This window comes from Perna viridis, chromosome 2 (genome assembly GCF_037379345.1).
Source record: "Perna viridis isolate PV_CMFRI_1.1 ecotype Kerala chromosome 2, ASM3737934v1, whole genome shotgun sequence".
In the NCBI taxonomy this organism is placed as follows: domain Eukaryota; kingdom Metazoa; phylum Mollusca; class Bivalvia; order Mytilida; family Mytilidae; genus Perna; species Perna viridis.
The window spans coordinates 14,635,639-14,748,912 of NC_142446.1; the positions used below are offsets into that span (position 1 = coordinate 14,635,639).

At 32.3% G+C, this 113,274-nt stretch overlaps 3 protein-coding genes across 11 annotated transcripts; 1 reads left to right on the forward strand and 2 right to left on the reverse strand.

Annotated features, from left to right (window-relative positions):
• Positions 1–8,148: 8,148 nt before the first annotated feature.
• On the reverse strand, positions 8,149–38,310 carry LOC148623759 (serine palmitoyltransferase 2-like). 2 transcript variants are annotated; one of them, XM_088565843.1, is made up of 13 exons: positions 34,816–38,310; positions 33,018–33,191; positions 31,785–31,939; positions 31,172–31,317; positions 28,712–28,836; positions 24,302–24,395; positions 23,141–23,246; positions 22,499–22,718; positions 19,034–19,160; positions 16,807–16,942; positions 15,856–15,985; positions 14,289–14,369; positions 8,149–13,526 (listed from the first exon to the last, which is right to left on the reverse strand). In XM_088565843.1, the coding sequence occupies exons 1-12, from the start codon at positions 34,879–34,881 to the stop codon at positions 14,292–14,294; spliced, it is 1,557 nt and encodes a 518-aa protein (XP_088421969.1). In that variant the 5' UTR covers positions 34,882–38,310; the 3' UTR covers positions 8,149–13,526; positions 14,289–14,291. The 2 variants fall into 2 exon arrangements, with proteins under 2 accessions (XP_088421969.1, XP_088421970.1); XM_088565844.1 differs by lacking the exon at positions 34,816–38,310 and adding an exon at positions 34,381–34,763.
• Positions 38,311–40,381: 2,071 nt separating this feature from the next.
• Positions 40,382–73,328, reverse strand: LOC148623760 (serine palmitoyltransferase 2-like). Of its 3 annotated transcripts, none has more exons than XM_088565837.1 (13): positions 73,220–73,328; positions 70,897–71,067; positions 68,940–69,094; positions 66,886–67,031; positions 65,157–65,281; positions 58,577–58,670; positions 57,820–57,925; positions 56,027–56,246; positions 52,540–52,654; positions 51,057–51,192; positions 49,761–49,890; positions 46,794–46,892; positions 40,382–46,078 (listed from the first exon to the last, which is right to left on the reverse strand). In XM_088565837.1, exons 1-13 carry the CDS (start codon positions 73,304–73,306, stop codon positions 46,076–46,078), a joined length of 1,587 nt encoding a protein of 528 aa, XP_088421963.1. In that variant the 5' UTR covers positions 73,307–73,328; the 3' UTR covers positions 40,382–46,075. The 3 variants fall into 3 exon arrangements, with proteins under 3 accessions (XP_088421963.1, XP_088421962.1, XP_088421964.1); XM_088565836.1 differs by having other exon boundaries at positions 52,528–52,654; XM_088565838.1 differs by lacking the exon at positions 73,220–73,328 and adding an exon at positions 72,794–72,915 and having other exon boundaries at positions 52,528–52,654.
• Positions 73,329–73,468: 140 nt separating this feature from the next.
• LOC148623761 (reticulon-1-A-like) lies at positions 73,469–110,388 on the forward strand. Of its 6 annotated transcripts, none has more exons than XM_088565845.1 (10): positions 73,469–73,890; positions 84,008–84,043; positions 87,519–87,554; positions 91,667–91,729; positions 94,885–95,092; positions 99,098–99,236; positions 103,118–103,187; positions 103,453–103,499; positions 106,081–106,139; positions 108,438–110,388. In XM_088565845.1, exons 1-10 carry the CDS (start codon positions 73,551–73,553, stop codon positions 108,484–108,486), a joined length of 1,047 nt encoding a protein of 348 aa, XP_088421971.1. In that variant the 5' UTR covers positions 73,469–73,550; the 3' UTR covers positions 108,487–110,388. The 6 variants fall into 6 exon arrangements, with proteins under 6 accessions (XP_088421971.1, XP_088421975.1, XP_088421973.1 ...); XM_088565849.1 differs by having other exon boundaries at positions 73,469–73,665; XM_088565847.1 differs by lacking the exon at positions 91,667–91,729.
• Positions 110,389–113,274: the final 2,886 nt, after the last annotated feature.

Consider the following 113,274-nt stretch of genomic DNA (forward strand, 5'->3'; position numbering starts at 1 on the left):
CGGTTTTGGAGATATATGCGAAAAACTACTGCCTGACCCCTATTTTTTGTAACAGTGGTCATGTTTTTCGACGGATCAAATCTCAAATCAGTTCTATGCAGGATAACCAAAGGAACATTCACACCAAATTTGGCTCCAATTGGTCAAGCAGTGTTAGATAAGATTTTTGAGAAAAATAACATTAAAAATAGCAAAAAAAAAAAACCTCAAAAGGGCAATTATTCCAAAATGGCTCAATGGATTAAAACGAAAATTAGACCACAGGTAGAACTCATCATTCTGAACACTTTTGCCCATATCGGAACTTAAGCTAAACCTAACGGTTTTATATGCGGGAAACGACTGTCAAACCGCTATGTTCTATTTTTAGTAACGACGGTCGTCTTTATCGACGGATCAAAATTCCCAAACCAGTTTCATGCAGGATACCCAAAGGAACATTCATACCAAGTTTGGTTCTAATTGGTCAATTAGTGTCAGTGGACTGAAGATTTATTTAAAGAAATAACATTAAGAATAGCAAAAAATGTCGAAAAAAGGCAATAACTTTAACATGGCTAAACAGATTAAAATAAAACATTGACCACAAATTGATCTCAACTCGCTTAACACTGTATCCATGCCAGAATTAAGCTAAACCAATCTGTTTTGGAGACATATACCAAAAAATACTGTCTGATTCCTTTGTTTTATTTTTAGTAAAGGCGGTCATGTTTTCCGACGGATCAAAAATCACCACATCCGTTCTACGCAGGATACCTAAAGGAACATTTACACCAAGTTGGGTTCCATTTGGTCAAGTAGTGTCAGTGGAGAAATTTTTTTTAAAGAAATAACATTAAAAATAGCAAAAATGTCAAAAAAAGGCAAAAACTCCAACATGGCTGAACAGATTAAAATAAAAAAAATGACCACAGATAGATTTCAACATGCTCAACACTTTTACCATGTCAGAATTAAGCTAAATCTAACTGTTATGGAGATATATACCAAAAACTACTGTCTGACACCTTTGTTCTATTTTTAGTAACGGCGGTCATGTTTTTCGACGGATCAAAAATCACCACATCAGTTCAACGCAGGATATCCCAAGAACATTCATACTAAGTTTGGTTCAAATTGGTCAAGTAGTGTCAGTGGAGAAACTGTTAACGACGACAACAACGGACGACGACGACGACGGCTGCCAAGTGATGGCAATAGCTCACCTGGTCCGGCCAGGTGAGCTAAAAACGCATCAATTCTTATCCTATTATCTTATTTTACCTCTTAATAGATTCAAAAATAAGTTTAACTAAACAATATACTACCACTCCGCGATCCTAACGATAACTCAAAACTTGTTTTTGACAATTCAGATAAACGTAATATATTGAACCAATATTTTTGTTCTGTTACAAATATTGAAAACAGAGATAAAAATCTTCCTAATTTTGATGACAGGGGAAGGGAGGTCATCTCTGATATTGTAATTTTCGAACAAGATGTTATTAATGTGTTATCAAATTTAAATCCTAACAAAGCAGTTGGCCCAGATTCTATAAGCAACAGAATGCTTATTGCTGTTAAAAATGAAATAGCAAGACCCCTATGCATGCTCTTCAACAAATCATGAAGATTTCACACGTTTCCATCATATTGGAAATTGGCACATGTTATTGCCCTGTATAAAAAAGGAGATAAATCAAAGGTATCAAATTATAGACCAGTTGCTTTGTTGAGTTGCACAAGTAAAATCTTAGAAAAAATAGTTCATAAACCTATTTTTAACCAATTATTTTTCAATAATCTTATCTATAAATTTCAGTCGAGATTCTTACCTGGTTTTTCTACAGTACATCAATTGATTGAACTTTATCATGAAATTTTGGTGTCTATATTCTGGTAAAAAAACTTGCATTACGTTTTGCGATGTTAGCAAGGCTTTTGACCGTGTTTGGATGAAGGGATTGATTTTTAAATTAGAACGATATGGTATCAAGGGTAATTTATTAAAGTGGCTTTATAGTTATTTAGAATCTAGAAGACAAAGGGTTGTTCTCATGGAGGGAAAATCAACCATAGGCTCATTGTATGCTGGTGTACCACAAGGATCTGTATTAGGACCTCTTCTTTTTCTTGTATATGTCAATGACATATCTGATAGTATGATTGGGCTTTGTAGATTATTTGCAGATGACATTTCTATTGGTCATGTAGCCAATGATGAGGAGACACTTGTCAATACGACTAATATGGACTAAGAAAATATTTATATATGGTCTAGTGAATGGCTGGTAAAGCTAAATCCTGATAAAACTGACATTATGGTATTGAGTACTTGCAACAGAGCTACTAATATTGTTTTTACATTTGATAATTCTATCATACAACCAGTCGAATCACATAAACATCTCGGCTTGGTATTCAGCTCTGATTGCAAATGGACAAATTATATAGATATTCTAATTGAGAGAGCTTCTAAGCAATTCAATGTATTACGTAAATTAAAATTTAAGCTGGATCGAGAATTCCTCGAGAGGATTTACTTTACATTCATAAGACGGATTCTAGAATACTCTAGCGAAGTTTGAGATAATTATGGATTAGTCAATTCAGATAGAATTGAGAAAATCCAACTTGAAGCAGACAGAATAGCTACGGGTTTAACATCATAAGCTAGTAGAGATTCACTTTATCGAGAGACTGGTTGGGAAACATTAAAGGATAGAAGAGAACAAAAGAAGCTTCTTTTGTTGTATAACATGTTTAATTGACATTGTCCTGAATATTTATCAGATTTACTTCCCCCACTAATATCCGAGATATCAGTGTATAACTTACGCAATAACCGAAATTATAGCGCCTCTCCAACTAGACTTTCATTGTATCAACAGTCATTGTTGCCAGCTATATTGAGCCTATGGAACAATTTGGATACGAGAATCACCTTCTTCTGATATATATTTAAATTACGTTTAAAATTAAAATATCGTAATAATAACAATGCTATTAGTAGGCCACCACCGTTTTACCTTATAGGTAAACGATTCATGAAATTGACTCATGCACGAATTAGAAATAAGTGTAGTGCTTTGAAAAACGACTTATTCAGAGCACATGTTATTTTTGATAAAAGGTGTTCTTGTGGAGCTTTGACAGAAGACGCAGAACATTTTTTCTCGTCTATCCAAATTTTACTGTGCAACGAAACATGCTTTTTCAAAATTTGACTGGTCAAGGAATAAATATTTGTCTCAACACTCTGCTTTTTGGAGATGATAATTTGAGTTATGAGTTTAACTCGTTGATTTTTAGTTATGTTCAAACATTCATTGAAGCTACTAGGCGGTTTTCACGTGAGTAATATAATGTCGTTACATTCAGCTCGTAGGGTATATCGTGAACACTACTTGTGTTTATTTTTATCATGTTCCACTGCAACATTGATGCATGTATGTCTTGAAAAATTCAACTTATAACTTATTTAAACATAATACATTCAATTTGAGTAAATATTTCGACATCCCTGTCTAATTTTATTCATGCTTAATCGACAGTGCATGCATCTATGTTTATGGGTGACTACATATTTGTTTATCTCTATAGTAACTTCGTACATAATACTATTTATTGTAAATGTCATAAGTATGTATTATTCAAATGTATATATTAGGAGAAGGCATTGATAAGTTGTACAACTTGTGTCCAATCCAATTGTCTTTGACAATAAAATATGTTTAAATCAAACCAAATGGTTATAAAAAGAAACAGGAAACAAGGTCTTGCAATGTAATTTGACAAAAAACATGATGACTAGAGTATAATAATACGAATATTTAGACAATGAAAACGTTTTTAATAGCATATCAAAATTGCTAATGATTTCCTTGGGCCTATAGCTCATGGAAAGGTAAAAATAGCTTCATTTTTTAAATGTACAAACCCATTTGATCCACGACAGTATAAACCGCTAAAAGAACAATGTTTGAACGGGTCATAGTTTTCCTTTCCTCGTTTGTCTACCCCGGACTTGACTTTTTATGAGCAACTCGGCGGGTGTTTCTAGAAAAGCAGAGGACGCTTACCCTGCTGGTGCACCTGGTCCATGCTCCCAGTTTTTAGCGGAGTCCGAGTTGCTCATTTACTTTTGTAACTTTGTATGTATGATTTTAGTTACTTTATGTTCTTTGTTGTGTATGTCTGTTTTCCATGTCTGGTTTTGTCCCTGGATTACATTCTTTTGATTACCGCTATAACCTTGGTTCCCTTGATTACTCTTTGAAAAAGTATTGACTAAAATGTCTGTCTGGTCCCCTGAGTTTATTTTATTGGCAAAGGTCTGTCTTGTCAATGATTTGAACACTAATAAGTATACTTACATTATTCCTGTTGCAATTCAGCTGAATCAAAAGTTTCTGAGACAATTACAAAGATCACCTTACAAAAACCCTATGTTAATCAGGCATATTTTTGGATAGATCGAAAATCCACACTTCAGTTTTATGCAGAGTATAGCAAGAAACAATTATTCCAAGTTTTATTTTAACTTATTTAACTTTAACTAGTTACGGCAGCCATGTTTTTCAACAGATCAAAAATACCCACACGAGTTCTATGCAGGATACCACAAGGAACATTCATACCAAGTTTAGTTCCAATGATCAAGTAGTGTCAGAGGAGATTTTTGAAAGAAATAACATTAAAAATAGCAAAAACGTCGAAAAAGGGTGATAACTCCAGCATGGCTTAACATATTAAAACGAAAATTTGACCACAAATAGATCACATCACACTTTGACCCCTTTGTTGGAATTTGGCTTAACCTAACGGTTTTGGAGATATATGCGAAAAACTACCTATTTTCTATTTTTAGTGACGGTGGCCATGTTTTCGACGGATTAAAAATCTCCACATCAGTTCTATGTAGAATACGCCATGGAACATTCATACAAAGTTTGGTTCCAATTGGTCCAGTAGTGTCGGAGAAGAAGAGGTTTGAAAAAATAATAACGACGACGACGAACACAAAGTCAGGGCAATAGCTCCTCAAGTAAAAAATACCGACGTCCTATATGGAATTTACGTTACAGTTTAGAAACAGAATTTTCAACAAGCGAGTCCGAAGTTGTCAGCAACGGAAAGAATTCGAATGAACAAAGAATTAAATTACAGGAAAGAAAAGAACAAAAGGGAAGATCTTACCAATAGAAACGAAGCAAATGAAAAAGAGAAATCAAGAGCATCAAAGACTGAAGTCTTCAAAGTCGCTAATCGTCAAATATTCTATGCCACCGATTTTGGCTTGCTTTCAACATCTTAAATGGCACGAATGCGATATGCTCTAAAATCGGGTGACTTCCGCTAGAATCCTTACCTTACCTCAGGATCAAAACCCCCTTCGAAGAGGAACTGTAGTTACTTGACTGCTTTCAAGAGGTGCTAGTGTTCTGTACATTATGTTGGTCCTCTTCATTATTTTACGTCCACCACCATTATTGACTGTGCACATTTGTACATTTATACAGTAAAATGCCATCATCATATGGAATAGTTTACAAGTGCAATCCACATCAGGTTAAAAAGTAATATATATATATATATACAACGTCTCAGAATGTGACGACTCTATTCGCTACACTGCTCCATCGGATCAAATTGATACAGGGAAGATAACGTAAACTTATAGAAGGGTCTGAAAAATTCCCAACGATGTTAGAACTGTCAAATTTGCAAAGCAAATTTTTGGTCGTTCCCTCCGCGGGACTCGAACTCGTACCGCTGTGACATCTATGGCAACACCGCCTGCACTAAGTCCAGCGCCCTAGACCACTCGGCCAGCTAGGCTATGTAAAAATATATGGGTCGGGTCATTCCTCCTCGTGGGATTAATCTAGTGACATGCATCATTAATTTGATCCTCTATTCTACATAATAACACCTAGATGATCTGTCCCGTACTACCATACATCGTGTACTAAGTTACAGTCCTAGATTAATTTTGGTTAGAGTGGATATAATTTTTTTACTTCCATATACATTGTGTTCAATAGTGATGTTGTTATAGTCAGGCGATTTTCTTCGGTTAATTGTGGCAATTGCTTTGTTTATCTCTACATTGGTTACAGGTTGTATTTGTTCATTATTTACTAGTTCTTCATTATATTTGTTTTCTAATTCAGCTTGCTGATGGTATTTTAGTTCTTTGTGGGCAGTCTAATTAATGTTGAAAGTCGACTGAAATGTTCTTTGAAGCCTAATATGACGACATCTTGTCCCGTATATATTTTGACATTTTTCATATTTTTCTAATGATTTTTCTGCACTAGTTTATGAAACATTTTCATATTGTTGGATTCTGCCTTCATCATAAATTCCCTCTCTGTTTCTAATTGTATTGCAATTGCTATTCTGGTAGTTCTCTTAAATTCTTGCTTTCCTCGTTTTTTCCTAAGTAGCAGATAGTTCTTTGGATCATTTGGTTTACCATTTTCTTTACATAAGTTGTACGACTCACGTTTTTCTTTGAGTGCATTCTTAATACTCGTATTCCATACTTTGAGCTTTGGTTTTAATTTATATAAAGCTTCATTCTCGGAGCAGCTTTGTGCTGCTGTAACTAGTATGTTGTTGATTTCCCTATTGGTTTTAGTTGGTTGGTCAAGCAGTTGTCTATTGTTTTTGCTATCTCTTCTGTTTGTTCTTATACAGTGGCCTTACAAGTCTATATCTAAATTCTCCCATTTGACATTGAGGATTGTAACTGCTGTGAGGTTTCTTTTCCCTGGTGTTTCCATTCTATTATCATTGTTATTGGGTAGTGATCGCAGGCATTTGTACTACTTCACATTATTGTTTCCCCTTTCGACATCACGTGTTTTGGAAAACTGTATAAAGTAGTTGATTTCTGAACACTCTTGTCTTCTGGAGTTGACAGCGGTATGAGCTCGCCTTTAGTTTTACACTGCTACAGTACTTGTGGTTGAGCAAAAAATTCTACACAAATTTCGCACCTAAAAGAAAATGAATTTCTTCCGCACGTTTGTTTAAATTTGGTAAAGTTTTTAATAACTTCTACCATTGCTCGCATTCAAAATTGTTTCTCTTCTTATCATTCCTCATCATTACGTTTTTGCGTTGTGTGATATTTTTACATTGATTTTAACGTCCTTTAAAACCAACAAATAATATACAGTTACGGCAAAATTGTTTTACTTTAAAAAAATCGGTAAATTATACTTATATGGCATGCAAATGGGAGAATTTCACCGAATTTTTTGTTTATATTTTCTCAGTAAACTCTTTTTACAGTATAAGAACATAAATATCTAAACAATCGATTGTGGACATCAATGTTGCGGTCATTTTGGGCTATAAATGATGCCTATCAATCTCTTAATAGAGGCGTACATTAAAAGTTTTCCGAAAAAAAAATATTTGTATATTTATACATGTATATAATTTATTTTTACAATTTTGACCGTTTATAGCAATATAATAATTATTTCTTAGTTAAGAAAGTCATTTTTCTTCTTAATTCAGTAGTGTTTCGAATCATCTTTCAGTATATTTGATATTTGGTTATCAACTTGGAAGCCAATCCAGCAGTTAGATGAACATCTAGTGGAACGTGTATTCTTAATATATATTTAAACTGAAAGACAATTTAAATCTTAACACGTCATCGTATAATTTCCCACGTTACAACATATAGAGGGAAATTTTTGTATTTAGTGATCGAGTAGACCCAATAGTATATTGGCCACGTGACAAGTACGGTTTGCCAGTTTCTTGCCACCTCTACACCAGTTCAGACATTTCAAATTCATTTACATGTATAATATGTTGCTGTTGTTATTTTTTGATTTTCTGATATATGAATTTTGACATGTTGACATGTTTTCATTTACCTCCATTTATTATTATTGTCAGAATAATCCCCTTGAGACGATTGTCCATGGTAATTTGGTGCAGAAAAAGGTTTAATTGATAAACTCTGCAGTTGGACAGAAAAGGGTTGATATACTGGTCAATGCTCAGTGGTAAAGTCGGACAGAAAATGCTTTATAAGATATATACCTAATATATCCATGCTCAGTGGAACAGTTGGTCAAGAAAGCTTGACATGATATACTGGTTCATGCTCAAAACAAATAAAAAAAAACAACATGACTATTGATGTTTTAATCATAAGTATAAAATCTATCAAATTCTGTAAAATCTGTTTAAAGTTACAACAGATAAGATCACTATTCACCAACTGAAAGAATTGCAAAAAAATCAAAACAAAAAAACTAAAACTGAAAAATTAAGCAATAATTGTGTATAAATACATGTAACAGCAAAGCCTTAAAACTAGCACCTTTAAATAACAGTCAAAACATAGTACAACTGAATAAATCTTGCAAAACATTAAAAAAAAATCTAGAATTCTACATTTTGCTCCTCTGATAGAACTTCCATGGGAATAGCTTTTTAAAGGAATACTCCCTATCTGAGCAAGTCCCTGTTAAGCTGATGGCATCCACAACTTTCATGAAAATTATAATTTCAAACCACAGGTTCATACGAATTTTACACCCAGAACATGCAAACAGCAGTTTAGGAGTAGTTGAAGATACAAAATAGTGAGAGAGGAACTGACAGAAGAACATATATTGGCTACAATAACTGGGGATAACTAAGCTTATGAAACAATCTGAAATAACAATAATAAAGACTGAAATGAACCTGATTTAGTTAATACACTGGGTACAAAACTTCACCAAATTTTCTTTTTATTGTATGAACAATATCTTTGGAAAAATGTGATGAAAAAAAAATGAAAACATTACCTCAGTAAAGAAATAGTAACAAATCCTAAAAACTGGCAAAATATACCTCTAAAAATCAATTTTTAACATATTTACATTCAATTTTAAATTTAAAAAAATCTCATATTGGATTGGAATTGAATGTTTGACCAAAATGTTTTATTCAACGACTGCATGTAGGTTCTTACAACACTCCATTCTTTTTGTTGGGACAATTCTTTAAAAATCCTTAATAATGCCTTTACAACCATGAAAACTGAAATCTAATAAAAAGATCAGAAAGGTCATCAGAACAGAAGGTAGAATGGAGTGTTGATTATGCATTCTGCATGCAGTAAGAAGCTTTAATTTCAATTAGATTGATAAGTGTTCAAAGATTTAAAATTTGCAACTAGACAAAATTAAAATACAGAGGCAGATTTTACATGTAAAACACCTAGAATTTGATTTTGTAGAAATTTTTATGGAGTTTACTTTTGAAAAAAAAACTGATAAAATGTTAACTTTATGGCATCAAATACACTTAAGATTAAAATTTCTAACCAGAACTGTATAAGAGCTACCTGAGTGATGAAAAAATACAGTTAGATTTAGCAAAGAACCACTTAAATATACCCATTGAAAATGGTTAATAAACAAACCTATATAAGTAAATGGTCTTTTGGTCCTCTGTTCTTGAACCATAAAGATCATTTACCCAATTGAAATCTTTCTTATGAGGTACTGAACCATGTGGTATAATTTCTTATAGATCCATTTACTTATACACATTGTTGTACATGTAAATACTTTTCTACATAACCATATTATACTTCATAACTGCTTGGTACTGCATGATATTAACTTTTTTTCTCTATTCTACAAGACTAACAACAATAATTACAATAATAATATTTTGGCAAATCAGTTGTTTACAAAAAATGTTTGGCTTCATAAAACATTCTTAATTAAGTTTTTTTTCCTGATCAAAAGTCAAACCAGGATATGCAATCGTATGTTAATTACCCTGACTTAGTATATATATGAATGACTGGACAATATAAATGAATTTACAAAAGCATAATTGATCTTATAAGGCTACAATAAGAAAAGTAATAGAATTCATTACCAGGCACAAGTAAATAGTGAATACTTTGGTAGTAACAATATACATACTTTTCTCCCATTCTAAGCCTTGTCTGAATATAGCTGAAATATTGCTGCTCGGACGTTAAACCATAACAATCAATCAATCAATCCCATTCTAAGCCTGCGACTAATTTAACTTTTGTTAGTCAAACAAAGACAATAGATGAACCATGTATTAAGAAAGGGTCAAGAATGATTAAGATCTGTTTCACAAATAGTTAAATAAATTTTATATCAAAATCACAACTATAAATGATATTTAAAGTACTTTTTACAGTTGGTTAAAACTGAATCTCTGGTAGTGAACAAGACAATTATGCAATATATATATTTGATTTGATGAATTAACAAAAAAAGCACCTATTACTGACCAGAGGAAAAAGTTACAGATATATATAAATCCTTAAAACAGAGACTCAATCTGGTATCAGGAAAAACAAGAACACTACAATTTGAAGTTCAGTCAATTATTTTCAAAAGTAGACATATTTTTTTTATTTGCTAAAATAAAAACATTAAACACACACATTAAGCCAAATTAAGTACTTAATGTAGAATAAATACTAATTGGAGTTACTTATTTCTGATCAAATAAGACTCAGATATGTGCAGTAAGAAGAATCAACTTGTAGCTTCCTTTAAAGTTCACAGAATGAATATGCAAAATTGTTGATAGTTTTTTTGTGGAAAAATTGGTCAGTTAAGCTCAGTATTCTACATGTGGGAATGGTGGCCATGGTTTATGAATAATTAGTATAGATGACACAATCTTTTAAATACTAGTAGATTCTTCCAGATTTCGATGATAAAACAGAAAATTTTATTGAAACCTTACATATAGAAAAAAGTGAAATAGTTGATATTATAAAAATATTAAATCCGAATAAAGCACCTGGTCCAGATATTATAAGTCATAAAATGCTCAAAATATGTCCGGTTTAAATAGCAATTCCTCTTCATATCATATTCAATAAATCTATCCATCAATGCATAATTCCATCTGAATGGAAAATTGCCAATGCAATTCTGATATTTAAGAAAGGTGACAATTCATTGCCATCAAATTATCGACTAATATCGCTAACAAGTTGTGTTGCGAAGTCAAGGAAAGCATTATATACAAGCATGTTTACAATCATCTTGTCTCAAACTCTTTGATATATAAGTACCAATCAGGGTTTTTACCCAAATATTCTACAGTTCATCAACTTCTTGAAATGTATAACTGTATACTTGACTATGGAAAAGAAAGAAATTAATTGTTTTGTCTTTTGCGGTTTTTCTAAAGCTCATGATAAAGTTTGGCATAATGGGCTACTAAAGAAATTACAGCCTTATGACATAAGAAATGATTTATTTCGTTAGTTTGAGAGTTATCTTGATTCAAGGAAACAAAGAGTTGTTTTAAATGAGTTTGAGTCCCTTTTATGTAGCATATCTGCCGGTGTGCCACAAGGTTTTGTTTTAGGTCTGTTATTCATAATATATGTAAATGACATTTCTGAGAAACTAACTTCGTTATGTAGATAATTTGCAGATGACACTTCGTTTCATTATTCTGACCAAAGCCATGAGCATATCAAAACAGTAACTGATCACGATCTCCAGGAGTTAAATGACTGGTCAAAGCAATGGCGAATGTCATTCAATCCAGATAAAACTGAAATTATTATGTTCTCAAATGTAGGAATTCCAGATATAACATTTACTCTCAACGATGTTGACATTCTCATTGCCAACTGCCATAAGCACCTCGGAGTAACATTAAGTGACGACGCAAAATGGAACCTCCATATTGAAAATATTGTAACAAATGTAAAGAAGCATCTAAATGTTTTGAGAAGATTGAAATACCAGTTATGTAGAACTAACTTGGAAAAATTATATCTAGTGTATACAAGGCCTTTGTTCGAATGCGCTTATGAAGTCTGGGATAACAGTGGTTCTGGAAATGCACCTAAACTAGAACAACTTCATTTGGAAGCAGCAAGAATTGTTACAGGATTACCAGTATTTACTAAATTAGAAACTTTGTATTCTGAAATTGGGTGGGAATATTTGGCTGATAGACGCATGTATAGAAGGTTACAAATGTTTTATAAAACACAAAATCAAGATGCACCTGAATATTTATTTAGACTCACTCCTGCTAAGGTCCAAAGTTTAAAGCGCTTATCCATTACGTAATGGAGATGACATTATTCTATCTTATAGTCAACTTTCTATTACAAATAATTCTTTCATTCCAGCAACAATTAGGCAATGGAATAGTCTTGATCCAAATATACGAAATTCTAATTCAATTGGTATTTTCAAACATAAGAGTTACCGGGTGGTATGGCCGAGTAGTGCCAAGACATTACTCTTATGGCCCAAGGAAATTGAATATAATCTTATCTCAACTGAGATGTTCGGCATCATTTCTTAACTTTGACCTGTACAAAGCCAAACTTATCTCTGCCTGTAGATGTGGTTCAGGAAATGAAGATGTAAAACATTTTTTCTTTGAATGTAGAAAATATAATGATTATAGAACAGATTTTTTTGACAATCTGCACTGGCTACCTGTTGAGATGACCACATAGCTCACATGTACTTTTGATACAGTTGAGCTAAAATGGGTAGTAAGGAACCATTTAAAGAGATAAGGGAGGGCTTAAACAAGCAATATCTTGTTGGTCAAATTATATGAATTTTGAGGAGATTTTGTACATAAGTATTTTCCTGTAGTTACAATACATTTGGATTGAAAAAAGTCATAAAAATGTTTTATTGTCAGATGCTATTCCAATAAAAGATCTTTCTTAAAATGCTGTCTACAATTTTAAAAAGAGAAAATTTTCCCTGAATTTACAAAAAAGAGTTAAGGCATGAAAATAATACCATAAACACTCCTATCAAAATGAGAAATAAAAATATCAACAACAGATATCATGATATGGCATATATACACATGTAGCCAGAATGTAGGCATATTGTAAGCATTACATGAAAATCCCTGTAAACTTTGTTGAAAAACAATTCTTCACAAAACTAAACATTTTTTGTTTAATCAATGAAGGCATTTTAATAATTTACTGTCCTAAATACAAGGATGAATCTGAATCTTAGCAGCATTTAACTTGTTTTCTGAAAAATGCATAGAATCTTAGTGCATATGAGAACTTTGGCAAGACCAGGAAAAAAAATTACAGTTGATACAGAAGCCTATTAATGTTGTAATTCCAAGTAACTAAAGCTTACATTATTTCATTTTTCTATACAATTAAAGTTCCACACTTTTGTGGAAATTTCAAAAATTAAAAGCCCAATTTTTTGTCTTGGATGCACAAATAGAATCAGTACAACACTCTAATTTACACCTACATAAAGTAGGCTAGAGAAATAATACTGACCTAGATAATATCATTCTTTGTTCTTCTAGATAATAGAAATGTACTTTAAACGTAAGTCTGAGTTACACTGGTTTAACATGTTACCATGTATACAGGAATTATTTAAAGCTATCTTTATTGTCTGGCCATAACAAAATTAACACAACCCACAGAATCCTCTGGTTTAACATTGCCTGTTCCATGCCAAGAGTATTCTGTATGGAATCTATTCCTACAATAAACAACGAGTTTACTGCATTAAATGTAAATGCATTGTATAAAACACATTAGTTAAAACATTTGTGATGTTCTTTAACAAACTTTAAAGAAAGAAAATCTGAATCTAGTCTATGAGTGCTGTCAGCAGTATATACATGTAGTATTGTAAGAGCTACAGTTTTAGTCAGAGTGCTGTCAGCAGTATATACATGTAGTATTGTAAGAGCTATAGTTTTAGTCTATGAGTGCTGTCAGATTATTTCTCTAGTATTCAGAAAACAAAGTATTTTCAATGCACAACTCTAATTCTTAACATTGAAGAAGTTGTTCTTGTGAAGACTATACAAGAAACAAAGTAAATCCAACATTTTGAATTGCTTGGCCATATCTTGTCAAAAAGCATTATTGATTATTTGTCAATAAAATAAATAAATATTTCGAAATTAACTGAATACGGGATCAAGCTACTTAGGTATAGAATTAAATTGATTATGTCATGCGTAGTATATATGTTATAGACAACAATGGTTAAGATGCTATCTTACAAAAGAGTAGCAGAAAGCATTGCAATCTGAGTTGGCATGTGTTGGAGAAAAACTGCTAACAAAGAAAATACTAGAAAAAAATGTTTTATTACGACACCTTATCCTGAGCCATCCTTACACATTGAAAAAACATCAAAACAGAAATTGAAAGAAAAACTAACCTAAAAGTCTTAAACACAATACAATCAATCATACTAAAGATTCATATTTTCTTCAATAATCCTACTTACAGCTCACTTTACATTTATAGGCTTCTTCCTGGAATATTTCAACATAAACATATCACCACATTCATCTAGGATATCTATTGCCTGAAAAAAGAAAATGTGCATTTCATTTATTATGTCAAACATTTCAAAATCGCAAAAAATCTTTGAACTATTTGTATGATTAATAATTACCAGTAGATCAACGATTAATAAACTGCTGTGCTTAAGCACTTGATACGTTCATCCCCCTTTTTCTTTGGTGTTTAAAGTCTTGTAATTCTAAAACAAACAAAAAGAAAACAAGACTCATAACATGTCTGAACCTGTGTCACCATAACACCGTTGTCAGCACATAAATATCGTCAATACATCCCAAATATGCATAAACATATGTTCTAATTTTTGTAATGGCAGCCATGTTTTTTGATGGATTAAAAATCCCTATATAATTTCTATGTAGAACACCCTAATGAACATTCATATTAAGTTTGGTTCTAATTGGTCAAGTAGAGTCAGAGAAGAACATTTTTGAAAGAAATAACATTAAAAATAAAGAAAAATGTGAAAAGGGGCATTAACTCACATATAGCTTAACAGATTTACACAAATTTGACCACTGATAGATCTCACCATGCTTAATACTTTTAAGTTTCCAAGTTAGAACTGGTCTAAATCTAATGGTTTTGGAGATGTATGCGAAACAAGTTCTGTCTGATCTGTATGTTCTATTTTTAGTAACAGTGGCCATGTTTTCCAACAGATCAAAAATCCCCATATCAACTCTGTGCAGAATACCCTAAGGAACACTAATACATGTACCAACTTTGGTTGTAATTGGTCAAGTAGTTTCAGAGGAGAAGAGTTTTGAAAGAGTAACCAAGATTCTAACAGAAATCTAAAGACTTTTCCAGGGACAAAGACCAGACATGGATAATAGACACATACAACAAAGAATATAAAATAACCAAAATAATACATTCTAAGTAACAAAAGTAATTTAGTTGAAAATTAAATATTACCTGTATTTTATTATACTAAACATTTGTGCAGAGTTTCAAAACAATTGATTTGTTCTCAATTTATCATCTGGAAACCTTGGGGACAGACAGACAGACAGACAGATGGTCATGCAACTGCAAAATTTTTCTGAGGGTACCACATAATTACCTTGCCACTACATGTGGCGGGGAATAAAAAAATATTTAATCCCCTAACTTATTGCACAACTGTTACAGGTATCAAAACTCAACTAAAATCCCCAAGTATTGTCTTACCCATTCTAATGCTTTATCCTCCCTATATTTTTCCTGTCTGAAAATGCCAACATAAATTTCATATAATGTTTACTCTTGGCATAAGTACTCAATGCACCACTGAGTATCCACCAAAATTAGAAAAGCCAAAATTTTTCCTAAAAATCGCCAAATTAAACACCCACCACACTGTATATCATATCATATGCTTTCTCATGACTTACCATTTCAAATCTCTTTTCCTAATCCATATCTTTCTAACTATTTCTCACTTCTTATCCTTTTTAATCTCTTATCTTATATTGTGGTGGTTATCATACCTTATAATATCTTACCCTATCTAATGTTTCTTTGGTATGAGCAGCTGAGAGACACAGTCTGGCTCTGGACTCTATAATTGGTGTAGCTGGAAATCCAACAACCACAATACCTAATCCTTTCTCTATACAAGTTCTGTTCATGGAACTAAAACAGAAATATTTCTATCAAGAATGTTGGCCACATGTCTATATACTGGTGATGTAGGCTCAGAAACTAGAGCTTCAAGACTTGCTTAGTTAAGAAAGAGGAGAGGTTAATGCCATTGCAATGAAATACAACAGGTTTTTGAATGAAAGAAAAAAAAAATCTACCGAGACATCAAGCACCTTAGATGATGTATAGTGTTCATGGTCATGACTTCTAATCAGTCTTGAATTGTTGTAGAACAAAGTCATCACACTTTGTTTTTTATTAGATTTTACTTGAAAGACTCCATATACTATTACTATTGACATTGTAAAGAATTGCAGTACCCAGTCAGCATAACCATTATTCTTCTTGTTCCGTCAACCATTTGTTGGGTGGATGTGAATATCAAGAATGTAAACTTTCATAGAGCAGACTGAATGTTCCTGTTGATTGAGATGTTGATAAACTGTCAGGATTCTTGTGTTTCACCAATAATGACTAGACCATAGAGGTTGTATTCTAGTCCTTAGATTAAGTTGGGACGACTGAAATCATCATGACTTCATGTGTGATAAGTTTCGTTGGTAAGGGCACTAATAAAGAAAGTGTGGGTGATCACAATTTTGCCTTTTTACAATTTTTAATTGAAAATGTCCAAATTTTTATGCTGGAACAGGTGGTCAGCGGACTGAAAATAAGATTGGTAAGACCTGGTTGGTATTGTTAATGCACTATCCGTACCAGATACCATTGTGCTAAGCTTCTCATCTGAACATGAACATCATTAATAATAAATATATATGTATGGAATTTATTATAAAATGTAGAATACTTACGCTAATTTGGTTGGAAAAAATACAAGTAAAGGCACAACTGGTGAGTCATCATTTCCATAAATGATAAATCCTTTTTCTATCAGCCTCTGTCGGAAATACTTAGTGTTCCATTTCAATTGTTCTATTCTTTTCCTTCCTAAAATTACAATAAAAGAACCTAAGTGAACATAGCCATCAATTCCTTATATTGGACACTCAGTCAAAGAAGGCATTCCCTGAAAATTTATCCCATCCAAGATACAATGGTTACCAGTTTGGAGGAATTCCAACTATCAAAATGCTGTTAGCACTGGAGGTTTTTGATTCTAGTGAAAATTGTAGAATGAACAAAATTTAAAAAATAGCATGATTTAAAATAAGCCTGTGATCATAAATTTGCATTTTTTTATATTATTTAGAACTGCTTTTCCCCCCAATATGTATCTACTGATTTCTGAAGTATAAACTGTAATCGATAGTTAAACAGTATCAAAATTCACACATGTTCACAAATTTTGTACCATTTGACCTTTTTCCTAAATTGTTAAACCTGTCTAAATGTTAATTTGCATAAATATATATACATTCAAAAACTATATTAACAGAGTTTTCATCCTACATTGTAATTACGCTCGAGTAAAACCCATTTCACCTTGAAAAAATAATGTCCTTGATGAACATACATTTTCAAAAACTAAACAAAAAAAACTTTTAATCAATTTTAATCTTCCTTGCTTTTCACTTCCTGTAAAATATTAATAGGATGGGGATTTGACTGATCATGTGTTAAATGGAACATGTCTGACACGTTTAATGCTTCTTGACACATTACAGCAAGAACTTAATTCCATAAATGGAAATTTATTACTAAATATCTTTAAAGGTCAAAAAGGAGTCCCTAAAGCCCTCAGTTAATTTGAAGAGTAGATCTTAATTTTTTTTGCAGAAATAATAGAATATTATTGAGCTGAATAATTGTCAAAAACATAATTACTGGTTATAAAAGAGGTATTGAATGACATAAAAGGAACTACATTTGCATATATTACATATGAAGTTGCATGCATTGTCATGCTAGGTATACCTTGACAAGGAAAGTTGATACTGGATAGCAACCAAACTCCCTTACAACATTATCCCAATCTACATACAGCCACATAACTTTTGAATTCAATCCAGCCATTGAAGTAGTGGCAGTGGAAAGCAAGAACTCATTTTTATATTAAATGTTTAAACTTAAAATGCTGTGAGAAAGCACGCTTAGAAAATGCCCCAGCTTTCATGCCAAATATATTAATAAATTGGATAACCTCTACTTGCAGTGACTTTTCACCAATCATCTTCCTTCATGCACATCTATATATGATGCATAACCTGTCTATAAAATATCATCAGTCTTTTGAGCAATTTAGGAGGAATTACAATAACAAGATTTTGATACATAAAACACTTTAGTTTGGTTATCTACTTTAGCAGGCAGCGGACAATAATTATCTTCCATTGTGTACACCTACATAAGATGGTTATCTATGTTTGCAGGCAGCGGACAATAATTATCTTCCATTGTGTACACCTACATAAGATGGTTATCTATGTTTGCAGGCAGCGGACAATAATTATCTTCCATTGTGTACACCTACATAAGATGGTTATCTATGTTTGCAGGCAGCGGACAATAATTATCTTCCATTGTGTACACCTACATAATATGGTTATCTGTTTGCAAGCAGCGGACAATAATTATCTTCCACTGTGTACACCTATGTAAGATGATTATCTATGTTTGCAGGCAGCGGACAATAATTATCTTCCACTGTGTACACCTACATAAGATGGTTATCTATGTTTGCAGGCAGCAGATAATAATTACTTTCCATTGTGTACACCTACATAAGATGTTTCACCTCGATATAAAACTGCATCAAAATCTATTGAGGGGTTTGGGAGGTTGCACTTGTGACATTATAACAATAAACCTTTGTTGGATTATCTATCCTTTGTAGGCACTGGACAATAAGTACATGTATCTTCCTTTATGAACATCTATATACATGTTTGATGATAAAATTTCATCACAAAGGGTAGAGAAGTTGTACTTACAAGATATGTGGACAGATGAATACATATACAGACTGACAGGGTGATTCTCATACATAATAACCCCCAAACTTTGTTTGAGGGGGTACAAAGTCCGGATACACTGACCAGCTGACAGATTGATAGTAGCCAGAATGGCAGATAACTTTACCTTCTTCAGTTCCATCCTTGCCCATAATAATTCTCATAGATGATATAACTTGTTGAGCTACTGCTGGAGACATGGTACAAGAATATACAGATGCATGGGAATGTAATCGAAGGTGGTTGATCAGTTTCTAAAAAAAAAAACAACCCTTCACAAAAAAGTCATCAGTGTTATGCATATTTTTATACACCGCCACATGTAGTGGCGTGTATTATGTGATACCTTCAGAAAAAAGATTGCAGCTGCATGTCCATCCATCCCCTTCAGTTTTTATATAATAAATTGGAAACAGATCAATTAATTGTTTTGAAACTCTGCACAGTTGTTTAGAACTATAAATTTATACAAGTTAAGTTCAATTTTCAGCTAAAAATACTTATCCAGTTATGCCATTTTTCACTCTTTACCATTCCCCTCTTTTTTCAAATATACATGTTTCCAGATGAAAACACAACATGGCAGGGTATTGTTTCATGTCCCATTAGATGCCCTATTTTTAAATGATATACTTCTATATTATTATCCCTGTGTTCACAAATCAGAAGACAAATCAAACGTGGCCTTAAAACTTTATCAAATGTTAGTTACATTTATTTATTTAACTAAAGTAACTAAACTAAACAGAAGTTCATTACAACAAAAATAATTTCAAGCACATTATCTTTAAAAACAATCCTAATTTTGGGGGTTTTGATACATCGCATCTATCCCAAAGAACTTGAGATAAAGGATACTACAGACACTGTGAAGTCAGCCTCATATCTTGACCTACACTTAGAAATTGATGGTAAAGGAAAACTATTGACCAAAATTTACGACAAACGTGATGACTTTTCATTCTGAATTGTCAACTTTTCTTTCATCTGTGGTAACATCCCTTCAGCACCTGCGTATGGAGTGTTCACATCACAACTCATACGTTATTCCAGAGCTTGCTGAAACAACGCAGACTTTTTGTATCACGCTAGAAATCTAACAAATAGGCTTCTGGAACAGGGTTCTGTTGCTACAAAATTGAAGTCATTACTACAGAAGTTTTATGGTCGTCATCATGAATTCAGGATCATTATGGTACATCCGTCTGCACCATGAAAACTGATTTATTCAATGGGTCTTGGTTTTTCTTTCCTCGTTTGTCTACCCCCGAACTTGACTTTTTATGAGCAACTCGGCGGGTGTTTCTAGAAAAGCAGAGTTTTTAGTGGAGTACGAGTTGCTCATTTGCTTTTGTTACTTTGTATGTATGATTTTAGTTACTTTATGTTCTTTGTTGTGTATGTCTGTTTTCCAGGGTCTGGTCTTTGTCCCTCGATTACATTCTTTTGATTACCACTATAACCTTGGTTCTCTTAATTACTCTTTCCCAACTTTTGCCAGTTATTTGGAAAACAACAGCAGACTGATGATTATTATAAATTGGAAAATTTTTTTGCTTTATTTGATTATTTTTGAAAACCTGGTGTCCTGAGTTGAATGGTGATACCAAACCAATGAATGGACAAAAAGCTTTCTAAAAATTCCTAAAATTGTTTTTAAGGTATGATAAATAAAAAACAATAGCTTAGATCAAAAGAAATGAGTAACTCAGTATGTTGTAGCATTTGGTGGAAGCATTTTTGATTTTAAGTTCAAAAATGGGAAAAAGCCCCATATTTGTAAAATATTATGAAAATAGCTCCCATTTTATGGCCAATTTTTTCACCTTACTAGGATTACAATGATATTTGTTTATTAAGGAAGCCTGGAGTCTTGAGTTAAATGGGGATAACAAAACTTTGTTCTGGGTAGTCATTTTCAAAATGGTTGCCATTTTCCCTGCTAATTTTTTAATTGCTCAGACTTGAATGACACTTAGTTGCAATAGGAAAAATGGTATCCTAAGTTAAATGGTGAAGGCAAAATTTTGTTTTAGATGACCATTTGGCTGCTATTTTCCTGCAAATTTTTTACTTGTTTGGGTTTCAACAATATATAATTGTTATTCTGAGTTAAATGATAAAGATGGAAATGGTATCAATTCCTACTGACGGCATAGTTTTGCCAGCTGAGCAATTCAGGCTCTTTAAAACATTTAGTTTATGAATAAACTCAAAAATGAAATTTAAGAAATTTGCAAAAATGAACAGGTAGCTCAAATCAATTACAGCTGCATTAGCTGTCATTTTCGTAAATTTTTGTTTCTGTTGAAATATACCTTAACTTTGAATTATTTCTACTAAATTGTACTTTTCCTGTATAATTTCATTTGAATCCACAAATAAAATGCATTAAATACATGAAATAAGTGTCGATACATTTATTGTCTGCATGTGACTTCTGGTGACCTTAATCAGCACATGTGCTGTAAGGGTTGATTCTTTAAAAAAAATCTGATTGCAAAGTGAAAGTGGTTAATCAGCGGCAAGGAAGACTGACGGGCTCAAGCCACACAAGAAAAAAGTTGGAATATAATGCAAGGATCCTTTTGTAATTTACGTATTGTGATATAATGTGGCATAAAAATGGTCAGTAATAGTCATTATTTGAAAACTAATCAAAAGATTGATCAAATGAAATGTAAAGAAGACACATGCTTACCTGTGTATCTTTTTTACCAAGGTGAAAGTATTTTTTTACTCAAATGAATATTCTGTCGGACATCTTTAGAATTAATAGCAAAAATAATTAGATCAGAGCTATCGATCTTCTTTGATTAAAAAACGTTGTTTTCACAATATTCTGCAGGTATTATTGGCATTTATTGCTTCAATTGCATTACTACAAACTTATTTCATTGAATCAGCAAAATTCAGTAGAATCAGAACTGAACAAGTTTTGGCAGCTAATGCAGCTATAAATGATACAATTTATTCAAGTTTCATGGAAATACCATTGAGTTATTTTCAAACTGTAAAAATCCATATCTAAAAACTAGTATTACTAGATTAGTAACTAAGTGTGTATTTAAAACAAAAAGAAATAATAATTGATTTTTTTGTATGGATAAAGTTCATAGCATGAACAATTTAACTCAGAAAATTATAAAATTTGAGAGAGCTAACAACAATAGAAAGAAACAATTTACAAAAGTTTCATGAAACCTGCAGGAAGCATTTCTGAATATTATGTTAATTCTGAACAATGGATGGACAATGGTATACCTTAATATGTCCTGTCTAGAAAGATGGGTATAAAATGTTCATATTTCATCAAATTTACAGAAAAAAAGGTAATTCATAGTATAATGGTTTTTGTTATAAAGCCTTTACCAGAAAAAAAGAGATATTGTTACAGAATTTTGACTTCAATTCACTCTTATCATTTTTGTTTTTGTAATTACTATTATGGGTAAACCTAGCCATCACTTCTTAATTACATCAGTTCAAGCAAGCTTTACCTTGATATTATATTATTCATTTTCCTATGTTAAACAAACTTTACCTTGTTCCCATCCATTCAACAATTTAAATCAGTTTAAACAAGTTTTACCTTGTTCCCAGCTATATATCCACCAGCAGCACCAAAACTTTTGGTAAAAGTCCCCATCATAACATCCACATCATTAGGATCAAGTCCATAATAGTCAACAACTCCTCTACCACTATCTCCAATAGCACCTATACTGTGGGCCTCATCTAAATATAGATAGGCTTTATATTTCTTCTTTAACTGGACCACTTCTGGAAGACGTATTATGGAACCCTCCATACTACAAAAAAAACCCCAAGAAATGGATTTATAATAAAGGTATTAGTTCAGATTTTATTTTGTATTCTGACAAATGTTTTTTTTATCCCATGCACTCAAGATATTGTGGTACAACAGCACAAATTTATGGGCTGTCCTTAATGTACTATTCATTAAAGTTTTTTTATTTTGTTTTACTTTTTTTCTGTATTCCCTCAAAACCTTTAATCCAATACTTTCACCTAAAAACAACATTAAGTAGAGATGGACACACAGACAGCAGATATTACTACATTGTATATCCTTAACTATAATTGCTAAAAATTGAATACAGATCTCAATTTATTTTGAAGAAATTCATGATACTAGGCTTAATCTTTTTTAAAAACCCTATTTATTTATTACTAAAATATTTGACAAATTCAACTGACAAGAGGTATATACCTATATACTCCTTCAACAACAATGAGAATTTTCCTCCAAGGACGGTTTCTTCTGGGTTGCCCTTCAACCACAGCTGTTTTCAGTTTTTTCTCTAAATCTACCATATCTAGTATAAATAGTGACCAGTATTTACATCAACTGTATATCTAACTATACTAATACACATAACATATTTCCAAGACTTTACCTTTTTTTTTGATTCTGTGAATTTTGTAAGAGCTATGGGACTTGATTATTTTTCTAAGTCTGTTTTTTTTTTAAGTTATGTTATATTTATCTAAGTAATAAAATATACTGCCAAAAAAAATCAACATTATTCTCCATCTGCTTGATTCATCGATGGACATGTACTAAACACATACACATAAGCTTCCATAGAGGTTATCATGAACAAAATGAACAATGGAATAGTGTATTAAGAGATTTCCACACCTAGCTGAAAATATTTCTGATAACTGTATGAAAATACTAGGAAATAGTATTTCTGAGAGCTATGTTGAAGTCCACATCTCTGTGTTGGACTTTATTGTATTTTAATCAATATTCAGCTGATAAGACAAACACCACAGAGGTAAATAAAGACAAATGCACGTAGATTGTACGACAGAAAAATCTTAGTAAGTTTGAGAACATTGAAGGGGTCCAAGATTTCCAGGACTTGCATTTACTGGTCACAATGATGATGTTTTACCGGTATTCTATTTGTCACATTAATTTTGTGATAAATGCAGAACAACTTATTAACCATAATTGCTTTGTGTTTATCAGATGTTTTTTTACATTTTACTGTGATATTACAGAATCCATATGTTCTGTGGATGAGACAAAGATCTCTCCTAGAAAAGGCAATTTTCACTTTATGAAGTCCCACAGCAGATCAATGCACTCAACTGATCTTGTATAGCATGCAACCTTAACTAACACTGATGTTTCAAAGACCTCAAAATTCATTTTACAATGGAAATATGATGTCATTAATTTTGAGGTGATTAGAACTTTGGTGATATAATGACAGTAGTAGGAAATAATGATGGTTTAACTGTGCCCTACTAGAAAAACAGAATTCCTCACAATGCATAATAAAGATATTCCAAATCTTCCATGAGTGCTTATGTAATAACATATTTATCTTTCATCTCTAATAAAAGAAAAAACACTTACTATTATGCTTAAAAGTTCTTATAGAAGCTCCAGATAATCTGGTACCCAGCACCAAAGAAGCATGGTTCAGCTCATCACTCAGTATAAGGCAACCCTAAAATAAATTCCTTTATTTAGGCTCATGATTGTAATAAACATCTTAACATCATATATTACAGAAGGTGACAGTATTCATAAGTTTATATGCATTTGATTAAAAATCCTTAAGTATAAGAACTAATCAAACCCAATGTAGAGCTGTCATAACTAGATCTAATAGGAACAAGATGTTGTATGCTACATCATACTAAGAATACCTCGCTCAACCGTTTCAGTCAAAGCTGGGAAAGGGAGACACAGTACAATTCTTCATGCACAGCAGTATACCAAATATCTAAGCATTTCCTACCATGGAAACTGATAAATCTTTCACAAAAATATTCATTATGAAGCGCCCAAGAACTACTAAGTGGATTAGTAAATAGAAAAAAGATGAGAGATGAACCTGAAAAGGGAACACACAGTACAAGTCATCATGAGAAAGCAATTTACCAAATATCTGAGCATTCCCTCCAGTAGAAATCTGATAAGAAAAAAGTGTAACGTACAGATAGACGGATGGGCAGATGGAAAAGTTTATTGCAATATTGGGGGTGTCATATTGATGCAATCTACTAATACCCACATAAATACTTTACTAGGGATAATGGTTGATTTAATAGTATTCTGTCAATACACAGGGCATAGATACCATTAACAAAGAATAAATAAAAAACATATAATAAAAGTTGTTACATGACATAGTTAAACTAACTGAGTTAGTAAGTAAAAAGTAGACACATTTAAAGGAAAACACAGAAAGAAATACAAATAATGCAAATAAAACATGTTCAATAAGAAGAAAGGGAGGTCCTTCATAGCATTAACAATGATTAAATCACTGTTATTCAGTTACAATGCAATTAAAATGCTCCAGAGGCACAGCTTGATAAAACTGCAAAATTAAACCCTGCAATGCTTGGAACAACAGGAAAACAAGGCTCAAAATTGTAAATCTAAATAAACAGTTTGAATATGTAAAGTAAAAACCACTAAGATTTTAAACAATTATGAACTTGTTGTACACCACTGTGGGGAAACAGAATCTACAATACAGAGTGATGAGTCAGCATATCAAAGAACCAAATAAATCAACATTTAGTGTTCCTTTCATCTTCACAAGAAGATTCAGCACATCGAAGAATCCCAAAAATTTGACTTTAATCAAATAAGGTTTAATTCTGAACCCTGTTTTTAACCAACGTGAGAACCAGGTCTGAGATAAAAAAAAATCTAAACACCGTTAGATTCAGCATATCAAATAATCACAAGAAGTCAAGGCTATCTTTTACGGTTTAATGCCTTGTGGTAAACTTTTGTAAAGATTCATTGACTTAAAAAAAAAATCATATTATGGTGTAAAAACCAAGTGTCTATGGACAGTGATGTTTGCACCATACCAATCATAAAACAATCAAAATTGTTTTGTAGTTGAACAAAAGACATAGTGCTATGGATTGGGGAACAACTGCTTTAGTACTGCCAGCTCAGAATATCAATGCCATCATCCTTTTTGAGCAGTTCTTTAAAAAAAAACTTCGACAATTCACTTTTTTTATAATATCAAAGAGAGTTTCATATCATTCATACAAATTCTAAAGATTGGTGGCACATGATGGTCTCAAAGTTGCAAACCTGTTAACCCTCCTACAATTTGCAGGAGACTCCTGAATTTGAACCCCTCCTACCACAAAAAATTGTGGCTCCCCCAAAGGAGCCTAAAAATTCCCACATTAAAAGACTTCTGCATTACATACCACATATAAAAAATCTTATAATTCCCCAATAAAAGAATATTTGAAGATGAACTAGTGTGAGTACACTTCCTTAAACGAGCTTCTTACAGGAAATAACTTTTGAAACAAGTTGTGGCTTCTACCTTTTTGTAGATTATTTAAAATAAAGTACTATGATATTTTGGTTACACTCAACAAATCAGCTGAGGTATTTACATTTCTTGTTTACAAGAAAATTGAGGGGTTCTGGTAAAACAAATGCTTCAATATCAACATTTTACCCAGTATGTTTAAATTTGCCAAGCTCATTTATCACACCATATTACTGACTTGTAAATTTTTTTTGAAAACCGAAGGTATATAACATATCGCCATCTGTGAGGTGACACTTCATGTCAGGTAACAAGCAATTTTTATAATTTAACTCATACTTTTTGAATAAATCAAACATTGTATGTATGGCTGATATAGAGCACTTTATGTATGACACCAAAATCAAACAAAGTATGTCTCATTCATTACTTCCAAAATTTCTGCACAAAAAATATGTTTCTTTACATAACCATGTCTTTAGAATCATTTTCTAGTTTTTATTTCTATAAATAGCACCACAAATTAAAAATTCAACACATATGCCTACCACATATGACAAACAAACTGCAAAATGCTTAGTAATATCACATGAATTTACCCTCAATTTAGGAGTACCGGTCTATTACCATGATACATCCAAACCTGACGTTCAAAAAAGTAATGATAAGGACAAGTTGAGGCTGAAAATATGATTCCGAACAACTGTTTCATAATCAATTAAAGCACAATTATCTCTTCTGATTCTCTCTAATCACTTTATAATGAATAACAAACATCTCTAAGTGATATCTTATTCATCTGGTTGGATCAGATAATACAAGTGCTAAATACATACATGTATATTCGAATAAACACAAATCTTGAGTATGTCCATGGGTTGATACAGTATTGTACAAGCTTATTAAATGTTAAAAGTAAATTACGTCCGATAAGGGACAGACAGTTTAACTTCATTTATGAGGCTGGGGTATTTGTATTTGCTTTGCTTTTGATCTTGATGTTTCCATAAAAATATTTGCTATGGAAGTGCAAGAGGAAAAAGTCTGAAACAGGACTATTACCACCATGAACTTATTTTCTACCAAAACTCAAACAGTTTAGTGTGATATAGCATGACACATCATAAAGATTTTGTACACAACTCATGAAAAATATTCTGAACAGAAGCATCCCCCATTTGAAGGTAAAGGTTGTTTCCCTAAAAAAGCAATAAATGCAGATAACAAAATGTCGTGTATAAGGTGTAATTTCAATTTCTAAATCAAAATTAAACTTTTGGACAATAACAAATCAACTTCCTGATTTGTTGGTAATTTTACTGTCCTACCAACTTCCTGATTTGTTGGTAATTTTATTCTCCTATTAACTTGGATACACAGTTTTATATATTTGATAAAAGACCTTCAGATATTCAAAGAAAAGTCTGCTTTTGAACATATCATTCCAGCTTTTGATCATATCAATTGCAGGGTTTGGATGTATCATGTGTATCGACAGGTACCCTAAAATCAAGGGTAGTTTCATTGATGTCCCTAAGACATTTAGCAATTTGCGTTAAAATATATCGACGGTAGATGCATTAAATTTTTAATTTGTGGTGCTATTTTGCAGAAATTAAAACAGGGATATTAAGATAGCATTTTTTGAGGAACTGACTATGATCAAAATTATTGAAAAGGACACCAATAGATAAAAAATTGTATTTATTATTTCACATATGACACTAGTATCTGGTATCAAGAATACAAAATGGCTCAATTTTGACAACTTTTCGACCAGAAAAAACAGAAGCTTTTCTTTGAAGAGGAAAATGTAGAATGTCAAGTGTCACATAACTTGAGGGTGGTGAAACTGAATCATTCTGGGCCAATGTGGCAGACAAAGACATGGAAATTTAATAGTTCATTGCTTGGCATTTAGTGGATGACTATCTCATTGGCAATCATACCACATCTCTTTTTTTATATATTCTCAGACAGTTTACTATTTGGTCTTTTGAGTAAATTAGCAAAGGATTGTTGGCTGAGCCTGTTAGTAATGGAGACATAGAGGGAATATATACTTCATGTTAAAAAAAATTATAGACTGATATGAAGACAGACTTTAAAAATATACCATGTGTTTTTTATTTGGTACAAGACTTGACATGTTTTAACTATGAAACAATTTGCAGTATTTTAAAATCAGGAAAAATATTAGTTTTGACCTATCAAGTAATTCATTGTAAATGTTGTGTAGCAAAAACAATAACCCTTATACAGACTTTTTTTTAATCTTATAGTTTTAGGGTAAAAAAGTTCATCATGCAAAATCCCCTACAAAAAAAGTCAAAATGTAGGAGACTCTCTGAGATTAACAGCTATAAGATTGTAATTTAAATTGCTTGTTTAAATGTTCATATAAAAGAATCAATGTAGTAACAAACAAAACAGGACATAAAATCACATTTAGCAAAATATGCATGTAAAAGAAATTACTTAGTAATACTGCTTTTTCAACTTACTTTCCCAACTAAACTTGGCATATTCATAGAATTGGTAGCAAACCCCATAGGTAAAGTAATAGCTGCTTCCACTCCTAGATATTCTGCTACTAAACAGTCTAAAGTCTGATGAATATCTAAGTAACCTGCAAAAAAAACAAGATTAGTCTGATGAATATCTCAGAAACCTGCTACTGAAAAGTCTGATGAATATTTCAGTAACCTGCTACTGAAAAGTCTGATGAATATCTCAGTAACCTGCTAATAAACTGTTTTAATTCTGATTAATATCTAAGTAACCTGAAAGAAACAAGATTAGTCTAGTGAATATAATCAGTAACCTCCAACTACACAGTCTGATGAATATCAAAACAAGATATTCTTCCCTTCAACAGTCTGTTGATATTTTCTTAATGTGACACAATAATATTGCAGATTGCTTTTGCATTAAAAAAGCTAATGTCTCTCCCATCCCATGAACTGTAGTAATCTATTAAAAAAGTAAGGAAATTGAGCTACAATAAGCAACATAAAAACGTGTTAATCAAATAAGCATAGAAAGCTAAGGCAAGTTTACAGGAACTATGACATAATATCATGGCAAAGTACATGTACCTGGATATGTATAATAATTTTACTTAAGTTTATGCATGGTTGTTATAACGAATGCATAACTACATGTGGCATCCTTGCTATCCAGCAGTTTCATGAAATTTAGTTGAGTACTGGTAGTTTCAGAGGAGTAACGCTGGCAAGCTGCTTCACTAGTATATTTTGGGAAATTTCAAGTTCACAAGAGATCAAAATTTGCAGAATATTTTGGTGATAGGCACAACTATTGCCACTGCTATCCGCCAAATTTCATGAAATTCAGTTATGTAGTTCAAGGGGAATTGCACTGAGTTGTAATGGACAGACATGTGGACAAGACAGAAACAATATGTCTACCCACCATAGTATGGAAGATATAATTCAACTTTCAAGTCAGTTTAAATCTACTGTATAGGAACTATCTACGAACTTCTTAGTAGATATCCTGTAAATGTCATGTCAATCAATCACGACCTAAAGGGTTTCCACATAAGCATTGTCTAGCTGTTTACCATTCATTTCACAAGCTATACCTATATATATGCAAATAAAATTTCACATAACTTTCTCTATCTTCAGTCAATGTTTTCTAAAACTGTTGGTGGGATGGCTCAAGATGACTATTTCACATTTATTTCCTAGTTCCCTATTACAATTTAAATAAGGTGCAGGATAAGATTAGTATTTTTAATGTTTCACAACAATAACACTCCTAAAAAGAATTATAAACATAATCATTACTTAACTCATTAGGGAACATTTCTTAATTAATTTGAATATCAGTTGAATATAACATGATAATGCAAAGTAAAAAGATTTCTATTTCAATAGATTCCAAGGGTTTTTTCTTGGTATGAAACAGTTAAAGTAATCTAGCATAAATAAACACTATAGTGTATGGAAGAGCAACAATATAATGGGTCAAAATGAGCAGCACTTGATATGACTTCATCTTCTTCATGTCTGAGGTGTTGGGATTCTATTTCCAAATGAATTCAGTTAGTAATAACTTATAATGGACTCAAAGAAGATCCAGTGAATCAATTATCAATTTATACTTCACTGTCTTGTTTTCTAATCAACATTTGTGGTTTGCATATTATTGTGCTCTCAAAAATCTGATTTAAGAAAATGTATGCAGTCCACAACTTGACATGACTAATATCAAACCCTGAAACACTTGGGGCTGAAATTTTATGTAAGATTTACAAACCTCATCATTTTAAAGACACTTAAACTATTAGGTCATTTTTAGAGGAATAGTTTAACCATAACAATATACTTCTATTTTCAATATTTTTTAACTACTGTAAACATATATTGTACCTATATTAATATTGATAAAGACACATCATACAGTGAGAAATACAAAAAAAATGTACATAATAACTGATTTCACTAAAATCTAAAAATTATCAAATATAAGTCCTTCTTTCACGATGAAAAAGTTCCTGGCATGTAACAATATTCAAACATTTGGTTTGAATCAGAGGAAAACTTTTAGAGTTATTGTCTGGAAACCTCAATTTAAGTTTTTTGATGACTGTGGCATTGACCTTGAACAAAATTTCACTAAAATCAATAGGGTTTGCACTTACCTGGTATATGACAATATCACAAAGTTTGGTTTGAATCAGATGTAAACTTTTTGAATTATCCTCTAGAAACCTCAGTTTTGGCCACTATGACCTTGACCTTTAACGAAATTTTCCCCAGTTCAATAGATCTTACTTACCTAGAATGTAACAATATCTTAAAGTTTCGTTTGAATGAGATATAATATTTTCCAGTTATTGTCTGCCAACCATTAGCTGAGTTCAACTTCCTTGCAACTCTGCTAATTAGAATTATACAGGTATAAAAACTGATTTATGTAAATTATATTATTACCCAGTTCTTGTCTACTGGCACTGGTACCAACTCCATATTTTTCTGTAGTTTTATGTACAGCATCAGCACATGGTCCTTTACAATCAGAGAAACCTAGATAGTTGTAAGACCCTAAGTTGATCACATTATGACTCTTCCCAGTTATCCTGTAGAGAGAATTCAATTTATTCTTGTTGATCCAAACTTACTTGTTCCTGTTTATATTTATAATGACTAAGTTCTAGGATATGACAGGAATGAAACGATGTCCATTTATAATCCAGGCAAGTGAAAAGACAAAAGTAACCAACTGTATGCAAAATTCGCACTATAGTAACATACGTGAAGGATAAGATGAAATGCACATTTGAGGGTTTTTGATTGGCAGTGCTAGATCAAACAGTAAACAAGAAAAATGTTTTGTAGTAAAATACTATGATATACTTGAATCACTTGAACAATTTTCAAATACTTTCTTTCAGGCTTAGAAATTTTATATCACTAATGATAAAATGATCTTTTGAGAGGCTTTGCTCAGTGTTAATCTGATTCTTGAAATAAAGAGTGAACTATGTGTAAAAAAACAGTTTTCTCTTCTTGGCAATTGTTAAAAGTCAATTCAGCTTTAACTTACTGACAGCTCCACCAATGGTCATTACTTGTTCTCTCTAGTATTTCCATTGTAGACCCAGCAACTCCTCGAATAGGTCGGTTAAAGCAGTCCCTTATACGACGGTAAACATGTCTTGTATAAAAACTTTCCCAACTTTGGTATAATGGTACAAAACCCTGTAAAAGTAATATGAAATAAAGGACACATCATGTCCAACATTCACATCATAGCATCATAAAATCAACTGAAATATTCAGGAAGAATTGCCTTAACAACATAAATAGACAAATGAATAGACAAGATGATTCCACAAGTGCGTACACCTTTGGACTTAAGAATTCATTAAGATGAAGGGAACTGTACAAAGTACATAAACAAATACAAAGACTGTTTGTGTGTTTGTTTGTTGGGGTTTAACCTCCGAGCAGCAATATTTCAGCTATATTCAGACAATACAAAGACTGTAAAATTAAAACAACCCTTTATAGTTCCAGTCCATTGGAGATAATCAAACTAATTAAAATGGGTTAACAAGCTGACTTAAACTTATTACCATATGTGTATAGAAAGTCAATAAAGTTAATGTATGCAGTATAAGTTTCCATCTATTGTCATTTTACCTGTACATGTACTGAATTAGGTGCATTTGAGCGTATTATATACATTTTCTTCTCTTTTAAAGTTGACATTTCCCATAAAATGAGACTCCAATGTTTTTTACATGTACTGGAAGTTCTTTATCAAGATGATTGTTTAAAACTATAAAAGTTCAATGCAAAACAAAATTAATAATATGTCTGAACCTGCCTAACCATCATATGTTAGTTGGGTTACAAATTACCTAGAGTAAAGTTTATTATACATATACTGCTGAAAAATGGACTTAAGTTTGAAGAAAATCATTTGTCAAATTTCTCAACAATAAGTGCACATCGTCAATGTTTGTAGGAACAATGTGTTCACAGCCTCTTTGAACATTCTTAGACTTTCTTACTAAAATTAATTTCCAATAGCATATTTCTAGAAGTTATAGGATTATATAGCACAGTGCTATAATGGGAAAATACTGCAAGAGTCTGGGGTTTCATTAACTTTTTGCATAGCAGGTACCTTTGGTTTTGTAGGAGGTACTTTTCATCATTTTCTTAAATAAAAATGTATGAAATATTAAAATTCAGGAGGTATCTTTCAGTAGCTTAAGAGGGTAAAAGTACCTGGTACCGCCTCTTAATGAAAGGCCTGCAGAGTACTTACTGGTAGTTTTGGTTCAGTACATGCTTTATCATTCTCTATTCCAGTGTTTCGGAGGAAATCTCTGATATGCCCAACCAGTACCAGTATTCCATAACACAGGTATGTTAGAACAGCTATCAAAATTGGTGTTTCTTCAAAACTCTCATGGAATTCTTCCCTCACTTGTTGTATGGACTGAAATATAAATATATTTTCCTGTTTCAACTCCTTTTCAAATTCACATTGTTTTGTATATCAAACCTGTTCGGTACTGTGACGTCGTTAATTTCAATGTTGGTTCATGGTCTGAGATTCAACTAATTCCTAAAAAATAATACTAGGACTGGAATCCAATAACACTATATACAAGATTGAGTGCTGAGACAGCTGATTTTCATTTTAAATGGTGCTATTCCAGTCTCTCACTGTCAATCAGTATGTCTTAACTGGTCTTTTTTGAAGAATTTATTAGGAGAAAGAGTATGTTTCTAGTGTTATCATATTTTGCTGTAAGGCAACTTTTTTTCATTTATCTTAACTTTTCTACATGTGCATGGATAACTCCTAGTGATTGATATTCAGTTTATGTTGTCAACTATCGGGTATATGATACTAAAGCATTTAAGGTATTGTATATATGTAGGAGCAGTTGGTAAGTGTGGAACCTAGCAGCCATATGCTATACAATAGTGTATCTTTTTTATTTTTTGTATGGCCGACTGGGTATATGAATCCAAATGCAAATAGCATATTCCACTTAAAAGTCTTGTAAGTCACTAAAGAAAACATTTCTATGGCAAGCCAAAGTGGACAAAAATGAGTATTTTCTAATATTAAAAATAGATTTTTTAATATTACAAATTCATTTTCTAATATTACAAATTAGATTTCTCATATCACAAAACACTTTTTTAATATTAAAAAATCAACTTTTAATATTAAAAATTTCATTGAATTTCTAATATTAAAAAACGATTTTTTAATGTTGGAAATTGATTTTCTAATATTAGAAAATTGGTTTGTTGTATTTAATTATGATTTTTTAATATTAGAAAATCATTTTGTAATATTAAAAAATGTGACTGATTTTATAATATTGCAAAGTGATTTTCTAATATTACTAATTCAATTTGTAATATTATAAAATGTGTGATGTCTTGCAATACAATGTATTACTAATATTAAAAAATCTTTTTCTAATATAAAAGAATGATTTTGTAGTATTAAAAATTCATTTTCTAAGATTACAAAATATTGATTTTTGTCCACTTTGGCTTGCCATATATTTTGTTGTCTGGATTTAACAATTGCATTGAAGGGATGTTTTCATTTCAATTAACTGAGTAGAGATGAAATCCTGTATAAGGATTTAATAAACATTTACCTTAAAAGAAATCCTCACTCCTGCAAACTCAAGTAAATTAGTTCCAGGGGCTCTTCTGAGAGCAGCCTATACCACCGAAAAATACGGATGGTTGGATGATAGTTGCTTGTTTTTAAAACATTGAAAGCCATATTGGCCTGTAATGAATACGTGACTATTTCAGTACATGTGTACAGTAGGAGGATGCCTTCTGAATTATATTTACGAGCACTTTTTGAAGCTTTTTATTAACTCATCGGACAAATTGTTTTTGTTCGTATGTCATACATTTTTCTCTCCCATAAAGCATAAAATATGAAACGACCTGTCACACATGGGCGTTGCTCTAGTAATTTACACCAGAATCAGGATGAACACACTGAACAGTAATACTGGTACATTCGATACAATGTAAATACTACATGGATCACGTCGAAAAAGATATACAGCACTTACCTTATTGCAATTGTGTCCATTTTTTTTGGAGTTTTGTGATTTGTTATTCAAACCATTGTTTTTCATCTTCCAACTCACACTGTGATTCAATGTAAAATAGCTTGTTTCGACGAATTAATTCACATCCGATGGACCAATATGTAATATCATCAATAATATTCAAATAACACTTTCAGACTATATGTAGCAATAAAGGCATCACATATAAATTACAAAACATGTAGATGTACAATTGTATGTAACGAATGTCGTGCCTTCACATTAATACATTCATACACATTTACCTATCCCTAATGTGTAGTTAGATAACAACATTAAATTCTCCCTAACTTGCAGTGTCGACGTCGACACATTGACACTACAGTGAGACAAGTATCGATTTAGCGTTTAAATTTCAGTATTTTCAGTATGATGATGTACCTATTAGCTTATCTTTAACATGGAGATGTCTAATTATTAATGATAGGTGGTTTAAATTCTCCCGCAAAACATAGTTTTTTTATCATGATTTTGACCTACAGTATATATACATATTTACTCGTTCGATATATGTACAAAACAGCCGATACTGACGGATATTGATTGGTCAGTTTTTTTTATCATGAATTTACCACGCGTATAAACATTGCGCAACCACTATCAGCAATGCTTTTGTTATATTATGGACCGAACACTTATTTATTGAAATTTTAAGCCACTGTAAGAATTTAATCCGTGCAGGGAGTGTAATATGAAGTCCCGGATCCAGTAATAGTTTATGTAGTGACTTTTATATTACGATGTACACTCACTATTTTTATATTTGTAAATAACATTTTTATTGGAGTCGACATAATTTTATCATCAACATATCAGTAAGGTAAAGGAGCAGACATATAAATTGGTTCTCAGGCATCATTGGAATATGCCTGCTCTATATGGGATCCATACACTGTAAATGATGTAAACAAAGTAGAAATGATACAAATGTGCAGCTTGTTTTTTTTTACTAACAGGTATCACAATAAGTTAAGATAGTTTTATTCACCAATCATGGAGCCTCTCAGGTAGAAAAAAATAAATACAATGATTATAGAAAAGTGTATAAATAAACAATAAGATCAAGAATAATCCTTAAAGCAGGTGGGAATGTAGTCTAAAAAAGTAGTTGTCCTCCTTGGTACATTCTCAGTGATCGTCTCTGTTTAATATAATAAACTGTTACATCTAGTGTCTCCAACATGATACAACATCTAAATTGGAGAAGCCTTGCTCATAAAAGATCAGACCCAAGATTTATAATATTATACTATTCCCTAAGACAGACAGGTTAATTCCACCTCTTAAACAGTCCCAAAACATTCACCCATTATCCTTCCAAGTTCCTCAGTGCCGGCTACAAGTCCAACTACAATCTTTCTTTCCAAGAACCATCAAATTATGGAACAGTATACCAGTAAACATTGTTATGAGCCATTCAGTCATTAAACATCTCCTTATGTGCATAGTTTTAAACTTACTTTTATTGTTAAAATAGCATGCACAGAGGAAAGAGACAGTATTAGTGTGTTGAAGTAGGTCAGAAGATTGTAGAAATATAAGATGTGCCTCTTTATTACAGAGGGGCTTTAAAAATAACATTGTCAAATCAAACATGAAGTTGCACACATTGTTGTGCTAGGTATACCCCAACTGGTGCAGGGAGTTGATTCCAGACAACACCCAAAATTGCTTCAACTCATGCCCCATCTGTTTAAAGCAACAATGAAACCAATCCATTTATTGGAGCCAAATATGGACAGACTGACAGACTAACAAAATGATTCAAATATACCACCAACTCGTTGAATGGGGTAAAATAAAAAGATGTGCAGGTGGACTCTAAACCCTGACTTTGAAGGATATGCTATTTTATACTTTTCAAATTTTTAATTGTGTTATTGCATTTAAAATATGAAAATATCAATCTGATATTAAATAATGTAAATTTCAGTATGTTGTAAACATATTTCAAAGTATAATCTTTCACCAATAGCATTTTAACCAAAAATATTGAGATCAGAAATAAGCATACACAAGGTCAACTGCATGAGACCTTTGTTGATGAAAGAACCCTTAAACAATGTGCAGATGAGAAATAAAAGGGTTAAACACAAGTTACTCAATTTATTACAATTTGTTTTTAAATGCTGATAGGATTTTGGCAAAAAATACTGGATGATTTTCAAAAAACCAGTTCCTCATCTCTCTTAGGTACATATAAGATTAATCATTGACAACTTAACCTCCGAATACTTGGTATTCCAATGTTACAATTTATTTTGGCATACTGTTATCTAATTGCAGTCCTTTTATTGATATTTCGATTTATCATAGTTGCTATTGACATTTCATATCTCTATTTCCTAACACATAATCCAATATTAGACTAGAGTTAAATAAAACAAATAATAATATTAAATGAGGGAATGACAGAGGTGTTGTTTCTCAATTCATGTTCCTGGAGTGCAGCTTGATACACCTGCAAATGTCAAACCCTCAAACATTTGGAAAAAAGTCTGGTTTAAGTATTTGGCATCGCATTTTTGGTGTACGAGTTAGTGTTTGAATTTGTATGGATGAGGCAATTTGAAAAATAACTAGAGAAACTGTTTGCACGCTCACAAAAAATTTAAAATATAACCGGTAAGCCCAGTTGCCTCTCTTTGGAGTCCTCCTCTTTCATGCACATGTATATATTATGCCAATTGCCAAACCTTCCTATAAAATTTCATTAACTTTCCTTGAGGGGTTTAGGAGCTGCGCTTACAAGATTTTAACATGTTAACCCTTAAATTGGATTATCTCCCTGTCTAATCATATTACTTCATGCATATCTACACATAATACATTCTTATAAAATTTCACCAAATGGTTTAAGAGAAGTTGTGCTGACAAGAAATGTGGACAGGCAGATAGACAGACCGACAAACAGGGTGTATATTGGGACATAATCAGAAAAAAACACATTAATTGACAATGTTGGTGCATAGTTAATAGTCAATTGAAGACAAATTGACAGTTTGTTGGTCTTAGAAGTGTCAGAGAATAATTTTCCTGTTGTTTTCATACTGAATTCTCCTTCAACTTAAAGATTAAAGACGTCCAGTTAAATTGAAATTGTTTCATTGACGTCAAAAGGTTATTCGGAGACAAATCTGGGTTATTCAAAGCAATATGACAAGTGTGAATTTATGTATGCAAAGTTACAGTAAATGATAAGGGGGAAAAGTGAGTTATCTCCCTTCGATCGTAAAATTGCAATGCCTTTTATATAATTTATACACTGAACTTAAAAAAAAATGAATATCATTTCTGCATTTCAGATAAAATTTTGAATTATATTTCATGGAAAGACCTGTTTTTTTTTCATTATGATTTCCCCACTACCTGATTCTTACAGAGGATATAATTGTAGTACTCATGTTGGTTTACCTGAACCAACATAAAATTAATAAATTGAAATTACTTCACACATATGCCTCCCTACAAAACAGAACCATTTTGACTGAAATACCAATACTGGTTAAAAAGGGATTAGAATAGGTATGAGGAAGAACAAATAAAATGCCAAGCAGGACACACAACTGCAATGGTCGAATCCTGAACAGGCAGCACCAGTATGGCCACACCAATCAAACTTGATTCAACTTTGCATTTTAATTTAAATTAGACAATTGACTAGAATCTAAGTTGCCCCTTTTTGCCACCTAATCCCTGATTCAAGCCACAAGCTCCTAAATCAAAACTCAATCTTCTAAAGGGGATGGAACTTTGTGGTACCATTTCAAAAAGATCCATTCTCTTTTACTTAAGTTACCATATAGACATCTAGTAAATGCTTGTTTTGTGCCCCATTTTGGCCTCTCATTACTAACTGGGTCAAGTCACAACCCCCAAACTTAATCCCAGCATTCCTTTGGTGATACAATTCCAACAAGATTCATTAACTAATAGTCAACTTACTGTCCACATACTTTAAGATTTTAAGTTATTATGTTTCACCAGTATGATATTGAGTCTGATCTACATATTTAAAAAATATGACAATTCTCATATTAAGCACTTCAAACTTTAAAAAAGGCAACACTTCAGTGTGGCATCTTCTTGCTATTGAGAGAAAAACTAATGCAGGAAAAAAGTGTGACATCTACTTTGCTATTAATAGAAAAAAATGGTAACAATAAGTGTAGCATAAATTTTGTATCCCTGTAATCTTGGGGGTTTTTCCGACATAGTCGGTAGTTTCGCTTTTTACCCTTTGACCTTAAGGATGCTCTTCTATGGAAACGCATGTCACCTGATCGTAATTCTGTTTTCCGATTGGCCAAATACTGATAAATTAGTGGCGTTCGAAAAAACTGTAAAGAAAATTTGAAATTACGTGTCATGTGTTATTTTCTTGAAAGAAATGTTGAAACTTAGAAGTAAAAAGAGCAAAATTTTACTGCGTCAGCTATCTTTTTTTTCAAAGATAGTACTTGTTTTAGACTTTGTAATCTCAACAGTACTAGGTTTTCTAATGGAACAAGTTTTTCCCACGTGGTCATAACCCTTTGAAGAATGTTAATACTAAAGTGTACACCAGGGTGTTACTGAAGGAGGGATGGACTGAGGGTTATAACTTAATTCTCTTTGTGACTAACTTCATTTAAAGGGGGAATAATTATTTCCAACACTTCAAGATTTTTTTTCTTTAAAATATACAAAATGTACCAGTCAAGGACCACTATAGAATATCTAAACATGCTACCTGTATTTCAAATACCGGTAGTTCTGTTAAAGATATGGAAATATATTGCATATACAATGTATAGCATTCTGTTTTTAACTGGTACTTACAACTACATTATTTCAAGGATATATAATGAGCCTGAAGCTGTATTTCTATTTTTACATATATTGAAACCAAGTTTCAATATTTAAATATATTTCTGCTAGACTCCAAAAAATAGATTCTGATTTAAATCACCGGTAAGAAATTACTCTCTGCCCAAGAACCGCAACCATAGTGGAATTGCAGCAGATGAAAAGGAAGTTCACAATAATACATATGTTTAAATTAAAGAATTTCACTCATCAATACATTCCGTATGAACTTGTTAGGTTATACTGACCTCAGACTTCATAAGGATCTATTCAGATCATATTGATGGAAGAGGAAGTCAGAGGTCAATATAATCTAAAAGGGTTCATATATTCATTTAATAAATTTAGCTTGTTGAAAGTCAATTAATGATAAAGTTGTGGAATTTTGGGACATGCCTTTCCAAAAAGCCAACAAGAAATATTATTCATACCATATATGAGCATAAAAAAATGTTTCATGGTGTGTGTACCTCACTTTGCAGCTTATAAATATTAGGTAATAATAAAACTGTTAATACAATCTTTCCACTGCCAGGACAATATAGACTTCAATTCCAAATTTCTCGATACACAAAGTCTAGATATAGGGCTATACTTTCTATAAGCAGTCAAGGTGCACTGTATACAGAGGATACAGAAAATTTCATGATACTGGCAATTATACAAGCAAATAGTGCAATAATGAAAAGATAAGTTTCATTTCAGGAAGCAAATATACAAAAATACACATGAAGTTACACATATAAATTCAGAAATAAAAACAACAGACACTTTTTCAATACAAAACTGATAACAAATGTAAAATTTTTAGTGACAAAAACAATTCATAATACAAAAACACTTATTTACAAAAACCCAACAATAACAACACTATCCTAGCATACTCATTTTAAGTACAATTATTAGGTAGTATTAATTACTTCAACAGTCTTTCAAAATAAATCATACTGTAAACATATAAAATGTAAATAATGATAAAAAAGGAAACCTTAATTTTCGATTGATTGATTGATTTACTGACATTAATTATCCAGATATTCCATGCATTTCAGGAAAAGCACATATGAGCAATTCAACAGACTCTGCTTTGTCCTGGTCCAACACCCTGAGCCAGATGTTTTTTTAATACGCTAGCTCACAGTAGCAATAGCTTGCAGGAAAGCATGTCACCCCACATACATTCAGACTCTAAACCGAACACTTGTCTTTCTTTTATTTGAATTTAGATTGCTTGGCAGACAAGCAAAGACTATCAATGGGCTTAAATTGAACCAATTATGATCTGCACTCCATGTAAGTATACTGCCTACAGACCACCTGTATGGTCTTATGAGTTAAAGGGTATTTGGATAACAAAGTCTGAGATTTTCTTTTGGCTTTTGTTAAAAGAGTCTTACAAGTAATTTAAATTCAAAGCACTGGTACAAAATTTGTAAAAAAAAAATAATCTAGTCTCGATCTAATTTTTCAACATAAAGGAGAGATGATTCATGATGTTACTACAAACAAAGCAAATTTTCTCTTAGAAGACAACATCCAACAAAAATTCTTGATACAGTTGTTTTTCATTTTAATATTTTAATGATTAAAAAATGAAAAGTTTTGCTTACTCACAGAAATGGATTCTTACATGGACTCATGTTTTAAAGTGAGCATCAGAACTAGTGTAAAACAGTGCTCCTCTTCGGTTAGAATTGGATTGTTAATAACATGTTGAAGTTCGAAACTTGTGTGAGAACCTTTGAATAATTTACTATTAGCCATATATATTAAGTAGAAGTTCATGTATTCAAATTAATCTGAAACACATATCAAATACTTGCCATAAGTTTTCATTCAAACTGGACTTCATGCTACAATTTAATCACTATAACACTGCACAAATTTAGATTTTTCTTCTGACCATCATCCCCATGCTCCACTTACTGACTGTTTTTTTAAAAGACAGACACTTACTTCCAAATGTAAGAAATATCCAACCTGAGAATAACTAGCAAAAGGTATATTTAACCAATATTCACATATAAAATTCAAATATTTTTTTTATGATACTAACATAACAAGAAGCAATACTGTCATTAAATGTAAAGAAATATCTGAATGTGTTGACAAGGCAAAGAACATAACACATTTATTGCTTGTGATTATTTAACAAATTAAACATACATGTAGTTCTGTTTTTGCAATGTTTTAATAAATACAAATAAAAACAACTCAGAAGTTGGGTTGATTTTGCTATTGTCAGGTCTTTCATTATGACAAAAAATATATGCATATGTTCAGCTTTGATGGCAATGTACAAAGTTATTACTGAAGCTAATCCTGCCATTTTAACCCATTAGGTTGATGAGACCATATATCTATGCTAATTCTGATAATGAAAGAATTTTTTTTTTAAAAGGTTTACATCTTTTCATGAAATAGTGAAATTCAATAAAAAAATAAATTGTTTGACGCTAAACAAACCAAGATTATAGCTAAAATGTGTATAATGTGAATCCATTTGTAAGGAATAAAAAAAAATGAAACTGAAATAGAATAAGTTAAATGACACTCCAGTAGAAAATAATTGTAACTTTGGTTAATCTTTTTGTTTGATATTTGCTTTCATCATCAGGGAACATGAGTATGTATAACATGTGTAGTATTATGTGTTATCCACTATGAAGGTCCTAAATTACACATAATATGACACATGTAACATGAACTAACTACATACTACTAATATTCACTGTCCAAAAACCAGTAATTTTTTAAATATGAAACTCAACAAGTCATGTTTACAGAGTAACAGTACTTTGACATGAGCATGTATTTATGTTATCTTGTCTATTATTCCATGTAAGGAAAACTGTTGCCAAATATTAGTCTTTATGTAATCATAAGAATTTCTATAGGGAATGGCTGTCAATACCATAAAAAGATATTTCATTCTAACCATTTCCTAAAGTTAATGCAACTCACAGGTATTAAACAATACTTATGGTTATACTATTTCACATTCAACATATATCTGTTTTCTCATTATGGCAAGATATTTTTAACCCTTTCATTATCAATATTTTCTAATATCAAAACAACTAAAAAAAAAAAGAAAAAAAAAAGAACACGAAACTAAAACTTCGTAGACTTCTACTACAATTATACCATAGCCACTAATTATTGTTGTACAAAAATAAATGCATCATGGTAGAAAGTTACCAAGAACAAATGGCCCTATCATGGTATAACGCTGATCCATGTTTTCATCCCTGATTATTAACCATCAATGATTGCCTAAAGCAGAGATCTAGAAATCAATCATAAAATTATATAATTAACCTTGATGTAATTGAAGAAAACCACCAGCTTAGCTTCTTAATGACATGCCATATATTACTAAAATTATACAGTAATCAGCAGAAAAACCACAGTTTTATGTAAACCTGATTTAACAGAGCTGATTAAACAAGCAGAGATTGCCGAAATCGTAGGTAATTACAGAGTAAAAAAGTACTGTAACAGTAAATTCCAGATTTGTAAAAGCAGAGAGGAAAAAAATCTGGTCTGATTAAGACAACTTTCAAATCAAAGCCTTGAGAAAGTCTTCTTTCTAACTTATATAATAAATATATAAATAATTATAACAAAAATAAATAATCCTTCATATATTGTATCTTTCTCTCACTACAGCTTTAACATCACAGTTTAAATGTATCACAACCAGATAAGGAACATCAACATAACTCATATCAACAAATTTTCTTCAACATTTTAAACCATATCTGAAATATGCCAAATCAACTACTAAAGAAATATTTATGTATATACTTATAATTTAGTAATGTTTTCAAGAAATAATGTGGCATTACAATTTTAGGTACATAAACAACAGACTATATTATAAACCAGTACTATGTATAAACCTAATACAGCACATTTCTCTTAATCACAAACTCAATAAGTCATAAAAAATTATGCAAGTAACAAAAATATGCAATAATCATGTATGCAATTAATTGGAATCCTCTGAATAGAGTACACTGCCTAAGCTTTCAAAAAAAAAAAAAAAAAAAAAAAAAAAAAATAAGATGACGCTACAAAACCTATGACAGATCCCACATATACATTTTAAAATATTTTTTCAATCCAAACAAGACCAATAAATGTCTGTGTTATAATGTCAGGACATATACATCTTCAATAAACTCATTAACACTAAGCAAGTAAAAACTCTAATGAGGGTTACAAATTACTTAAAGTGTGTACTTGTGATAGATATACTGCTGAAGAAATTGCTAACTTCAACAGGTAAAATATTATATCAATATTTTGTCAAAAAACATCCATAATATGAGATGCAAATCTTCAATAAGTATATACATGTAAATGCTGTGAAAAGTTTGAATAATATTGGTTCAATATTTTTTTTAGTTACAGATAACACATAGTAGGTACCCAGTAGGTGTGATCGACGGATTCACACTGTAGGTACCCAGTAGGTGTGATCGATGGATTCACAAAGTAGGTACCCAGTAGGTGTGATCGATGGATTCACAAAGTAGGTAACCAGTAGGCGTGATCGATGGATTCACACAGTAGGTACCCAGTAGGCGTGATTGATGGATTCACACAGTAGGTACCCAGTAGGCGTGATCGATAGATTCACACAGTAGGTACCCAGTAGGCATGACCAATGGATTCACACAGAAGGTATCCTGTAGGCGTGATCGATGGATTCACATAGTAGGTAACCAGTAGGCGTGATCGATGGATTCACACAGTAGGTACCCTGTAGGCGTGATCAATGGATTCACACAGTAGGTACCCAGTAGGCATGATCGATGGATTCACACAGTAGGTACCCAGTGGGCGTGATCGATAGATTCACACTGACTGTTTAGACATTTCATGTTTGATTGGTCTTTCATGTGGTAGTTTGGTTCTGATAACCAAATATAGGCTTGTATGTACCCAGTAAAGGATCAAGCTAATTGTATCAAAATGTATGGTCTTCTGGCAAACCAAACACAGTGCGTGCAAATAGCTCAAAAACTATTCTTAATAAATATCATGGAATTCATCAGTGTAAACATTGAAAAAAAATATAAAAATGGGGACTACATGACATTGATGATATGCTTCAATAAATAAATGAAAATGTTTGTGGAAAAAAATTGGCAAAATAAAATGGCACTTGAAATAAATACAAGCAAAAGAATACAATCTGAAGGGACAAAAACACAAAAAGGAAAAATGTTTTAAAAAATGCTGAAATATGTCATAGTATCAAAATGATGAGCTTTTATAAAGATTGAAATAAGAACACATGTAAAGCACTACAATTTCATTCACAACAATATAAATAATAAATCTTATTTGAAAAAAAAATAACAGTGTTTTAATAATAAAGAAACAAACTATTTGTAGATAAATATTTTCTAGTTGCTTCCTAGGATCTGTATATACAAAATGAATTCTCTCTTGATCAGGGTTAATAGGGATTTTTGTCATCGCTGGACAACCATGTCAAGTATTCAAATGAAAATAAATAAGAATGTTTAGTACACTGTACCTGAATGATCTTTGATAGGTTTCATATCCAGCCAAAAATTTAGGGGATTTATGGACACAATAGTATGAGGAATGTAATAAGAAGTTGAGGAAATGTGATCAAAGTTATTCCAGGAAGATTTAAGTTAATAAAGCAACATTCCTAGTGGATATAGTACAACCCCTATTCCTAGTGGATACAGTACAACCCCTATTCCTAGTGGATACAGTATAACCCCTATTCCTAGTGGATACAGTACAACCCCTATTCCTAGTGGATACAGTATAACCCCAATTCCTAGTGGATACAGTATAACCCCAATTCCTAGTGGATACAGTACAATCCCTATTCCTAGTGGATACAGTATAACCCCAATTCCTAGTGGATACAGTACAATCCCTATTCCTAGTGAATACAGTACAACCCCCATTCCTAGTGGATATTGTCTACTCCTACAAGACTGTTATAAACCTTTCAGTCCCTATTATCAACTCATACTTTAACTTATAAATTCAACTATGAAAGTTTTCATATCCCACACTTACTTCCAAACAGCCATTGAGACAGAGGGTGTGATATGACCTAAATTAACATGAGGTGAATAAACACTGAATTTTGAAAGACAGCAGGATTATTCATTCAACTGTTGAATGTTCTTGGAATCCACTGGATATTTGGCTTCTATCAGTATATCCTTTCTATGAAGCAAAGTTTATAGGTCTCCTCTTCAGCAGTCTTTACTGTGAGATATGCACAAAACATTCAGTGATCATAAAAACAAAATTCACCTGTCCTGTCTTGGAAACATTGATTGGTCATTGGTCTTTTGTTTTGATCTCTTCACTAAAAGATAATACAAAATAAACATTAGTACTAATAGTACTAGTAAACTCAATATGCATCAATGTAATTCTTAACTGACCAATCAATGTTTTAATAAACAATACTGTTTTCCTGCAAGTATAAGTTCAGTTTTTCATAAAATAATTCAGGCTGATTAGCTGACTAATTGTAATTTTTTTTATTATAAACCCATATAAACCAATTTATGGCAATAAAAAATAATATATAAATACATTAAGTATATAGAAAAAAAATTACAGTACTCAATTTATCAATCAGTTTAGGAGATGTTATGATATACTATATAGTGGGAATTTATCAGGAGGTTCTAATTTTCACTTTATTCGCAAGGACAGCGTTTTCATGAATGCCAAATTTCATGGCTTGCTCTGTGAAAAGGTATATTAAATTTTCATGGTCTTTATTATTCCTGTCTACAGACCTTAAAGAATGAGAATTATATGTTAAATATCTGGACTTAAACTTGACAGTATTTTATTTTTGCGATTCCCTGTAGCTGTACAGTAATAGGAGTAATTGGCAAAGTCAATGTTTCACTGATGGAAACCAAAAGTTAATTCACATCCAATTGCAAGTTTCAATAAGATTCATTAAAAAAAATAAAATGTGTACCCCTACCAGTATCACTGGCAAAGTCCATGTTGCATCTTTAAAAAAATGGTATATTAATAAAAACTTAATTCAAAGTACTTACATGTATTAAATTCACATCTTTTTCATCAAAGACAGGGGGAATTGCTCTAGAGTATTTCAGTGACAGTAAATCTCCAACTTCATTTATAACTTCTAATGCCTGCAAGTAAACAATAAACATTAAAAATCATGTATCCTTCCAAGACAAGACTTGTTGTGCTATACCAGGAGTAATCATGTATACTGCCAAGAGAAGACATGTTGTGCTATACCAGGAGTAATCATGTTTACTGCCAAGAGAAGACCTGTTGTGCTATACCAGGAGTAATCATGCATACTGCCAAGATAAGACCTGTTGAGCTATACCAGGAGTAATCATGTATACTGCCAAGAGAAGACATGTTGTGCTATACCAGGAGTAATCATGCATACTGCCAAGAGAAGACATGTTGAGCTATACCAGGAGTAATCATGTTTACTGCCAAGAGAAGACATGTGCTATACCAGGAGTAATCATGCATACTGCCAAGAGAAGACCTGTTGTGCTGTACCAGGAGTAATCATGCATACTGCCAAGAGAAGACCTGTTGAGCTGTACCAGGAGTAATCATGCATACTGCCAAGAGAAGACATGATATGCTGTACCAGGAGAAATCATGTTTGCTGCCAAGAGAAGACCTCTTGTGCTATACCAGGAGTAATCATGCATACTGCCAAGAGAAGACATGTTGAGCTATACCAGGAGTAATCATGTTTACTGCCAAGAGAAGACCTCTTGTGCTATACCAGGAGTAATCATGCATACTGCCAAGAGAAGACATGTTGAGCTATACCAGGAGTAATCATGTTTACTGCCAAGAGAAGACATGTTGTGCTATACCAGGAGTAATCATGCATACTGCCAAGTGAAGACCTGTTGTGCTGTACCAGGAGTAATCATGCATACTGCCAAGAGAAGACATGTTGGGCTGTAGCAGGAGTAATCATGTTTACTGCCAAGAGAAGACATGTTGAGCTATACCAGGAGTAATCATGTTTATTGCCAAGAGAAGACATGTTGTGCTATACCAGGAGTAATCATGTTTACTGCCAAGAGAAGACTTGTTGAGCTATACCACAAGCTTACTGATACTTGTTGTGCTATGTAACCAATTCAGTTGTGTTGGATGAAACATGCCTGTCATTCAAAATTTGGAAGAAAATTGTTGGTTTTTTTTTGTATGCAGAATTGAGATGTTGTTTTGGCATGACCTGCATTGAACTTTGAATAATTTCTACAAGAAAATATGAGCACTATAGTATGTGCTTCTCTCTAAAAATGATGGAATTTTAATTTAGCTGAACACCTGGTAAATAAACATCAAATTTAATCAGATCAAAAATGAAAATATATGAAGCAGAATGGCAGCATCTGCTCCTGACAATTCTACAGTGCTTTATAACATGGCATATGATTTTTGGATACAAGAAAGGAACTTCTGTACAACTGGTAATTTTCACAGAACAAATTTTTGTGGTCTGGTGTCAAAAATATATATTTTATTTTCTCTGAATTTATTTTTCGTGGCACTCTATGTGTCACAAAAAAATAACTTTGCTGTTTCATAGTGAAGAGGAACAAACACACAGGCTAAGTCTATTAAAAATATTAAGAAACTAGAAAATTAGAATTGTAATAAATCATAGAAACTCCATTTTATCATTGTTTTACCATGGGCTGGACATTTATGTCATTATTTAGCCCATCACTATCACTCCAGGTAAAACAATGTGACATAAATGGCCAGCCTGTGGTAAAACAATGATAAAATGCAGTTTCCATGATTTATTTCTTAAATAACGGGTGTGCAGAGCTGTCCTTGATCCTTTAGTCATTTAATTAGCAGATAATAAAAAAATATTTATAAAACAATGTTTACTAATCCTTTCATCCAATTGATAACATGTTTGAAGATGGCAAAACATTAATAAATGAGCTTGGCATATGTAAAATATCAATTTATTAACTATGATGGTGTCAATTTTGATGACATTGTTTTAGTGATACTCTTGATTTCCACACAACAGAAAATGTAAATATTTAAGGGAACCAGCATTGTATTATTTTAGTTAATAAAAAATGGTAGCATAAACAAACACATTATGCACAAGATTCTTCTATCTGCTTTGACAAATTGAAAAATACAGGAAATAAGACAGCACCATAATGGCAAAACAAGCAATTTGGAAAGACGATTGTCTACATCTAGATATACCAGTACAGCATAAGGTGAATTTGTTGTAAATATCTTATCATGAATAAAAGTAATTTATATTTCATGATTTTAATTTTTGCAGTCCTTAGATTGCCGCAAAAATTTTCAGTTACACAGTATATGGAGTGTCCTATGTGATCGTATGCAACATATTCACTAAGATAAAGACTTAATTCAAAATGACAGTTGCAATAGTATATTACATATGTTTCATTCTACAGAATCTATCAAGTCAATTATAAAGAGTTATGAATACAAAAGTATAAAAGAAAAGGTAGAAAGAAAGCTATTCTAATTACTTTACATAAAATGGCTTTTAATCATGGTTATAAAACAACAACTTTTAAATAGCAATTTTGACCTAAATCTGCTGTTCTCAAAATGGCATAAGTAGAAACCAATCTGGATAGACAAAAGAAATAAAATAGGTTTCACTGGTTACAAAGTTATGAAACAGACAGACATACAGGACAATCACAATGCAGCATTTACTACCATGAGCTGCAATTGAACTCTACTAAATCATTCAGTTTTCTAAATTGATTAATTTACAAGTCAAGTTTTTAAAACTAAAATCTGTGGAAAAAGAAAAACCAAATATCAAAGAAGCAGCAACAACACATTTCATACACTCAAACCCATAATGTCTCAATGAAGGAATTAAAAATCATAACACTCAAACCCATAATATCTCAATGAAGGAATTAAACCCATAATACATCAATTAAGAAATTAAAGATCATAAACTGGTCTAAATCATCATCAATACTTACTTGGTCTAACATTTCTCTGGTATGTGCAGCAGATAAACAAAACCTAGCACGTGATTCTATAATTGGAGTTGCTGGAAACCCCACTACTACAATACCTAGCCCCCGTTTCAAACATTCTCTTCCTAAGGCTCTGCAAGACAAACATATAAATCATGGCGTTTTGAATTAAATAAAAGAATGCTGAACTGTAATGTTACTAACATTATACAATAATACATGTAAGGAGAGCCTAATAGCAAAAAATTCTCCTTGTTTGTGCTCACTTCTCCCATTTGTCTCTTTGACAGGGAGAAGCTTTTGTAATAAATTACACAGACAAAAATGTCAATATTGTTATTTACTAAAATGTATACATTATTGTCTTGATAAGGCTGTGAATTGTACAGTCTTTGTCATGTCATATTTAATTAATGAATAAATACTGTAAATTTAAAAATATACAACAGAGTTTAGTTCATCAACATATTAACAATTGGTTAGTCTTTATAAATCTCTATAATTTGATGTAACATTTAAACATATAATAATACTCACTGGACAACAAAACAGTCACCCAGTTCTAATAACTTCAATACTTCTCATTCAGAAATTATTGCAAGCAGAAATAATTGTAATTTTATAATATAGAAGCAAAAAGCAATTTGGATCACCACAATAATTTACAGAAGAACATCTGAGAGGTCACAACAAACAAGTTTTACCATAAAATTACATAAACATCTTTGAGAGGTGATCAAGATGAGTTTTTTTCTCTCTAAAACCCTATATAGCACTCTATAAGAGGTTGAAACAAACATGATTTCCTATAAGACTTTAATATAACTTTTTGAGAGGTCATGACAACCAGAGAGAGTATAGATCATTATAAACAATAAATCTGGAACATTTTCTGGACTCCCTGGCAGATTATTGTTATCATAGTCATTTTTCATCTACTTGTGTGTCTCCCCAAGAAAATGGCATTAAATTGTGCAAGTTTCCATTGAATTTGTACATATCAAATAAGATTTAAAAAAAAGGTTCAGATCTTAAAAAGCACACTAAAAAGTAGATAATTCATTAAGATTTGTATAAATACTTTTCCAGCTTAGTGGCTAAAAATTTTCACTAATTGAGTTTCTGGGGGCATGGTCCATCCTATTGATAAGTCAACCCTTGTCCAAACTTCAAGATTTAGGGGTTAGTATGTAATGTAGTTTTCCAGAGGAAGGAAGACCATGGAGTAAATGGTTACAAAGTGATAGCTTGCTGAAACTTTTGGTCCAGGAAAACATTCAGCTTTACAACATTACTTACGCTATTTTTGATGGCATGAAAATTAACAATGGAATAACAGGTGAATCTTTGTTTCCATAAATGATAAAACCCATGTCATGTAACCTTCGTCTGAAGTATCTTGTGTTCCATTTTAACTGCTGAACTCTCTTTATACCTTTATATGGATAGAAACAAAATATATATGACATAGTTTTCTATACATTCAATTTTTTCAATGCCAACACCTTTCCATTGCATGAGAGTACAGAACATATTCCTCAATAATGGTAAATGAATATTTTTTTTACAGAAAGATTATACATATACTTTTATTTTCTACACATTATAGTATTAACTGTGTCAATTACTTTCTATATATATGTGTATATATAACTTTTTCAGTTATCATACAAAAAAAAAAACAAATTCTGTTACAATTTTAGAAGAGTAAGCGACAAGAACAAATGTTCTTGTGTGCACAATTTTCATAATAAACCCATACTATGATTAGGAACAGACTAATAGAACCTCACACGAAGCTGCACATCATGTTGTACAAGATATTCTCTACTTATTTTGTTCAAACAAATTTCAGTACAGCATCCAAGAAACAAGGGTAATAATTGACCATAGTTTTATAGTGCCATGAGATCTAAGCAAAAACTGGCAGTAGCATTATAGTACGAGATCCAACTCTGAGTAATAATTGACTATAGCCTTACAGTACCATGATATTTCAACAACAATCTACTTGTACATTGTATAAGAGTAAAACAGTAGTCAAATCATACCATGAGATCTCAGTAATAACTGACTGTCTGTAGTAAAATGGTATGATGAGATCTCAACAATAACTGACTGTCTGTAGTAGATCAGTATGATGAGCTCTCAACAATAACTAACTGTCATAGTGGATCAGTACAATGAGACCTCAGCAATAACTGTCTGTAGTGGATCTGTATGATGAGATCTCAGCAATAACTGACTGTAGTCAAATGGTATGATGAGATCTCAACAATAACCGACTGTCAGTAGTTGATCAGTAAGATGAGAACTCAGCAATAACTGACTGACTGTATTCAAATGGTACAATGAGATCTCAGCAATAACTGACTGTCTCTAGTCAAATTGTACGATGAGATCTCAGCAATAACTGACTGTCTTTAGTCAAATTGTACGATGAGATCTCATCAATAACTGACTGTCTGTAGTGGATCAGTACAATGAGAACTCAGCAATAATTGATTAAATACGTGTATACCAACTTATTTTTGTTGATATTTATTTCTATGTTATATGATATCAATTGATATTCACTGCTGTTTGTTTTTGTGACTTATGTTTTGTTTAATATTCAATTCATAATAAAGGAACTGCAAGATATTCATGTGATTTTTATGACGGCTTGCAAGTATTAGTCAGTGAGATCAGAGAAGCCTACTCAGTATCTCAAAAATAATTGACCATAGTGCAAATATGGCAATAAAAGACTTAAAATTTATCTTGTTACCTTCCAACGTACCATCAGCTCCCATTATAATTGACATAGAGGTGATAATCTGTTGTGTAACAGGTGGTGACATACTACAGGAATATATCGATCCATGTGACTCCAGTCTTAAATGATTAATTAGTTGCTGAAATTACATATAAAAAAAACTATAAGCCATCACATCTACAGATAATGAATTTTGACAGGAGTCAGACAAAAAAGTAGTAGTAATGGACAGACATTAAATTCAAGCTAATTATCAGATGAAGTGTAAGAATATCAGCACCATCAATTACTGGTACTCACAGTGAAGTGTATCTGAGACCTTAAGTACCAGTCCATATAAAATTCAGACACTGCTAGTGGCAAAGTAATTTATGGTGTAGAAAAACTCCCCTAACAAACGATGGTTTTTCAGTCTATATATGGTATATTTTTATATTACATTTCTGTTTTTAGATCATCATTTTTGAGACATATTCCAACTAAAATCAACCAAATCAAAACAATCTATATGATAGCAACAACTAAATGAAGAACTAAGACTGGTCATGTGATCAGAAACTAAGACTGTTCATGTGATCAGAAACTAAGACTTGTTATGTCATCAGAAACTAAGACTTGTTATGTGATCAGAAACATTTTCTGAACAAGAAATATAAGTGATTTCAATGGGTTTTTGACATGAATGAATTACCTTCTGTCGGATTTTTTTGAAACTGTTACTTATTATGATTTTAGACTATGCCTATGATGGATGGAGATCATTCTTTATTTACGGTGCAGTCATGCTGCTTTGGTGGGTAGAATTACAAAACCAAAAAAAGACATTAAAACATGCATATTCCCCTATTTTTACTTCTCGTCTTTATTTCTCTCCACCACAAATTGCTATGGGTGAAGTCTCATTTGGTAAGGAGAATGTATACATGTGCCAGACTTGGAAAGCTTAATACATTTCTACACAGCCAATAATTTCCTAATTATTATTAAATAAATAAATATAAAGATTTATCTACTGAAGTACTAAAAGACAAAACAGCCCCTCCACACTTGTGCTTTGTTGACAAATTGTCATAATATTTTTTAACCAATCATAGTTCTGGCCTTTCCTACTACATATATAGGACATCCCCGACGCTCCATCCATATAATCATTAGAATGCTGGATGAAAAGATGGATGCAATAAAATGTATTCTGGAAAGACACTATTCTCTGTTAAAGTTAGTTAACAATTTAGGTTAAGCGGTGGTCATAAGGCATTACTTCAGGGTTTAAAGACTAGCAGAAATCTAAATTATACTTGTTTGTTTTGTTTGTTTGTTGGGGTTTAACATCCGAGCAGCAATATTTCAGCTATATTCAGACAATGAACATGAAATGGATGATAAAATGAACATGAAATGAAAAAAAGAAAGGATGGGTCACAAGGATAATAGGGTCGACAAATTTTGATTGCCACTGGAAAAAGGGGGGATGGGTAAGGTCGGGCAATTTAGCCTCCTGTGGCGGAGCGCAAAGGTTCCTACTCCTATCGAATACCACAGCAGGGTTCTTTAACATGCAAGGAACATGGCATCTTTCCCAACACGGTGCACCACTATGGTTTGCGGTCAGGTTTTCCGTATTATAGCCTGATGACCCCAGCAAGTAACACGCCAGGTGTACCCCATTCCACCACCTGGGGCACACATCCCAGTTGCTCTGTGGGCAGAGCGCCTAGCCCCGGCTAGGTTTCTGAGCACTATTAAGTCGCCTTATACGACAAGCTTAGCGCTGCTGCAGGCCTATTCTTTTAACACCTGGACCTGCACGGGGCTAAATTATACTAAATCCCCAAATATTTAAACAGGAGTGTCTGGGAACTGTTCAAGTCCCTTATACCCAGATAAACAATAAGGCCTGAACCTCCACTAAAAATGTCAGCAAAAATGCAAGTATAGGTATGGAATCTAGAATTAGAAATTAGACTGTTCTGACATCATTAAATCAGCATGTCAATCCTGTTTTCTGTACATGTTTGTTTCCATTATACTATTGGAGTAAATCATAATGTGTAATAAAGTAAGACTATATAATGATATACTTATTAATGTGTCTAAAAATTATGTTTTTGAAAGAATAGACTAGAAAAGACATAATTCAAAGACATAACGGATAATATTTATTTTTCTTAAACAGTTTTGTATCATCCCTTTAAAGTTTGGAGTTGTACCTTGCATTTCAATAACATATTTACTCACATGTATTTATGTACATATGAATGATTGACCTTTACTATGTGCACGATAATGTGATTATATATTTTTATTTCTATCCATGGAATGCGGAGAAGGGGAGATAATCAATTTTATATTTTGTGCTACTTAATGTCATTATTTCAGATTTTCTTTTTTATTGTTATGACTGTAGGCTTGCATGGTTGAGACAATTTAAAACTCTAAACATGAAGTAAATGCATTGCACTTTGCTGAATAGTGCTTTTGTTACTACCCTAGACTAAACTATTAAAGTTGGTTCATAATAAAATTTATTTCCACTAGGAATCCTATATGTTATTTCTTTCAAAAAGGTTGAAATCAAATTGGTAAATGAATTGTGGTGAAACAACTTAAAATTATCATTTAAACAAAAAATGTTATGAATTATGGCTATAATGATATACCTTATCAACCACACAGTGATGCTTTACATATCATGCTCTGGTTTGAGATACAGGTACATAGCATGGCAGATTGTAATACTCATACAACCATACAGCATTACACAATTTACAGAATTTTTATTAATGCTAACAATCAATTATATCACAAAATATGAAGTATTACACTGATTTATTTTCAGAAACCAAGGAAAACTGAGAGAAAAGTAAAGGAGATGATACTCCTTTAATATGTATAGAAAAACAAATTAATCAATTTCTGGACATTTTAATATAGTCCAATGTTATAAATGAACTTTGACCTATCTGAGACTTGGAATGCTCAACAAAAGATGGATTTAATAAAGTATAAAATGGAGAGAGAAGTTATTACAGTGAACCAAGTGAAAGTATTAGAGGATAATTCTGGTTTTGTTGGCGACATTTAGTCATTATCTCAGTGTTTAATCACTAGCAAAAAATGAATCACACATCCCTCTGTATTCTGAATGGATTGTCATCAGTTTATTTATGTCAATTAGAGTGGTCCCTTCTTTCCAGAAAAAAACATGGCCCAAGCTACAGTACAATAATAAATGTTAGTGAATGAAATGCATTTGGGTCAAAGGGATCAATAATAAAAAGTCTAAAGCAGTTTGATACCAACCTGGGACAGACAGACATAGTATATACCTCTATATGGACTATTATGCTGAACCTGCATATCACATTTAAATCAAAGACAGAAGCAAATGTAACTATACTCCTAATTATCTCATAAACCAAGGAGAAAATTATATTATTTTCAGTATCAACATAAATATGCCAAAATTAATATAATGATTAGTAAGCAGTAATTTATTTGTCATATTAACCTTGGATCCACCAATATAGCCTCCAGCTGCACCAAAACTTTTTGTAAATGTTCCCATCATTATGTCAATGTCTTGGGGATTAAGGCCAAAATAATCTACTATTCCTTTTCCATTTGGCCCCATTGCTCCAATACTATGTGCTTCATCTAAATATACATAGGCTTTATACTTTTTCTTCAATGCAATGACTTCAGGCAGTCTAATAATGGAACCTTCCATGCTAAAATATACATAGTCTTGTTAGTAAGCATGCAGGTCGAGGAGAAACTAAAACAAACTGAATATAATGTAATTACACAGGATGAGGTAAAAACAAGGCATTGAGCTACAGAAAAAAATCCTTTGTATTAGAATCCTCCTTCCTCAATGTGAAATACAAATCAAATAAAATGCTTTGCAAAGCTGCTAGATATACCTGCAGGGGTCGAACCCATAACAAATTGGGCAAATATAGACACAAAATTCAAGCTCGATGTAGCTCTGAATTGGATTGTGTTCAAATATTTGATATAAAATATAAATATAAAAAAAAAGAAGCTAACATTAATTAAAAGAAAACCAAAATTACAATTAACATAGTTTCATGAATATTGTTTGAAATCTTTTGAAGTTATTGTGCGATTATGGGAAAACCCCACCTTCTTGATGAAAAAATTTCAAAAACTTGAAAATGGAAAATTAGAAATGCATAACAATTGAAGAGGGAGCCAACAATAATAGTAATATACAATTTTCCAAACTTTCATGAAAATTGGTACAACCAATACAGTTTTACTCCAACCTTTTTTTATGAACCAAGTCCAATAACTCTAAATCATAAAATCAGAAATTACAAAAATTTAAAGGGAGCTTTCATCAACATATATATACAATTCACCAAAGTTTCATCGCCATTGCAGCAAGAGGTTTTTAAGTTACAGTCTTTAAACATAAAATCCCCCCATTTTAAATGAATAATGTCCCATAACCCAAAAACAAAACAATTCTTTTTTTATTAAAAACAAAAAGGAGCTCATATTAACAGAAAGAAACAATTCACCAAAATTTCACAAAAAATTGTGGAAGCAATTTTGAGTTATTTTGTGAAGTGTGAACAATATATGGACACCAGTATCATATAATACGTCCCATTCAGACAGATGGGATTACAGAAGTTAAAGAAATCTCCATTTTTTTTTTACAATTTTAATTCAAAAATGCCAACAGAGTCTAATATGGTAAATCTATTGAAGAAATATATAATTACATGTAAAGATGATGGATATTGTAAAAAAAGTTAGAATTCATATTTCACAAAATTTCCAGCTCCACTGTTTCAACGGAGAAAATCTTTTTACAAGTTAGCAACAATAATGTACACTAAGTGATCACTCCTACAATGTTTCACTTAATAATCATTTTTGCATTATTATATATTTATATATATTATATTTGTGTAAGACAAGATTAAAATAGAAGTAATGTAAATTGTCTACCCACATCTGATTTGTTTAAAAAAATATATATCATTTTTTGGCGATACATTATATCCTGTCATTAATTAGTATAAAGATTGTCAATACAGTAGTTAGATTGATCTCAGTTGCATGTTTTGGTTAACAGATATTATTTTTAAGTTTTTTGTCCTTTGTTTCTTTTGAATTATAATAATATGATGGCAAAACCTAGAAAATTTTCAGTACTTACTTTTCCAATTTCATTTCAATGAAATGTGACATATTATTTGTTTTACACTGGTCAAGATTTCTAAAATGTCCAATTTCACAATGATATAATAACTATTTATGACATACCTGTAAATACCCTCTACCACAATTAAAATTTTTTTCCAAGCTCTGTGCGTTCTAGGTTGACCAAATATAACTGCATCTTTTAGTTTTTTTTCCAAATCATCCATATCTAATAAAATTACCATGTAACAAGTAAAGATTAGTTGTTTATTTATAAAAGCTTTGGGATACTATCCTTATAAAACTTTAAGTGTATCAAATTTTGAGAAACAAAATAATTTTGATTACTTGTAACTTTTCTATTACAAAAAAAATAAAGTGCATCATGTATTGGTGTTTCTATTTTTTGCACACACCATTCCCAAAATAAAATTGATTACAACTTTTTATTTGTTAGTTCTTTGGGTTTTTTTTTAGGAACTGATATGTATAATTTTTCCACTTCAATGTTATCCAAATATTAAGAATAGATTCATAATAAAAACATTCTTTTGTTTAGGTTTATTTGAATCGCAGATTGCAAACTATTCTAATTTAATGAGTCAAAGCTAGGTTAAGCTGTTAAAACCTACCATTATGTCTGCTGTTAACACTTATCATTATGTTTGCTGTTAAAACATACCATTATGTCTGCTGTTAACACTTACCATTATGTTTGCTGCTAAAACATACCATTATGTCTGCTGTTAGCACCTACCAGTATGTCTGCATGTTCTAAGTGATGGCTAAGTTAATATGGACCTGCTGTTAAAACCTACCATTATGTACTGAATGTTCGAATTGATGGCCAAGTTTAAATGGACCTGCTGTTAAAACCTACCATTATGTCTGAATGTTCGAATAGATGCCCCTGACAGTCTTGATCCAAGGACTAACGATGAATGATTAAGTTCGTCACTCAATATTAGACATCCCTGTGAAAAGAATGGAAATAATTCAATTCATTCATCAATAGTTAATGTAGTTTCTTATAAACAGGAAGACTAACATCTATTTTAACTTCAACAGAAAGCCTCGTGGAGCACAGCATAATATGCCTGCAGCCAGTTAACTCTGTTCAGTTGAGGCAAGTGTGGACACAATATTAGTTCTTGACACACTAAACATAAGGACATAAGTTTCATTATAGACACTATATAAAACAATATTATGAAATTTAATTTAAGTATTATTCAAGGTCTGCTTCAGGGTGCATTATTGGATCACTGTGTACCTCATTATCTCAAAGACAGTAAATGATTGTATTTAGGCTTGGATTCATTTAGTATTTATTGCACCAAAAATTTTAAAAAAAGTTCAATTTTTGGGGGCTATGGTCCCCTTTGGCCCCTTGCAACTCAAATACTAAAAGAGAAGTCTGAAATCTGATTGGAAATGCAGGCAGGGATTTCCAAGAGGAATTTAATAAAATATTTTTTCAAAATCTCACCAATAATAAAAGATGATTTTTTAGGGTATGGCCTGTTTTGGCCCCTTACATTTCAAACACTGTAAAAGATATCTGAAATCTGACTGAAAAATGGCAAGGCAAGAATTTTCATGAGAATTTAATAAAAAAAAGTTTTCAAAATCAGACCAGATCGTTAATGTCAAAGAAATCAGAAAAACCCTTGTTTCTGGCCAATTATTCTTACTTGGCTCAAGTCACAATCTCAAAAATCAATCCAAGTCTTCCTTTTGTGGCATCGCACCTTGTAATACAATTTCAAAAAGATTCATTCACTAATAGTCAAGTTATTGTCTGGACATGGGAAAAATGATTGTTTCTACCCCCCTTTTTCGTCCCCTAACTTCAGAAAAGTCTGACCATTATAGTATAAAATATTGCGGAACAATACTATAGATATTCCTATGCTTTCATTAGAGTTATATACAGTCAAACTTTGGTAGCATGAACTCCAAGGGACCATTCACATGTATTCGAGTAATTGGGAGTTCGAGAAATGGAAGTTTGTAGATTTCTGTATTTGTTTTACGTTGCAGTCCAAGTTCGATTTTATCATTGGAAATTGCTCAATTCCTACAGCATTTTTTTAGTTCTTGGACATTTTTCATTCACTTTTAGAAGTTTATGTGGATTTGTGGACATTAAAAATACCATGTTTGCATTTAAAAAACTTTCCGAGTTTGAGTTTCTTGGTCAATAATTTGTTATCATCTGTTTTCTTTGATGCATATATCTTGCCGACTTCGGAATATTCTCAAACTTCAATCAGTACTTTGTTAGAGTTAAACAACCTTATCTGTGATGACTTAGATATAACCCTAATGATGGGGTTTTAGTTTTTCATACCATTTATTAACCAAGCTGACAAAATGGCTGACGAGTACAAGTTAGTTCATATGTTCAAGGAAATCGAAGCTCAAGATAAACTTCTGACTGACCCATTTGTTCTAGTTTTAATACAGCTGCCCTAAAAAATATTCATACCAACTTTGATCCTTATAAATTTGGTTGTTTAAGAGGAGAAGATTCTCGAAATAACATGAAAACTAGGCATAAAATGTCGATTAAAGTGAAATAACTTCAACATGGCTTAACAGATTAAAATGAAAATTTGACCAAAGACTATCTCATCATGCTGAACCTTTTACCATGTCAAATTTTGGCTAAACCTAATGATTTTGGAGATATATATGCAAAAAAACTTCTGTCTGACCCCTATTTTTTATTTTTTTAGTAACAGCAGCCATGTTTTTCCACGGATCAAAAATCCCCACATCAATCCTATGCAAAATACCCAAGGGAAAATGAATACCAAATTTGGTACTAATTAGTCAAGTAATTTCAGAGAAGATTTAAAAGAAATAACATTAAAAATTGCAACAACAAAAAATATCAAAAAAAGGGAAGTAACTTCAACATGACATATCAGATTAAAATGAAAATTTTGACCAAAGAGATATCTCACGATACTGAACACTTTCACCCATGTCAAAATATGTCTAAACCAAACAGTTTTGGAGATATATGTGAAAAAATACTGTCTGACCCCTATGTTCTATTTGTAGTGACAGTGGCCACATTTTTAAACAGATAAAAAATCCCCATATCAGTTCTATTCATACCAAGTTTGGTTCCAATTGTTCAAGAAGTGTCAGAGGAGAAGAGTTTTGAAAAATTGTAAATGACGATCACGATGGACGCCAAGTGATGGCAAAAGCTCACATGGCTTTCAGCCAGGTGAGCTTAGAAGTAGATTTTTTTAACATGGGACCAATTATGTACCCCTTTTAACTCCAAAACAGTTAAACCTACTCTGATGAAAAAATTCAAAACAGAATTTCAAAAGGAACATACTGACATCTTTATCAAAAATGGGATCAACAATAAGCTTTTCGATCAATTTCCTACAGAGTATGGAGTCCACTGCCATGTTTCTAGAAACAATGAGTTAAAATTTCAAAAAGATTGGTCAAGTTTTCGTAAATAAACTTAAGTTAACAGATGCCAATGCTGATGACAACAGGGTGATATCATTATACGACTGAAAATTTTTTTTGCAGTGGTATAAAGGGAATACATGGTCATCAGAATTATCAAAATCAGATTTACAATAAACTTTTCTATCCATTATAATGATAACACCCATTTTCCCCCTTTTAGCCCCTTATTTTTAAAAGGGGTGGGGCAAAAACTTCCAAAATCCAACAAGTTCCTAAGAACAATGTGTTAAGATTACAAAAAGATTGGATAGGCTATTACTCAAGTGTTTGTAAAAAAAGAAAAGATAATGGTAGCCAAGATAACCACAACTACAACTGGGGGATACAATTATACGAACAAACAAGAGGCTCCCAGGAGCCTGAATCGCTAACCTTAAGAAATTGTCAAACAATTTTGACTCCATTAAGACCTTGGTAGGACTTATCATGTGGATTATTCCATCAATCGAAATTTTCATTCTATCTATTATAATTTTCAAGATATTGACTGATAACTGCAAAAAGCGTTAATTTTTTGCCTTTCAAGGGCAATAACTCTTATATGGAGTCCTTTGACACCTTTGATCCATGGAGACTTTTGTAGGCTTATAATAAGAATCATATCAGCAATTGAAAGTTTCATTCTATCTTAGTTTTCAAACTATAGGCTGAAAACTGTAAAAAAAAGAGTAATTTTTCACCTCTCAAGGGCAATAACCCTTACATGGAATCGTCTGACAACTTTGATCCCTGGAGACTTTTGTAGGCCTTATAATAAGGATATTTCAGCAATTGAAAGATATTGGCCAAACCTAACAGTTTTGGAGATATATGCAAAAAAATACTGTGCAACCCCTATGTTCTATTTTTAGTAACGGCGGCCATGTTTTTAACCAATCAAAAATCCAAATGGTCATTTTGTTAAGATACCCAAAAAAACAAAATACCAACTTTCACTGAATTCTGTGTAGTAGTTTTTGACAAGAAGATTTTTGAAACTAATAACATCAAAAACACCAAAAAAACGTCCAAAAAGGGCAATAACTCCAACATGGGTCAACAGATTTTCACAAAAATTTGACCACAGATAGATCTCATCGTGCGGAATACTTTTACCCATGTCAGCATTGGCTAAACCTAACACTTTTGGAGATATATGCAATAAACAGCTGCGCTAAGAGCGCAAGATACGCCCGTCTGTAAGAATAGCTGATGGTATAAATTTTAGAAAACAATAACCTGATTTCTGATTACCAAAAAATTAGTCTGTATATATAGTGACCAAAGTTTTTTCTTCAGTTATTCAAAAAGTATAAATGATCTTACAACTGTTTGACATGATGAAAGTATACAATAGCATTTAAAAGGGATTCTTTGTTTTTGAACTAGATGAAACTATAATAAACTACAGAATTGAAAACTGGACAAATAATTCATTATGTAATAATATTATTATGAGGTAAGACCTACAGTTAATAGTACAATTCCTTCTACTTCTACTGTAAGGAAGTCCATATTGCCTTGTGGTCAGAATAATAAGTTTCTAGGGTACCACTCTGATAATTGTCAATATTCATAAAAATCAAATCTATTGTAGAATTGAAGTCGTTTGTTGGTCCCAATATAATACAGCTTTTCAAAACTGTAAGTAAGCAGCAATCTTATGTCGTGGTAATTACATCAGATTTGACAACAATATAGATTTTTAAAAGAATAAAGTTCTGTAACTCTGGAACGACAAATAAATAAAGGGAGCCTTCTTCCATGAATATTACTATTGTGCTTAAATTTCATTTGAATCCGTAAAAGCGAATTTGAGTGATGGACGGACGGACCAATGGACGGCACGACGGACAACGGTATACCATTATACAACCATAATCTAGCATGTCTATAAAACTGAATGCAAAATTTCAAGGGTAGTATCAGTACAGCTGAGTTATTACATCAGATTTGACAATAATATAAATTTTTAAGTGAATAAAGTTCCGTAACTCTGGAACGACAAACAAAACAAAAAATTCTTCAAAATGGAAAGGGAGCTTTCTTCCGTTAATATTAATATTGTGCTAAAATTTCATTTGAATCTGTAAAAGTGAATTTTAGTTATCGCATGACGTGTGGACAGACAGACGGCACGACGGACGGAAAGATGGGCGAACGGACGGACAACGGTATACCATAATACTTCTATATAGATATATAAAAATCTGCTATCTGATCCCTATGTTCTATTTTTAGTAATAGTGGCCATGTTTTTTAAACCAATCAAAAATCCAAACGGTCATTTTGTGAAGGATACTCTAAGGAACAGTCATTATAAGTTTCATGCAGATCTATTCAGTAGTTTCAGAGGAGAAAATGTTTGAAGAAATTGTTAACAACAACGACAGACGCCAAGTGATGGCAATAGCTCACATGGCCTATGGCCAGGTGAGCTAAAAAATGTTTTTTGCGTGTATCAAGACATGCATGCATGTTTCTTGTCTTCTACAAAAACTCTTAAGAGTAAACTATAATTTAAAAGTATAATACAGCAAATAGTCCATGATTGCAATATATTGGAGGGGTTGGCTGCCTCAGCAACTTCAGTCAAGATAAATTTTGGAATAACCAACTGGTTCATATACTGCCCTCAAAATCATGATCTATTAGCTATATTATACTTTTTAAATGCAGTTTACTCTGAATAATTGGCATGGAAGAACAGAGGAAAATATGCACAACTTTTAAAATTATGACATTACATTTTTACTCTGAACGTGAGGCAGTCCATATAATTTTCTATTGGTCCATGACAATACATGGGCCGGCATTAATATCTATGAAAGTAAACAAATAAAAATCTAAAAAAGTATAATGTTAGCTAAATGTCAATTCCAACCTTCCCTGAAAATATGGAACCTAGTTTTCAGAGACTGATACAAAAAACCAGAAAAATGATTTGGGCCCAATATCCTGAAAGTTTGAGGTCATAACCCACAAAATCAATCCCAGTTTGAATTATTTGGTATGGCACCTCGAGAAGTTAAACATGAGGCTCCTGCGAGCCTGAATTGCTCACCTGCTTGAATTATGCCTTTCAAGGGCAATAAATTAAATAAGAAGTTGTCCAACAATTTTGACTCAAGAAAACTTTGACAGCACTTATCATAAGGATCATTTCAGCAAATGAAAGTCTAAATCTATCATAGTTTTCAAGATATTGACTGAAAACTGTAAAAAAAAAAGAAGTAATTTTTCACCTTTCAAGGGCAATAACTCTTACAAGGAGGCATCTGACAAGTTTTATGCCTGAAGACTTTTGTAGTCCTAAAAATAAGGATCGTTTCAACTAATGAAAGAATTTGGCTAAACCTAACGGTTTTGGAGGTATATGCGGAAAACTATTGTCTAACCTCTATGTTCTATTTTTAGTAACAGCCATCATGTTTTTCAGCGGATCAAAAAACCCCACTTCAGTTCTATGCAGGATACCCTAAAAATCAACCATACCCAGTTTTGTTTCAATTGGTAAATTAGTGTCAGAGGAGAAGATTTTTGAAAGAAATAACATTAAAAATAGCAAAAACCTTTGTAAAAGGGCAATAACTCCAACATGGCTTAATAGATTAAAATGAAAATTTGACCGTAGATAGATCTCATCATGCTAAACACTTTTGCCCACGTCAGAATTGGGCTAAACCTAACCGTTTTGGAGATATATGCAAAAAACTACTGTCTGATCCCTACGTTCAATTTTAGAAACGATGGCCATGTTTTTCAACAGATCAAAAATCCCCACATCAATTCTATGCAGGATACCCCAAGGAACATTCATACCAAGTTTGGTTCCAATTTCTCAAGTAGTGTCAGAGAAGAAGAGTTTTGAAAAATTGTAAATGACTACAACGGATGTCAAGTGATGGCAATAGCTCACATGGCTTTTGGCCAGTTGAGCTGAAAATTAAATGAGAACAATTACTTAGACTTACCTTCCCAACTAGACTTGGCATATTCATTGAATTGGTGGCAAAGCCCATTGGAAATGTTATGGCTGCTTCAACCCCTAAGAACTTTGCTACCAACTGATCAAGTTGTTTGTGAATGTCCAGATATCCTGTATCAATAGACATGTCCTTTCTTAAAAAGCTTTTATATACTTTAATAACCATAAAAGAAAACATCTTATGTCATTATATGTATAGATAACATATTTTTCTGAATTTTGCAAACATATAACATTGTGATTAAAAAAATCTTGAAAGAAATGAGATCTTGAAATGAATCTCATAACATTTTACTGAATCATCTTTGGAAAAAATTTTTAATTTCAAACAATTCATTTACAAAAAATCTGTTTCCATATACATGAAATTCATAATCATTCAAGGAATGTTACTAAATAGTGTTTCATTACTAAAATCTGGACTGTCACCTATTAGAAATTAAATAATAATAAGGAATGTTTCTAATTTTTAAAGAGGTAATACAAAATAACCTGGTCTTTGGCAGTTAACACTTACTGGTATAAATTGCTTAAAAGTGTCAATTGGCCCTAACATAGTTAATGGGTATAACCTATTCAAAAATTTGAAACATTCTTTATTATTATTTAATTTCTAATGGGTGACAGTCCAAATTTTAACAATTGATTTGTAATCAAACATTATTTAGTTTGGGATTATTTAAAAGGCAGAGTGCAGACCAACTGATGTCATTAGTTACGTCATTAAACCAAGCCAGGTTATACAAAATATAGATTGCTCAAAGAGAACCAACTAATCAGAAAGCTTGAAAAAAATCAAATTAAATTATTTATGAAAAAACTGCAATGTTTTAGTTGCAAGCGAAATAACACAACTACATGATGCACGATAAATATCAAGCATTATTTTCTATAGTGATTTCATTGACAGTATTTTGATTGACCAATTGTGCTTAAATATCCAATGGCAGATGTTTAATACAATATTAGAATGTTTGGTCAGTGGAACAGATCCTGCTTGGTAATTAAAGAAGCAACTACCTACAGGTATGTACATCACACTTCCCACATCACCCACTAAGGCACATTATTCTGACATTGAACCCACAAGTTGCCACTCCATGAGAAAGAAGTGACTACCAATTCAAAGTTTTGGTATGACCAAGCAGGGCACAGAACCCACAACATACTGCATGCGAGACCAGCAATCTACCACTGAGTCAGTTGAGGTAATTTTGAATACATTGATAAGCATTTAAGTCAATCCTTGTAATTGAATCTTTATATCAAAATACAATGACAAAATCATCACAAACCATTGATGTTACTATCACAAGTATAAATAACATCCTCAATGAATATTGATGATGTTACTATCACACAAAAAGACTACATCCTTACTGGGTATAGATGATGTCACTATCACATGAAAAAATTACATCCTCAGTGGGTATTGATGACATCACTATCACACTGAAAAATTACCTTCTCACTGGGTCTTGATAATGTCACTATCACACAGAAAAATTACATCATCACTGGGTATTGAAAAATAAAAAAAAAACATGGAAGTCTCACTTTCTAATTTCCTTCAAAACTTTCTTACATGTATATTCATGCATTCCATATCAGGAAAAACTAAAGTACTTTTAAAAGGACTTTAAACTGTGAACTGTTTGTTATGCAATTTAGACGCATTTTTATAATCTACCTCAATTGACATTATAATACAATACCTAGTTCCTGTCTACTTGCACAACATCCAATACCATACTTCATAGCAGTTTTTTCAACAGCTTCAGCACAAGGTCCAGTGTTTTCAGCAAAACCAAGGTAATTATAAGAACCAAAATTCAATACATGATGCTTTTTTCCAGTTAATCTACAAAGTGTTAATCAGTTAATAGACATGATGTGTCTACAGACAATGCTGACGATGAAATGATACCATTATAAGACTGCAATTTTTTTCAGTCATATACAAAACAACCATCATGGTTTTGATCAAGTGAAGTATTGTCTGTAAACACTGTTACAGCATTGCAATAAATTTCAGAACTGCAGAAGAATGCACATTTTTCCTTTTTTTCTCCAAAGTTCAGTTTAATGCACACCATCTGTACAGAAAACAACGAAATACACAAACAAGAACTTATCTTTTTTGTGGTTGACAAAATAACCAAATTGCCAGTGCCTGATGTCAGTTTTCATTTTTTTTTAAAATCTACTTAAACCAAACAAACTTATCTGAACTAACCTGTAAATGAATATTGTTTAGGCAGGTTCCACTATACATTACGAAACACTTCTGCATTAGTGGCAGTATTTATATAATTTGATTTATATTGTAAAACTAGAATAGATTGCTTGATAATGCTCCGGGTAGTCATGCACAGTCATGTTGAAATTAAGTAGGCAAACATGATCACAACTAATAAAGATTTTTCTGTGAATCAATTGGAATTAATATGTACTCAATAAGCAATGATGTTACATATTCAATAAGGTACTTCAAAGCACTTCTATTGCCTAAAAAAACACAAATCAAGTTTTTCGTATAATTTTTGTTACCACTAATGTTTTAAAGCTGACAGACTTCTTATCTATGATTCATTTCACAGTGTCAATACCATCCACATCACTAAACTAAACTAATACATATAGGTTAAGGGTAATATTGCTGGAATATACATTGAAGAACAATGCATATTCACTTCAAGTACCAATGAAGATATTGAAATTTCACAATGTTAAAAATAGACATGTATCATTTAATAAGTATTTCATCAAATACGCAATTTTTCAGGGGCATAATAATAATATGATAATTAACTGGAACGAGTGAATAACAAAAATATGATCATCAGTGTCAAAGATTGCACAAGTTATTTTGGTTATTTCATGTCCTTTATTGTGTGTGGCCTACAGTGTCTTTGTCCTAGGAATATGGTCTTTGGATTTTTACCCTGCACCATAATTACAAACATTTAAGTAACACCTCCAGCTAAGAATCGTGCAAAATGTGATCCATGGGTTAAAAGTCTACATATTTTTATTTTTGATATTTTGTTTAAATTGCCATAATAAACAGAAAGTAACATTTGGTTTTTCATATAACCTGTGTTCATAGGAAATAAAAATTATATAGAATGCACTGAAAATTCTAAAATTCTCTGTAAATGACAGTCAAATACAATAGAATCATCTACTGGATTTTCAATGTTGAATATCCCCTAAGCACTGACAGATTTGAATGAATAAATACACATTTCTTCATATAGTCTCTTAAAACATCTTAATTACAAAAATAAAAATATGTAGCCTTTTTTTGGGGTGTAGCACATTTTGCAGATTTTCCATGATTATAACAAAGACAGCTACTTTACAAATGTACAGAACTTGTTCTGTTCACAAGTTAAATTTCAAGGTGTTCTTTGGTTATTTTCTATAACTAATTTGATTATCATTTTTATTAAATAAATTTCTCAATGAAATTATTTAAAAAAAAAAATTTAATTAGTAATTGATGGATTGATATTCCAAATCATAAGTAAAATCAAATTAAGTTAATGTGACAAGAGAAAATTGTTACGAAGTTTTGGAGGAAGAAAGCCCTACAGTGAAATTACCTAATTTATTTCACATGTGATTTATCAATTTATTTCACTAAGAACATTGGATAATTCACAGCTATCTATATAATAAATGTTTGTATATGTACAAATGATTCATTTTTTACACATATGCTTGGTTGTAAGTCTACTTCTAATTTAATCCTTTTTAAGCTTACTCAAAATTCCATCCATTATCAGGAGAAGTACGCTCAAGGATGTCCATTTCTGCACCAGCCACACTACATATTGGTCTATTCCAACAGTCTCGTATCCTCCTATACAAATTTCTTGTGTAAAAGCTTTCCCAGCTCTGGTATAATGGCACATATCCCTAATGAAAATAGAAATGCAACTTCATAAAAAAAGAAACCTATTCACCAAAAGTATCTCTGCTACTGTTGAACAGTTGCAGCTTTCTTAATTGGCAACTATTTTAACTTGAAATCATTGAGATGGAATCAATCTCTGTGCCCCACTCCATGGCAATTAAGCCATATACATTGTTGTATATGAATCTGATTTAGGTAATCAACCTACATCCCAAATATCAAAAGCCTACAAAAGACAAAAAAAGTTTGGACAAGAGTTTGTCAATGAAAAAACAGGAATTTGACCTTGAGGTGGAAATCAAGGTCATAATCCACTTTAAATGGAACGCGACACAGCATCATCCACACAGCAAATATCAAAAGCCCACATCAGAAGACAAAAAGTAACAGCCATGACATGAATTTGTCACTGAAAAAACCATTATCCATGGTATAAAACATATCATCTTTACGTGATCTACCCACACGCCAAATATCAAAACCACACAGCAAAAGACAAAAAAATTACAGTCTGGACACAAGTTAGTCACCAAAAAAAAAAGAAATTTGGCCTTGAGGTCAAAGTTCAAGGTCATAGGCCCAAATCCATGGTACACAACACATCATCTTTAAGTGATCTACCTACATATATGTACATGCCAAATATCAAAAGCTCACATCAAAAGACAAAAAAGTTACAGCCTGGACACAAGTTTGTCACTGAAAAAAAAAAACAACAGGAATTTGACCTTGAGGTCAAAGTTCAAGGCCACAGGTCAATTTCCATGTTATGCGACAAATTGTCTTTAGGTGAACTACCCACATGCCAAATATCAAAAGCTCACATTGAAAGACAAAAAAGTTACAGCCAGGACACGATTTTGTCACAGGAAAACAGGAAGTTGACCTTGAGGTCAAAGTTCAAGGTCATAGGTCAATATCCATGGTACATGACACACCATCTTTGGGTGATTAATCCACATGCAAAATATCAAAAGCCTACATCAAAAGGGGGCTTATTAAAATTAGTATGTTTAATATTTATACAATGATATAAGTACTTTCCTTATAAGAAATAATTTAAAAAGAAATGACTTATCTCTATATCATTTTCACCTTAATTAGAAACAAGCTTAAAGGTTATCTCTAATCGACAACATATCTGTCCATTGTGGTTGGCACTTTTTTTAACAAATGGTTGGCATTCCAATGGGAACAAATTGTGCTCCTCTACTTGCTGACCTATTCATTCACTCTTATGAGGCTGACTTTATAGCTGATCTGATCCATAAGAAAGAATATCGTTTAGCTAGATCCTTTGATCTCAGTTTCCACTATAAGTTTTATGGTCATCATCATGAACTTGTAGATCTTTACGGTGTATCCATCTGCGCCATGAAAACTGATTTTTTCAAGGTGTCATAGTTTTCCTTCCCTCTTTTGTCTACCCTGGACGACTTTTATGAGCAACTTGGCCGGTGTTTCTAGAAAAGCAGAGGACGCTTACCCTACCAGTGCACCTGATCCATGCTCCCAGTTTTTAGTGGAGTCCAAGTTACTCATTTGCTTTTGTTGCTTTGTGTGTATGATTAGTTACTTTGTGTTCTTTGTTGTGTATGTCTGTTTCCATGTCTAGTCTTAGTCCTTGGATTACATTCTTTTGATTACCGCTATAACCTTGGTTCCCTTGATTACTCTTTTCATAAATTACTAGTATTTAAATATCACTACATGTAATACATCATATTAAAAAAAGATAATATCAAAGATAAAATAACACTTATTTGGTTGTAAAATTACTTGACAACATTAATATTGTAATTACCACAAGCTTTGGTTCTGTACATGATTTGATCTTTTCTATACCCAGACTTCTCAAAAAATCTCTAATATGCCCAATAACCACAAGTACAGCATATCCCAAGTAAGTTAAAACAGCAATTATAAGAGGTGTCTCCTCAAAGGTTTCTACAAAAGCTTCATCTTCAAAATTATTCTGAAAAAAAAAAAGTTGTAATGAACTACATGTACATTAAGATATACATGTATATAGCTTATAAAGTATTTAAGGAATGACTGCAATATTTTTTCTGTTTATGAAAAATTATTATATTAGAAATAACCTCAATTATGAATGAATATAGGGAATACATACAAATTATTATTCAATGACTACAACTCGGGCATGTGTATCACTCTACATGCTTTATGTCAATTTTACTTTCAGAAAATGCAACTGGCCACCATTTCTACAATACCCTTTCATACTATTATTTGTGTGTGTATTTACCAAATCAGAGACAGCCATGTCAACAAACCAGTGATCTGACTTGATAAATGCAATTTGCATCATGTTTTTGTGGAGACAGTAATTTTGATTACACCTGGTAGTAGGTTTCAAAGTACATGCACAAGATGTACTTAACATAATTTATCATATCAAGTTAGAGAATAATGAATGCTCATTTCAGACCAACTATCCGTACATTAAACCATAGAATATAATTTTACGGCTGATGAATTAATGATCCAAGTACATGTAAGTGATGTCTGTGTACAAACAATTTCACAGGTGTAAGGGGGTGCCCTGGCTTTCAAAAAAATTGCCAGCAGCCAATTTTTGTCTCCAATTTTCAGAAATTTGAGCAAAAATGGGTCCCAAAACATGATTCTTTAAAAAAAAAAAACAGTAAGTCCACTGATGGGTAATTTTTGTCAATTCATCAAAATACTGTAATCTTCATTCATCATATATATGCATATATAAAGCAGCTTTTTAGCTATAGTCTCAGCCAGGATCTAAAGCCATTACTAGTCACTTTTCACATGCATAATAATGTACAATGTAGTAGTACTCCAGAAATAATTCTTTTATTTTATCAGGGACTTTATATTACTATATTCATATGATCCTTGATTTTAAAACTTGTTGACCTTTGTACTTTTTGGTCTTATTAAATTTATCTTATAATATACTTTAATTTTTTTACTTGGAAATTTTCAACAATCATAATTCTCTTTATTACTTCAGAAGTTTCGTGGTCATCATCATGAACTCAATGGATCGTTATGGTGTATCAATCTGCATCATGATAACCGATTTGTTCAACAAGTCATAGTTTTTCTTTCCTCTTTCGTCTACTTCAGACTTGACTTTTTATGTGCAACTTGGTATGTGTTTCTAGAAAAGCAGAGAATGCTTACCCAACCTGTGCACCTGCTCCATGACATAGGTAGAGGTTCAGTAACTCAATATCATGTATACATGTTACAGAAAATTGATTGGTATTTTTTCCCTAAATATTTAGCCACTAGCACATGTCAGGGTAGGAAACTCACTCAAATTCTAGCCAGTCCTGAATACAATTTGTCAATATATTTACTATATGACTATATAGATTTTTGCTAAAATTAGCCAAATACTAGTAATAGCCAGTCTCAGGCAGGCAGGCAGGCTACAATTTCTAACTCTGTACATGTACATGTAGCTTAAAGAAAAAGTAACATTTATCTCAATAAAAGAACTTAAATATTTATAAGTAAAATCATACATCAAATATAATTTGATAATTTGACCTCCAACTCTTCAACTTATTAAGTGGAAAATGGCAGGTCAGGTTTTCAATTCTCATGAATGATGACAATTGACATCATATTATTAATCAAAATATGACTAAAGATAAAAATCTTCCATTTACATAAATAATAAAATAAAATCTTACATTCATTTTTTTTCATATACCAAAAGCAATGTCATGAAGTATTTAAGTTACGTAATTTTTCAATAAGTTCAAAAATCAGATCTGATTTGTTTTGACAACCATGGATATTTACAAAGGGGAATAATTAGAATGTTTACAAAATATAAAAGTCTACTTGGGCGTGTCGAGTCGTGTCTTTGACTTTGATTAATGTTAACATTGGTCAATAAATAAATTATCTTTAAAAATGAACTTTATCACTTTAGAATAAATAAAATCAGTAAAGTGACATTCCACATATAAATGGCTTTTTGTGTACACATTTTTTTCATCGCTCGGGATAGCTACAGCGTGTAAGTTAACGCCGGCTTTTTCAACTGTCTATCAATCCTACTACAAGAAAAAAAAACATGCTTCTTTTTTTTTAATTAAAGTGCACATCCATACCTTCGCTTTAAATCCATTTTCAATTTTAGAATGAATACCGTTTGTTCTGCAATTCAACCCATTTTTTGACTTCGGTTTTCCTGCCATTTTCTCAAACAAATTCCAAACACTGTTTGAAAACTACAATATCACTCGACAAAACCAATATTTTAAACCAATCAAAATTGTTCTAACAAACAATCAAAAATAACAGCGGGAAAAGGGGCACAATCCCAAAAAAAAGTTCCGAATATAATTTATGTCTTGCGCATGGCAATACGTCATTCTGCAACCATTGCACGGGACTGCAGTGTGATTAACGTAATTATATCCCAAATATCGTTGGAACAAAATGGCAGATGACCTGTTAGGTGATTTTCACAGTGACAACAATTTCCAGTCAGAGGAATTTGAAAAAGTTGATAAGATTCCGGAGCAGGATGAAGAAATTTCGTCAAGCATTTTGGGTGAGGAAGCAGAAGCTGACCGTTACGGATCCGGTATTCGCGACACGGTCGATCAAACGTCTGATCTACTCAACATGGGTTCCAATCTACCTACATTTGCACAGAATGACCCCTTTAGTGTACCCCCGGCTCCCACAGCTCCCCCTAGAGATCTAATGTCTGCCTTTGAAGATAGCACGGTTAAAAGTGAATCCCAACCTGAAGTACCAAAGCCTTTTGTCGCAGGTAATTTAACTTGTGCTATTCTGGTAAGAATTTCCCCGTCCCTGCAGCCTTTTTTTTATTTGATCATATTACAAGTCCTTATGGCTGGAGCATGAATGATTTTGTAAATCATCTGTATCGTGAATCTGGCAAAGTGCTAAACTTGGATTTAAATTTTCAACAAACTTGATTCTCTTTTTAAGGTTGCCTGAATATAGCTGAAATATTGCTGCTCGGGCGTAAACCCCAACAAACAAAACAAACAAACAAACCTTTTAAGTTAAAAAATTTCTTGGAAACTACCATGGACCATTAATTGTTTTGTTTGTTTGTTGGGGTTTAACGTCCGAGCAATATTTCAGCTATATTCAGATGATGATAAATTGAACATGAAATGATGATGAAATGAAAAAGGGATGGGACATAAGGACAATGGGGTCGACAAATTCTGATTGCCACTGGAAATAGGGGGAGGTGGGTAGGGTCGGGCAATTTAGCCTCATGTGGCGGAGCCCTATGGTTCGTACTCCGGGAGAATACCACAGTAGGGTTCTTTAATGGCGAGAAACGTGGCATCTTTCCCAACACAGTGCAACACTATGGTTTGCGGTCAGGTTTTCCATGTTATAGTCTGACAACCCCAGCATGTAACACGCCAGGGGTACCCCATTCAACCACCTGGGGCACACATCCCAGTTGCTCTGTGTGCAAAGCGCCCTAGCCCCCGGCTAGGGTTCTGAGCACTATTTAGTAGCCTTTTACGACAAGCTTAGCACTGCTGCAGGCCTATTCTTTTAACACCCGGACCTGCACGGGGCCACCATTAATTGTGTCCCTTTTTAAATTGTTAATATTGTTAGCGACTTCTTGTACTCAGAACTTCAGTACTTTATATTCGCACATGATTTGCATAATTATATATTACTATTCCTCATTATGCTACAGGTCTGTGCCGTGTTTTCTGCCATAGCTTAGTTGTAGCTTCATACGAGATAAAAATGTACCTCTTAAATATCATATACGTGTGTTCTACATGTGTTTCTTGCTTGTATGAGGATGGGAAGTTTACATGAAATGAAAGGTTAGCATTGAACATTACCCAGTTACGAATTCAGGCACTGGGGCTTGTTACAAGACCAGGGATCATGTTGGGCTTGGCCAATGTCACAATTTCCAATTTTTTTATTTGATCTTACAACTAAGATAACTAGTTGGTGATTTTCTTGCCAGCTAGGTTTTGTATATTAAAATTGACAGGAAATTTGCAGCAACGGACAATTAAACAATTGTGTTGACACCCAGGGATCAAGCTACATGTACTTGAGAAAAACAGGGAAAAGTGACTTCTCTTTTTGGGAGAAGTGAACATGTATGCACATCATTAACTAACGCTTTTTTTTAGTATAAAAAATTGTATACAGTCCAGCTCGCAGCATAGTCCGATAAATACCTGGCACACCTCATACCTGGCATCCAATGCCAGGTATTCATTGCTTATTGGCTCCTAATTAACAGGACCCCCATCCCCCAGCATCACCTGTAAACAATATACAACAGGAAATGACTAATTAACTGAACGGGTACATGGATCTACTGGTGGTTTTACCTGTAAAGTTAATTATCACACACAGATGGCTAACCTCAGTATTTTAAAATTGATATTAAAATAGAAAAGTTAAAAAAAAATGAGTTAAAAGCATGGTTTTTTGGTCAATTTCATATTTTACAAAATTTTAAATATAAAACTAAACTTTTTTTTTCTAAATGTTATTTGATTTAATATTAAATTTTGCATTTAAGTAAATATTGTTTTTCCTGATTTAAAAAAAGCAAATTTGAATATATAATCACAGTGTGTATCAGGCTCCATTACATTACACCAACTTCTTTTCTACATATTTGGTAATGTGCATTTTCAAGGTCATTAGTTTAATTGATAAAAACATTAAAGCTCGAGATAAAATCAGAATTTTTTTTTAATTCACTTGTTTAACTGTGAAACTAATTAACAGTGTGTTCTAACTTCTGACTTAGATTAAGCCTTGGGGCCTGAATATTATAGACCATATCTACTTTGTTATATATGGATGCTAAAATTTAACAAAAATTAACAAAGAAAATCTTAAGTACAGTTATTTAATTTTTATATAACAGATTTTCTTACCAGTTTTACTAAAACACCAAGCCTGGCACTAATTACTCAGAATGAACCTGAGGGTAAATTGAAAACTTTAAGCATCAGGTGCTACTACTTTATAAATCTATCAAGGTTTGTTTACTTTATTGTGTACCCATCAATTAAATAATTTTATAGATATTGCATATTATAAAAATTATAGAATATATCTAATATTGCTTTTAAAAAATCTAAGTCTTAACTCTTTAGAAGAAAAAAGATTTGCTGTACTGCAAATGTTAAAAATAATCATGTACTTATCATAAATTTTCAGATATACATGTATGTAAGTGCAGTTAACCACTTTTGTGATTAAATTCTTTATATCTTTGGCCAATCCTATAATCAGTTCACCAATTACCAAATTAAAAAAGTGAAAAAAAAGTCAAAACTCTCTGAATATGAAAACCTAACTCTGATGCATTTGCCTTCATTTACTTGTATTATTTTTTTGTATTATGTTAATTCATTTTTGAAAATTTTATTCTGCATGTAGTTACTTATTCAATTTTATTTCATAAATTAACCGACCTACCTGACATATGTACCATAGAATTTCATTCTCTTCGGTATTCAGCTGGTCCAGAAGTTAAAATCAACTGATTACTGCTGATAATGTGACTTCCGGTTTCCTTCATGCTTCAATTTTCTTTCTCGGCGCAAAAGACTTTTGCACATGTTTTCAGCTCTGTAATATCGTTCCACTTTATATCATTCACATAATGTCGTATTCTAAGGTCGATAGTGCAGTTAGCGATGGAGAAATGTCATCAGCTATAAATGGGGATGAGGAAATACATGAAAAGGAAAAGCCAGCCATAGCAGGTCTGTTAGTAAACATAGTTCGGGTAGAAAGAAAAAGTCCAAATATGAACTTTTAGACAAGAAATGGTCAAATAAAATGCAAGAACTCCATACATGTACGTCATTCGAGACAAAAATGGAGGATTTCAAGATTTACGGCAGTGACCACTAGAAATTTGGTACAACCACAAAGTCTACCAATGATGATAAAAATGACGAGAGTTCATTACAAAGACCAAATGAATCTATGTCTCAAAATGAATCAGAAGAGGAAGTTGATTCTGATGATGAGAGAGTTTCTTTGCAGGTAAATGCTAAGGAAATATCAAATTTGGCAGAATCAGATGATGACACAAAGTCAGATAATGTTTGGTTCAGGTGCGGTTACAAATAAATCTGAAAAGAAATTTGGTATAACTTTATATGAGTCTCAGAAACAAGTTTGGTCAGAGAGTTGGAGAACAGAAAAACCAAACTCTGTCACAGCTTTTTCAGAGGAAAATAAAGATGCTTTTCAAGTTGACGAAAACACAGAGAAGTATCTTCAAGTACCGTCACTAGATGATATGATTGAGTCATATTTGATAAACAAGCATGATAAACATGCTACTTTTTCTAAATCATGCCAAAGTTTGTATACTCAACCCTACAAGATGGTGGAAAAAATTGCATATAGGGGTCAACAGGCTGCTTATATGGACATTATTATGCAGATGTACACACAACAAAGTCTGGGTACATTAATTTAAATTTTGTCAGAGGGGCCTGATAGTTTAGATAGTACGATCAAACAGGTGCGTGATGCATTTGCTATTACAACTAAATCTCTTGATCAATTTGGCAGGACAGATATTTCTGACTTGCCTATAGTTGGGAATGGTGTATTTGGTGAAAAGTTAGAATCAACTCTTTAAGTTAAATAAGGAAAAAAAGAAAACATTTGCTGAGTTACTTCCTAAATTTGACAATAAAGTTACAAATAAAAAGAGGAAATCTATGACTAGCACTGAATCTGTTCCAAACAAGAAACAATATTTTGAAAAAAAACAAAGGTGGACAATCAGTCACGTGGTCAGAATTCAATTCTTTTCGTATCCCATAAGTTCAAGAAAACAATGCCAGTGAAAAGAGAAAGTCAGAAAATTCAAAACAGTTTCCGCAGAAAAAAACTGACAACAGTGGTCACAGAAAAGTCCTTTGAGGAGGAAAAAACAATTACAAGATATGCAATTTAATGTTGTTTCTGAAGATAGCTGTAGGAGGTCGTTTGTCTCAGTTCTTTATTACATGGGAAGAGATAATAACTGACAAATGGATTCTTTCTGTAGTAAAAGGTTACAAACTGGAATTTATTCAGAAACCTCGGTTTCAGGGAATAAAATAAACTTGTGTAAATGTAAAGCATTTTCAACTTTTAGAAAAAGAAATACAAAATTTAAGAGAAAAAAATGCAATCGAACCTGTTGCAAAAGGTCAAACCAACTGCGGTTTTTACAGTATACTTTTTCTGGTTCCAAAGAAAAACGGGGAATTGAGACCAGTGATAAACCTTCGGCCTTTAAACGAGTATCTTTGGAAACAGGATTTCAACTCTAACAAATAGGCTTCTGGAACAGGGTTATGTTGCTACAAGATTGAAGTCATCACTACAGAAGTTTTGTGGTCGTCATGAACTCGTGGATCGTTATGGTGTATCCATCAGCACCATGAAAACGGATTTATTCAACGGGTCATAGTTTTCCTTTCCTTGTTTGTCTACCCTGGACTTGACTTTTTATGAGCAACTCGGCGGGTGTTTCTAGAAAAGCAGAGGACATTTACCCTACCGGTGCACCTGGTCCATGCTCCCAGTTTTTAGTGGAGTCTGAGTTGCTCATTTACTTTTGTTACTTTGTATGTATGATTTTAGTTACTCTATGTTCTTTGTTGTGTATGTCTGTTTTCCATGTCTGGTCTTTGTCCCTGGATTACATTCTCTTGATTACGGCTATAACCTTGGTTTCCTGGATTACTCTTTCAAAATGGACACAATGACAAAGGTCTTAAATTTAGTAAAACAAGAAGATTGGGGAATAACTCTAGATTTGAAAGATGCCTATTTACATGTGCCGATTTTTCCGAAACACCGAAAGTATCTAAGGTTTTGTGTGAAAGGGAAAGTTTATCAGTTCAAAGCTCTTTGTTTTGGCAGAACAAGTTCACCAAGAGTTTTTACCAAGATAATATCAGCAATTGCAGCCCATTTGAGGAAACAGAGCATAAGATTAGCAACATATCTGGAAGATTGATTGGCTGTGAACCAAATTAAAAGAGTTTTAATTCAAAATCAAGAGTCGATCCTAAATCTCCTTATTCAACTAGGTTTTATAGTAAACAAGGAAAAGTCAAGTTTAAACCCTCTCAAAATATAACTTACATAGTGGGGAGGTTCAAGTTAAACAAAGGGAAAGTGTTTCCCACAGAAGAGAGGATAAAAAATTGAAGATTGAAATTCATAATCTTCTGAGAGGGAAACATTTTGTAAGACAATATATGAAAGTACTGGGAATGATGGCATCTTGTCTGGAATTGATCCCAAACAGTTGTTTGTTCATGAGACCTATACAGTTTCATCTTCTCCATTAATGGAGTGCCTCGAAAATGAGTCTGGATTACATAGTACAGACGACAGTGGACCTGAAAATTCATCTGAATTGATGGTTGAGTGATGCAAATCTGTTGAAGGGGCGAATTTTCAAGATGTTAGCGGCATCATAAACACCAACAACAGTTGCATCATTGACAGGTTGGGGAGGTTACTTGAACAACCAGACTGTTCAGGGTCTTTGGTCGGACAAGATGAAAACCGAACATATAAACAATCTAGAGTTAGAGGCTGTCCTTTTGTCTGTGAAACATTTTCTTCACATGTTAAGAAACAAGACTGTTATGATAAGGTCAGACAATACAACATGTGTCCAAAACGTACACAAACAAGGGGGCCAAGCTCATTCAAACTATGTCAGATAGCATGGAAATTGTGGAATATAGCAATAGAGAACAACATAATTTTGAAAGGAGCAGACATTGCCAGTGTCAAAAACACTTTGGCCCACAAGTTAAGCCGGTTCAATGTCAAGTTGACAGAATGGACTCCAATGGCGACACAACAAATTTTCAATCTATGCAAGAAACCTTTGGTAGATTTGTTTGCATCAGCAGAGAATCGACAGACTCCAGTGTATTGCCCCTGGACAAGAGATCCAAAAACATTTGCTCTGGAGGCTCTGTCAGTCTCATGGGAGAAGATGAAATATTTAATGTTAAAAACAGTATTTTTAGATGCAAGAACAACTTTAAGAAGATACGGGGATCTTCAGGCGTTAAAAATAGGTTAGCAGTCCGTAAATGTTCAAGAGAAAGAAGTGACTTTCATTCAGCATTGACTTTCAAAACAGGATCGTGCTTATCATGAAAATGCAAAAATATTTATACCCACTTTTCCAAAAAATAAGGAACTGGATCCTAAGAAAAGTTTTATATTATTATTTGAAACAGGCAGAAGAGCTTTGATCTAAGGATAATTACAAAGAAATGAAGTTATTTTTGAGCATTAAGAAACCTCATAATCCAGTTTCAGCCCAGACAATTTCTAGATGGATAGTCGAGGTTATTAAGAAGGCATATAAAAAGAAAAAGAAAACAGTGGGAAAAATTCGACTAGATCTGTTGGCCCTTCTTGGGCACTATTTAAAGGAGCAACAATGAAAAATGTGAAGGAAAGTGATGATTGGAGTCAGCCCACAACATTCACTAAGTTTTATTTGAAGGATGTGAATGTTGATTTTATAAGTGTTTAATTGAATATGCAGTGTTTAAATTCTTACCCGGTGAGCTGCTGGATATGGATTTTTTTTTTTTCGGTTGGTGATAAGTATTTTAATGGCCAATATCACAATTTAATTATTGTGATTAAATGTTATATAAGTAACTTTTGATTTTGTAATACAAGACAGGAAGTCATGCATTACATGTGGGACATGTTCATGGTGATTTTTTAATCTGATATATATATATATATGAACTGATTTGGTGAATTCAGAGCTGACAGAAGCTTTAAGAACTTCATCAAGAAACCACAGCCTGGGGTGAGTCAAATTTATAATCATAGTAAATTCTGTGGTACATATGTCAGGTAGGTCGGTTAATTTATGAAATAAAATGTCAAAATTTGTATTCAAATTAGAATTTTGTGAATAAATTATACCTACCTGACATATGTAACAACCCACCCAATTTAGCCACCCCTTTCATGTTTCAGTTCTTTAAAGGTGTCTTTCTATGCGCCTAAGAAACTTGAAGCATGAAGAAAACTGGAAGTCACATGATCAGCAGTAATCAGCTGATTTTAACTTCGGACGAGCTGAATGCCGGAGAGAATGAAATTCTATCTTACATATGTCAGGTAGGTATAATTTATTCACCAAATTCTAATTTGAATACAAATTTTGTAATTTTATTTTGAGTACAAATTTGAAAACCATTAATGTGACATTTGTAACTTTTTAACTCATTTTTCACTTTTCCCTTTTGAAATTGAATAAATAAAAGCATTTTTCTGCATTGGAAAAAAAGGAAAATAACAACTTTTTGCATTTTATGCACTATTATTAAAGGAATAACCAGTCTCTTGAATGAAAATATAAAGATTTATTCTTATACGACAATTCTGATAAACTAACAAAATAGTTACCTCAAGTGTTTTTTTGTCAAAAAATACTAATCATAAGTCAATAATTTACTAAATACCTATTTAACTTAGCTACCTGTCCAGGTGAACAGGTAAAATTTACCTTTACTTTTAATTAATTGATGAAAATACTAAGAATTTAGCATTCAAAATGTAATGAAATTGAAGTAATAAAAAGTAGTCAGTACTTCTGATGATTACACCATGTCTGTGTTTGGTTAATCAATTTTAAATCAATTAACACTCATGTGTATCTATGTAAACAACCCAGTAAACATAATTAAATGACAGTCATTTTTATTAGACCACAAAAAATTACAGTCATACATGTATATTACATGTAGTATGGCATTATTGTCAGCCATCCACGGACACTTGGTTTTCATGCAATAGTTTTAGTTGTGGTCAACCAATCATCATGAAATTTTGATATTATTGTACTTACTTCTGAAGAAAGGTTCCTATTTTAATTTGGTGTTTGTAGCATTGTTATGAATCTTTTTGGTATGTAATATAACCTCATCAGGGGTCAAGATTAATTTTTTGAGGCTAGTAGCCACCTGGGCTACTTAACTATAAAATCAGTTGCATGTAGCCCAGAAAAAAGGTTGGTAGCCCAGACTTTTTCAGACAAAGTTGTGGTACATAAAAATACTTGTTGGAGGGTATGAACTACTAGTATTTGTTCATTGTTGAAGACCCTCGTGCAACATCAAGATGCAGAACAGGAATAAAAGTCAGTTCCTTAGTAATTTTTTTTTCACTGTATCGTGTGATTTGTTGTCACACACACATTCACTCATTCACTCCATAGCCTCCCTATTTATATGCATCATGGAAAACCCTAAAATGTGCAGTTGAAGTTAAAAATGTTCTTTGGATAATATATCTCTTTCAATGAATTAAAATTATACAACTAATTCATATAATTTCAAAACTTTAATACATGAAACAGTAGGCTGTTTGAATATTCTAGAGATTAATTTTGTTCAGATTCTGCGAGACCCGACAGGGTAGTCAAGGACATTAAAAACCCCATAATAGTTATTCTACAACACACTCTGCATGTACTCTCACAGTTAGAGTGGGGAAATGCTCTCGGACCCACATGGGGTCTGGGAAGAGACCTGAACATCAACAGAGCAGCCCAGATGCTAGTAGGACATACTCTGAGTTCTTTTGTCAGGTATCCTGAAGGCTGGGCACCGCATCTTCCAACTACTAACAGTTTAGTTTTGTTCCTATGCTTTTATTTGCATGTGTGAGTGTTCAAATTTTGTAACAAGTAAATAAAAGCCTAAGAACAAAATATGACATTGATCAAAATTTCATATAAAATGTCATAGTATTAAACAGTCAACAAAGTTTATCAGCACTAGTCTAGAATTGGATCTGGTGGAAAACATGCAGAGCTCCTGGATTTAGGGGTTTCGAGACTAAATCAGTTATGATATATCATATATTTTGATTTCAAATTAATATATTTTATACAAAACAGAAGCAAATATTGCAGACTGAATCCCATATTGTCAAGTCAAAATTATGGTTACAAAAAAGCTAAAATCCAGGAACTTCCCGGGGGCTTTGCCCCTTGGACCCACTGGGCCTTGAGCAGCCCCCAGACCCCTTGCGGAATATATTTATTTGGTACCTCCTACTTTGTGTAATGTACCTCCAGCCCAAAAAGTTAATATAACCCCGGGTCGTCCAGGCACATTTCTGGTTGCTATTGGCAAGTGGGAGACCATTAATCTTTTCCCCTGTTGATGGAGATATGCATTCTTCTAGTAATTAATGTTTGAACAAGAATTTTAGAAATGATGCCTGTTGAACTTAGGCATGTTTATTTTTTTTTTATATATATATATATATTATTATTATTATTTTTTAGTACAACATGTGTTGTCCACAATCCACGCATTAGATTACCATATGGAGATGTTCGTATTGTCAGGAATTTACAAAAATGTATGTTTGGACAAAAATTGTAGAAATGACAGTTGTTGGAAGTTAATCATTTTTCAGCAAAACTTGGTCTGATGTGTTGTCTACAACACCTTTTTAACAACATGGAGGATTGTTATGAAAATTGTAGAAATGAGAGTTGTTAGAACATACATGTAGGAATTTTTCAGAAAAACTTCAGCTAATGTGTTGTTCACAACTCATCCTTATTTGCAGGATTGTAATGAAATGCAATAGGGTGTCAGATTACCATATAATATGCCTATATCCATTCAAAAATTCAAAATCTTTATTTGGGTCATTTTTGGTATAGTGTCCATTTGTGCTGTTTTTGTTCTTACAGTCAATGAGATATGCATGAAAATTACCTTATATGCATTAGGATAATGAATATGCAATATTTTGTAAATTTTGCTTTAAAACAAATTACCATCTAATACAAATATATTTTTTTCATATCTCAGAGTCATCTAAAGCCAGTTCAAGCAGTCCACCATCAGGTAATTGTAGATACATGTAGTGTATTTGTAGTATATGCAATTAGTATTTTTTTATCATTTATCCACTTGACAAAAACTATGAAGGTAGATCATACATGTACCTTTTATTTTTCGTCTATCGACTTTTTGTCCCAAAATGATTTCATCCTTTACAAAATAGATGGTAATCATATTTTTAAATTACGATTCAAACAACCCTTGTGATATATTTAAAATATGATACACTACACTCAGCAACTTGTGTTTCTCTAACACTGAAGTCGGAGTTTTAAATCTTTATTAGTCTGTGAAACACGGTGCCAGACAGATTTTTTCACAGTGAAATGTGAGTGTTACACCCACTTAGCTAGGACATCATATATGCCAGTTGTTAATTGTGAACAGAGAACCACTGACCTGGGTGAAAAATCACCCAGCACGGTTAGTTAATCTCATTGATCTCTGCTGACACTATGGACGTTAGTACCCGAGCTTCCAGGTCACTGACCTCAAGAATTCATTTGGGAGTCCAGAGGACATATGCAAATTCTTAATCCAATTGCTGAAATAGATACAAGTTGATTTGCGCAGCTTTAATCCAATTCAAGGCATCTGCACATTAAAACAGTGGTTCAGACAATTAGCACGTGGTATTAAAGATTGACAAATACAATGTGAAAATCGTGAAAAAAGATATTTATCCTTGATACAAACTTCATGACAGTCCTGTTTTGAGTAATTATAATTAATTGCAATCCATTTGATGACAAGACACACTTTGGAGACATTGTAAACAATGTGTTCATTTAAATTTCTAAAAATAGACAACTATACGTGCGAGGTTCATCAAGGGATTTTTTTTTATGGGAGTAAACATCGGTCGGCATCAATGAAAGTTCGAACTGTTTATCAAAACTTATAATTAAAATAAAGATATTTATAGGTTGTATTTGAAACGTACTTATCAGAAATGAAATTTATCAGAGATTTACTTCAAGCATTTTAACGTGAATTGGTGTGGTCAAGGATTTTTCTTGTAGAGACTGTTTACCATAAAAGTCTTTGGTATGATTATTTTATATATGCAAAATACAATTTCTTTTCATCACATTTAGACCACAGTTTTTTAAATTTGTTGGTTTACTGATCTGCTGACATATTTTTCCAGATAGGAGAAAAAAAATTAAATTTGAATTTCAGTTTTCCAATTATTGTTTTAAAGTGCAGAAATGTAACATCTACTTTTTAAAATAAAGTAACTGACAATGCCTGCTTCTAGTTTTGTTCATTCAACACTGACAAAGCAAAGTGAGAAGATTGAACAAACATGACTGCATAAAATTTCACCGCTTCCATAAGTAAACACTGGCTAGATGATGAAATCAAAACATTTAATTAGAATGAATGTAAACAATTCCTGTAAATGGTTAAGAGTTTAAAAACACATTGAAAAACACCGTGGGTTTGGTTTTTTTCTCTCAACAGGAAGTAGATAAGTATTGGGGAGATAATTGGCAGGAAAATCAAAGCTATGAAGGTTTGTGTGAAAATATGCTAGAGAGCTTATAAAACAACTGAGAAAATTCGATTAAAAACGTAATTTGCTGTTTTCTTTTTTTTTGAAGACCATTTCACCTTCCGTAATTACTGAAATTTTATAAATATTTTTTAAATCACAGGATACTTTTAAAGGGAATTTCACAGTGAAAAAAATTTAAGCCAATTTATTTATATTTTGTTTAAAGGTAATGTAGTCTCTCACTGTAATTGTTTTATGAAAACAGAAGACAAGTGTAAAATAAAAAAGTTATTTTTTCTTCATTTTAATGAAATCCATTTGCAAGCTCAATTTTCTGTCCCTGAATTCTTCCTGTGCTTTGTCAGTTTTTTTTCTTTGATATTAACTTGTCACTTAGTCCTTCTGTAACACAATTTGTTTACACTAAAACAATGGCCAATGATAAATTAAAAAGTACTTATTTTTGACAAACCCTGTTTTAAAACTCAATTTCCACTTTTATTTAACTTAACTTTTTGGTCACTTTTTATCACCTTTGTTTTAACCTAACTATATCATACTGTAAGGAAGGCTATAGTTACCTAAGATTAAAGGAAAGTAGTATTGTTTAAGTATTGCACATTGAATTTATTGGACACTTAAATATTTGGAATGAGAATTTGTGTTTATAAATGATGTGTAGGTACATAGAGTAGATTAGAGTATCACTTCTACACTGTGTCAGGTTAGGTAATGGAATTTTTGAAAATTAAAAAAAAAAGTTTTTAAAAGTGGATATGCATATCTAGTTTCCATTTTATTTTTTTATTTATTTCCGACTGACCTGAATTCATCCAGTCAAAAAATCCTTAAACCAACAAATTAAAAAACTGGCCTTCTGAACAAAAAATCAGATTTCTTTTCTTCAAGGTAAGGAAGAAACATTATGAATTGATGAGTAAGTTTTAGTGTCAACAAAACTAAAAAGAGGGTTAAACCAATTAAAAATGCTGTCAGGAGCTCAATAACAGATACCTATTGATTGAGATGAACCATTTGTGTAAAAGAGTAATTGTCGTGGAAATGGGAGGTTTGGCAAGAATTTGATAAGTCCTGCACCTTGTCAATTTTTGCGGGACGTATTGTCCAGCAGACATGAAAAAAATTTCAAGAGTTCTGATTGTGCATGAACCTTGTAATTTTAGTTATAGATTGAATTCACAAAGGGAGATAATTCGAGTGAAGTTTTAGCCAGCTCTCCACACTATTGCAGAACTGCCTAATTTTGGTCTTGTAATCTGATGCGTTGTAACATTTATCACTTAAAAAAATTGTCAACCATCTGTAAATCTATATATCTAGAAATAGCTAAAGCCTAGGCCTTCAGAATGCAGTAAAAAAATTTTGGAAAAAAATTACCCACAGCATGTAGGGTTACCATAGAAACCATGCAAAAATATGGGAAAATTTGCAAAAAAGTTAATAGAATCAGGTTTAAAAATATCAAATTTTCAGTAAAATGTCTGAAATTTTTATTTCATCCCCTGAAAGTGTTCAAACTTTTTCCTTCGAAAACCCCTTCCTCATATGGACATCGCCGGTTAGATTTTGAGCTATTTCACTTTGTAATCCACTTATTAAATTTAGCATGGTGAAAAATTGACTTACTTTCACTTTCACAATGAAGTCAAATTGTCATTGAAAAAAAGCCCTTTCAACATTGAAAATATATAAAACATTGCGAAATACTTTTAAAAGTCACCTTTTTTCAGAAAATGTTTTATCAACAATAGATTCTTCATTTTAATCACTATAGCAACCACCGGTTTCCATTTATGTCATTTTTCATCCCTAGCCAAAAGTGCGAAACTAAACTTAACTGTGGAGTGCTGGCTTAATTTGAAGTTACTGGTTTTTTTCCTAGTAAATTTACCTGCAGTATATAGCTTGCATGTACTTCCTTTTCCCTTTTGCTATATTGTGGATTTTTTTTTTCAGAATCAGCTTCTTGGCTAAAGAATGTTGACCCAAGAGGTATGTATTAAAAGGAATATACAGTGTACAAGTACTACTTGATATTCTGCTGAACCTTTTATTCTTTATTTTAATTACCTGTTCCCATTAATAACCAAAGGTTGAGGATTTTAACCACATTTTTTGTAGTCCTGTCTCCCAAAAATAGAGTGAATACATGTATAGTATTTGTAACTGACATTTTACCATGACCATGTAAACAATAGTTATTCATATTCATTAAAGTCATCAAATCATTAGAATTAGTAGGCTGGAGGCACAGGAGCAATTGAGTAGGTTAATGATCCGTATTTCATCCTACTATGTATTTATGTAAAAATTCTTTTCCTTCTATATAGTTAAGTAGAATATCCACATCGATAGAAGAAAAAAACAGCCTATTTGTTTAAGGCAAGAATACTAAAGAGAGTTATGTCAGGGTTTAAAAACTAGTAGGGACCCAGTTACCAATGGCCCCTAAAATTTGGTGTTGGCTACTTAAATTTCTACTGAACTTGCAGAACTATACACATACTGGCTACCAAAATACCAAGTGAAAAATGAGGCTAAACCCTGCATGTGCCAATGAAAATATTGGACAAGAATTTTTTTACAAAGAGGTCATTCATGGTCAATGTATGGAATTCAAAATTAATTACCTATTCCCTGCCATGGTGAACTAGTAGGCAGGAGGAATTAATGTCCATTGTAAAATTTTTCCACAACAGAAAGTTCCAGATTGTTCTAATCACTTGTAGATATACATTGTAAAGCTGATTTTTGTATATAAGTGTGCCTTATTAGGTTACTGATTTAAATACTATTTCACTCACTGAAAAAACACCTTTCATGACTGTTTAATTACTTGCAAATGTTGAGCTGTCTCTACGGGTATGTCTTAAAAATCGTGATCTTTAGTGTTTATTTTTGTTTATATAATTGGTGTCTTTGTCAAGGTATGTGTTGGAATCTAATCGGTAAAGCTCTTTAACCTACGACAATTTAACATAGTGTCAATTTTTGGAAAACGTGGTGACTTAATCACTGATTATTTTGTGCAGAACAAAAAGCCAAACACAAGTGAAGATTTTATGAAAACATAAAAAAATGCCGTTGGTATTTGGAGCCCCACACCCATCATTTTCTCGATATTTGTTGTGATTTGTGCAGACGAGGGCAGGAATTTTTAGTGTTGACAACGGGTCAACACGTGAAACAAACTTTTACAGAATATGATTTAAGGGACGACCATTTGATTTGGCGGGGAGGGGGAGTTTTGGTAAAAACGTTCTGGAACTTTGCTCACAAGAATATAAAAAAATATTGGATCGGAGATTCAACACTGCAATAGATAATAATAGGAAATAAATACACAGTAATGTTCAAAAAATTCTGTCTGTTTAAAAGTCAACCAGACTAAAACTGCCAGCCTTGTTCTTTTTCAGAAGCAAAGAATTTCTTATCAGACTATGATTTTTAGACCAACAATTCACAATGCGACACATGCAATTGCTCTACATGTCACAGTAATAATTAGGCAATAAAAAACAAAGTTTTATTATGAAAATAATCAGCACTAGGAACCACCACATATTGTGGAATTTCATTTAATAAATGTTTAGTTTTGTTCCTATGCTTTTATTTGCACATGTTAGTATTCAAATTTTGTAACAAGTAAATAAAAGCCTAAGAACAAAATATGACATTTATCAAAATTTCATATAAAATGGCATAGTATTAAACAGTCAGCAAAGTTTCTCAGCATTAGTCTAGAAATGTATCTGGTGGGAATCATGGGGAGCTCCTGGTTTTCTGTTTTTTGAGACTAAATCAGTTATGATTCATCATATATCTTGATTTCAAATTCATATATTCTAATCAAAACTGAAGCAAATATTGTAGACAATCTCATATTTTCAAGTCAAAATTTAAATCTCAAAATGGCTAACCTCCAAGAACTTCCAGGGGGGCTTCATGCCCCCTCCCCGGACCCCCCACCAAGGCATTGCCCAGGACCCACTGGGGGCCTTAGGTGGCCCCCAGACCCCTTGTCGAATTCATTTGATACCTCCTACTTTCTGTAAAGTACCTCCTGCCCGAAAAATTAATGAAACCCCTGAGTAATAAATATTGTAAAATCAGTTTGACCCTTTTCAAAAGCTTGTAGAGTTCTACAATCGTCTCCAATGGGTCAAAGTTATTTGACAGATCTTTTTTTTAAAGTAATTGCCATTGAAAGGCAAAAATATTGCATTTTTTGCAGTCTTGAAAACTATATGCAGTAAAAGAAACTACAATGTATCAATTGGTTAAATGATCCTTGTGAAGTGATATTTTTTGCAGTCCTTAGCCAATATCTTGAAGACTAGTCTATATTGAGTAAAGAAAAAAATTTACAATTGATGAAATGATCTTATGATTAGGCCTATAATGTCCATTGGATCAAAGTTGTAGGATGTCTCCTGTGAGAATTTTGCCTTTGAAAGGCAAAACTGAACCAGGTGAGCTATTCAAGCCCCTGGGTGCCTATGGTTAGACTTTCATAATAACTTGTATACAAGTCAAACCTTTCTTGATGTAGTCATACTTACATGTCAGTAACCAAAACTATAACAAACACTAACTTGTGGTCCTAACTTACCGGTAAAGCCTGGTCAACTCCTTATAGTCTCCAAAAATTTGAATCAAATTCCCTCTACTGATCTCTGTTCAAAGTTATTTTTAGTAGGGCCATCCGTTTCATACAGATGGAGGTGGTTTATATCATTTCTGTGTTCCCTGCCATAAGGCATTAGGCCCTGGTGCCACAAAACTTGAACAATTTCATAAGTATAAGAATATTCTATTTGTTGTATTGTCATAAAATTCCTGGACAGGGAATCGAGCTACCATGTAAATTATATGTGTACGGTAGAATGTTGTCTGCATAATATTTTCAAGTTTTGTGGCACTGAGGCCAGGGGCATTGAGTTTTTTTTATTATACTTTAGTATTCATTTTACACTGAAGTCTTATTTCTTTTGTTTATCCTGGCATCACTGGTTAACAGTGTTGTATTTTGTTGGATGTTTTTTTCTGTTGGCTCTGTGACTTTTTAATGATTGATTGAATGTTCTCAGTTGCAGGGGCAGATGTGTCCAGTTGATATAAATTTCTTCTAATTTTTATACCCATACAATGTATTGGGGTACATTTACTTGTCTCGAGCTGTCTGTAGGCTGTCTTTCTGCATTCCTTATAAACTCCTCCTCCATTCTATGGATTCTGTTTAAACTTTACCTGAAGTTTTTGGTGTTTTACATCCACAAAAATTTGCATGTAGCAAGATGATTTTTCAGTGTATGTAAAGGGAGATAATTTTATTTGACGAATTTAATGGAGACTATTTACCTTTGATATTCCACATATACATGTAAGTAACTATGAGGGTATTTCACTCAGTGAGTGTGTACATGTACATGTATATAGTTCTAATTTTATTAGGAAAAACTAGGTCTGGGTAAAAATCAATATGAAGTATTTATCAAGTCAGAATATGTTGAAGATTTATAGAAATCTACAGTGGACACATGGTTTTTTTTCCCATTTGTTAACATCAATCTTCTATTAGAGAAAAAATTATCCATGAACAAAATTTTACCAAAAAATATTTGCAACCAAATTTTGCAAAATATAAGTCAGTAGCATTTTGGTCTGATGCTAATAAAGAAATCAATGTGATTTTGTAGCTCTTTATTTATGGGTATGAATTTTACAAATTAAATTTTGAACTTCCTACATATTTTTTGTTGTTTTATGAAATATATTTTATTGATACTGTTCAATATAATTAAAATAGGACTTAATACATGTAATTGTTCCATCCAGTCACTATAGGTTCTAGTGGCTGAATTCATCAATTATTGAGTCTATTAGATTGATATTGTATTTAAACTTCCTTTGATACAATTTCCATACCAGTTTTAGTTTTTGTTTGTTATTTAGGTACTCTTTTTTTTCATCTTGGAATGTTTCTTATTTAGTTGATTTTGGCTTAATTTAACACCTGTAACACCAATAGGTTTTCCTACAAATCTCTGACACTCATTTATTTTTTTCCTTATTTTAACATACATTGACTGTTTGAATGTTAGATGAAGAAAGTTACTCAGCTTCAGATCATAAAGTTACCACAATAGGAGAAGAGTCTGATTTTTGTAAGTTTGGCATGTTTTAGTAAATTGAAATATTGCTAACAGCATTTTTGAATGCATGGGATCCCTACTAAATCATCACATTCTTAAGTTATTATGTTGTATTGTTAATTAATTTTATATTCAAAAGGAAAAAAAAACAATATATTAGTTCATGTATATATTTTTTGATCTTGGCAGAAAAGGATAAAATACATAGTACAATAAGAAGATAGCCTTTATAGGGAATGAATGTTAATACATTTTCATCATCATTCATAGAAGTGTCTGAAATTCCTTATTAAGTCAGGTCCAGTTCTTTTTAATATGTTAAAGACCTCACAATGCATACATTATGTCTTATAATATTATTAATAATGACAAAGTGTTTGAGAGGAAATTACTGTTGACTCTTAGGTACTTGTATACCGGTTTAAAGGTTAAAACTGAAAATGTCAAATTGCTGGATTTACTTTGTATACTATACTATTGCCCTTGACTTTAAAAAACTTCTATTATTCATGTACAGCACATAATATCAGGTCAGTATAAGTGCTACCAAACCTTTTAAAGCGGCTGAAGACCAATAGATGTTAAAAGAGGCCACAGCACCAAGTTAGTCTATGGGAAATAATCAATCTTGCCCAAAAGAAAAATAACCAATCAAAAGGCTTAAACAAATCCGTATAAATCAAAATAAATTGTACATGCATATCTCAGATATTATTGTCTTCAGTAAATTTCAATTAACTCCTTATCAATGTTGATGAATTTCTTGGTTCCTTTAAAGAATTTAATCTTGTATTATGGTACTTGTAAGGCCACATAGAATAGTATGATATCGATTTGTAAAATTTAAACCTGTGCTGTATTACTCGAATATTACTTGACTTGCTTCTTTAAAAAGTAGATGCCTTGCCATATCTAATACTCATCCTCTCTAAGCTTCATAACATCTGTTTTGCTATGTCATTAAGAACTGCAAGCTAACTAGAAATAATATTTCTACCACTCATTATCGAGATAGTACAGATATATTATGTACACATACTATGATCACATACATGTAGGGACCAGTACATGAATGTATTAGTCAACCCATTAAAAGAAAGAATCATTGGGATGAGTCGTTGCTTAATCACTTAGGTTTTAAATCTATAAAGATAACCCATAAAGCATTGAAATTAGTATTTTATATTATTTATGTGCATGGTATTCAAGTGTTTGATTATTGGTACTTGTGCATGGCAAACCATTATTATTGGTGATTAGGATATAATCTTTTAATTGTAGACATTAGGACTCTGTCTCATGTGACTTCAAATAATCAATTTGTTACTGAACTTTGATTCATCTTGCTATGTGTTTCTAATGGAATTCTTTACCTGTATATTGATTAAAAGTTCATGGTCGAAAAGCTTGGCTGGTTTTTACTGCTATGAATAAGATAATCTAAAAGATATTTTTAATCAGTAAGCACTAATGTTTTGCCAATATGTCTCCACTGCAAATGTGGAGAGTCCTACGATTTTTGTCATGACATCTGTGATGATTTTCACATTTAGTACAATAGACAATGGTATTCTGTACATTTCATTTTTTAACCCTTGTATGCCAACTACCAATCATTAGATCACCTGATCTACATGTATTTCAATCAAACTTAATACCACTAAGGTGTACAGTAAGTAAGTCTCTGTATTCTGTTAACCAGATTCCAAATCAACTCATTCATTTATTATGTACAGTGAATTAACAAGTAAGACATGTAGATATTTGATTTCCCCTGCTGCAATGTATTATAGCAAAATAATATAAATACAGAATCCCCTTTTCTGGCTGTACTTCCATCTGAAAATTGGTTTTCAAGGTGTATAACTTCAGAAGGCTTATGAATATTTTCATGAAATTTATACCAAGCATTGACCACAAAAAGATGTAAGAGAAATCAGGATGTCAAATGTCTTGCAAAATATCTTCAATTTTTATACACTCCTCTTTTTCTTTTTTTCTTTTTGCTGTACTAAAACTGTGCTTGACCTTTTGATCTGTTAAAAACATGGCTTTCATGTGTATTTATAGAACATTGGGAATAAAGCCACATATTGCAAGATGTATCTCAAAAACTGAGGTATAAAAATGATGGTGACCTTCCTTCTTTTGCTTGAAGGGCTCAACAAAAGTATCTTGGGTCAAAGTTGAAGGACAAGGCCCTAAGAAGCCATTGGATAAATGGTGCAGAATTCTAAATTCTTGCTATTTCCTGGTATATTTTCGTTTTAAAATGCGTATATTTTGCATGATTTTTTGTTTAATTTAAATAACTAAAAACCTATTTCCTGCTTTCAATGACGTAGTAAATATTACTAGCAACAAGGATTCAATAAGTATGAAGTCAAACCAGCAGCAGATAAAGGATTAGATGTTAGGAGTGTAACTAGAATTAAAGTCCAAGCAAAGTGAGGCAAGAAATTTTTCTTCTGGTTGGAATTCATGAGAAAAAAAAAATCTTGCCTGGCTTAGCACAGTCCTTAAATCTAGTTACTCCCCTAACACCTTAACATTTAACTGGTGCTTGGAACAAGTTTCACTCATTTGTTTAATCTGGGCATTCTTAGGCAGTAATGATCATATTTTGGTTTTCACTTATTACTCATATTTTTCTCAATTTTAGAAAACATTATAGATACATGTCTTCTAGAAACAGCTTGGTAATTTGCTTTTCTATTTTGTTGAATGTATGGTGTAGGTATGCATAATACACCACCATTTTGATTTAACAAATTCTGTAGCAGTTTTGGGACTTAGGCCAGCTTTGAGTAGTCTTTTAAACTTCCTCTTTGATAATAGAATAGTGAGTAAATACCCTCATTCTGTTTTCACAAAACTTTTCTCCAATTTACTTGAGGCAGGACCCACATCCATTATTAGCAGATTCCATCTCATTCTCAACATATCTAGTCCTCAAACTTGCATCAACATGTCATATGGAATTCAAACATCTTATTTTTTACAGTCTGCATTTTGTAGTGCAGCAGTGATCTTTTCTGTGTCTTGCAGTGTCAAAATGAGCATCTTTGGAGATTTATACACATAAGTCACTATGCTGAGTTCATGGAAAGTCTTAAGCTTTTTATAATGAAATATGAATAAACAGGTTATCTGTTGTGTATTTTCAGTGTTAGAGCTGATCTACTGGAGAGACTGTAAGAAGACAGGAGTAGTGTTTGGGTCTATGCTGTTCATCCTTTTGTCCTTGGCCATTTGTTCAGTACTCAGTGTTCTAGCCTACCTTTCTCTAGCTGTACTATCTGTTACTATTAGTTTTAGGATTTACAAGAATGTCCTTGCTGCTGTGCAGAAGTCTGGAGATGCCCATCCATTCAAGTAAGTTTGATTAATTTATGCAAAAATATAAAGTTTCTTGGGTGTAGATGTGCGGTTTTCTCAAATTTATCACTTAGAAATTTTTATAGGACCTTAAAAAATAAAGACTTGAACCATTTGGGACAAAAAAGGGGCCTGGGAAGTATTTTCTTCATGTCGGACAATAACTTGGTAAAAAGTAAATGGATCTCACATCAATTTTAATACAAGGTGACATATCACATTAGGAAGACTGAGATTGATTTTTATGACTTGAGCCAAGTATGAATAAGGGACGAGAAATAAGTATAGAAATTTTTTTTGATCCTGGATAATAACAAGTAAAAGGGAAAGGGTTGCTTTGAATTGTACAACAATACTACAAGGTGTCAAACCCCAAAGGAACATTGGGATTGGTTTTGGAGGAACCACTATACTCTGGTCAAAATCTTATCTGTGTCAAATTCTTAAGGCCAAAAAATATATATATATGTTTGTTTCCTGTTTCCTGACCAACCTGGATTTTTGTTCTGAAATTTCCAGGGAAGAAAATCATTTCCATACCCAAAATTTCGGAATTGTTATCATTTTCAGTTCCGAGTTTCTTTTTATTCTGATCCGCATCGGCCTAGTTGATTGGAACTCCTCTGTATTATTTATTCTGAAGTAGATAGTGCCCCAACACGCAGTGGCAGACGTTTGTTTTGTACCTCACTTAGTGTTGCACACATGCCTCTCAAAATTCTGGAACATTTTTCAATTCAAACATCACTTGACAATCGGATAATGTCACGTAAAATCATTCACTTTTCCCGACTTAGCATGATTCTTGCATTTTCTGAGAGGGCTGGTTGCAGTGAAAGCCTTTTCGAAGCTTAGGGGAGTAAGTTTCAACTGCCTGTAATTACTGAACGACTGTCTTTGCTTCATTCAGTTATGGACAGAAATTACTAGACATTTTTTTAAGCAGTATCATGAACCAAAACAAAAAAAACAAAAAAACAAGCTAAAACAGAGTTAAGCATATCGGCAGTAGGTGACAACGAGGGAAAATCAATGGACGTACATCCAACATTACAGTTGGGGAAGTCGTTGCACTATTCAATAAGAAAAAAGGTGCAGTTTTGAAAACAAATTTACAGCCCAACCACTTTGAGGAGAAGATATATGACAACATACAAATGTATCTATAAATGTCGTCTCCCCAGTATTTTATCCTCCTTTTTTCTATAATCATTGAACAAAAAAATAATAATAATCCATTTAACTATTGACCTATCCATTGGCCCTACAACTTGATATACTTCCTTCGTGCAGGGTTTTTGATGTTTACTTTGTATTTATCACCTGGTTACCTCCTCATGACAGTTAAGAAGTAGTTCCCACATCCTCAACTTCTTATTCTGGTCGCACTCAATCCTAGATCCTGCCCCTTTAACTCCTGACTCCTCTCTAGACATTGTGATTGAATATTTTTTAATACATTGAGTCTTGCTTGGTACACTTCCAGTAAATTATTTCCCGATTATTGTGAAAGATGTTTTATTTATTTTATTTTTATTTATATATGTTGTTTATTTTATTCCATTTTCTCAGTTGCCCTTCATACCATCATCCGAGCATCATTTTTCACCAAATGTAGTTTCTCGATCATATGATTGTAGTTTATAATTCTCATTTTTCCATCCTCAAAAACTCCTTTGCCACCTTTAATATGAGGTCCTACATTAAAGGTATATGATTTCAGGTCTTTCACACTTCTGTTTCATGTGTATTTATCCACATACTCAGTGATGGCAACTACACTTAGGGTATTATTGTTATTTCTTTCAAAAAAAATTTGCTGTTACACTACTTGACCAATTGAAACCAAACTTGGTATTAATGTTCCTTGGGATATCCAAAATAGAACTGTTGTGGTGTTTTTTGAACTGTTGAAAAACTTGGGCACCTTTACTAAAAATACAAGATAGTGGTCAGACAGTAGTTTATCACATATAAATATATCTCCAAAACTTCAGTTTAGCTATAATCTTTCAATTGCTGAAATGATCCTTATTACATAACCTTCAAAAGTCTTCAGGGATCAAAGTTGCCAGGCGACTCCTTGTCAGAGTTATTGCCCTTGAAAGATTAAAAATGACAGGGTTTTTTTTTTTACAGTTTTCAGCCAATATCTTGAAAATTATAATAGATAAAAAGAAACTATCAATTGTTGAAATAATCCTTATGATAAGTCCTACCAAAGTCTTCTTGAGTCAAAATTGTTGAACAACTTCTTGTTAAATTTATTGCTCTAAAAAGACAAACTTTAACCAGATGAGTGATTCAGGTTCCTGGGACCTCTTGTTATGATACATTTAAATGTATACATGTGCCAAAAAAAAAATATGTCTTTGAAAATAGGTAGTATATTTGATGCATGATAATCCACTAACCTGTGTACTGCTGCAATAATTTTGTTTTAAAAGGCAGATGACTAAATTTCTTACTGTTTTCTGTCAGCTCTTCATTTATGTTAGGCATGGATCCCTCGTGATGAAATAATTTATTTCTGACCAAGTTTATCATTTTCTTCTCGAAGTAGTTTAGATTGATTTGACTGAATGTAAAGATTTGCTGGCAAAGCAGAACTTTCCCTGTTTTCACTGCCAGTTGTAGATATCATGCAATAATTGCAATAGCCCTACACATTTCAACTACTCCACCTAAAATTTGAGAGCCAAATATGTAACACTGTCATATGACCACATAGCTAATTTTTATGCCATCTCTTGGCATCCATCGTCGTCGTGGACAAATTTTAAAAAATCTTCTCTGAAACTACTGGACTGACAGGTTTTAAATATGATTGTTCCTTACGGTGTTCTGCACAAAATGACCGTTTGGATTTTTGATCCATGAAGAAACATGGCTGCTGTTACTAAAAATAGAACATAGGGGTCAGATGGCAGTTTTTTGCAAATAACTCAAAAACTGTTGCCTTTGGCAAATTTCTGGCTTGGGTAATATTGTTCAGCATCATGAGATGGACTTATGCCAAGATTTTCAAAACGATTGGTCAACTGATGTAGTAGTTGCGGCCCTTGAAATAGTTTTTTTTTTGTCATTTTTCGCATGTGCAACTTTGAAAATCTTCTTCTCAAAATCCATTGCACAGAATTCATTGAAAGTTGGCATTTATGTTTCTTAGGGTATCACACACAAAATGACGGTTGGGATTGTTCATTCATGAAAAAACATTGCCACCGTTGCTAAAAATAGAAAATAGGGGTCAGATGGCAATTTTTTGCAAACAACTCAAAAACCGTTGCCTTTAGCAAATTTCTGGCATAGGCTAAAAATGTTAAGCATCATGAGAAGGACCTATGCCAAAATTTTCAAAACCATTCATTGAATGTAGGAGTTATGGCCCATGAAACAGTTTTTTTGTTGTTTTTTTTTTTTCACATGTATATCTTTGAAAATCTTCTTCTCTAAAACCATTTAAGATCATTCAATGAAAATAAGCATAATAGTTCTTTAGAGTATTGTGTTCAAAATGACTTGTGAATAGATATGGCTGCCTATACTAAAAATAGAACTTAGGGGTCCTAATACAGGTTTTTAAAAAAAAAAATTAAATTGTTGCCTTTAGCAAAATTCTGGTTCAGGTCATGAAAATGCTATGAAAAGCATTTCTTGCATTTGACAATTAAGTTGATTTTAACTTAGCCTGTCTCGTTCCTCAAGTTTTTCAAATAAGCAAATGGTTAACAAGGTGAGCAATTCAGGCTCTCTTGAGCCTCTAGTTATTGTACAGCTTGGGTCATCGATGATGTTGAACAGTCTAATCCTATATAACAAAGCAATTAAACAAAAAATTAGAAAATGGAATGTTTGTGTCACGTCTCCTTGAAGTGTGTCAAAAACTAGTATTGTGTCCACATTTTCCCCAAGAGATTGAAATGCTGTGGTCTTATCATGCTGTGTTCCATGCTGTTATTTTTGGGCCGTATTTTTAGCTTAATATCATTTATTTTACAGAATGTTACTAGATATGGACATTAGCTTGCCAGAAGATAAGGCACAAGAGGCACTTAAAACTGTTTGTAAACACATTAACTGTACTGTAAAAGAGCTGAGGAGACTCTTCCTTATTGAGGATATTGTAGATTCTTTAAAGGTAAGTACATTTTTGTAATACAGTACAGTTGATTCTTCCATGAATATTGGACTTGCCAAAAAAAAATGAATTATAGGACAGACAGCTATTATGCCCTATTTGATTTGAAAGGTGAAGCAGTCTATCTCATTTGAATTAAATCTAAAAGAAAGAACCCAACTGTATTCAATCTTGAAAGGTTAAGGCTTACATTTCAAGAAAGAATTTCTATCATGGCAATGGTTGGCATAGCCTATTTCATTGTAATTATGGAAAATTCATCTTTTTCTATTTAGTACTCCTTGAAATAAATAATCTTGAAACAATAACATTTACATTTGATTTTGAGCACTTTTTATGTGGAATTGACTGATTGTCAAATGCAAAACTGAAGTGAAAGCTGATTCAAATCTTAAATAAATTTTAGTATACTTATTAATTTTTAGCCCACCTGGCCTTAAGGTTGTGTGAACTATTGTCATTACTTTGCATCTGTTATCTTTGTCTGTAAACTTTTTCAAAACAACATCTCCTCTGAAACTACTTGGCAGATTGTAACCAAACTTTGCTTGAGAGTTCCTTAGTGCATCTTAAACAATTCTTGTGTGAGGATTTTTGATCCGGCAAAAAAACATGGGCACCATCTCAAAAAATAGACCATAGGGATCAAACTGCAGAATTTAGGAAAAAAGTGGAAATTAGCTAAAATCTGGCAGGGAGTAAAATTGTTCAGCATGTTGATTTTGACCTTTGCGGAAATTTTCAGCAAGATCTGTTGATTGATGTTGGAGTTAGTTGCCCTTGTAGAGTAAAAAAATGACTATGTTAGATGAAAACCAGGTGGATAACTGAGATGTTCTCTATTGATTAAATGATTCTTTTGACAATAGTAAAGTAGGGTCAAGAGTCCAGCTTTAGAAGCCTAAAAAGACTATTTTTTACCAAGTCAGCCATTCAGGCTTTCTCAAGCCTGTAGTTTTAAAAAATCCTGTAGCAGGTATGTGTTATATTTAATCATTTTAAATGGTAATTAACAGGAAATGTAATAAATAGACTTTCCCGAAGATACCTTAGGTATTGTATGACTGGTGCTTTTCATTTGAGACACAAAAAAAGTTCAAGGATGTTTGCTGCTTTAAGAATAAGAAGGATTTCAAGTGGTTGTGAAGTCTTGTAAGAAATTTAATGTTAGAACAATATAAGAAGAAAAATTGATTGATTAGTGTGCTTGTTTTTGAGATATGAACAATTGCACTTTTGGTGGGAAAAGGATTTCTCTTGATTTCCATAGGTTTTGTCTTAAGTAGGTTTTATCTGTTAAAAACCTGAAGAAATAACAAAGATTTCTTCAAAAAAAAAAAACTTCCCAAATAATGTTTTAAGGTGTGTTTAATGAAAATATGAAAAGAAAAGTGGGGGTCATTGGGTAAAAAATATTGATTCTATGGTATGGATAAAACCAGAGGAGTCTGAAAATCTTGACATAAATGGCTGATAACGAGCAGCAAACATCCTTTAACGCTTTTGAAAAAGAGATGGAAAATTTATCTATTTTGAAGTGTGGGTCACTGTGCGAAACATATTAATGCTATGATATGGATAAAACCAGAGGAGTCTGAAAATCTTGACAGAAATGGCTGATCATGAGCAGCAAACATCTTTCAATGCTTTTGAAAAGTGATGGAAAATTTTTCTGTTTTGAAGGAAAAGAAGTTTCACGATATTCAATGTCGACTTTCTCTTTCGTGGAACAACTATGGGATGATATGAAAATTTCTTCTCTAAGAATATAACCAGGCCTCTTAAAAGGCTCTGCCAAAATTAAGAGGACATTGAAATCTCATCCAAAGATGTCTTGGATTTCCTTGTCTTGCATTTGCAGGCAGTCTTGTATTTTTTTTCCTCACACTTAAAATCAATTCAGAGATAAAATCTCCACTTTGTATTTACCTCATTAACACATGATGTTTGCCAATCTAAATGAAAAATTAAATATTTAAAATCCAGATTTTACCGCTAAGTTTCCTTATGTTCAGTATATTTACTTCCTGTATCATTAGTTTTAAATTTTTTGTTACCTTATTAAAATCATGTCTCTTAGTTATTCATTTTAACATGAGGTTTCAAACATGGCATGTTTTATCTGAGCCTGGGGACAAGGAAATCTCATATGGAAGAAGCGAATCAAATGTACTAATTGGTGATGGCATAACTTGCATGTATGTCCTCATTTTATAAAGTAACAACAGTAAAGGAATCATCATTTTCACTGATGAGTGATATCATTTGGTTTTTTTTTGTTTTTATTGTTTTTTTTATCATGTACACAATACTTCATTATACCACCATGCAAACACAGTTTAGGGGAGGGGGATTTAGGTTTAACCTTGTCTATCAGATTGCAGCATTGTTATGAAACTTTGTTGGATATAATATAATCACATTCAGATGTGCATATTGTCAGGAATTTACGTTTGGACAGAAATTGTAGAAATGACGGTTGTTGATCTTGGGCATTTTTCAGCAAAACTTGATCTCATGCATTGTCCACAACTCCTCCTCAACAACTTGCAGGATTTGTTTGAAACTTAATTGGGCTATTAGGAAGTGCATATAGTCAGGAGTTTATCTTTGGGCAAAAATTGTAGAAATGACAACTGTCTGAACTTGGACATAGGTGTTTTTGTTTTTTTTGTTTTTTTTGTTTGTTTTTTTTAAGCAAAACTTGGTCTCTTGTTGTCTGCAACTTCTCCTCAACTACTTGTAGGATTAGTATGAAACTTAATGAAGTGTTAGATTACCATATTGGGATGTGCATATTGTCAGGAATAAGTGATAAGGTTTTTGCAGTCATATTTTATCATTGTGTTGTCAACAACAAAAAAAGTACTGATTGTGGTTTGGAGTTGGGTGTTATAGCAAAAGTATGTGTTGAAAGTGCTTAGTCTATTCACCATGATAATAATAGTGTCCGCTATGAATCATCTGACCACATTGGTCCCCATATGTACAGGGTTCAACAGGCTGCAGGGGTATTCGGGACAATGTCTAGCTCTTTGCAGAATTGATGAAAATCATAACCAATTAGATATCATATTTATAGCAATTTTAAGGGTCACTTCAGAATTTTGATGCTTTTAAGTAGCTTTCTTTGTAAGAATCATGCAAAATCTGAAAAATGTGATACACCCTAAGAAAGGCTACATATTTTTATTTTTGTAATTAAGTTGTTTTATGGGTCAATATTATGAAATGTGTTGTTATTCATTCAAATCTGCCTGCTCTTAGGAGATAATCAACATTGAAAATCCAATAGATTCTATTGTATTTGAGTGTCATTTACAGAGTTATCTCCCTTACTTTTGAATTCTACAGTGCATTCTATACAATTTTTATCTCCTATGAGTACGGGTTATATGAAAACCAAATGTTAATTTCTGTTTACTAAAGCATTTTAAACAAGATATCAAAAATAAAAATATGTAGGCTTTCCAACCATGTATCACATTTTGCATGCTTCTTTTGTGGAGTGCTACTTAAAATCTCAGAAGTTGAGCTGGAATGCATAAAGTAAGTATTTATATAAGGTAAACATCAGTGATAATGGAGTTATTTATACAAGGTATACACAAGTGATGATTGAGTTATTTATACAAGGTATACATGAGTGATGATTGAGTTATTATACAAAATATACACAAGTTATGGTGGAGTTATGTATACAAGGTATACATGAGTGATGATTGAGTTATTTATACAAGGTATACACAGATGATGAATGAGTTATTTATACAAGGTATACATGAGTGATGATTGAGTTATTTATACAAGGTATACATGAGTGATGATTGAGTTATTTATACAAGGTATACATGATCGATGATGAGGTTTTTTTCTTTCAGTTTGCCCTGCTGTTGTGGGTTCTGACTTACATTGGATCCTGGTTTAATGGAATGACCCTTATCATTATGGGTTTGTACTGTTTCCTTTAACTTCTTGTTATTTAAAAAATGGAATTTTGTTATGACCATTTATTGATGTCAAACAATATTTTTTCATAACTTTCCTGGTAGGACTTCACAATTTCTCAAATTAGTATATTATAATAGTTACAAAAATAATTGATAAAGAACAGTTACAAAAAAATAATTACTCCAAATCTTGTTTACCTTTTGTATCATCATTTTAAACAGGACAAAGCTTTATCTTGATCAAATTTGTAACTTTTTTTTCACAGGATTAGTAGCTATTTTCACCTTACCTAAAGTGTATGAAACTTACCAGGTATGTCAATAAGTGATATATTGTTTTCATTAATGCTTGAAAATTGGAAAATTATTTTCTTACTACAATTGACAAATATACTGTGGTTTCATTTTTATTTGTGAGGTACTTATTTTGTGTTTGTGGTTGGTCTAGGACCATAAAGTCAAGAATTCAACCAACAGTTGTTTCAATAGATAAAAACCACTTAAGATAGGAAGACTTTGAATGTTAATTCTCATCATAGAGATTAGAGAAGAAAGCCTCAGTGACCAGTTGACATTCTATCACCCTGTAATTTTACTTGCAATAAGGGAAATGAAAACTCCCAACTGGTTTGATCATATATGTGACGTTCATTCATAATCATAATTACATCTGTTTCAATTGTCTGTGTTGTGAAAAAGATATCTGTTAAAAAAACTTGATGAAACTTGCAATCCTTTTGTTGTTTAATTGTTAAAATAAAAGCTTTGCCATTATAATACTTTTACTGAAATGCTTACAAATAGTTTATTTTTTAAAGTTTAATATACAGATGAACCATAAATTCAAGAATCAAAGGAAATGCATTTTTTTCTCAAACCACAAAAATTGATACCCACAAAATGAAATGAAATCACAGCAAGACTGTACTCATGATTTACTGAACCACAGTATATGTTCCTTTTAGTACTACTATACTTTAATATGAAAAGAGATGTCTGTTTATGATATTAGATTAGAGCATGTCAATTGATAGGCAAAATATTCAGGTCAATAGGTTTTTATACCACCGCAAAAAATTTGTGGTTGTATAATGGTATGGCGCTGTTGTCATCCACAGATGCTTACTATTCGTGCGATAACTTGAATGTTAATTGGTTGATCTTTATAAAACTTCATAACAAGGTTCCAAATCTCAAAAGGAAGTTTGGTATAGATTTTGAGGGTTATTTCCCTGATTGTTTTAGAATTATGGGCAAAAAACAAGTATTACATAGAATGTACCTATATTACCCATGTAAAAGCATAGAAATGTCTATGATATTGTTCAACAATATTCTATACAACAATTGTCAGACTGGTACTAATTTTTTTGGTTAAGATGTGAACATTTTAGAAAATAGGGGCAAAAAGGGAACCAGAAATATGCATTTTCTTGATGTCCAGACAATTACTTAAATATAAGGGAAAGGATCACATTGAAATTGTATTACAAGGTGCCATACAACCAAATTTTGGGGGTTAAGACATGAACTTTTTCCCTTATGTCCAGACAATAACTTGTGTGAAAGTAATTAGATCTTATGTTAATTTTACTTCAAGGTGCAATACCACAAAATAAAGAGATTGATTCTGGGGTTTGTGACTTGAGCCAAGTAAGAATGGGGGGAGGGGACAGAAAAAAGTATTTTATACCCCCTGCTTGAAAGTGTCTCCCCTTTCCAGCTTTCTAGGTTATCTGCTTGTTTTCTGAGCAACTTAGTATTTTTACATGTGCGGTTTCCTTCACAAATTTCTCAGCGACTATAAGAAGAAATGATAAGATTTTTGGTATATTGCTTAAACATGATGACTTGTACTATGTTTCCCATTGAAGCCTCACAGTAGCACTGGGGACACTCACTCAACCTTAAACACTTCAAAGGTTACATGTACATGCACTTTTGAATATAACAGGAATGGATTTAGATAACATGTCAAAGAGACAATGTCCCAACTAGGGTAAAAAATATAAGAATATCATTGACACTTTTAATCCCCAAAAATCTCCTTTTTTCCGGTTCTGTACATAGCCTACAATTAAGATTTATGTGTATATGGTCATTTTTGAGGGAGCAGGGGTGTAGATAAAATGATCATTGCTCACAGTTTATCAAGTTTAATTTTTGGATAATAACTTGAATAAAAGGGAGTGGATAGCTCTGAAATTGTACCACAAGTGCCATACCCCCAAAGGAAGGTTGGGATAATAATTGATTTTTGAGGTAAGACTGGTTTCAAGAAAAAAGGGCCAAAAAATGAACATTTTGATTCTGGTCAAATTTTTATCCTATGTCAAATATAAAATCATAATAAAAATTCAAAGCTGTATTGAGTTTGAATGATGTGTCCATACATCCCCCAACTATTCAAGGTTTGACATCTGCAGTTGTATGAAGCTGCAGCCTGCCAAAAATTTTAATACAGTTCATGGCATTCTCTGAATATTTATTGAAATTTTGAAGCACCAATGTTCTGGAAAATTTGAGACCACCTCTCTTAATCATGATTTTTATTACTATGAAAGCTCAACCTTTCGGTTTTACCATTACTTAACATTTAGTTGCAAACCTTGAGTTTCCCAGGCTCAATAAGGGACAAAAAAAGGGAGCTTCGATTCTGGTCAAATATTTAATAAAAATCAAAATTGAGAGCTGTGTCAAGCTTGAATGGTGTGTCCATACTTGCCTGCACTGTTCCAGGTTGGACCTTTGCACCCTGTGAAACATTTGATTGCTTTTGTATTTAGATTTTTTGGGTGTTTCTAACTTCTTCAAGTTATGCAGTGATCTACCTGTATTCAAGCTATGTCAGGTTCAAAAAAAATACTTGATATCATCACTCCATTATTTTATAGGTCCAAATAGATAACTATGTAGCCATTGCAGTTGAGCAAGTAGGAAATGTAAAGGCTCAGTAAGTATATATTTAGTTTGATTCAGTTGACTATATACCATGAATTTGTTTTTTACCAGCAACACAAACAGTGAAAGCAGGTCTAGTTTGACTCACTCCTTCTGCAATGCTTAAGGGTACCTATTTTGTATGATTTGTCGCAGGAATAGGATTAGAAAAATATTATTTGAACTTAGCTAATGTTTATATACTTTTTGAAGATGTTCACCTTAAGTTGTAGAAAAATTTGATCATTTTTTTTTCTTTTAATTTTTGCTTGTTGAACTTTTTTTCAGCAGTACATGCTATCATTAGTACATTACTTAAGGTAGATTATACCTAATATTTCTAGAAGGTAGATTTCCCTATTTTTTCTCAAAGATGATATTGAATAAACATACATTAGAATTTAAAAAAAGTACACATAACAGACATTCCTTCATATTTCTAAGAAAATTGGGGGTCACAAAATTCTTTTTCTTGTAATGTAAAAAATGCAATCCCACTTTTTTTTTTCTGCTAATTATCTCCCCTTGAAAGAGGCTTTTCACAGTTGATGTTCATAGTTTAAAAATATAGCTTTCGCTGGCCGGGTCATTCCTTCTCGTAGGATTAATCTAGGGCTGTAACTTACTACACGATGTATGGTAGTACGGGACAGTTCATCTAGGTGTTATTATGTAGGATAGAGGATCAAATTAATGATGCATGTCACAACAAATCAATATTATACGTCTCAGAATGTCGTTATGTTATGTCGCACCATAACCTGAGAACCTTATATCCAAATTATTTCGAACTTTACATACCAGTAATTGTTTAATATGATGGTCTCAAGGTTTGTGTAACTTTTGTGAATTCCTAAAAAAAAAAATGGGTTTTTTTTTTCTACATGTGACATCTTATGTATCACAATTGCTACAAACTTTACACAGTTGTTTGTAATGATGGTCCCCAGGACTGTATACTCCAAGATGAGTATCAGATTTGTTGTTGCAGGATATTAAAACATTTTTTTTTTTTATTTGCCTCTTTTACAAAGCTTTAGATTTGCAGTCTTATCATCATAGCAAAGTATATTAATTCTTTGATAAAAACTTTTACCACAGCTTTGTTTTCATATTAAAGATATTACCACAGAATAAAATTGCTGCAAATATTTCCCAGTTTACTGTACAAATGTCTTTGAAACAAAAATAAGTTATGTATTTTATAGGAGTGAAAGCTATTTTGGATGAGTTGATTAGTGTATGAAAGAGACTGCCTCATTCACAAAATGGCTTTATGTTAAGTTGGTGAGAGAGTGGGTAGGTTCACACACCAATGAACTCTTCAAAAACAGCATGTATTCCTTATAATTTCACACCTTGTGAAACATCTGACTTTGAATGGTTTATTGAACCTCAGACAAACAAAGATTCAGAGGAGGGATTGTATAGGTTTCACCCTTTTTTCTTAGCAGCTTGTTGCAACATTATTATGAAACTTTATGGGATGTGATATGAGTACATTTTTGAGATGTACATACTGTCAGGAATTTATGTTTGGACAAAAATTATAGAAATGATGGGTGTAGAACTTTGGCATTTTTCAGCAAAACTTGAGTTTCATGCATTGTCTGCGACTCCTCCTCAACAACTTCCAAGGTTGTTATGAAACTTAATTGGTGTTAGATTACCATATTGGAATGTGCATATTGTCAGGAATTTATGTTTGAAATAAGGGCTGTTGGACTAAGGTATTTTTCAGAAAAAAATTATCTCTTGTGTTGCCTGCGACTTCTCATTAACTCACAGAATTCTTACGAAACTTGTTGGGGTGATAAATTACCTTATTGATTTCCAGGACTTTATGTTTAAAGTAAATTTGCAGTCATATTCTGTCATTGTGTTGTCAACAACAAAAAAAAACAGTACTGATTGTGGTTTGAATTTGGATGTTTTTAGATAAAGACGATGATTGTAATCTACCGTCTATGTACTGGATTCCTTAACTCCACAAGAATCAATACAAACAACGCTACATAGCTGGATCTGCAATTCAGCAGTTATGTGGCAAAAAGGGCTTAGTTTATCCCCCATATTATATGTGTCCAATATGAATCTTTTGTCCACATTGCTCCCTAAATGTAGTGTTCAACAGGTTGTGGGAGTATTAGTTCTGTAAGTGGCAATGTCTATCTTAAATTAGTTTTACCACATCATGAATCCATACACAACAAATATTTGACATAAGATAAACAAAAAAAGTTGGTCAATCATAACTTAACGTAACAATCCTTACTGGAATTATTTTAATTTCATGTGTTTATTTTTTTAGAATTGTTGCCAAGGTACCATTTCTAAAGAAGAAAGAAAAATCACAGTAAAAAGATTTACCAACCCAATGTTAGTAGAATGTGTCCTTATAAAAGGAATTCCTGTAAGACCAATAGAACAGTATTTAATTCACAATGTGCTTTTTCACAAGCTATAGTTGGGTTTTCACAAGAACAATGTATGTTACGTAGGGCACTTTTGCCACCAGAAAAATACTATTTACAATTTTGATGGAGAAAATAAATGTATAAATATGCAAAGTTACCAGAGAAGATCGGAATATTTATATAATATTTTTAAGGTTATCAGCAGTCATTTTTGTAAGCTTCATTATCAATAAATGTCTGTGTGTTGTATTTATTCATTCTTTATAACATAAATGTGAAAATACATGTCTTCTTTTGTAACAGTGTAGTGTTTTGTTGTTGAGAACTGATCAGTCTACTGTAACTACAAGGTAGTTAGTTACATATATAAAAATAATCCTTTTTCTTTTTATTCAAAATGAGTTATAGTTCGAGGCTTTTCTTAAAGTGGGGAAATATGTCCTTTTTTTTTTTTTTTTTGAAAATGAGATGAGATTGAGGTTTTTCCCATATCTCCCATGTGATTTAATTTATAGATTTGTATATAAATTTCAGTCTTTCTGATTGTTGTTTGTAATACTCTGTTAATTTTGCCTGTTTGTCTGTAAATAATCTGTGTATAAACTGTTGATTCAGTCTTTACCAGTAGATTCATAGCTGAAGGAGGTATTAAGCAGAAATACAGGCATTATTAAACATTTCTCCTAGATATTATAATTGGATATGTATCATTGATAGTTAACTGCAAAACTGAACTTTGTCTCATTATAATGGTAGATGCCTGGTTTGTGCTTAAAACCTTCTGTGTTCAACATTTAAAGTTGTGTTTTTTTAGGACTGTTGAAATGTTAGTGAACGAACTATCATGTAGAAAGATATGAATAATAATTTGTTTTTGACAAATGATCTCATTTGTAAGGCTCTATTTGATATGTTCTTTACAGGGTTAATTTTGTATTGCTCAGTTGACATTGTGGACCCTTTTTATCTGAAATCTATGCTGACATACACTTAATCACAAATGTAACATAATGTTCTTGCCGTGTGACAAATCCACCAGTAGTACTGTGTGTCCACCATGAAATCAGTACTTAAAACAAAGACCAAACAAAACCAAAGCAACCATTCTTACTTATTCCAAGACAAAAAAAATCCACCAATATTTTTTTTTATTATTGCAACTTTAATTGTACTTGTAAGTTATTAAATATAAAGCTTTGTGTAGTTAAAAATAGGATTTGTTAGATTAAAACATCTGGCCTTCTATCTTTTTGTTAGTTTCTCTGAAATAATTAAGTTTCAGTGTTTTGATCATCTATTTTAAATCTGGCAAATGAAATTAAATAGTTTTGTTCACATTGTTCTGTTTATTAAACAGCTTTGAAGTCAAATAATTGTTCATTATTTATTAGGTAGATGAAAGAAGAATAAGTGTCTTCACTTTAATGAAGTGTTGGCATTTTGATAATTTAATCATATTCCATTTATAATCCGGGATTTTCTTTATCATGAATTTTTATTATTTATTTTTTATGCATGTAAAATGTTAAAATGGAGATGTTACCCTATATTGTATATGTAGTAAGGCATTTATTATTCAAAAGCTTCAAGCAGACTTGATTTAGAAAAAGGATTATTTCTTCTGTAGAAAAAGATATTATTTTGTCTTCCAATTAAAAAAATTAGTTAAGCAGTTGTTCCATGACACATAAGGTTTGGGTATTGGTATGTGCCATCAAATAATCTGAATCATTTATTTTTGTTTGTCATTTTGATATTTATCGAATTCTTGAACAGTTGAAATATTATGACTTGCTTAATTGTGCAAAAAGCCTTAATAAAATAAACTGAATGTTCAATTGAGAATTTGATTTATTGTTCATGTGACATACAAACTGTAATAATCTATAGTAACTAGATTAAGTTATGCTCTTAAAGGTGTTGGTGTTAGCTTGAACTGCACACAACCAAGCTCTGTGTTTTAGATGTACTTGCCCCTGGAAAATCTCAATATTGCCTCGTGCACAAAGTATTTGAGTCACCAATTTTTTCATTAGTTAAGCCTTACAACCCAAACAGATAGGGTTAAGCTTGGTGATGTCTTCAAACAATTTTACTATTGTCATTACCTGCACACTCTTAACATATTTCCTTTCAATTCTTCATTCTGAATTATAAAATTAGCAAGATAATTCTCTGTCAACAGCTGTAAATGTAACATCCGTTAAGAAACTGTCTTATGAATTTAAAGTATGCTGCAGAAATGAATTTAAAACTACTCCCGTTTCATCCAGTACGGTACATAGGGGTCAGACAGACATTTTTAGCTCACCTGTTCTAAAGGGCTATGTGAGCTTTTATCATCATTTGGCATCCTTCTTCGTTGTTGTCGTCATTATTAGGGCCCCGCCTTAGGCGGGTCGCCCTGTAGTGATCAGTCTGACCACTCTATATCTAGAGAACCGGTATAATTTCATACTTTATACTCAGCATGTATATTAACCATCACCAGAGGGTGTGTCATAATGTATGTACAACTTCCTAGGCCAAAGGTGAAGGTAAAAAAAACTGGTTTCGGTTAACAACCCAATGTTCTGTGGTAAAGATTGTGTCCGTTCTATATCTTGAGAACGGTTATGATTACAAAGTTTATACTTGACACATATGTTAACTAACACTAGAGGGTGTGTCATAATGTATGTACAACTTCCTAGGTCAAAGGTCAAGGTCAAAAACTTTCAGTCGACAACCCCATGTCCTGTGGTAAAGATCGTGTCCGCTTTTTATCTTGAGAACCGTCATGATTTCAAAGTTTATACTTCACGTGTATATTAAAGCTGTATTAGCTGCCTAATATTTTCACTTCAGATGCTACTGAATTTTGCTGATTCAATGAAATGGGATTTTCGATTTTTCGGTAAAAAGTCACATAAATTCGGCTCTACAAGATATTGCTCAACTAAAACGTCTCAAATTAGGTATCATTCGATAGATAATTTAATTTTCTACATAAATAAACTACGAAAAACTAATTTTTAAGAAAGAATTCTCAAAAAATGTTAAAAATATTACCCCTACCCTAGAAAACTGGTCTCGGTATCAAACGAAATTCGCATTCACAGCATACCGACACAGTAAAACTCATATTTAAGACATTCATGTTGAGATAATGATGAAGCCAACATATCTGATCAATTCAGGCGCTTAGATTTTATTTTTTTTTTGGAGGGGGGTGGGGGTGGGAAGTACAATTAATGTACAATTGAAGAGGGAAAGTTCCAGGATTTTAGAATTTATTCTATGTCACCACATCATTTTTTTTTTTTGTATATTCAAATACGGTTATATAGTGTCTTAGCTTTTGATTAGCCATAGTAATAAATGTTTGAACTTTTCCAAGGCCGATTAAGTGGAAAATTGCCACCCCTACCCATGAAAAAATACCTCAACATGAACCCAAATATTAATTTTTAGCATATACGTAATCGATGTAAAGAAAGACATGTTGGGTACTGGTGTTTTATATATCGATGTATTCAACATGCCTTCTCATTTTATGCGTGTATTTTTCAGTTTCAATTTTACAATAATGAGTTTATCATAAAAAGGGGAATTTTCGGAATTCATTTTTTCTTCCATTTCACTTGTATTAGACAATTTCTTTTCAAATTGCCTACTTCAAACAAGCTTTTGCATATTTAAACACATCTATTTAACATCTAAGATTTCTAATGAGCCAAAACAATGCATACTCTAATGTATTCCAGGTCGTTTAGACGAAAGAATGGTATCCCAAACCCACTAAAATTTCCGTGAAAACCCGTATGTGGTAGATTAGCATTTTTAATGGTGTTGGATACATGTATGGCAATCGTTCATCGTAGTTGCTTCTTTAAAACCTTATATGTATGAAAGTAATGATAGCAAACAAAATCAATTCATATTAAATTGTGATATTTAAAATATATATATAAAAGCGTGATAATCTGTAAAATTCTTATATTTCCCCTTTAAAATATTTGTCGTCTTCGGGACAGTTATAGCATAATTCCTTGATAATATGATTGATACAAGAAGATCTCCATAATAAATACCAGATAGACTTTGTGAACAGTTCGTGTATGCTATAAATGATCATTTTCTTGCCCATTGGGATAGATTTTAGTGGGTAGAGGTACCATTCTTTCGCAAATGGCCTGAAGTACGTTTTGCATTGTCTTGGCTCATTAGATATTTAAGATGCTACATAAATGTGTTTGAATATACAAAAGCTCGTTTGAAGTAGGGTACTTGAAAAGAAATTGGCCAATACAGGTGAAATGGAAGAAAATATGGATTCTGAAAATCCCCCTTTTTATGAAAAACTCATTATTGTCAAATTGAAACTGAAAAATACACGCATGAAATGAGAAGGTATGTTGAATACATCGATATATAAAACACCAGTACCCAACATGTCTTTCTTTACATCGATTATATGCTAAAAATTAATATTTGGGTTCATGTTGAGATATTCTTTTCATGGGTGGAGTGGCAATTTTTCAACTAATTAGACTTGGACAAGTTCATATATTTATTACTCGGGTTCATTAGAAAGCTAAGACACCATTTAACTGTATTTGAATATACAAAAGCTAGTTTGAAGTACTGTATTTGAAAAAAAATGCCATTTACAGGTCAAATGGAAGAAAATATGAAATTCCGAAAATTCCCCTTTTTATAAAAAACTCATTATCGTCAAATTGAATCTGC

Bases quoted from the DNA above. Each gene is read 5' to 3' on its own strand.
- LOC148623759 (XM_088565843.1), bottom strand. From the start codon at position 34,881: ATGAAAAACAATGGTTTGAATAACAAATCACAAAACTCCAAAAAAAAT. The intron at 33,192-34,815 runs GTAAGTGCTGTA...TTTATATTTCAG, and splicing joins ATGGACACAATTGCAATAAG to TCCATACAACAAGTGAGGGA. The intron at 28,837-31,171 runs GTAATAATATAA...TTTTTTTTGCAG, and splicing joins TGCCAGTAGACAAGAACTGG to GTTACTTAGATATTCATCAG.
- LOC148623760 (XM_088565836.1), bottom strand. From the start codon at position 73,306: ATGGCAGGAAAACCGAAGTCAAAAAATGGGTTGAATTGCAGAACAAAC. The intron at 49,891-51,056 runs GTAAGTAATGTT...TTTGTCTTGCAG, and splicing joins TTCATGCCATCAAAAATAGC to AGCCTTAGGAAGAGAATGTT. The intron at 46,893-49,760 runs GTAAGTATTGAT...GTTTACTTGCAG, and splicing joins CCAGAGAAATGTTAGACCAA to GCATTAGAAGTTATAAATGA.
- LOC148623761 (XM_088565845.1), top strand. From the start codon at position 73,551: ATGGCAGATGACCTGTTAGGTGATTTTCACAGTGACAACAATTTCCAG. The intron at 99,237-103,117 runs GTAAGTACATTT...TTTTTCTTTCAG, and splicing joins ATATTGTAGATTCTTTAAAG to TTTGCCCTGCTGTTGTGGGT. The intron at 106,140-108,437 runs GTAAGTATATAT...TTATTTTTTTAG, and splicing joins GTAGGAAATGTAAAGGCTCA to AATTGTTGCCAAGGTACCAT.